General features: G+C 52.8%; 11 protein-coding genes and 1 long non-coding RNA gene across 21 annotated transcripts; 8 read left to right on the top strand and 4 right to left on the bottom strand.

Annotated features, from left to right (window-relative positions):
* Nucleotides 1-397: 397 nt before the first annotated feature.
* Nucleotides 398-3,604, bottom strand: POLR3K (RNA polymerase III subunit K). Its single transcript, XM_074346721.1, has 3 exons — nucleotides 3,407-3,604; nucleotides 2,092-2,179; nucleotides 398-861 (listed from the first exon to the last, which is right to left on the bottom strand). Exons 1-3 carry the CDS (start codon nucleotides 3,515-3,517, stop codon nucleotides 734-736), a joined length of 327 nt encoding a protein of 108 aa, XP_074202822.1. The 5' UTR covers nucleotides 3,518-3,604; the 3' UTR covers nucleotides 398-733.
* Nucleotides 3,598-6,770, top strand: SNRNP25 (small nuclear ribonucleoprotein U11/U12 subunit 25). The gene is made up of 5 exons (XM_010950923.2): nucleotides 3,598-3,953; nucleotides 4,801-4,891; nucleotides 5,132-5,237; nucleotides 5,817-5,891; nucleotides 6,359-6,770. Exons 1-5 carry the CDS (start codon nucleotides 3,912-3,914, stop codon nucleotides 6,414-6,416), a joined length of 372 nt encoding a protein of 123 aa, XP_010949225.2. The 5' UTR covers nucleotides 3,598-3,911; the 3' UTR covers nucleotides 6,417-6,770.
* Nucleotides 6,771-7,176: 406 nt separating this feature from the next.
* RHBDF1 (rhomboid 5 homolog 1) lies at nucleotides 7,177-22,089 on the bottom strand. 5 transcript variants are annotated; one of them, XM_074346716.1, is made up of 19 exons: nucleotides 21,931-22,089; nucleotides 13,992-14,132; nucleotides 13,792-13,922; nucleotides 13,417-13,521; nucleotides 12,625-12,838; nucleotides 12,010-12,219; nucleotides 11,809-11,931; nucleotides 11,579-11,736; nucleotides 10,803-11,060; nucleotides 10,590-10,701; nucleotides 10,405-10,479; nucleotides 10,138-10,299; nucleotides 9,454-9,554; nucleotides 9,280-9,343; nucleotides 8,792-8,886; nucleotides 8,480-8,555; nucleotides 8,307-8,407; nucleotides 8,040-8,193; nucleotides 7,177-7,837 (listed from the first exon to the last, which is right to left on the bottom strand). In XM_074346716.1, exons 2-19 carry the CDS (start codon nucleotides 14,106-14,108, stop codon nucleotides 7,418-7,420), a joined length of 2,676 nt encoding a protein of 891 aa, XP_074202817.1. In that variant the 5' UTR covers nucleotides 14,109-14,132; nucleotides 21,931-22,089; the 3' UTR covers nucleotides 7,177-7,417. The 5 variants fall into 5 exon arrangements, with proteins under 5 accessions (XP_074202817.1, XP_074202816.1, XP_074202819.1 ...); XM_074346715.1 differs by having other exon boundaries at nucleotides 13,792-14,132; XM_074346718.1 differs by lacking the exon at nucleotides 13,417-13,521.
* A 4,748-nt stretch (nucleotides 22,090-26,837) lies between these two features.
* MPG (N-methylpurine DNA glycosylase) lies at nucleotides 26,838-34,852 on the top strand. The gene is made up of 4 exons (XM_074346720.1): nucleotides 26,838-27,089; nucleotides 29,106-29,339; nucleotides 31,790-31,994; nucleotides 34,413-34,852. The coding sequence occupies exons 1-4, from the start codon at nucleotides 26,853-26,855 to the stop codon at nucleotides 34,778-34,780; spliced, it is 1,044 nt and encodes a 347-aa protein (XP_074202821.1). The 5' UTR covers nucleotides 26,838-26,852; the 3' UTR covers nucleotides 34,781-34,852.
* NPRL3 (NPR3 like, GATOR1 complex subunit) lies at nucleotides 34,759-66,758 on the bottom strand. 6 transcript variants are annotated; one of them, XR_012500409.1, is made up of 14 exons: nucleotides 66,350-66,756; nucleotides 63,245-63,314; nucleotides 57,389-57,551; nucleotides 56,055-56,129; nucleotides 51,642-51,795; nucleotides 50,463-50,544; nucleotides 43,227-43,364; nucleotides 42,161-42,317; nucleotides 39,587-39,693; nucleotides 39,052-39,181; nucleotides 37,121-37,310; nucleotides 36,214-36,406; nucleotides 35,729-35,829; nucleotides 35,481-35,596 (listed from the first exon to the last, which is right to left on the bottom strand). XR_012500409.1 is itself a non-coding variant. In XM_045513695.2 (13 exons), the coding sequence occupies exons 1-13, from the start codon at nucleotides 66,465-66,467 to the stop codon at nucleotides 35,431-35,433; spliced, it is 1,743 nt and encodes a 580-aa protein (XP_045369651.1). In that variant the 5' UTR covers nucleotides 66,468-66,754; the 3' UTR covers nucleotides 34,759-35,430. The 6 variants fall into 6 exon arrangements, 3 of the variants coding, with proteins under 3 accessions (XP_045369651.1, XP_010949222.1, XP_045369653.1); XM_045513695.2 differs by lacking the exon at nucleotides 35,729-35,829 and having other exon boundaries at nucleotides 34,759-35,596; nucleotides 66,350-66,754; XM_010950920.3 differs by lacking the exon at nucleotides 35,729-35,829 and having other exon boundaries at nucleotides 34,759-35,596; nucleotides 57,422-57,551; nucleotides 66,350-66,753.
* An 8,546-nt stretch (nucleotides 66,759-75,304) lies between these two features.
* On the top strand, nucleotides 75,305-79,085 carry LOC105065750 (hemoglobin subunit zeta). The gene is made up of 3 exons (XM_074346714.1): nucleotides 75,305-76,565; nucleotides 77,123-77,327; nucleotides 77,435-79,085. Exons 1-3 carry the CDS (start codon nucleotides 76,471-76,473, stop codon nucleotides 77,561-77,563), a joined length of 429 nt encoding a protein of 142 aa, XP_074202815.1. The 5' UTR covers nucleotides 75,305-76,470; the 3' UTR covers nucleotides 77,564-79,085.
* An 8,038-nt stretch (nucleotides 79,086-87,123) lies between these two features.
* Nucleotides 87,124-91,901, bottom strand: LOC141573933 (uncharacterized). Its single transcript, XR_012500408.1, has 2 exons — nucleotides 91,684-91,901; nucleotides 87,124-88,627 (listed from the first exon to the last, which is right to left on the bottom strand). It is a non-coding gene; the product is annotated as an uncharacterized LOC141573933 (long non-coding RNA).
* LOC105082397 (hemoglobin subunit zeta-like) lies at nucleotides 90,940-92,196 on the top strand. Its single transcript, XM_074346712.1, has 3 exons — nucleotides 90,940-91,092; nucleotides 91,650-91,854; nucleotides 91,962-92,196. Exons 1-3 carry the CDS (start codon nucleotides 90,998-91,000, stop codon nucleotides 92,088-92,090), a joined length of 429 nt encoding a protein of 142 aa, XP_074202813.1. The 5' UTR covers nucleotides 90,940-90,997; the 3' UTR covers nucleotides 92,091-92,196.
* Nucleotides 92,197-92,849: 653 nt separating this feature from the next.
* HBM (hemoglobin subunit mu) lies at nucleotides 92,850-93,663 on the top strand. Its single transcript, XM_074346713.1, has 3 exons — nucleotides 92,850-93,007; nucleotides 93,160-93,364; nucleotides 93,475-93,663. The coding sequence occupies exons 1-3, from the start codon at nucleotides 92,916-92,918 to the stop codon at nucleotides 93,601-93,603; spliced, it is 426 nt and encodes a 141-aa protein (XP_074202814.1). The 5' UTR covers nucleotides 92,850-92,915; the 3' UTR covers nucleotides 93,604-93,663.
* Nucleotides 93,664-95,261: 1,598 nt separating this feature from the next.
* LOC105065748 (hemoglobin subunit alpha-like) lies at nucleotides 95,262-96,083 on the top strand. Its single transcript, XM_010950917.3, has 3 exons — nucleotides 95,262-95,418; nucleotides 95,515-95,719; nucleotides 95,859-96,083. The coding sequence occupies exons 1-3, from the start codon at nucleotides 95,324-95,326 to the stop codon at nucleotides 95,985-95,987; spliced, it is 429 nt and encodes a 142-aa protein (XP_010949219.1). The 5' UTR covers nucleotides 95,262-95,323; the 3' UTR covers nucleotides 95,988-96,083.
* A 2,987-nt stretch (nucleotides 96,084-99,070) lies between these two features.
* HBA1 (hemoglobin subunit alpha 1) lies at nucleotides 99,071-99,894 on the top strand. The gene is made up of 3 exons (XM_010950916.3): nucleotides 99,071-99,229; nucleotides 99,326-99,530; nucleotides 99,670-99,894. Exons 1-3 carry the CDS (start codon nucleotides 99,135-99,137, stop codon nucleotides 99,796-99,798), a joined length of 429 nt encoding a protein of 142 aa, XP_010949218.1. The 5' UTR covers nucleotides 99,071-99,134; the 3' UTR covers nucleotides 99,799-99,894.
* Nucleotides 99,895-101,062: 1,168 nt separating this feature from the next.
* On the top strand, nucleotides 101,063-102,491 carry HBQ1 (hemoglobin subunit theta 1). Its single transcript, XM_010950915.3, has 3 exons — nucleotides 101,063-101,891; nucleotides 102,014-102,218; nucleotides 102,307-102,491. The coding sequence occupies exons 1-3, from the start codon at nucleotides 101,797-101,799 to the stop codon at nucleotides 102,433-102,435; spliced, it is 429 nt and encodes a 142-aa protein (XP_010949217.1). The 5' UTR covers nucleotides 101,063-101,796; the 3' UTR covers nucleotides 102,436-102,491.
* The last annotated feature ends 8,255 nt before the right edge of the window (nucleotides 102,492-110,746 follow it).

Raw genomic sequence — 110,746 nt, 5'->3', positions numbered from 1 at the left:
ATTTGTAAAAGCAATTAAATCTGAGGCCCTGAACAAGAAAACGAATCATCGCTAACCAAGAGACTGCCCCCAGCTAGTCTAAGGTGTCCTTTTTCTCTTGAGAGTGGAAAGAAGGCCACAGAAAGTATAAAAAACATACTATTTAATAAATGTATTGCAATCCTAGGAAACAAGAATAAAAATAATAAAAGACATCGAAACCCATGGTATTAGCAATTCTGTAACCAGCTTGGCCCTAAACAGTTAAATTTTAGAATTGTGCCTGGGGTTTGATGTCTTCCTAAGGCATTTAAAACACGGAGAAGGTGATGTCAGACTTTTCAGTTTAATTAAATATTCACAGTAATTTTTGATTAAGTAAGTTTGCAATTGACAGTAAATACTCAGGGACAGCTAATGTACTAAATTGATGTTTTACTTTATTAGTTGTGCAAACCTTATAAGTATTGAAGAGTGTCGGTTCATGGTGAGAGGATGCCAATGGCCTGATAAATGTAAAAGGTGAACAGGACCTTGAACAGAGGCACTCAGTTATGGGTACACCTCCCCATACACAAAGTCTCCCTGGACATCAGTGAGTTAATCCACTGACTAGCAGATGGGCTCCATTTCCCGACCCCCTGGCCAGCCAGCCCAGCAAAGACCCTCAGGACACACGGTTCACGCTCGCAGCTGGGAATCTACCCTGGGGAAGTGGGGAAGCAGATGCTGACGCAGCTGGGCCAGCCTAGCCCTAGTCCCTCCAGCGGTGTCCACACTGCGTGTTGCAGCACTTGTAGAAGGTGGTCATTGGTTCGTCCGCAGAGCGGGTCTGAAGCTGCATGAAATAGGCACGAGGATGTTCACATTTGGGACAGGGCTCTGGCAATGAGAAAAACAGACAAGTGACCCACATTTATTTTTTTAAAAATGATGCTCATGACCACCTACTTATTAGAAGTAGGTGTTATGCCAAAGGTAGCAAAGATATCCCCCATCCTCATCAGCTCACTGGGTATCCCTCACCCAGGGTACCTTCTACCACGATTTAAGGCATCATTCCTGCTATGCTCTCACTGAGAAAGGAGGAGACCTGGGATCCTGAAAACATGCCTCCTCCTCTCTCTGGGTCCCTTTTCCTCAAATCTGACTGAAGACTGGTTGGAAACATAACATAAGAGGTGACATGGCTGCTGTGTGCATTACAGGGTCCACACCCTGCAGACTCTCCTAAAAAGTGCACAAGCTCTCTTACCTTCCCAAAGGAGCGCCCAGCATACGACCAACCTACTTGCCCGTAAATTGAGGGATCCGTTTTGGGAGAAGTTCCCTGGGCTAGTCTCATCAAGATCTAACCACACATCCCACATTTTTTCAAAGTGTTCCAAGGCACGTATTTACTTTCACTGTGATTTCAATCTGAGAACCTTGCTCTTGATGGAAACGTCTTCAAACACTATCAAGCACCAGTTGGACATCTGGTATGTAATTCATCTTCTACTGATAAATCCTGCCAATATTAAATTTTTAACATAGCAGGCCCAGATGTTCTTCTCTTGGGGTAAAAAGACAGCACGAATCCTACGTGAGCTCTCCCACTTCTCAGTGCAGGTCATGCCTCTTTCCTTCCTTGGTCACATCTATCTATATCAGAAATGAATCAGGACTAAAAATAAATACTAATTTTACTGGATATTTATGCAGTTTAATGCTCTCTACTATTAACTTTTAAAAATCTACATTAGAACAAAAAAGACAGTATTTTGCCCTTAGATTCTGATTTCTTATTACTCCAGTTTTTGTGGCTCTCATCACAGCTGCCACCTGTTGAGTGCCTATTATATGCCAAACACTCACTTCATGCTCTCACAGTCTATGACTATGGATTTGCCCCAGAAAGGTTAAGGCCATACAATGAGAGGTCACTCTGAGACTCTATATTAGGCCTGAGTAACTCCAAAGCTTGTGCCAATATTGTTTGTGTAACAAATAAACTACTAAAGAAGAAAGCAAATACACTTTTTGCTTTTAGACGCCCACTGCACACAAGCATATCACAGACTCGGCCCTGCCATGGCACAGTCAGCCGCCTCACACTCAACCACAGCTCACCTGCAGTAGAGTCGACATTCTCCCAAGCAGCTGCTCCACCGAGCACATCATCCACTTCTTTCAGCTTTGGGTACTTCCGATTTGTTACCTAACAAACGACGGCAAGTCTTCAGTAAGCGAACAGTATCCACCTGGGTCACCAAGCCCTACGCGCCCTCCAGCATCTCCCCAGACTTCGCTTCCTTCCTTCAACAAATACAACTAAATACAATTGAAGGCAAACAGGTGCACTCAGCCAGGTAGCCCAGCCACTGCCCTCAGGCAGAGAGCTTTCTAAGAAGGTCACAACTGGCTTCTTTTCCAAGATTTACCAGACATCCTTGAAATTTCAGGGTTACATAAAGAGTTCACTCTTTCCAGTTTCAGGCTCTAAACTCCCACAACACAGTTATACAGTAGAACAAAAGAGGGAAAAAAATTGGAAAATTCCTGCTCTCCTGCAACCAAGCAGGACCCTATGGGGCCTTCCTGGGACGGACTCCTCCCCCCATGCCCTCTGCTTTAGCTCCTCTCCGAAGTACCTAGATAACGGTTGCAACAAATAACAGTATCTGATGCACATTTCCTGGGTTGTTTTGCAGATGCTAAAATCCCCACCAAAAAGAGGAAGTTAAGTACTTGATGACCATGAGGACCTTGGCCTGAGGATTGATGCTCACCCCTGTGACACCACTCTGTTACCTCATCATCAATCAATCAGAGAATTATGCAGGATGTGATCACATACTCTGCAACTCCCCTCCAGCACCTTGACTTTAAAAATGCTTCCTTGAAATCCACCAGGGAGTTCTAGCTTTTAGAGCATGAGCTGACCCAGTCTCCTCGTCTGGCGCCTTACCACAATTCAGTGTCAGTAGTTGGCTTTACTGTGCGGGGGCGAGCGGACCAGACCCAAGTTTGGTTCCCTAACACTCCTACAGTTTATATCCTAGTATTAACAAAGTGCGTAAGTAAATTAAGCCTGTTGGAAGGCAATGAGTCCCACGGGAAAAGTAAAAGTAGGGGAAGGAGTATAAAATGGAGAGGCTGCAAATTTAAATAATCACTTAAATAAAAACACGAACGAGAGACACAGGTACCCAAAGGGAAGAGTGGACCGGACAAAAACCCGTGCACAGGGTCTGGTGGTAGCGTCACGTGCAAGACCGCAGAGCCTCCGAGAAGCCGGCGTTGCTGGGCAGAGAGCGTCAGGAAGGGAAATCGGAGCAGGAGGACAGGACAGGACTGGGGAAGACCTGGGTCCGGGCCTGGTAGACCCGTGAGAATGTCAGCTTCCGCTCCTCGCGCCGGGCAGGGAGGTCCGGCCGGGACCCACCTTGCGGGTGATGTTGTGCACGTAGGGGCAGGTGTTGCAGGCGAAGCGGTGGCAGCGCTGCCCCTCCTCTACGATTAGCCCGTTCCCGCAGCCCGGGCAAAAGAGCAGCATCTCGGCTGACCGGCCCGATGTTCCCGGCAGCTCCCGCAGCGGCTCGGCGCACCCAGCCAGACGCGCCGAACTCCTACTCGTCCGGGCAGCCGCCCCGCCCCTCAGCCCACCAATACACACGCCGATTCCGCGCTCCCAGTGAGCACTGCGGCAGGCCATCTCCCAGAGACTCACTTCCCATTGGTGCTCGAGGTAGCCCCGCCCCTCAGTGTCCCGGAGGTGTAGCTGTGTCGCCTCTATCGCGCGGAGTTGGGGTGTTGGCGGAACCTGCGGGCGGCGAGGCGCCCTGGAGGCAGCGGAGGCGTCTGCGCGGCCCGAGCCGCAAGAGGAGGAGGACGAGGAGGAGGCGCTGCCTCACTCCGAGGCGGTAGACGTGTTCCAGGAGGGTCTGGCCATGGTGGTGCAGGACCCGCTGCTCTGCGACCTTCCGATCCAGGTGCTGGCGGGGCGGGGGCCTTCCTATCGAGGTGGTGTGTTGGGGTGCGGACGGACCCCGGGGGTGCCGATGGCGGGCTGCGGCCCAAAGGACTGGAGGAGACGCCTCCGGGCGTAAATGCGGGTTTTAGCTCCGGCCGGGCGTGGAGGGGCGAGGGAGGTTCTCGCCTCGGGGGCGTAATTTAAAGGGGGGCCAAAAACCCACTGGTCAGGACACGTGACATGTCAATGCAGTGTTTTTAAAACGCAAAGTTTGTGTAAAAAAGCCTATGATAGGCAAAGTAACATAATTTCAAATAAAAACAAGATCAGTATTACTGGTTTTTTCCTTCTCAATCTTCAGTATGGTTTGGTAGGGTCCAGCTTTTAATCCTTGTTATTTTCCGTCATGGAATTTTTAACTCCTATTTCCTTAACACTTGTATTAAGATGTTGATCATTACCGTTTTTTGGTGACCCGGTAAATTTTGCACCCCTGCCTCAGCCTTACCTGAGGCCCTGGCCTGGGTCCTGGTGGTCAGGGGCTCTCAGGCTGGACAGTCAGGCCGAATGTCCATCCTCCCACCCAGCACCCGGGCTGGAGGAGCCAGGGGCTGATTCTCAAGTTGGTCCATTCTCCTTGTCTGTTTCTTTGCTCTTCTTTCTCCCAAGTCTCTGTCCACTTAATAGAAAATGTGGGTGGGACACGAGATTGAGGTGCTGAAAAACTGGGAAACTCTCACATATGAGCAAGAACCTTGAAAAAATGTAGCACCACTTGTTGAACACGATCGCCTTGTTTTCCTTTATTGTTGGTCTGAGTGGTAAAGACAGCCAGGGTTCCCACTACCACCCTTGGTCTTTTCTAGGTTACTTTGGAAGAGGTCAATTCCCAAATAGCACTAGAATATGGCCAAGCAATGACGGTCCGAGTGTGCAAGATGGATGGAGAAGTAATGCGTAAGTGCTGCCCTCCCTTGAGGCCGTGCAGTTTCAACTTTCACAGGGAAAGATGTTAGCAGGACTGGTCAGTGGGAAACTCAGGGCAGTGTCTAGATGTGTTGGGGCAGCCACAAGCCCAGCCTGCCCAGACTTGAGCCTCGGGAGGAAACAGAACTTCAGTGCTCCTCTCTAGCTGTCTGAGGCTGTGGCTGCAGGTTCCCACCATGGCTCTTCTCCCATTTGTGTCCCTGGTTGCAGCTGTGGTTGTAGTCCAGAATGCCACGGTCCTCGACCTGAAGAAGGCCATCCAGCGATACGTGCAGCTCAGGCAGGAGCGTGAAGGGGGCATTCAGCACATCAGCTGGTAGGTGGGGCGGCCATCAGCTCCTGCTTGCAGTCCTTCACAGGAGCTGGTGTGGGACTCCACACGAGCACTTGCTGTCACCTGGGCTCTGCTACAGAGTGCAGGTGGAAGCCACAGGCTCCCTGTCCCGAGCCTTCAGGCAGGGCAGGTGCTTTTGTGCCTCCATCACCCTCCCTGGGGAAGCTGCCATCTGGGCAGCTGGATATCTTCACATTGGGACACCCTAGGGCATTTCCAGTGTGTCTGGAAGTGGTTTCCCTAGTGACAGATGGTACGGCTGCCAGCTCCTCACCTGGGTCCTCACCCTCAGTCTCCTGTTAGCCGTGTCTTGGTACTGCCACCTGTTTCATTAGCAAGGTGTGTTTGGCCCCCAGCCTCCCCATGCATCCCTTTGAGATCAGTGCCTTCTTGTACCTGCCTCACACCTGGTACACACGTGGTACAGGAAAATAGCCTGGAGGAGACTGGCTGCCTCAGGACCTGCAGAGCTGAGCGCCTTGAGTCATCCTCATGCCCAGCATCTGCATCCCAGCTGCCCTGCTTACCCTGCTCATGGTTTACTGAGTCCTCGTCTTACAGGTCCTATGTGTGGAGGACATACCATCTGACCTCCGCAGGAGAGAAACTCACAGAGGACCGGAAGAAGCTCCGAGAGTAAGTTCAGGCTGTCTTGAGCTGCAGGGAGGTATCTGTTCTGTGGCTTTCTTATTCCCCATGCTCTGCCATAGGGCTGGGGTCCCCTCCAGGTGCTTTTAAAGGAAGGAAGGATCTTAAATCACTTCCTGGGGAATGTGTGAGACCAGGAAAGTCCCTCATTGGACTGACGCCCTCCTGCAAGGAGCTTCCTGGAGGCCTCCCTGCTAGAATAGGAGGCAGAGGAGCAACGGAAGGGGATGGGGTCCTGCTGCTTCTCACCAGAGGCAGTTCAGGGCTGCAGAGCCAGGGGAAGAGAAATAAGAGCGTGCGTGGGGGTGGGAGGATGACCACTGCCACCTCCTTGCCTTCCTGAACACCATGCTGTTTCCACCTGCTTTCTCTCAGTCCCTCATCAGCCTCAGGTGAGGACTCACAAATGTGCCCTTCTGTAGATTGGACACTTCATGCCCTTCCTTCTCTTTCAGCTATGGTATCCGGAATCGGGATGAGGTGTCCTTCATCAAAAAGCTGAGACAAAAGTGAACCTCCAGACAAGGACAATTCTGAGTCTTGAGCTCACCTCACCCCAGATGGGCCCAACTGGACTGTCAGCATGAATCCTTATCACACGGCAGATTCCACAGGGCTGGGAGCCTAGCCCTGTGCACAGAATAAACCTATTTCTGCTTAGTTTGCAAAGTCAAGCCACAGTTCCAGGGGCAGAAGGGACTGGCGCTGCCCCATCAGAGACGGGAGGCAGAGGCAGAGACTGGTGGCGGGTGAGTCCCAAAGTCTGAGATGCTACATCTGAAGCTTGGGCCACCCCTCTCCCCAAACCACACGAGCCTGTCACTGTGATGTCTACAGCCAGGAGGAAGTAAAAACACAGTGACTAGCTTTCTGTTTCTGCTTGTGGGGACACAGGGGGCCTGCAGTCTGAGCCCAGCCGTGGACAGGGCCTCCAGCTTCAGCCCATGGGGCCCACCCACAACAGTGCCTTCAGTGGCTCCTGGAAAGGGAGGTAGCCTGGGGCTGGAATTGGGAGCAGGTGGCTGGGCCAGGGCGGCTGGGATGGGGTGCTCCTCGGTGCGCATGGGGAGGTGGGACAGCATACTCGTCTATCCTTGTCCCATCGTTGCCTACCAGTTAGTCATTCTATAGAATGGGGATGGGGCGTGTCCACCTGACTGACGGTGTCACTGGGAGGTGCATTTGACACTTAGTTCCCTATTCTGAGGAACTGACCTGAGAGACCTCCCTCCAGAGCCCCTGGCCAGAAACCAGAAAGGAGAAGCAGCTGTGGTCAAGTTAGTGGCAGCTAAAACGCTCCCGGTCCATTTATTGGCCACGTGAGGTGGTCGTCGAGAGACAAGTTAGAGGATCATGGCAGGAACTAGTGTAAGAAATGCAGGGAAGTACGAGAGGTTCACCAGCAGTGAACAAGGCACAAAGGGTCTGTGTTTGGGAATCGGCGCTCACAGAGTCCTGAGCCCACGGGTCAGGCTCTGCCCACTGGAGCGCGTGGCCCCAGCGCCCCCGCCCGCTCAGTGGAGCTGAGCGTCCAGCTCATACTTCTCGCAGAACTTGTCAGTGAAGGGGATGCAGGTGAGGAACTCACACCACTCACAGCGGACAGGGTAGAAGTAGAAGAGGACCACCAGGCCAGCCAGGAGGCCCAGGAAGACCACCTGGAAGACGATGATCTGGCAGCGCTTGCGGTACAGGTCGAACTTGCCGAAGCTGATATAGGGCAGGAAGGCAAAGGAGAGGAAGAGGCCGCTGATGAAGCCCGAGATGTGGGCAAAGTTGTCAATCCAGGGTAGCAGCCCGAAGGTGAAGAGGAAGAGCACCACGGCCAGCAGCTTGAAGAAGGCCCGCCAGGGTCGCGCCAGGATCTGCCAGCTCTGGAAGAGCTCCACGAAGAGGCAGGCCAGGATGCCGAACTGTGAGCCGGCCGGGCCCACCTGGGGGTGGGTGGGTGGTGTGAGCCAGCAGGCCTGAGAAGGCCCCTGTACCCCAAGCCTGTCTTCCCACCTCCTGTGGCCCAGAGCATATCAGGATGGAGGAGCCAAGTGGAGGGGCTCAAGCAGCTCTGTGCTGATGTGGACCCAGCTCCTGCCAGGCCACAGGTGCACACGGGAGGGCCCCACCCTGAGGCTGCCTTACCTCCGCCCGGTATGGCAGGAAGATGGCACTGGCCAGGTTACCAGTGATACCACTTAGCAGGTAGATGATGGCTATGCGGTGCCAGCCGGCCAGCTTCTCCAGGTCCCGCAGGACAGTCATCTGGAAGCAGACAGATACCAGGCAGTGCAGGATCCTGTAGGGGCGGGAGTGGGGGACACTCAGGGAAGGCCAGCCAGCTACTTCTAGGGTCCCTGAGACCACCCACCTCACCCCACCCCACCCTGCTCAGCCCACAGTGTCACTTGCCCAGCGTGCAAGAAGAGGGACAGCCACAGGCGGTAGAACTGGTCAGGCACCTCGGGGTTGAGGAAGGGCAGGAGCCCACACACGTCGTCCATGCAGTGTACCTGTGCAGAGGGCCCATCAGCTCCCACCGCAGCTGGGGGGAGAGGAGAGGGACCCTCACCCCAGAGGCCTACCTGAGAGCAGAGTGTGGCTTCCTCATGGAAGTAGCCCCTCATGAAGTCACAGTACTCCCGGGAGGTGATCTCACACCTAGAAGGTCAGGCAGGGTTGGGAGGACTGACAGAGGGAGACTTGCTGGGACCTAGGCCCCGGCTTCAGGCCCGGTTGTCCACCTTTGTTGGCCCTGGATAAGTCCAGACCCTTTGTCACCACACACCCCCTGGTGTCGGGTTTTGGGGGACTTGGTAGCAGAGGAGAAGGGCCCAGCCCAAGGGCAACAATCTGTGCCCAGGACCAGCTGCACATGCACACACAGGCACCCCTACCTGCCCTTGGTGCCAATGCAGCAGGGCCGGCCCGTGATGACACAGTCCATGTGAGGGTGGTTGGTGTGGTTGCCAGCACTGTTTTTGGTGCAGATCTGGGTCACAAATGGGGATAAGTTGGGTCAGGGCCTCCCCTAACCTTGGGCCCTTCACCATGCTTGGTCGGGGCAATGATGGACAGGCTCCTAGGGTAGGAAACAGGCCTCCCTCGACTACAAGCAGGCTTCAAGCTGAACCTCAGTTGGACCATCTGTCAAACTGGAAAAATGTCATTTGACCTCCCAAGTCTCCACCTGGTTTCGCTCTGACTACCTGCTCAGAGAAGCATTGGTGGATGGACAGGCTGGCTTAAAGGCCAGGGTGTAGCATCTGAAAACACAGGGAGGTCCCACAATAGGGACCTCTCTGCCATTACTAATGGGTAAGGTGTCATTTCCTCCCCACCAAAACAAAGGTGACTTTCCAACAACCCCTTCACCCCAGCTCACCGGCCACTTGGTGATGTCATCGGGCCACTCATGGGGGTCCTCGGAGGAAGGCTCGTCACACACCCTGCATGAGCCCAGGATGTGGTCAGACCTTGCTTTGTGCCCTTGGCTTAGCACTTGCCCACCCTACTCCCAAGAGAGACACAAACAAAGGGAGGAGCCAGCAACACTTACCTGGGGTCCTGATGGCAGACAGAGCCGAACTGCCTCCTGTGGCCAGCAAGGTCTGGGGCACTGGGATGGAAGGGCCACTTCACCCACACTGCCAGCGTGGACTGTGGGAGGACACAGGGTCAGCCCCTACGCAGAGCCCACCCCTCTCCCAGGACCATCTCCAGGAGGCAGGTATCAAAAGTAAAACCACTGAGTTCCTCCTCCCGACTCTACAACCCAACTTCTATGAATTGACACTCTGGGAATGCGCAGACCTGTTGGGAGATTGTTATAAGTTCAACAGCATAATTTCTATTAGCTTAAAAACAGAAACAACTTGTATCCGAAATCAGGAAACTGCACATGAGATTAAAAAAAAAACTTGGTTGAAATTTTAAGACTGTTTAGTGGGAAAAATAAGGCAATACAACTTATGTAAACTTAAGACACACACAAAAAAGTAAGATGGACACGTGGGGAAAGAGAGCACCCTAATTAAGGGCATGCTGTCTACAGGGCCACCAGCAGAAATGGAGGTTGGGATGGAAAGGGGAGAATGTGAGGTGAGGGGCCTTCCACAGACCAATGGAATAACATTCTGAGAACTAGGAGTTGAGAACAGCTCAACCGGCTCTATCTGAAATTTCAAGGGAACCACAAACACAAGGAGCAGACCAGGCTGCCAGCAGTTGGTAGGGCACGCACCGAGCACTCTTCCTCCGAGGTCTGCACGCAGCCAGATCGGTCGTTGCGCACGCAGCAGGCCGAGTGCTTTTCGCGTTCACGCGCAGCGTGGATGAAACTATGCACCTGCGGATCCTGGCGCATGCAGGGCGAGAACTTGGCACCCAGGTGAATGAGAGCCTCCTGTAGGGGAATGGGATGTGCCGCTGCAGCTGCGGCCCGGCCCCTGCCAGCTCAGGGTCTCCGCCCCTCATGGCCAGGCCCCGCCCCTCCAGGCCCCGCCCTCACCGAGCTGGGCCCGATCCAGAAGTTCTCCTGCTGCACGTACTTGACATTCTCATAGACCCCGCGGTTCCGCAGCACCTGGGACATTGGGGAGAAAGTTCAAACGGAGCTCAGTTGGGCTCTCTCCTCCCAGAATAGGAGGGCGGGAGCCCAGAGCCCAGATCTCACAGGAGGGCACCCAGGCTCACCGAGTCCACGGTCTCGTGCTGTGAGAAGCCTACCGGTGCTATACCATAGATGCACACGGCTAGAATGGTGACGAGTGAGTGCACGAAGGTGAGCCAGTAGGTGAAGAAAGGCCTGCGGGGCAAATTGTCAGCAGAGGCAGCATCCTCCACCAGGAGCCCCCACCCCCAACCTGGAGCCTTGCCTGTCGGAAGCCACATCCCCTCCATGCCTACCTGTGGTCGTCCATGTCCTCAATCTGCCGTTTGACATAGCTGTCGATTCGCTTGCGGTAAGTGCGGTTGGTGAGCCGGCCCACCATGCCCAGTCCGTAAGGCCGCTTCTCCCTGGCGAAGAACTTTCGCACCGGCATCGCAATGCGCTGGCCACGCCGCTGCCCTACTGTGCTCACCACCTCCTGCCGCAGCCGCACCTTGGGCTGCGAGGCCGCCGCGCCACCCTCCTTCTGCTTGCGCCAGCCACGTTCCAGAGGCCTGGGGGAAGGAGTGCTGTCACTTCCAGCCCCAGACTTCCTACCTGCTGCAGTCCATTCCCTGCAGGAGGAGGGCAGTCCTGCGTCGTTTGCTCCCATCCAACAGTGAAGATACTGAGTGACAGGTTGATGTCAACACCAGCCTCCTTCTTACCAGTAAAACAGCAATCTTGAGCCGCTCCGGGTATGGCAGGGAGGTGGGAACTGGACCTACATGAGGTTCCCTGGCCCATCTACAGGTATTAACTACATCACCTCCCCCACCCCCACCCCACCCCTAGTTGGATTCTCTCCAGCCTGTGGGCTCTGGGACTGCCCTCGTGTTTCTGGAGTGGGCCACCAAGGCTCAAACTGTGCCCAGTCCTGGGTCCCCCAGTCGCAGTTGCCAAGCTGGGCTCCCAGTCCTCGAGACGACTTCACCCCTCGGCCCTCAAGGGTGTCATGACCTCGTGCCCAGAGGTCCCCGACAGCAGCAGGGCCTCCCCTCAACCCTTCCCCAGCCTGCAGGGAATTACTCACAACATCAGATGGCTGCGCTCAAGCTCGCTGCGGTCCAGGGCCCCACCCGTGAGGTCCGCCTGCTCTGGGGCTTTCTCCCACTCCTTGAGCGCTGCCTCTGATGGGGATTCAAACACCTCGTCCGGGTACGTGGACAGCTCCTCGTGGAGGACACCTTCCTGAGCAAACACGCGCAGTCAGCGTGAGACGCACAGGTGAAGGGGCCACAGGTGATGCCCACAGGCTCTTACCCGAGCAAAGAAGGACGTGTCTAGCTCGTCAGGGAAGTCAGCTGTGTCCTCCTCCAAGAAGCTGGCAGGAGTGAAGCTTCGGCGCTGCACTCGGCGCAAGGTGCCATCCCTAACCGAGCGGCCCTGCCAGCGAAGGGGTGAGCGAGCACGCGGCGTGATGCCGGCTCGGCCCCACCCCCAGCCCAGCCCCCTGCCACCCACCTTCACCAGCGCAGCGGCCGCCCGGAAGCTCATCTTGGCCACCGACTCGCGCTTGCGCCGCCGCGGGAGCCGGTTGAAACCAGAGCGGGAGCTGGAGAAGGAGCAGAGGGACGCAGCACCCGGCGTGACAGGCGTGTGCGGGGCACTCAGGCCATCGGTGGCGTCATCTGCCAAGCGGAAGGCCCGGCCCCGGGCCAGGGGGTCTATGATCTGGAGGAGGGGAGGAGATGCCGGAGTCAGGTGCTGGGTGGTTGCGGAAGAGGTTCCTTCCCTTCCCCAGACCCCACTGTGGAGGGTCCCTCATGCCCCAATAGGTCCCCTGGACAGCCAAGTGGGTACCACCTCACCCCACTGGGCTGATGGGTCCCTCTCTCCACCTATATTTCCTGTACTAAGCTGTTCACCCTGGGCAAGGGCTGTACAATCCCAGGACCCTGTCATTTCCCCCAAAACCCCCTTCCCTGAGGGTATCTTAGGTGCCTTTATGGGACCACCCTCCCAGACCACAAGCTCCAAGCAACCTCCTTTGCTTAGGCTGGCCATGTCCCCAACCCTGGTTCAGGGGAGCAGAGTAGAGGGCCTATGAGAGGCAGCAGCAGCAGCAGAACGGCATACCTTCTGCATGCCCAGCTGGCATGGCCCCACATACAGTGGAGGGGGCGTCTCAGTGCTGGTCAGCGACACGTTGTCCTGGCTGGGCAGGTCCAGCTCCCGGATGACCTGGGGCTTCAGCTTCCCATAGCGCTGGCTGCAGTGACGGATGCTCTTGCGCTGCCACTTCTGGGTGCTGTCACTGTCCTTGCTCACTCCAAACCAGTCAGCGGTGCCCCTGCCACGGGAGGGAGTCAGCAAGGGGAAGCCAGCTCTCCCCTCTCTCCAGCAGGGGCCTCACAGGCACCCCACCTGGGCACTGTGCCTACCCCAGGCCTCCTGTAACTCCAGGGTCTGGGGTCCAGGTGGGCTGGGTCTGATTCAGAGAATAAGTAGGCTTCAGCCCTGGCCCCCCACTAAACAATTAGCCAAATCCAACTTGCCACTAGCACCATAGCTGGCAGCCTGTGTGAAAAAGGTGAGTGTTTCACACAGGCCCTCATCCTCATCCCTGAATTGGGGGTTTGTGGGGGAGACACTGAGCCACGAGATAGAATTCAGAATTCAGCCCTCAGCTCAGCCAGAGAAAGCTCAGCCCTGGGCAGCAGCTTGACCTCAGATACCACAGAACCCAGGCAGTGGGTGCTGTAAACTCAGGCAGGCTGCCCCCAGCCCTTGGACATATGTGCAAAAATGCTGCCAGCACCTGCCATTAGGAGCCCCCAAGGAACACCAACCACGCTGGCAGCTCCCGAGAGGTCATAAGCCATGCACACGCCAGCTGATGCCAACACACTCATGCCCTGCCCACGGTACCTGAGCAGGGACCGAGAGAGAGACGGGCGCTGCGTGAGGGCCCTGCGGGCAGCGGGGGGACCCGAGAGGGGCAGAGTGTGGACACGCCCAAAGCGCACCTGTCGGCTGTTCGGGGGCCAGAGCATTTGGGTGGGGGAGACAGAGAGGAGAGAGCAAGTGCTGGGGGAGAGCAGAGAAAGGTGGCAGGTAATAGCTTTTGGTCCCCAGAGCAGGAAAAGGACAGGGTGACATGGGGGACAGATGGAGGAGGAAGCCGAGACAAGAGGGGCCTCTGCTCCATCCCCAGCCCTGGGACCCAAAGGGGGCTCTGTGTGCCTGCCTCTGCCCCACCAGCCCCCAGCCCCCAACCCCTGAGCAGCCAGGATGGACAGGTACCTGCGGATGGTCTGCGTGATGGACATCTGGCGCTGCAGCACCGGCCGCCGGGGCTCATGGTGGGGCGAGGGCAGGTGGGCGGTCTCGGCTGGCATACTCACACTCCGCAAGAATGCCTGGCGTCTTAGGGGCTGGGCGACGGGGTCACGGTGAGGGGGCTGGACAGGGTGGCCCCACAGCCCCTGCTGGCCAGGGCCTACCTGCAGGAAGCTGGGCTCCTCGGCAGCCGGGGGCACCACAGCTGGGATATCTAGCTTCAGCCACGGTGGCTTCTTCCGCTGCAGGCTGCTGGTGCTGTCCCTGCGGGCCTCGCTCATGGTTCCAAGCAGAGCAGGGCGGGCCTAGAGGGTGTGGCGGGTTATTCAGTAACAATGCTGACAGGTCTCTGAAGGTTCATGGGGCTCCCAGGAGGATAGGGAAGCAGTGATGACCCCAGGGGGAGGGAGGCCCAGCTCCCATCGCCAAAGTGCTAGGATGTGCTCAGCACTGACACGCTTGGCACCTGCCTCTGTCATCCCCAAAGATATTGCCAGGCACATACTAGGTCCTCAGATGAGAAATTCATGGGACACGTAGTTAACAACCTACTATAAGCCACTCCTAGGTGCTTACGTTGGTGGGGAAACAAGGAAACCAAAACAGGCAAAGTCCCAGCACTCCTGGAGCTTCTAGTGCAGACAAACAATACACCTGTAAGTAGATGGAAGGTGCTGAAAGATGCAAAGGGTGATAGGGATAAGATAGTACGCTCCGGTTTCCAGAGGCAGTGATGCCTCCCAGTGAGATGACATCAGAGCAAAGGCTTCTAAGGTGATCTAGTGAGCAAGGTTGGGGGGCGGGGTGATCCTCACACAGAGAACGAGGCCAGTGCAGAGGTATGAGTGAGCATGAGGACAGAGGCAGGCCCCGACAGTACATGGGGCAAATCTCAAGCCTGGTTGACCCTGACCTCACTCTCTTAACCACCATGACAGCTGTTCCAGAAACAGAGGACCCACAACAGGGGTGCGTGATCCCTCCAACTCATGGAGGGACCACATGGTTTCCAGGGTCCAAGAGCTCCAACAGCCAAGGGACCACCTGAAAACCACCAGGTGAAAACACTGCCATGACCACCAGGGGGCGCCACATGCCCAGAAACAGCAGCAAAGAAGCTCAGCGTGGGAGAGTGGCCTGCTCCGCAGCATCTGAGAGCTCCACCTCATATCACCTTGGCACAGGGGAACGGCCCGGGACCCGGAAGAGAGAGGCCACCACTGCCTCTCCATGTAATGTTGAGCACTGGCCTCCTTGGCACTATTTTCCCCTTTACCAAACACCACTTTCAAGGTTAGGGTTAGGGTCCCGTCCCCAAAGGAGGAGCACAAGGGGTCTGAAAATAGGACAACCAACCAAGACAGGAGGTTCCTGAACACAGTGGAACAAGGATAGCAGGAGAGCAATTCTAGGAGGGCCAAGAAACCCAAATCCCTCGGCCTCCTCGAAGGGCTTCAGACCCTGACAGCTTCTGAACAGCGGTGTCTGTAACCCATCTGTTCATGTCCCCAGAAACAGCTTCCAATTCTGAGCCTCCCTCTCAAATGCTTGGAGGAGATACTCTTCCTATTTGTAAAGTAAGAGTAAGCCCCATTCTTACTTTACAAATGGGGAAACTGAGGCCTAGAAGGAAGGCCTGCCTGATCCAAGGTCACATATTCAGGGCAGCATAACTAGGGACACAGCTGCTACTGGACTTACACAGACCAGGGAAGGGCCGGGACCCTGCTCAGAGCAACTCCCAGCTAGGTACTGACCTGGGGATGTCCAGGGAGGCCGCTCACTCTTGTACACAGACCGGGGAGGGCACAGCACACGGCTCCTCCTGGCCCCACACAAAAAACAGGCAGCCCCACATCCTGCTTACAGCTGCTACCAGCCCCAGGCCACCCACAGACATGCCCAGGACAGTACTCACAGCTTCTAATGGTCTTATGACAACTGGGGTCCCACCCAGGACCCAGCACCCAGGTCCCACTGGCCCTGTACCAGACAGGGCCAGGCCTGAACATTGATCCATTGATCATAGTTCCGACTGGCTCTATACCGACCAGGGGTAGGCCCACGACACTACTCACTCCTGTTACCCCTACAGTGACGTGACTCACCACTCACACTTCCGCTGGCCCTGGACCAGTTAGGAACAATCCCAGGGCAACTCCTCACACCCCCATGGGCCCTATGCTGACCAGAAACAGGCCCAGGGAGGAGGAGGTCATTTAGGGATGCCTTCTGACTTCCTGCCCCATCCCTTACATTCCAGTCTGAGCTGATTATGCCCCAGGAGTCTATCCATCGACACAGCCCCCCAGGGCCAAGCCCCTCTCCCCTGCCTTCACCAGCTCTGACCCTCGGAAAAGGGCCCAGGGCAGCACTTATTCCCATACCCCTGGGAAGCCCTTCCAGGCCCCTGCCCAACCCAAGCCCCACAAGCTGCAGTCAGATGCAAGGCTCCCTAGAAGTGGGTGGAGGCGGGCGGGGTCTGGCGGCATCCTGAGAACTGGTCCCTCTGGGATCTGAACCAGGAGACCAGCGCTCAGCATCCAACTCGCAGGGACAGCACAAGCAAGGGGTGGGGAGGGGGTGGCGAGCACACACAAGGAGCCCCAGAGACACCAAGAGCCGGTCAGCTAGTGACAGAGGCACCAGCTCCCTGCCTGTGCACGCAGACCTCCTGGCGTCCCTCACCTCCACCCAACCCCCTCCTGTGATTGAGGCAGAGGCTGGAGGGTGCTCCGTAACCCACCCAGCTCCCTGCCCTCAGTGCTGTGGGTTCCCAGCCCGTCCTACTCCTGGGTGCCCATCCTCCCCAATCTGGCCCTCAAGTGGGTGGGATTCAAAAGTAGCAGGGTGGTGGTGGGGGTGCTCTGCAGTGGACCCTGAGGCTGTGGGGGAGGGACAGGCCCAGGCCAGACAAAGAGTCTGGGCCAGGAAGGGGCACGGTGCCCGCCCAGAGGAGACAGTGGCTCAGTGTCTCGGCCTCCTCCTGGCGCACAGTGGGCTCTTGTTCCCAGAAGGCCCCTCGGGGGGGATTCCCAGCAGCATCTCTGCTCTGCTGCCCCTGAGTGCGAGGAGAAACACAGCCCAGGGAGGGGTCACACAGTGCCTGAGTCACTCTGGCCACATTCATGGCCACCCAGCCAGGGCCCAGACACATCCGGAGACACTCAAATGGGCATCTAGAAGTGAATGGGAGGGTCTGACGAAGCAGAAGCTCACAATGGGGACAGAGCAGTGATGCTACACACCTACACACGGAGCAGCTCAAGAGCAAGAGGCGAGGCTGGGGGTGAAGCTGAGGGACGAAGGCCCCGCAGGGTAACCAGGCCCGGCAGGGTAACCAGACAACGAGGGCTGCTCTAAGTGGGAGCGAGGGGAGTAGCCATTAGGGCCCAAGGCTGGAGGAGGAGTGCAAGAGGGTCCCACTGAGGAGCAGACGTTCCTGCCACGGGGATGACTGAGGCACCAGAGAGTCCAGGAAGCGGGAGCCAGTGCAGGGAGACTACTGAGGAGAGCCTGGTCTGAGACCCTGGACACTGACCCTGCTCACCTCCACCACCCGCAACCCTGAATGTTCCCATTTGACAATCAGGGGCCAGAGGAGTGCCTGGCACACAGTAAGTGCACAAAGAGCAGCAGCTGAATCAAAAATAGGCTGGACCTCAATCCCACTCCTGGGCATACATTCGGAGGAAACTCTAATTCGAAAAGATACGTGCACCCCAGTGTTCACAGCAGCACTACTTACAATAGCCAAGACATGGAAATAACCTAAATGTCCATCGACAGATGACTGGATAAAGAAGATGTGGGGAGGGGTGTATGTATATGTGTATATATATACACACACACACACACACACACACACACACACCCCTACACATACACACACATATACATATAGTGGACTACTACTCAGCTATAAAAAAGAATAAAATAATGCCATTGGTAGCAACATGGATGGACCTGGAGATCATCATTCTAAGTGAAGTAAGCCAGAAAAAGAAAGACAAATACCAGATGATATCACTTATATGTGGAATCTAAAAAAAAAAAAAAAAAAAAAAAGAAGGGACAAATGAACTTATTTACAAAACAGAGACAGACTCACAAAGAAACTTGCGGTTAACCAGGGGGATGGTGGAGTGGTGGGATAAATTCATAGTTCAAGATTTGCAGATACTAACTACTATACATAAAATAGATAAACAACAAGGTTCTACTGTATAGCACAGGGAAGTATATTCAATATCTTATAGTAACCTATAACGAAAAAATATGAAAACGAATACATGTATGTATATGTATGACTGAAACATTATGCTGTACATCAGAAATTAACACAGCATGGTAAACTGACTATATTTCAATAAAAAAATCTTGTAATAGCCTATAATGAAAAAGAATACGAAAAGGCATATATGTAAATCAACTACACTTCAATAAAAAATAAAATTTTTTAAAAGAGGAATATATATATGTATAAGTGTATCACCATCCTGTACATCAGGCAGTAACACAACATTGCAAATCAACTACACTTCAATCAATCAATCAATCAATATTAAAAAAACAGGCTGGACCTAAAAATATAATACTGTAAATCAATTATAATTCCATTAAAAAGAAAGAAAGGTGGGGGTGGGGTACAGCTCAGTAGTAGAGTACATGCTTAGCACGTGCAAGATCCTGGATTCAATCCCCGGTACCTCCATTAAATAATTAATTAATTAATTAATTAATTAATTAATTAATTAATTAATTAAATCTAATTACTCCCTCCCCCCCCCAGGTTGTTTTTCCTTTTAATAAAGAAAACAGACAGGCTGGTGATGCCTGCTGGCTGTGGGGAGCTCCCTGAGGAGCTCGTGCAGCCAGGGCCCAAGCCATGGGGAGACCTGGGGCGAGACTTCAGCAAGGCCCAGCCTGGGAGGGTGTGGCCAAGAGGCAGGAGACAGGGGAGAAGCTCGGGCCCACCCAGATCTGGACAGTGGCCGTGGCCAGGGTAAAGCTGGACCCTCCACTATGGCACATAGGCCTGCCCTGTGCACTCGCAAGACGACACCCACTGGGGCAGCTGGAGGCCAAGTGGATGGCGTGGCCCCAGGACACCTGCCCAGATGTGTCCCCAGCTCCCCTTAGCATGGTCCTTCCCACTTGAGCCCTGCCCTCTGACCATCTTCCACTTGACTCCTAACCTGATGCCCAACCCCAGATCTCCCTTGGGAGGGGGTCATCAGCTGTCTTATAGCCTAGAAGGTAGCCTCCACCACGTGCTACTAGGCCACAAAGCAAAAGTCAGCTGGTTTCTTGGTGCCTCCTGACCACATTTGTACATGGCGTCACGTTGAGAATGTTACTGGCCAGGGCCTCCTCAACCCTCTCAGCAACCCCTCTGCTTTTCTGTGGAAGCTATGAGGTTCAGGGCAGACCTGAGAGCTGGCTGGTGGACTGTTCAGTGCCCTGTGCCTATCCCCGGGAGGACACATCGGATCTCTGCCTCCCCAAGTCACCCATCGCTAGCCGTCACCCCAAATGAGCATGCAGGGGCCAATACAGGACAACAGGAGGCCCCCCACTGCAGGAGGCCCTGGGACTCTGGGACCTGCCCCAGGAGGGCAGTACAGGAAAGGGAGCCTGCACTGGCCCTATGACGGGGCGCTGCCCAAAGGCTGGACAGGCATATATGGCCCAGGGAGTCACTGACTGCCAGAATGAAAGCCTGTGACCCGTCTGGGTCTGACAAGGTGGAAACACCCTGGGGGAAGGGAGCCCTGAGGCTCAGAGAGCTTGGACGACCTGTCTGTGCCACATAGTCAGCAAGGGGGCAGGGCACGGACTTAGCTACAGCAGGTTCTGGGTATGACAATCTGGGGTCCAGCTGGATCTCAGTAGTTGGGTGCAAGCACCCTTCAAACTGCAGAGTGGAAAGACCCACATCCCATCAATGGGCCTGGCCAGAGGGAAGAAGAGCAGCCTAGTCACCAGTCAAAGATCCCAGAAGTGCCCCTGATGACCCCACATGTGCTCCCCAGTGCCCATCTACACTCAGACTTAGCAGCCCTTCCCAGGACACATCAGGGCTGGATAACATCCAAGAGGCTCTAGGGAGGACACCAAGTCCCTGCAGTCTATTATCAGAGTAGAAACGGCCCCAGTCCTCAGAAGCCTGGCACACCTGCCTCAAACCTGACTCTAGCTCATCCCACTGACCTGCCACAACCCCTGGAGTGGGTCCTCTGTGTCCATCTTACAGATCAGAAATTGAGGCTCGGCTCAGAGAGGCCAGTCACTGCCTGAGGCCACCCAGCCTCCTGGGGGTTCAAAGCCTGGGGCCATGTCTGCCCAGGAGCTGGGTAGGGGAGGCCACAGCCCTCTAGGGGAGGGGCAGATCATCTGAGCTCCTCAGGCTGTGAGGCACAACCCCCCCAACTCTACCCCACCTCCACACAGCGGAGCATCTCAGTTCAGGGAAGAGGGAGTCACCCAACCCAGAAAACAGGCAGAAGCTAAGGAATTTGATCCTTGGGCAGAAAGTCCATCCTGTCACAGACACTAGGGCGGGGGAAACTGGAGCTGGCGAAGGGGAGCCCCTCACATCTGGGGAGAGGAGCAGTAGGGTGTGCCTGAACGAGGAAGACCCTGAGGGTGGGCCCTGGAAGGAAGGCGAGAGCTGGGTGATTCCCTCTGAACCAAGGGCTCCCTTAGAATTCGAGCTCCTGGGGCAATGGTGTGTCTGGCCCACTAATGCTGGATTAGGGATGCTGCTCATGGTGATGCCCAGCTCTGGTGCCCTCGGTCAGCCTGTCTGTGCAATAGGTGCAGCCTGCTTGGAGGGTCTGGGACAAGGCCTGGGGCCTGGCACCTTCAATCCAGGGCCCCTCAACTCCTGTGCCCCACTACCAGCCCCTGCTAGTAGCCCCTGCTCTTCTCAAGGAAAAGTACCCAGCTTGCCCAGAATAACCCCGGTGGCAGGGGGCGCAGCCTCAGGAATCCCTTGGGCCCAGCCACTGCTAGGCTGCCAATTCCTCCTAACCTCTGGGTGGGGGCTACAGGGGCTGGGGTTGGCTCCATGGGGGTGGGGAGAACCCAGCATGTAGCTGGGCCAAACCTGAAAAGCCAGTTTCATCCTTGAATCTTCTCTGCCAGGAAATCCCAAGGTGGGGGTGGGGGGAACTTTTCTCAGCAGGGCTAGGGCCTCCAGACCCCCACCCTGCCCACCCAGACAGACACAGAAATACACAACACCAAGCTGCATACACAGAAGAAGGAACTTTGTTCAGGACCATCTGGAACCCTGGTCTATTCCCCACCCCACAGACCTGTCCCCAGCAAGGCCCTCCCCAGGGCCCTGAGCACGGGGGTCCAGCCATCTCCTCAGCCAGAAAAAGGCCTGCTTCAAGGCACTGGGGGGTGGCCTTAGGCTCAGTCCTGGCCTGCTCCTCCCAGCCACTGAGCACAGCGAAGGGGGAGCGAGCGTCTGCAGCTTCCAGGGTTCACAGAGTGGGGAGACGGGTTGTGAAGCCCAAGTTAGGGTCAGTCCCCTATCCCTAGCTCCATAGCTACTGCTGTTATTGCTGAAATTATTCCCATCCCCAATGAGGACGACTGGGACAGGGATGATCTGCAGAAGTCCCACCCTCTGAGCTGGAGTTTCGACTTGGAGACACCACCCACTGGCGGTGGCCGGGAAGGGAAACGTAAGGGGGGGGGGGGAGTACAGCACAGAGGAGCCTGGGGACACCCTCGGACTCCGAGACCTCCCGCTCCCAGGACCCTCAGCTGTTGGGCGGGGGCTGGAGCCGAGCTGTCCGGCCGGGTCAGGCCGCTGGGACGTGCTAATCCGGCCACGGGCTATTTTTGCGGCGCGCTGGGGTAGGAATCTGGGGCTGGGCCGCCTCCTGGGCGGCTCGGGAAACTCCGGGAAGGAAAGTCCGGCCGCCTCGGTCGGAGAGTCGCCCGAAGCCCGAACGCGGCCAGACTCTGGCCGCTCGGAGCGGCTCCGGCCGTGAAGGGCTGAGGACCATCCCCGCGCGCAGCGGGCGCAGCTCCGGAACCCGCCCGGCCCGCGCCCCGCGCCCCGCTCCCGGCGCGCTCACTCACCGCCGCCGCCGGCACTGGGGTCTTCGGGGGTCCTGAGGGCTTCGGGGAGGGGCTGCCGCCGCCGACCCGGAGGGCGCCCGCGCCTCCGAGTCCCCGCCCGCCCGTCCGGACCGCCCGCCCGGGAATGCCATGGAGCGAGGGGCGTGCGCGCCGGGGGCGGGCCCGGCCGGAGGGGGCGGCCGCGCTGACTCAGGGCTCAGGAATGCGCGCGGCCCGCCCGGCCCGAGTCACCTCCTCCGGGAAGGCCGCTAGGCTCCGCTCTCCCCTGTGTTTGGCCGCGGGGACACCTGTGGCCAGGGGTCGAAAGCACCCTGGCCGAGGAGGGAGGATCTGGTGGCCCAGTTGCACGGAGCCTGATGGCCAATGTTGGTCCTGGGCTCCTCAGCCACTCCTGGACTCCAGAGTGAGTCCTGACCTTTTTCTGCCTCTGCTCTTGCTTGAGAAAGGGTGGAGGCGGAGGGTGGGCGTGTGCGGAGGGTAGATGTGGGAGAGCGTCCCTGGATCTACTGTAAATCTATCCACCAGCCTCCTCCAAAGGCCGGTGGACAAGTCTCTTGCCCTAAGTCACACGTGAGCAGTCACAAACTCGCACACACATGCTCCAGCGTTCACGCTCTATACCCACTCACATTCACTCATACACCTGCTTTATACACACACTCACTTGCACCCACACCAACAGCAGAATTAGAGCAGTTACCCCCTCCCCAGGCCCCTATGTGCCCCCACCCCTCCAGCCCAGCTCCCCCAGCAGGTACTCCCAGACCAGGCTGGAACCCTGGGAACAGAGGTGGCAGCACCATTTCTGGCCACCACTCTGTGCTCTTCTTTCAGAGCTCACGCACCGCCCCGGGGTGGGGGGAGCTCACTCCTGCACTTGCTGAGTTGAACAAAAAATGACCCATCTGCTCTAGGCTGAGGCTGCTGGAGAGGGTTTTCCAGCATTCCTCACACCTGACATTGCTGGACTTGGGTGGGGGGCGGCACAACCACCCCAAAGAAAGACCAATGGGGGTGAGAGGTCAATGGCAGGATATAGGCAGGGCTGAGCAGGCACTGTGAGTGGTGGCGGGCCCCCCTCTCCATGGAGAGATTCTGGGTGATCTTTCTTCTTCCTTTGGAGAAAACAGAACTGGGACCATGGGTGTTCTAAGCACCCTTCCACTGGGGCCACAATACTGAGGCATGTGAGGCCCAGCCCCAAAAGCCTCGGGGGACCCACAAATGTGTCTTCGGGCCCTTTGCTGGTCTGGGACCAGGTGGTCCTTTTCCTCTCTGAACCAAGTTGCTGCCACGGTTAGCAAAAATGCCAAGGGTGGGACTGCCCTGGTCCTTGGCTGCAGAGAAAATAAAGGTGACAATTTGAGGTGGCAGCCAGCTTACAGGTTGGCCCTGGAACCCGGGCAAGGGACAAAACCCTCTGATTGTCTCCTTGTCCATACCATAGGACAGAGTAGTGCCGACACATACCAGGTCATTAGCAAACACAGGTATATCAACACAATTCTTAGGCAGAGGGAGACAGTGAAAGCTTTGGAGGGCTACAGGAGGACTTCTTTACTGGGGTGGCCATGGGGGGTGACTTCAGGGGCCTTGGGGACACAAGGCAAGAGGAAGGTTACCCATGTTGACGCTCAGGGCTCCTGCAGCCCACACGTGCCACCCTTCCCATGCCAGGCCCTCAGCCAGAGACAGGACAGTCTCTCCATGCCTGGCATTCTTGACCCCTGCCAGGAATAAGCATGCCCCACCCACCTGGATGCCCAGACGGGGCTGGCAGGGCCAGCAGTGGTGTCCTCTCTGGAGGCCAGGGTCTGGGATCACCTCCAAAGCATGCCATGGCTGGGCATACAGTGCTGCAGGGCACCCTCCAGACCCCTCCACAACCCAGACACTCATTCCCAGCTGCCCAACTAGCTTGCAGCTGGGACAGGTGCTCACTCCCCAGCCCCCCACCCTCAGCTGCCAGGAGTCACCTTCAGTGGATGAGAGCTGCCTTTCCCAACATCATGCTCCCTCCCCAGAGAGGATGGTCTCCATGTCCAGTCACGGGTAAGTGACCTTCCCCTATATTCTTTCAGGTTACCTCCAAAGGACCCTCTCAGCTCCTGAGCATCGTGGAATCCTCAGCACCCTCTGTGGCCAACTCTTGTCCCTCACAGATGTTGTTCCCAAGGCCCGCCCCAGTGCACCCTGGCAGGCAAATCCAGGAATACCCAGGTTCTCAGCCCATCCCATTGGGCCTCTTGAGCCAGAATCCTGGTATCCAAAGGATGGTGTGAGTGGAGGCCTGGACACATGAATGCCCAGGCCTAGTCCCAGTCTATAGGGACACATGTATGCACACATGTGTGCTCTGCCTCACATCTGGCCCACTGCCCTGTGCTCTGATTGGGGAGCCCCTGACATGGAAATCCAGCTCCTGGTCCCTCTTTTTCCTCCCTGCACCAACCCCCACCCCCACCCCCAGCCCTGGAGAAAAGGAAATCAGCCACAATTGCCTAGTGTGTGGGCAGGTGACTGGGGATGGGCTGGTGTCTGGACCACCCCTGTGAATCTAGGACATGAGGGAGTCCTGACCACTAAAAAGATTCCCCTCCAGCCACCCTGGAATCCTCAGCTCGGCAGGCAAGCCCTGAGCTTCGGGGGGCCTGGATAGGCCCTGGACCAACCTCTGGCTATTTGGGGAAGAGGCACAGGTGGGCCAGATGGGTCAGGTGCCTGAAGTCATTGGCTATTTCTGAGGCAGCTGTCTCTCCCTGTGTCTCAGCACATGTGAGTACCTGGGCTCAGAGTCCAGTAACATTGGCAGCACAGCTCCAGGAGGGGACGATGCGGCCCATGCAGACTTCCTTCAGTTGCCCTCACTGCCCAAGGAGCCTCTTGAGCCCTCAGGGCCCATCAGGATGCCAGAAGCCACCCTGCTGAGAAGTTGGAGGGTGCCATCCCTTTCATGGTGTTAGCCATCCCTACACTAGAGAGGATAAGGAACCATGTGCCAGGTGGGAACGATGCTGGTGCTGGAACTCTGGCCTCTGTGGCTGGTGGAGCTGCTGTCCTTTCTTTCAAATCTCCAGTGACGATGGCCATGGGGCAGCGGGGCACAGAGCAGCTCACTTCAGCACTGACCATTTTCAGAGCATCAGGGGTATCCTCACCTTCATCTTCTTCCAGCCCAGCAGCAGGCCACAGTGGGGACAGAGAAGACCCCGAGGTCCACCCACCCCACCCCCAGCCTGGCACCACCTTCTTTCACCCACAGCCAGCCAGCCAGCGTGCCCTGTAGGCCACAGTGGGAACGCTCAGCCCAGCACTTCCAGCCTGTGGTGGAGCCTCAGACCTCAAACCAGGAAGTGGAGGGGGGGTTGCACAGAGGTTATGCAAGGCCCTGCACTCAGGCTGGAACATCTGGAGAAGTGGGCTGCTGGCTCCAGCCCTGCCTCCGCCTCCTGGGGGCCTGGGCTGCCCTCGAGCCTCTCTTTCCTTATCTTCAAGTTGGGGATCAAACATTCCCCCAGGGATGTGTGGACTCCCCATGATTTCTACAAGGACCCGTCACCATTGGTGAAATCAAAACAAAAATGAATACAGAACAGCACCCACCCTGCCCCTGCCCCTGCCCTCACCAGGGAACAGGGCCCAATAGTAGCCTCAGTTTCCCTGGTGGGGAGAGGAGGAAGGGAGGAGGGAAGGGAGGCTGGGCACACAGGAAGGCAGGAAGGGGGAGTCATTGTTTGGGCAGAATGGCTGCAGGGGGTAAGGAGGAAAGAAAGGGGTGGGAGTCACATCCAGGCCTGCCTCACAAGTCTGTATTTATGACACGTCTGTCGCCCACCCCCGGAAGGAAGCGGCACAAAGTGCCACAAACAGCTGGGTGGCTTCCAGCAGGCACTGAAAGGCTGCTGCCCCTCCCTCCCCAGGAAGTTCTGGTTAGGGCAGGGCGGGGGTGCAGCGGGGAGTACAGCTGGGCCTGGGCTGGAGTTTTCAGCTGCTGGGTTGGAGGAGGAGCATTTGGGGACTGGGGTCCTCCCAGATGGACTTGCCCTGAGACTAGGTGCCAGGCTCATCTGAGGGCCCCAGTCACATGGCCGGTCCAGCACCTCCCATCTGATGCCATCCACTTGCTCTCCAAATCCCTACGGGTACCCCTCACAGGGCCAGGGTCACACAAGTCAATGACAGCTCAGGATACGCTCACAAGGGGGTGTACCTATCCCACCCCAATCACACTTCATACTGCCCCAGCCACTGCTCTGAAAGACCATGCTCACGAGCCCCCACAGTCCTACTGCTGGCCTCAGCCTCTCCAGGGGGCTGGCCTAGCTCCAGTAGGCCCACCCCCAGACTTGGGCGGGCTCCTCTCAGCATCCTTCGGTGGCGGGAGGGGTGGGGCCTCCACTGCAGACACAGAATCCCGGGACCTACCCATATGCGATGACCGGGGGGAGAGGGAGGTTCTGGAGAGGCCTGGCGTCCCCTTCCTGGACAAAGTCTTCCTGCCCAACCTCTCCACTCCGATGCCCCCCAGATAGGGAGCAAGTAATGCCCCTCGGCAGTCGAGGAAGAAGTGTCCCAAGGACCCGGGCTTCGGCGCCACCTCCTTCACGCGCATTCCAAGTGCACCCCACAGAACCGTCTGCGGGCCATTCGCAAACCACTACGCCTCCAGCTGGGGCCCCTCTGGGGCCCAGTCAAGGTTCACCACTGACCGGGCCCCTTGGTGGTCTGACCACTAGCTGGTGGTTGAGTGAGTTCTGCGTCTGTGGGGGGACCAGGGTGCAAAGTGGGGTGGGGGTATGTCACTGGTAGGGGGGCCGGGGCGCGAGGGTGAGGGAGGCGGGCATTCTTCAACCCCAGCAGCCTTCTCCCTCTGCTCTCTCCACAAGTGTCCCAGCGGCGCGGGCCTTTGTCCAGGGTGGGAGATGGGGCGAAGGCCGGGAACGCCCGCCCCCGCTCCGACCCCTCCCCCGGGGGCGGACCCGCGCCGGGAAATCGCGCCGCTCCCGGAGGCTTCCGTCCTCCTCTGCGCAGGCGCCGGCTCCACCCCTGGACCGGGCGGCGCTTCCGGCATCCGCTCCTGGGTGGGCTTCCCGCGGGGCGGTTTCGGCCGCGAGAGTCGCTGCGGGAGCCGCCAGATGCCCGCGCCGCGCGAGGCCCAGGTGAGTGCGCGCCCAAGTGAGCGCGCTCCTCGCTCGGCGCGCGGCCGAGGGACAGGCTCGGGGGCGAGCCTGTCACCCGGAGTTGGACCCCACAACCCCAGGCAGCCGCTGAGAGGGAGCCCGGAGAGGACCAGTAACGAGCGCGCGGGCCCGCCCCTTGGGGTCTGCAGCCTCCAGACGAGCGCCTGCTGGCGGGGGTCGGACCCCGGTTCGGCGGCTCCGTTTGCCAGAAGCAAAGTCGAGGCCCGGCCCGAGGTCTCCAGTAGGGACAGCCCGACACAAATTTTCTGGTTGAATGCCGGGCACTAAGCTGGGGCTTAGACGCCCCCCTGCCCTGGAGCCAGCCTGGCACAGAAATGACCGCGGGGTTGGCTCGCGGTTGGCCTGAGGAGCCACTTCCCCTCACTCCTCGCTTCACTGTCTGTCCCAGACAAATACTTTCCCTTTATTTACTGACCCCACCCCCATACTTTGCCCAGGTTTTGATGGAGAGCTGGTAGGTCCCTTGGACACCCCCATCCAGGCGACTGTTTCCTGCCCTCTTGGTGGGCCCAGCCTAGCAAGAGACTCTTGCCCCCAGGTTTTGCCCAGAAGCATCCCCTGTGGAGGGTGTTTCTTCCTAACACTCACTGAGTGCTTGCTCTCTGCCAGCCAAGTGCTTACCTGGCTCCTCTCATGTTATTCACAGAACCATCTTGTGTGATAGACGTTGGTTCCCTTTCTGCATACGAGGAAACAGAGGCACAGGCATCTTAAGCCGTTTTCTGGGGCCCTTCACCCAGGGAACACCTGATTTCTAACCAGGGCCAGGGATGTGTGTAAGGTGTCCAGGTGCACATTTTGAGGCAGGGTAACCTCACTCAGGCCTGAGGCCTGGGGCAGGTTCGAATCCTAGGTCAGCAGTAGGGAAGCTGAGGCCTCTCTGAGCCTCAGTCCCTAGGCAGCTCTGTGAGTCCCCCACTGCCCAGGGCGGATCAGGGCAGAGACCCATAGCAACCCTAGTGCCTCAGGGTTGGCTAGGGGCCAAACTTGGGACTAGAACTGGGGCCACAGTGTCCGAGAGTCTGAGCCCCGGTGGGTATTGGCAGATGGGCCAAGCTGCAAAGACTATCACGTCAGCATCCATTCTTAGCAGACGGGCGGTCTCCGTTCAATGCAGTGTCTGCACTTATGTTAAAAATAAGGGGTCTGTCACATGCCAGGAAGGCATTGGAATCAGCCCTTGAGGAGGGTGTTTCCAGGCCCTGGTGCTTACCTGCTCCTTTCATTGGAGAGCGGCTGGTCCCAGAATGGCCAAGGGGGTGTGGTCAGCTTCCTTGGACCTGTGGTAGCTGGTGGAAGGCAGGTAGTGTGCTGGTCTCAGCAGATCCTCCTCATTCCTCCGACCTCACCTTTGCCTTACTTATCCTTGTCAATCTGACATCCTGGGTCATGAGGGAGAAGGCAGTTGGGGACTCACTGGGGGTCATGCCCTGAGCACTTGTGGTGGGACCGAGTAGACCATCTGCCTGGTGCTAACCCACGTGTTTGTGTCAGGCCTTCTGGGCCATTCTAGGAGGGGTCTGGCACAGTGGGAGCCCTGCTGACATGAGGAAGGGCATGGATGCCGGTTCAAAGGGCAGGGTTCCAGAAACAAGCTCAGAAGTTCATTTGGAGACCACATGATGAATGGGAATCAGAGGGTACCAGCCCTTTCCCCACGCTCAGGTGCCACTATCCCCTCCCCAAGCCCTGTAGCCCATGGCCAGCAGGCTGTGTAACTCCTGCTTGTGATGGCCTGTATCACCCCCGCCACCAACCTGCCTTCATGCGCAGTCATTTCCCAGGTCCTCCTGGGTCCCAGCACAGGGCTGAGTGTGTCAAGTGTGGCGTTCTGTTGGTACCTGTAACAACCCACAAGGTGGTTGCCCCCTTTTTGCTGATGGGGAAACTGAAGACAGGCAGTTAAGTGAGTCCTTGAATGATTGACTTCACCTCTCCTATTCATACACTTTATTTTGTCTTTTCCTGTCACAGCTTTCCTTCAGAATGGGCCAAAAAAGGCAGCGACTGTTGGAGGCCAAGCAGCATCAGAAACCACCAGATAGAACCCAGACACCTTCCCCTAAGGAGCCCCGCTTGGGCCTGCCCTCGACCCTGGGCCCCCAGCGCAGCATCTATTTCTCAAACCTGAAGGTCTGCCCTGCTCGCCTGGGATCAGAGTTTTTCGACCAACCTGCAGTCCCCCTGGCACGGGCCTTTCTGGGGCAGGTAATGTGAATGTAGTGGTGTGGCCTCTGCTGAGGCAGTGATCTCCATGCAGTGTCTGTGGGCCCTAGTCCTCTTACCCTGGGCTCACTTCCCTGACTTGGGCCTGCTTGTCCCCATGCAGTTAGTTGCTTTGCCCACACGTGTTGCGGGCAGCTTCACCTCACTCGTCTGGGGCAGGGGCTGGGTCCAGGATGGGCCAGGAAGAATGCTGAGATTGTTCATGGTGCCTGCCCTGGGTGAGGGCAGGGGCGCCACTACCTGCCTGCCTGCTCTGGGCAGTGAGGACAGGAGCCACAGCAGCATTAGCCGTCTCCATGTGGGATGGCCCTCAGGGCAAGTTTCCTAAAAGGACCACGGTCAGTGCTGGCTGTGTCTGGGAGGGTCTATCCCCAGCACAGTAAGTTCCCTTGCTGGAGCTCATCTGTGTGTGTATCAGCTTTTAGACTGTGGCCTCTGGGCTGCGCAAGTCAGAGTCGTCTCCAGGCAGCCCCTGCAGCTCCAAGTTCTTGAGCGGGAAGCAGAGACTGCCCATGGCCCGTGGGGGCAGAGCCCATCAGCACGCAGTGTGTGTGTCCGCATGTGCCGGCCACAGCAGAGTTTGGCCACATCCATCTGGAGCGCCATCTGTGTTTTATTCCTGGGTACCAAACTCTAGGCCTAGCTCTCTGGTCCTCCTTGAGCTTCCATGGCTACTCTTTTTCCTTTAGTGAGCCTACCGTTAGGTTAAAATGGCCAAGGAGAGTCGGTTTCTGTGACTGATAGAAGATTGGTGCCAAGAGTGCTGTGTGGAGGGGAACAGATCCTGAAACCTGGGCTGGTGGAGTGTGGCCTAAAGTGTGACCTAGTCAGTCTGTCCCTGTGAGGATGCTTTCAGTGGCGAGGGCCAGAAGACCCTTCTAAAAGCACCTTAAATAATGAGGGTTTATGATCACACATGAAATGGCACACGGGGCAGGTGAGTCCCAGCGTCAGGTTGATGGCCCAAGGGCCTCACTGTCATAGTCTCCCTTTAGGCTCCCATTGTGCCCACTTGAGCCCAAGGGTGGACAGGGCAATGGCCAGCAGAGGAGTGTTTCACCCTGTACATCCCTTTTTCCTGACCTCCCAACAGAGGTACTCGCAGACCCCTTGACCAGGCTTGGGTTGTGCACTCATCCTTAAACAGGTGGTTGCAAGAAGCAGTGAGTTGCCATGACAACCCAGACCACTCTCCCGTCACCCACTTGGCTGAGAAGAGTGTTGTATCTCTCGGGACCCTCTACCAGCAAGAAGGAGCTGTGTTTTTAGTGGGGGTGAGGAAAGGGCCGTGGGAGGTGTGGAAACACGCAGTCAAGTGGATGGGGGACTTTTCCCTCTGATCTCCTGGAAAGTGGAAATGAGGCCTTGTCTGAGATGGTATGGCCAAGCCCAAAATGTAGATGTGTAGGGGACTTCTAGGATTTCTCCCCTGTTCCCAGGAAGGCCTTCTGTAGTGCTCCCCAACTGAGCACCCAGGCTTCAGCACCACCTCCCTGCCCCTATGACACTGACCCCAGCCCCAGACTCATTGGGCTCCATAGGCTAAGGCAGGTAGCCTGGCCACCCAACTGACTGCCCTGGCCTAAGGACAAGGAGGGTGCTGGGGGTGTCTCTGGGGAGGTGGCTGGCCTGTGAAACTACTGTGAACCCAAGTTGAATCAGACCCAGGCTCTAGACACTGGATGTGACTGCTGACCACTCCTAGGGCCATCCTGTAGTGCCACATGGCGAAGGAGTAGGGCAGAGGGGTTCACATTCCACAGGCCTTGACCAGCTCCCCTGTGGCCTGCTCTGCCCCTCTAGGTGCTCTGCTGGCATGAGAGTGCCCACCCCTCTGGGGACAGCCCCTGGCAACGGCCCCTGCCCTGTCCTCCACTGGCCCCTCCTGGACTCACCACTGCCCAGGGTGCTATCGCCAGGCTCGCCTCCCTGGCTCGCTGCCCAGCCCGCTCTACTCCTTGAGGAGCTTATGACACCCAGGGTCATGGTTCAGGCTGGGGCGCTGTGGGGCAGCTGGTCCCTCTGCTCAGAAAGGTCTCTCTGAGCTGGGTGGGTCAGGGCTGCGTATGACAGTCCTTTGTGGTTAGTCTAGGTGGAGGGGGCACCACAGGCTCTGGAATCCCTGTGACCTACACGCTGCTCGGCCTCAGGCTGGGCATTTCAGTCCAGTGGGGCTTGGGGAGGAGGCAGGGGATGCGGCTGAGGAGATTGAAGTGCATGAATTCACTGGTGCTGGTGCCCTGGCTGGGGTTTAAGACGGCTGCACCTGACGATAGGACAGTTCGTGAGGGGCCTGCGGTCCAGTAGTCCAGTAGGATGGAGGGGACAGTGGGGGTCCCTGGATAGACCTGGGTGTCCTGGGGCATTCTGAGATGGGGAGGTGAGTCCAGGCTGTGGGCTGTGTGGACCCCACCCCTTCCTGCCCTGAGCAGGTCTTGGTCCGACGACTTGATGATGGCACAGAGCTCCGTGGCCGCATTGTGGAGACTGAGGCATACTTGGGGCCAGAGGATGAAGCTGCCCATTCTCGGGGTGGCCGGCAGACCCCCCGCAACCGTGGCATGTTCATGAAGCCAGGGACCCTGTACGTGTATCTCATCTATGGCATGTACTTCTGCATGAATGTTTCCAGCCGAGGTGAGTGGTGCTGGGGCACGGGGTGGGTGGGGGAAGGAGGCCAGAGCAGTCCCCTCAGCTGATAGACCCTTGGGAGGACCAGGCTGGGCAGGTGTTTGAGCAAGGGGGTGCCCTTGCTCGCCTAGGCTGGGGCTTTAGGAACTCTGGCTGCACTGACAGGGTGGTTGGAGGTACAGGGGGCCCCCATGGAGTAGAGGTCAAGGGTTGACCTGAACATAGAGCAGATGGTTCCATGAGGCCACCACTGGTCCCAGAGCTCAGAGCTGGTGTCACTGACAGCCCAGGGTAGACTTGGGAGGGGCTGATTGTGGGGAAACAGGGTGAGATCGATTTGGGGTGAGCTAGGCTCAGGCAGAGCTTTGCCAGGCAGCGAGTTACAGGTCTGGATCAGCTCTTCTCTACTGGGGATGACCCTGCCCACCCCCCACCCCCACCCCCGGGCAACATTAGGCGATGTCTGACATATTTCTGGTCATCACTGCTGGGGGGATGCTACTGGCATATAGTGGATGGAGGTGATGCTGAACAGCTCACAACGCACAGGATAGCCCCCCAGAGAACTGTGGGCCCCAAAGGTCAGCAGGGCCATGCGGAGAGACGCTGGTTGACGGCTCCCGGGAGGGCCCACCCATCTCAGGAGACCCACCCTGCGGCAGCCTCTGTCCTTCATGTGTAGGCAGCTCTGTTTTCTGGGTGGTCTCTGCTCAGCAGGAAGAGCCCACAGTACCGTCCTGCCCGAGCCACTGCTGACCTGCAGCAGGGTCAGCCCAGCCCACTTGGACTAGCCAGTGCCAGCTGCCATCCCAGGTAAACAAACACTTGAGGACAGTCACACCCGTGGAACGAGTCCAGTGATGTGTGAGTTGTGACTGCCCAGAGTGGACAGCTGGGGATGTCTAGTGCCAGAGCCACAGGGGTGAGAGGACACAGGGAACCCACAACTGGCCCTCTGCCCAGCACAAAGCAGGTGCTGAGTGAAACTGAGTGGCAGGGATGGCCCCCGGGGGCCCTGTTGTCACCCAGAGAGCTTACTTAGGTTGCTAAGCTTTTCTTTGACATTAGAACCAACCCCTCGTGTGAGGGGAGACCGCGCTTGGGCAAGAGGCTGCAATCAGTGAGGAAGAGGGGGAGCCCAAGTCTTCTGCAGGTACAGTGAACAAGGCAGATGTGGGAAGTGGCATGTTACTTTCTGGTCACGTGACCAAGGGGCCCCAGGAACATCCAGGCCAGGGGGACAGAAAAACCACAGAAGTGCAGTCAGGGCCAAGGGTCATCTGGGTGCAGTGAGCAGGGGGTGGCTGAGGACAGTCATGGCCTGCATGTCCCTGAGGCAGAGATGGTGCAGAGATCAGAACAGGTAGGGCCAACTCCAGGGGCTGAGTGGCTGGCATGGGCAGAGTAGGGGGTGATGGGGAGGCCCAGTGGGAAGAGGTGGGGGTGTCGTGCTTTTGTCAGGATGTGGGACTCAGGTGCCTTCCAGGAGAGGAGGGGCTGACTGCTCCTCCGACCCATCTGCAGGTGGCACCCAGAGGGTGGAACCAGAGGTAGCCTTGAGGCTGGTGGACAGGGGAGGGCCTAGGAAGGGACTAAAACTTCAAGGCTTTATGGGCCTTTGGGCACATCTCGAGGTCCTTTGAAAACCGTCTGGTTAAGGGGACCTGGTCACAAACACTTGCACACTTGCTGGCTACGCAGGAGGCCATGGCTGCCACAAGTACTCAGGGCCAGCTCCTGGGTGCTCATGGGGAGGCCTGTGTGGCTGAGGCCTGAGGGTGGGGACTGGCCTGGCCGTGCCTCAGGCTGAGCCCCTCAGACTCCCAGCTGGAGCAGGTATCCCAGGAGAGTGGCCTTGCTGGAGGATCAGGGCTTCTCTGTCCAGAGCCCAGAGGATAATCACTGTCCCCAGCCAGGAATCCAAAGGCATTTGGACAGATGTCTTCTCGAGGGAATCCCTGTCTCTTAAGTGGCCTAGACTGGTTGGGGAGGGGACCCTGAGGGAGGTGGGGGTGGGCTGTCAGTACCTCCTGCCACGTCAGTCTCCCCACTGGGTCACAGGGTGGGGCTCACCCATGTCCTGCACACATTGGTGGCTGTTCCAAGCCACCCTTCCAGCTCCCCCAAAAGACACCCAGTGGGGGAGGCAGATGGAGGACTACGGGCCCCAGGGTGGAAGGCCAGCCTCACAATGAGAGCCAATCACCAAACCAGAGGAAACCCGGGAGCTCTGGCCAGGCTTTCTCCCAGGTCCTCCCCAGCTGGTGGTTAGGTGGCCAGAGGCACCCACAAGAGGCAGGGGTGTGTGTGGGTGCAGGTGTGCAGGAGGGGAGGCGGGCTGAGCATATGGACAGTGAGTGAGCATTTTCTCGTGCCCTGTGATAGGGAGGGCAACCGCCCTGGGGGGCCCTGTCTCTCCCACAGGGGATGGGGCGTGTGTCCTGCTGCGAGCCCTGGAGCCCCTGGGAGGCCTGGAGGCCATGCGGCAGCTGCGCAGTACCCTCCGCAAAGGTGCCACAGGCCGAGCCCTCAAAGACCGTGAGCTCTGCAACGGCCCCTCCAAGCTGTGCCAGGCCCTGGCCATTGACAAGAGCTTCGACCAGCGGGACCTGGCCACAGATGAAGCTGTATGGCTGGAGCAGGGGCCCAGGGAGTCTGCGGTGGTGGCAGCAGCCCGAGTGGGCATCGGCCATGCTGGAGAGTGGGCCCACAAGCCCCTGCGCTTCTATGTGCAGGGCAGCCCCTGGGTCAGCGTGGTGGACAGAGCGGCTGAGCGGACTGCACAGGCCTGAGTAAGGACCTGTGTGGATGATGATTTTTAATTGTTTAAAAACAAAATAAATGCAGTGTTTCCAGAAAACTCACTTGCGTCTCAGCCAGAGCCCCTTGGTAGTCAGCTCTTCCTCCATGGTAGGACCCGGGTCTACGCGTGCAGCAGGTGTCTTGAGAGGCCGCCCTGGGCACAGGAGGACCAGAAGCACCAGTGTGGAGCAGCTTCCTGCCCCTCCCCCAAGGAAGCATGTTCAGCAGGCCCTCACCAGCTGCAGGACATCATCAGCCCAGGTCCTTGTGCCTCAGGTGGCGGCTGAGTGGGGTGTGTTGTGGGGTGACAGCCTGGCCATAGCCTCCTTGTGGCTAATGCAGGACAGTGGAGAGGTCTGGGCTGGGCACTCAGGCCTCACATTCTGGACCGGCAGGGTGGGGAGGGGGCTCTGAGAGAACTCAGGCCTGAGCCTCTGTGGGAAGCACGCAGGTCTCACTCAGAGGCCTGAGTCCTGGATGCTTCCTCCATCTCCAGCCTCTCCCTCTCAGCTCAGACGTGGAGTCTGTTTCGAGGACTGGATGAAACTGAGGATGCAGAGGGCAGTGGCCGCATGGGGAGGGGACAGGCCAGCACCCCTGCCCACGGCAGCAGCCCCTCTGCCCCATCCTCAGCTCGGGCTCACGTGAGCAGGGCCTGGAAGACGGCGATAACCGGGTCCTCGTGGGTAGTTACCACCAGGACGCTGCGGAACTTGTCCAGGAGCGTGAGCAGCTGGGAGCGCCGGGTGTTCTCATTGTACATGATCTCCTCCAGGTGGTGGCGGCCACGGAAGTAGTGCAGGAGCCTGGGGGTGGGGCGGGGGACAAACATGTGTAGGCTCAGATGCCTGCCAGGGAGCAGCCGCTCACGCCCTGCCCCCTCCCTGGCAGTGTCCCGGACCTTGGCCCACCATGGTCCCCTCAAGTGTCACGCCCACCTCAGCGCTCTGAGGGCAGTGCAGGGACAGGTCCGCCAGGCTTCTGTCTTTCCTGCTACTCTGGCTCTGGGCATGTCTGTAGCTGGGGCCAGCATAGGAGGCTGGCAGAGAATGGCCTCGTGTTGGGTTTTGGCTGGGGGTGCTCCATTCCTGACAACCTGACCTCCCAGAACACCACACACCTGCAGTGCCCCCAAGCTTGTTACCTATGATGGGGAGATCCCAGACCCCACCCCAGCCTAAGAGTCCTGGGAAGAACCCCTGCCCAGCTGCCCAGGCCCATGAGGATGAGACCTTGCTGCAGCTTCCCAAGAAGTGACAAGCAACACCCAGCAGGTACAGGACAGAGCCCCCCCACAGGCAGGCACCAGGTGGGGACAACCTCAACCAGTGAGTGCCCTTTGCCATCAGTGGACTGAAGTGTGGTTGTGCAGGTACACCCCCATCCACTCTGTCCTGACCCTAGAACTGCCACCTGCCCCCACCTGGCGAACATGCGGAGGTCCTCGGGGTTCTGGGCCGCGGGCACACTGAGGATGGCTGCCCGCTCGTGCTCAGACAGGCTGGCCAGCAGGTTCTCCGTCATCCTCCTGTTCAGCGGTGAGTCCCCACTGGGGAGCAGCTCTGCACTAGAGTTGTCCATGCTGGGGCTGGTGAGGGTCATGTCGTCACTGCTGGCTGTGAGCGGGCACCAGTCAGGGAGCAGCTGGCCCCCAGGATTCCCCCTGGTGCCCCAGCCACATGTCACCTGTGCCAACCTTGGGACCCACTGCCACACCCTCGCGGAGCAGCCCCACACCCTAGGTCAGGCCTGGTCTTCCCACCCTCCCGCCCAACATGGACAATGGGAGCCCTGGGCCCAAGGCCCAGCCTCAGCCTGGGAGGCACCTCCCCCAGGCCTTCTGGACCCTTGTCTTCTCCAAGCCCAAGAACCTGGGGCCTGGCAATGGGCTGCTGCCTTTGGCAGGGCACTGTGGCTAAAATGGCTTTCAAGAAGGCACTGACAGTCATTGTCCTCTCAGAGGCCCTGGGCACAGAGGTTTCCACTGTCCCCCTGGGGCCGATGTGTGGTCTGCTCTGATCCCAGGCTGGGCAGCATGTGGGCTGGGCCGGGCTGGTCCTGACTGAGCAAGGTAGAGCCTCCTCCTAGGGAGGCAGGGGAGAGGGGCCTCCCATTTCCCCTCCAAGGGAAAGCTGCTTGGCAGGGCGCGGCGGTGTCTCCCGGGACCCCAGCTACCCACAGAAGGGGCAGGTGAGTGTGCTTAGGGCTGGTGCAGCCGTGAAGGTGCCGTGGTCACCCCCTGCAGCACCCAAGTCGGGCCTCCTAGCTGCCCGCCTCTCCCAAGTGCTCACCCCCCACCCCATGACAGATGCCCTGGCAGGGGGTCCTACTTGGGGAGCCGAAGCTGAGGGCGTTGGGCGTGCTGAGGCTGCGGCCGCCAACCCTGGTGGTGAAGGGGACATCATCCTCCCGGGGGCGGGGCTCGTCCTCACTGGGCGAGGCCATCAGGCAGACGTACGTGTGCAGCTGGACGAGGAGCCTGTGCTGCAGCATCCACACCACCATCTGGATGAGCTGGGTCTGCAGGACGGGCAGCGTGAGGCCCAGGCCAGGAGGGAGCCATGGCCCGAAACAACCTGAGTGTCACCCCAGAGGTCAGGGTGAGACTTGACACCTCAGAAAGGGAACTCCCAGCCGCCATCTGGCTTCACAAACCCAACTCCCATCTGGGGAGGCAGTGGGGCCACCTTTGCCAAGGCTGCCATCACACCCAGGCTGCCCCATGTCTGGCCTTTCTTGCCCGGGGGCCCTGTGACGTGGAGGTCCTGCTCTGCCTTATCTCCCCACTGGGCTCTGTGGAGCCCCCTCCCTGCCACAGAAAGAAGCTGTGGACAGCTGCCCTGAGAGCAGGAAATCCTCCCCTGGGTAAACCTGAAAGCCTGCCCGGGGCAGAGAGCCCTGCTGAGGTGTGCAGATACTAGGTGCCGAGTCCACGCTCCATGGGGCTGGGGCTGACCAGGAGCAGCAAGGACGCCTGTGCGGGAGAAGCTCTGGGCCCGGTTACAGGGAGGTATGTGCATACGGCGTCCATGTTCCCAGACACACACACCCACCTGCTCCTCCCCAGTGTCCCGGCTGACCACCCGTGGAAATAGGGTTAACATGGGCATGTGTGACCCGGTCACACAAAATCAAACCGAGAATTGTAAAATAATTTAAATTAAGAAATGAAGCAGCACAGTGAGTACATTCTAGGCCTGAAGCAGGTGTGGGGGGCAGGTGGCCTCAGTCTGGGACTGAACAGAACCAGAACCAGCTCCATCTGGGACCCTCGGGCTCAGCCTACAAAAGCCACCTGCCATCGGGCCTGTGGGGAAGTTTCTGCTGGGGGCAGGGGGAGGCAGTGCACATGCAAAGTGTGTTTCTTATTCAGCCGGCACAGTCTGGCACAGTTCCTGAGAACCAAAGGTGCTGGGAAAGACAGCATTTACAACAGTCACGCTCGGCACTGAAGTGAACTGAGCAAATGATTCCTACCTCATTCACAGGTTGAGAAAGGAAAGGGTTTGCTCTCCTTAAGGAATGGCTTTGCCTAACAGATTCAGCACTTGTTAAGGCAAATATTTTACTTTTGAAGACAGAGCCGGGAAAACACCCAGCCCCATCTCTGACACTTGGCCCACTGGGCCCTGCCCAGGGCCCCAGGCTTGCGGCAGAGGGGAGGGAGCACTCAACCCGGCCATGGACACAGAGCTCACCAGTTCATTCCACGTGCCTCTCCCTCCCTGAAGCCGCCCCACCACACCCAGCACCCCTGCCTGCCCCTTACCTGGGCCTGTCCTGTCCAGGTCCTCTTGGATGAGGAGATTCTGGGGACCAGTGAGCCCAAGACACACCCAAAGACCCTGTGGCCACCTGGACCATGGCAGATAGGAGAGGGAGGCGGAGGGCAGGGCCCAAACAAATCATCTCTGCGTCCCCCAACTCTGGGACCCCAGGCCCATAAGAGGGTACCAGGTGGCTCTGTCCTCCCAGGAAAGGTCACTGATCTCCTGCCAACTAGGCCTCTTAACTTGGTTCTAACCCTAAGATCTGCCCACCCTGCGCAGGGTGGGCTCCATGGGTGCACGGGGGTAGGAAGGACTTGGACTGTTGCTCAAGTGTCTGCAGGTAGCCTAGCTGGGCTCCTGGTCACCCTGGCAGGGCACGTACCACCCACACAGCAAGCACCTCCCCTCAAGCCCAGGATAAGGGCACAGCAGCACTGAGGGCCCTGGATCAGGGACCAAACCAGGTGGCTCCCTGAGCCCCTGAGACTCACCTCCTGCACAGGAGGGGCGAGGGGATTCCTAAATTCTGACAAGGACACCGGCAAGGAGAACTTAGCAAGGACGGACGGCAGGTCATGAGATGGGAACTGGCAGGAGAACTGCTCGGCCAGTGGGGAGTACCTGGGGACAGGTGGGCAAGGTGTCCACAAGCCCAGGAGACCTCCCCACTGTGTTCATGGCATCTGCACCCTCGCCATGAGCCCATTGTGGACAGCAGGGGGTGCAGCATGGTACGTGCAATGAGGACAGAACCCGCTTACCCCACAATGCAGCCCCTCATAGCCCCCAAGTCAAGGCCAAGGCTCCCGACCTCCCAGCAAGTGCCCCATCCAGTGCCTACTGGCCAGTACACATGGGCAGTTGCAGACCCTACCTGGAGGCTGCATGTGCTAGAGGAAGAGCACAGGCCTAGGGAGAGTCATGCAGGGCTGGACCTGGCCCGACCTGGATCATGGGCCTGAATGACCCAGGGGGCACCCCCTGCCCTCCCGGGGACCCTGGGCTCTGGGAGCCCGAGGGACTCACAGGCACACGCTGGCATTGGGAGAAAGCATGTAGACGTTGTTCTCACACAGCGGGTAGATGACGATGGCCTTGCCCCAGTACACCAGGTGAGCTGCAAGCTGGAAAACCTGTGGGCAGAGGGGGCTGGAGGACAGTGCCTGGGAGGCAGATCCAGTTTCCCTGGCTCACAGCAACAAGCCTTTCTATCACCGGTCCCTGTGCTATCCAGGCCAGCATGAGCACAGCGATGGTGGGGACAGCCAGGATCACGTGGTCAGCTCAGCTGAGCAGGGGGTCGGCTGGACATCCAGACATCCTCTGCCGGCTGGACATCCTCTGCCAGCCGGCAGAGGCCAGCTCCTATGCCCACCAGGCACCCAGCGTGGAGACGGGTTTCCACATGACAATGGATGTAGGGCCACTGCCCCTGCCCCTGCCCCACACACTCATCCCTGGAGAACAGCCCACTGTCCTGCTCTCCTGGACTCTCAGGCATCAGGATGGGCCACAGACAGACCACGACGCCAGGAGGGCCAGGTCTGTGAACATTGAACAAGCGCCGCTCACCCTGCACCACCATCGCCAAATGCCTCCAAGGGGGGGTGCACGCATCACCTGTGACAGTGCCAAAGACCCCTCTGCCTCTTCCCAGCAAACAGGGCCTCGAGCAGCACCACTGACCCTCTTCCCTCTTATCTCAAGTCCTGCTGACAATCGCCTAAAGGACGCACATCCACGTCCCTCCATCTCTGCCACCTCTCCCTGCGGACAGAGCGCCCTCTGGAGGCCAGAGGTCTGAAGCCAGTACCCCAAGGCTAGAGTCAAGTGTTGGCAGAGGGGAAACCGTTCTTTGCTTCTTCAAGCTGTACCTCCTTGGTGGCCACACCTCCAACCTCTGTCTCCAGGGTCACATTCAAGCCTCTTCTGCAGCCAAATCCCCCTCTGATTCCCTCTTACAAGGGCCCACGCAGCCCGTCCAGGATCATTGCCCACATGTGCAAAGTTCACCCAATCCCAGGTAACGTACAGTGTGACCTTAAATTTGTTAATCAAAGGTTTTGTGTTCGCATGTATATAAAAAACCTGGAGGAATCTACAGTGGTTACCTCTGGGATATGGGCTTGTGGGGACTTTCTCTTTTCATGTCTATAATTTCTGTGACATTTGAATTTTTATGAGAAAGACCATACTAGTTTTATCATGACAAAAAAAAGCTCCAGTATACTTGCTGGTAGAGCCTCTTTGCCTGGGATGCAACATGAATAATTTTAAATTGTCTGTGGCAGGAAGCAGCAGTCCCAGAGGCTCGGGAGGCTTCTACACACCCAAGCCAGCAGCAAACCTGACCGGCACTGGGTTCAGTGGGGAGGGGCACGGAGGTACCGGCAAGTCTCCCTGGAAAGGCCGGGGCCATCATCAGAGCTTTGTCTTTGTCCAAGGAGACTGCCAGCAGGGGTGAGGCACAGAGTCCCGGCAGATGCCATGCCAGGCAGCCTCAGCTGATAGGGAGGGCCAGCCCCTTCCAGAGCAGCAGACACCCACAGGCATCGGCCAACTGGCCAGTACCAGTCACAAGTTCGGTGGTACATGTGGAGCAGTGCGCATGTCTGAGGTTCTGTGTGCCGTGGACACTATGAAGGCAAGCAGGACATGGTCCTCGCTGGGTGCCATCCAGGCCGGTGGCCCACATGAACCAGCAAGGCAGAGTCTGATAAACACTCCCAGGGGAGTGGACAGAGGTCATGGGGTAGGGATGGGGGAAGGGCTTATTCTGGATGACAGGATCCAAAAAGGCTGCTCTGGGAAAAAATGGCCTGAGAGTCAGGCCTGGGGGATAAGCTCCCTCTGCTAAAGAGCAGAGGCCAAGGGCTCCCTTGAGGGCCCAGGCAGGCTGGCTGGCCTGGGAAAGCTCCGCCCTTGGGCCTCTGTGGGAGCTGCTGGTCTCTGAGCCAAGACCTGCTGCCCTCTAGCGGCCACCCAGTGTCTGTGTTCCAGACCCTGGGTCAATCCTCAGGCTGTCACATATAAAACCTCTTGCCCCAGGCCTCTAACTTCTCCCTGCGGCTTTCACACCCTTGGCCCCTGTCCAGCCTCCAACCAGACCCACAGCCAGGGCTGAGGGAGGTAGCCCACAAGGACGGGGTTCAGAAAGGGAGTGGCCCCATGCAGAACACAAGCCCAAGTGCAAGTGCACCCACACACAGACACACACATACACCCACGTAGACAGGGTGGTCAAGGCCACCGGTATGGTAACCTGCTCAACCCCACAAGCACCCAGCCCTGACATCTGGTTCTGTGCAGCCCAGTCACCTGGCACCGGGACAGCCTCACTCCTCTGCTGCAGCCTCACTGCCCACCCACCCCCAAACCCTCAGAGGAGGAAGTTGGTCCCACAGCCCTGATCCCAGGTCTGACTGATTCCAGAGCCTCAAGCCAACCCCACATCCACCCACCATGATGGCAGCCATGCAGCAGCCTCAGCTGGACAGAGACCGTCGGGAAGCAGCATGAGGTGGCTACTTTGAGATGCCCAGCCCCTCCCTGCTGCCCATCCTTTCCACCCAGGGTGTGTCCCCAGGCCCCCAGGGGTACCTGCAGCAAGGCCAGGTCTGCATCCTGGGCCAGCTGCTGCAGGTTCTTCACGGCAGATGTGGTCTTGATCACGCGCACCAGGGCTGGGGAACAGTCCAGGGGGAGCTCGCCCAGCAGGGACTTCTCGTCACTGAGCAGCAGCAGGGCGTGGTACGGGCTGTGGAGCAGAGTTGCAGGTGAGCAGGACAAGCAAACCTCAGGCCCTGCACCAGGTACACACCTGGAGCCCACAGGCACAGAACCTCAGAGCAAAGAGGCCTCAGCAGGAAGTAGACAGTGCTGTGTCCAGAGGCCTTTAAAAATCTGCAAGAATCACCATAACCCTCAGGAAAAAATGAATCAGAACAAAACCAAGGAAGACCTGGCAACCCAACTTCACTCCCACTTCTGGGATTGCCCAGAAAACGTTGGCTGATTGAAAAATTGAGAACCTTTTCTAAGAAAAGAGTCCTAAACATGGGAAAAGCAAAACCCTCACCGTAGACTATGACTAGACCGACCTAAAAATATACTGAGCAAGGACCCCAAGAGGAAAGACAGGGACTTGGCACACGGGCCTGGGTGACGCAGTGCATTGCTTTCTGTCATCTCAAAGTTTTCTGTAATGTGCCCAGATTTCTTTTTTTAGTTAAAAAACATCTAAGGAAACAGAGGGCTCAGCTCTTTCCTTGCAGGAAATCAGTTAAACTAAGAAACTGAGATCCCATGAGCTCTGATTCAAGTGCAGGAGATCCGGTGAGTAACACCATGAGACACAATCCTGCTGGTGGTCAATGTCCGGCCGTGATGGCTCAGCCCCACAGCCCTCCCCAGGCCCGAGGCTGGGACGTCGAGCTGAGCCCCACTTACCAAGGTCGTGCTGAGAGGGCCCAGGGGAAACCTGGGGTCATCTCTGGACAAAACTGGACACAAAAACATGTGTTTTTACTCTATAAAGAGTACAGCCCTACCTGATTTCCGTGGCAGGAAGAGGAAAAGACAATTTTGGGAACCAAGCCCTTGATAAATCTCAGGCAAAAAAGAGGGGCCCTGCAGGGCGTGTGTGCAGGCGGTGGCAGGCACTCACCGGATGGCCTTCAGGCTCCGCTCAATGGCCTCGGGGGGGATGAGGCTGGTGGCCGCATAGTGGATCTTGTGGGGCAGGCAGAAGCTCACCTCCAGCCAGCTGTTGACATGGAGCCGCACAACGCCGGACGTACAGAGGCTGCAGAGAGCGGGCCATCAGCTGTCCACACAGCAACTTCTAACCACACACACAGACAGCACAGAACCCCACTGAGGGTGCTCCCTCCCAGCACATAGAGAATGCCGCAGGTGGGGACTTCCAGGGCAAGAAAGCATCTTTCCAGATCTCAGTATGTTTAAGAGAAAAAATGTAACACAAACATACACATAATTTGTATTTCTGACTAGCCCTGGAATCTGTGGTCCAACCAGAGTGCCAGGGCTCAAGGGAAACTTCCTTTGTCTCTGTCCCGGGTGTTCTAAGGCCTCCTCTGCACATGGCGGGGGCCCCTGCACACCTGATGAAGGCCCAGACACAGGTGGTCAGCCAGGCAGGGCAGGATCTGACTCCAAAAAGGCCCCCAGAACATTCTGCCAGAGAGGAGCACACAGATGGCAGCAGCAGCCACTAGGGGCTCCATGTGGCCACCCAAGGCAGCCTGGGCTTAAACACTCTGCTCCTCGCCCTGGTGACGGCACGCTGGTTCTTTCAGGCCCTAATCTTGCTCAGGCCCAACCACACAAGCCTGACCCTCGTGTCTCACGTCCAACCTCAAACCACCCATAATCCTGTCTGCTTCACCACAGGGACATACAAAGCCTAGACCATCTCAGCTCCAATCCCTCCATCCACCCTCTCCACTCAGACACCCATGGCTCCCACCTCAGAAGTCCCAGCCAAGATCCCAAAATGCGAGGAGCCTTGTGTGATCTGCCTGCTTTTCTCCAACCTCATTTCCTAACCCCACTGAGTCCAGCTGGACAGGCCACGCTGCTGTCCTCAGGGCCCTTACTTGCCCTCACTCACAAGCTTGTCCTCAGCTATTCCAAGGTTCCTTCCTGCTTTCAGACCTCAGTGGGGTGAACCCTGACCCCAGCCCTGTCCTCACAGGCTGTTAACTGCTCACGTGTGTCCTTCGTACTGGACAACCAGACGACCACTTGCCTGCTGGTTAATGCTGTTTCCTGACCAGATTCAGTCACAAAGTGCGCTGCTCACTGCATGGCTGGTAAAGGGTAGGGTATGGGGGCACCAATCAGCATTTTTTCAATGAGGGAAGAAAGGGCCCAAGGAATGCTGACCACTCAGGGTGAACAACCTCTCAGGACGCCCCTGCCCACAGAATGGGCTCCTAGTGGCCCTGCATGGGGGACCACACACAAAGCTGGAGCCACGGGCTGGTGGCACAGCCCTAGTGCTTAGTGCCCAGAGCCCCCAGTGTCAACGTGGAGGAGCTGCTGGAGCAGAGGAGGGTGGGGGATCTGCACCCCAGTCAAGGCCCAGCATGCTCTGACCCAGCTCTGCCCTTGGGTGCCCTCCTATCACGTGCCCGTTCCGCTCTGCTATTCCCAGTTGGCTGGCCCCAACCTAGTGTGGGCAGGCTGAGGCCCAGGGAGGCTGGGTGGAGCTGCCGCCTCATCCAGGCCTCAGAGCACCAGGTATACCAATGCATGGTATTGGGAGGCGGCCCCGTAGGCCTCGCTCTGCACCCACAGGCCTTTCCTATGGCCTCTGTCCTGAAACTCCAAGCAGTTCCCACAGGACCGCCCAGAGGGCTCGCAGAATCTACAGTGAGCAGTGTCAAATGTAAAAATAAGTCTTCACTGTGTTGAGCAGGGAACAGGTGATGGGGAGAGAAAGCGCAAGAATACAGCACATCTGTGGCCTCAACTACTGCTTAAACTCCTGCCAACACCAGTGTCTGCTCCCTCTGCCTGTCCCTCCACCAGGGTGCTGGGAGAACCAGGCCACTCTCTCAGGTCTCTGCGTCCCTGAGGAGCCCCGCTGAGGGACGGTCTAACGCCCCAGACTGCAGGGGTGGGGCTGCAGGCTGTGGCTGAGTCTGGAAGGCAAAGGTTGGGTTGTTGCTGATGCCACAGCCCCTCAGGGTGAAACCCATGATCAGGTTTGGTGAGGGTCACAATTTGGGGACGAGACCCTGGGTCTTTCCCCAGGTCCTACCAAAGGACACTGCTCTTGGCTTCTCCCAGAACTGGGTGCAAAGCAAGTACATCTGAGCAGATGGAGCTCCCAAAGCCACCCCTCTCCTTGGCCAAGGGTCTCTGCAGGGTGGACAGCTCACATCAAACCCTGAGAAACAGGCGCTTAAGTCATCAAAGGTCACGCCACAACAGATTTGCCCATGGGACCCAGGTTAATTGCTCCACCTGATGGAGCAATTTTTACGCTCTGAGCACCCGTCTATGGAAGGGTAGAAGAGGAGGAGGAAACCTGGGGCCAACAGCGCCAGTCCCTCCTCCACTTCACTTTACACCTGCTCAGAAAGGCTGGTGGATTGAAAGTCAAGGTCTTTCTACTTCTGAGCTGTCCTCTGTAAGACATGGCTCAAAGCAACTGTCGGAATAGTACAGAGTCAGAAGGAAACACCGAGATTCCCTTCATTTCAAATGTCGCTGTTTCTGCCCCTTCAGGAGCCCAGTGATGCTGTGGGCAAGCCGTCCAGCCCCTGGCATGAGCGGAGGCTCCAGCTCTGGTTCAGGCTCTTGGGGTACGACTTACACCTGTACTTGGGTGGCTCCCACTTGGCGGTGCCGAGAAAGATACAGGGAATGGTAAGCAGAGTGCATGTGAACATAAGACGCTGGGGAGCCATAAGAAGAGGGGCAGTAAAGGAGGATGTGGGGTGGGGGGTGTGTGCTGCGGATGGGCCTCACGGACAGTCAACAGCAAGGGCCCGATGTGGGTAAGGGGGAAACAAGGAGGTGAGGCCTGTGTGGGCTCTCCATCACACCATCTGTTCCCAGAGCCCTGGCCACACAGTCTGGTGCACATGCTGGTGTGGGGCCCCCTTCTGTGGGGGAAGACATGCCTATGCGGTTCCCTAGTTTCCAGAAGACTTCACTCCACCTTCCCAACATCGGTCACCTCCTCCTATGGGGCACATGGCACTGAGGCTGGCGCCTCCTTATAAACCAACCCAGCTCTGCAGGTACAGACCCCAAGGGCACCCCCAGCAGCACCCGAGGGCCAGCTGCAGGCCCAGGCGAACCCCTGGAACACCCTGGAACAAGCCAGGAGGGAGGGTGCTGCACAGGAGGGTGATGCCCTGTAAACCTCTCACAGCAAGAGGGGAGCTTGGAGCTGTGCTCAAGTCTTTCTGGAGAAGGAGAGAGAAAGGTTTGTCCTTGTTTTTAAGATGAGACTCTAGCAGGCCAGGCCCAAAAAGGCTCCTACAAGCTTGCACTTCCATCTGCAAGGCAGTTGACAGCTTGGTCTGGGGACACTGGAGGAAAAACACTGCCCCTGGAGGGAGGCTTATCCAGCCCCTCACACAGCTCAGGGCCAGATGGGCAAGCCCCACCCTGCCTGCGACTCAAGATAGATGCTCCTCCAGAGCCCAAGCCCTGAGGGATGACAGAGCACAAGGCTACACACGGCCCTGAAAACAAGCTCTTATCTCTCACCCCCAGGTGGGGCTGTGCACGAGCTCATCCCACTGCCTTCCACCTTAGTTTCTGAGAGAGGATTTCAGTTCTGAACCTAATGTCCTCCTTTGCTCTCGTACTGGTCACCCTCTCCCTGCCCCAGGCCAGAGACCTTCAAAGCCAGCCCTGTACCCTCTGCTCCCTCTCGTCCCAAACACAGCCAGGCTCCCTACTACGTACAGTGGGACTCTGCACAGGATCCTAGAGGTCTGGGTGGGCCCAAAAGGCCAACCTGGAAATTTCAAACTAAAGTTTATATGCAGGTGCATGTCATGGAAACAGGGATTAAAATTCCTCAGATTTTCCCGGAAGTGTCTGTGTGACCACCCCTGCTCTGGACAGGCTGCGGGGTGAGGCAGCAATGAGCGGGTGTAGAGTCCCCAGCACGCCCAACACCATCCACCTGGCCAGGCCCTGGGCAGCCACCCCCACGCTCTGAGCATTGTTAACTCTGAGAACCATTTTAACAAACACTTCTTCAGGCCCTGTGGACCCCATACCTATGTGACTCCTACTTACTCCTTACCCGTTCTTCTGACCACACAGCGAGCACAGGGGCCATGTTACAGAGTGAGAGGACATCCCTGACTTCCTGGGAGGCTGTCATTCAAGTCACCAAGCTGCACAGGGAGACACGGGTGCTGGAAAAGTTGAGGCAGCCTCCCAAGGGACTCACACTGCCAGCCTATATTCAGTCACATAGGTCCTAGGGCATGAGGCCACCAGGCCCCTCAGCCACACCGTAACCTGGATTTTAATTAAAACAGCCATTCCAGAACCATTCCCTTGAAAAGCCCCACCTCACCCTTGAACTCTCACTTCTGTTCTGAGAAAAAGCCTTCCCAGGGACCTGTCAGCACGTCTCCACCACAAGGAAGCAGCTCCGTGTTCTATTGCACTTCATCAGTAATGTCAACTCAGCTCCCTTCTTAGCTCCAAGGTGCAGCCCACTCAGAAGAGGGTCAGGCCAGACCCTCAAGGCCAACGTGGACCTCATGGGTTAGAGGCAAGGCCACAGACCAGGGCTCCCGGGCAGTCTCAGAGTCGTTGCTGCTAGGCTGGGACAGGGTATAGGAAGGACACTGCTGCCCCTGGGACTCCTGCTGGAGAAGCATCGCTGGCTTCCCTGGAGCGAGACCTGGAACCCAGGACCCAGGACCAGTCAGAGTGGGGACTAGGAATAGGAAGGGAGAGGTGGGGGATCGCCTGGAGGAAACTGACACAGCAGAACACTTGGGCTCTGGCAGGAAGCTAAGTGCTGAACGGTGGACCCTGGAAGCTGTTTTTGCCAATAACTCTGATTCCTGTCCTTGAAACTGGTGCCATGAGAGAGCACTGGGCGGTCCCAAGCTCTGGGCGGCTGCAGGCCCAGCAGATAATGAAGGAAGTAAACTCTCCAGGGTCTCATTCTCTCCAACTTTCCAACACAATTTAAACCTAAGAAATCACAGTTCATTCTTTACTCAGAATCATAGAATCTGGTTCTGGTTTGCTTTTTATTTTAACTCCAAGTTGGCCTGAATGTTGCCTGTAGTCTGAGTTGAGGCATCAAATTCCCAAGCAGAAAAAAAGCAACAATTCCCAAGGAAAGGATTTCTGATACCAGTCAACCCAAGACCCGAGGGCAGCAATTCTCTTACTACAGAAGAACGTCAATGTGATCACATGGGATAAAAAGACAGGGTCAGGCTACAAGTCTGTACTGGGTTAATAATCAAGGCTTCACTGAGAGTTCTTCAGAGTAGGAGGGACCACAAGCCAAGACAACCACACAACAAAGGATGTTTCACATTGCTCTGGAGGTCCTCTAATACCCAGGGGTCACCAAGATGAAGACCTGGAATCCCTGGCTATGCCATGTATCACAAAGCACAGCTCTCCTCCTACACAGAGGCACCTAAGCCTCCCAACAGAGAACCGGTGAGGGGTCTGAGCAGAGCGCTCACGGATGCATGTGAGGATATGCACAACTGCATTCAGATAAAGCTGCACTGACTGTCCACCCACTGCGGTGGGTAAAACCTGAAAGCTCGCAGAGTGTGGGCAGAACTCATTGCTGCTGAGGGGAGTGCAGACTGAGCTACAGAGGGAAACGTACCGACATCACAAGCACATTTTCCCTACTAAGCCCAGGACTCCACTTCTAGGAATTTATCTCACACGTGTACGGGCACTCACAAAAAATGACACGCATGTGGTTGAGCAGCATGTCTTACAGCAGCAAGAGCTGGAGCCAACTGATGCCCCAGGGAGGGGCAGGCCAACCGTGGAGCAGGTAAAAGAAGTCTGTTCTCCTTTCCCAGTACAGACAGAAGTCTAAGCTGCACGCTAAACTGAGGGAGTAAAGGCAAATCATGCAGGCAGTGTGTCCCCACCGTGAAAGGGAGAAAGCCAGCCAGGTCTGCCCACACGGACCTTCAGCTTGTGAAGGTGACACACGGTACGGGGCTGCCTGGCACACGCATCCCGCCTCCGGGAAGGGAACCCAGTAGGGGTGCAGCGGGAAGAAACTTGACACTTTGACTTTCAGACTCGAAGGACAGGTGACCTTTCCAAAAGCGCAAGTTTTTTAAAAAAAAAAAAGAGAAAAAGGAAAATTACCAAAGCATCATAGTGATTATCACTGGCTATGGGATTATAGATGATTTTATTTCCTTTATACTTTTCTACATTTCCTAATAGTCTATAATAAACTCATGATTGGTGAAATCAGAGAAGATACTAACATAAAAAAAGGAAAGGATCTGGAAAACCCATCACGTCCATAGCTCTCAGATCAGGCCCCTCTCTAGCAGGGAGTGCAGGTCCACCTGGACGGACAGAGTGAAGCCCTGAGAAGGCCGGGGCAGGCGAGGGGAGAGAATGTGGAAAAGAAAGGGCGGATGAAAGAGGCCTGCACCTGCTCACCTGTGCAACGTCTGTCCAGCTATGTGCCTAGTGTTGCAAGGTCCCCTCAGCCGTGAGTGGCCCCTAGTGAATCCCCAGGCCAGGTGCAAGGAAGGGCAGAGGGCCAGGCCGGCTGTCACTTGGGCCACGGCCCCCAACCCTATCCCTGCCATGTACCCAGGGAGCAATGGTCAGAGCTACCTGGACAACTCTTAAAAAGAAAAGACGTGCTCTGCCTGTCCACGTTTAGAGTTGGTGCTGAGCCACTAATACAAACAGGACCATGAGGTGCCCACTTGTCTCTAACGCCCGCTGCCCTCACACGCTCAGAGCCCCAAACCCCCAAGATCCCAGAGCAGGGGGAGCAGGGCCAACCCCAGCTTCACCCTGAGCCTCAGTTTCCTCAAGGGTGAAGTGGTGACAGTGACACAAGCTGAATGAAGGTGGACTTGGGACAGGGCACGACCCACGCTCACCTCCCCTCGCACTGCAGGCTTCAGAAGCACTTTCAGGCTCCCGTGTATAACTTTGCACGGGTTCCTTTTCTGGTTAAAGAGAGGCCCAGAGGTGACAATCCCAGCCAGGCACACACCACTCAGCAAGGGGCTGGCAGGTCCCCGTCCTCTCCCCAACCTCAGGGCACAACAGGAACACAGCACCCAGTAAGGGGAGTCCCACTGGCCACAGCACTCAGGTAGCGAGACCCAGGACTGAGGCCCAGTAGGAGGAGGTACACCTGTCTCACCTGTCGTAAGCCTCCTTGAGGTCCCTGGCCAGCTTGCACTTGGGCAGGATGTGGTGGAATGGGGACTGAGGACCATCATTTGCTGTAAGAGTTGTAACACAGAAAGATTCAGAACCTGCCCAGCAAGGAAGCTTGCAGAGGCTGGAAGGGAAAACACCTTTAAAAACAAGTTTAACTTAAAAAAAAATTTTAAGTGACTTTAAACCAAACATCAGGACCTTTCCCACTGATCGGCTGGACCATCTCTGTGTAGAATATTTGTACTCATCCATCACTACTGGGCCCACCCGACCCTGGAGCCACAGGCACCGCAAGGACAAACCATTTCACCAGCCACCCTGAAGCCCCTCCCACAGGCAACAGATCCACTTCTACCTCAGGACCAAGTACCTCACCCACTCCTTCCCTTGCACACTGATGCTAATGCAGTTTACTTCTATGATACAGAGTCTTTCATTCATCTTTTCTAATAAATTTTCTAAACAAAAAAAATACAGACTTAAACTGAACTTTTAAAAATTTCCTGTGAAAAAGTCACAAACATAAAAGGAATGTTTTAAAAAAACAAAACTTCTAGATTGTTATTAATTAGCACATCAATGGCCAAAACAGAAATATAGTCCACATTTTGACAACTGAGTGTCAAACATCAAAAGCAAATTTTTACTGAAAATGCAGATTGGGTTAGTTCACGTGTTGTGATCACTACTTTTACTTATTGCTAACATTAGACTTGTTCACCTCAAACCTGTTCCTAGTTTTCTTTCATTAGAGATGCAGACCTGAGAAGACAGAGGCGGAGAGTTTGTTATGGGGAGGGGGTCCCTCTGTTCTCTGATGTGTTTATAGTGTGCTCTATCAACAAAAATTATCTTTAATAATTGGTTGGTCAATAGCTCAATTAGGTCTCCCCTCAATTTAGCTGAAAGCAAAGAACTGGAAACAGCCCACCTCCTTGATCTTCCCACTGGCCCCTCTGCACGCCCTCCTGCCCCAGGGAAACCATCCAGCAGCCCCAGGGCCGGAGCCATCGTGCAGCGGTCTGCGGAGGCAGGACGACTTGGGTTGGGAAACTACTGCGGGAACGTCAGTTCTGGAACATGGGTCCATGGGTCTTCAGCTGTGTCCTGTGGGAGCATGAAGATGGTGCAACCTCCCAGTGCCTTGGCCCGCACTCACCATCAGCCATGGCGGACACCTCATCCTGCAGTGCGAGGATCAGCTTGGCCTCCCGCGTGAGGTACTGGCAGCGGCGCTCCTCGTGCTGCAGCACGGTGGCAATGCGTCGGGAGAGGTTGTGCAAACAGTTTATCACTGACGGGTCAGCGTTGGCCTGCGGGAGACGCACACAGGGGGCACACACAGCAACTTGAACTGTGTAAGTCTCCCTCTCTCTCTTCTTCCCCAGGCCCCTCCAGGAGCCACCATGTCACCAGTCCCCAGAAATGCTAGCCTGTCACATCCAACCTTGGGAACGGCTGCCTGGACAGCAGCACAGAGGGCTCCGTGGGACCCCATGGGGAAGGAGGGAGAACACAGGCATTCTGAACAGGCAGAGAAACGCCCCCGTGCTCGGAGCGCCATGCCAGGGCCATCCAGGAAGGCATCCACTCAGGGCCTGGCAGGGGCAGCCCAGTGGCCACTACTCGCCTGCTGCTTGACCCTGGGTCACAGGCTCCCAGCTGAGCGAGGATAACAGTGGCATCTCCCTCACCAATTATTAGTCAAGTGCTTAGAACAGAGCTCACTCAGAGCAAGGCCCCTGGCAGTGTCTGCGGTCACCAGTGCACTGCTGAGTGTTGGTGGACAAAACTGACTGAGAACTGGGCCACACAGCCCACATTAAAACAGGGACACATGGTGTGAGAAACAGAAGCATCAGGCAGACTGTTCAATAAGGATCTTCTGTCCTCAGGATCAGAAGCTCTTCGAGCAGAAGTGACCATGGCTAACAGAAGCCAACAGGCTCCAGGCACCACCACCCACCCCCAGCCCCCGGCCAAGCTCCCTCTGCACCCCTCTGCTGACTCTGGGACCTATCAGGGGCCACAGGCAGGCTGGGCTGGTGCATCCACCCAGGGCAAGGGTGGAGCAGAGGCAGATAACCGGCCCACCATGACTCAGCACCCCAGCAGGCCACGGGGACGCTGAGTCACCCTGCTGGTGCAGGTGGGAGGAGGGACGGGTGGTGCAGATTAGAACCCCGGGTGCTGCCTCCCCTCCTGCTTATCTGGCAGGCAGGGCCCAGCCCACAGACTGTCCACAGCCAGACCTCTGGGCCAAAACCTGACCTTGACTCAGAACACCTGCATCACCTGGAGTTGAAGACACATTCTAAACACCCAGCAGATCTCACGTTCACAGGCAGAACTCACACCTGGAAGCACACCTGTGCTGGGGAGAGGCCTGAGCGCTGACTCCACGCCATGCCCATAATGGGCAGTAGCCCTGCCCCTACACACCAAGGAGAGGTCCTCAACAGTGTCCCCAGAAGGTCACAGGACTGGAGGGTCTGGGTTACAGGGTATATACAATGGCCTCAAGACAAAATTTTTCCAGTTTTAGATTTTAGAAGAATCTGTGTAAAAGTCCTCTCACCAGCAAAGCAGAGGGAGGAGAATGATCTGTGATGTGATTATTCCCTTGAAGCGGTAATCCAGTCACTCCAGAGAGCCTGGCCCTCTATCAGAGGTCTGAGTGGCTGGGGCATGACCGTGTCCCAAGTAAGACACCCGGCCCCACTCGCTCACAGTCCTGGACAAGCAAGGCCAAGCCAGACGACCTGCACTGACCAAGGCTGCCCAGGTGTCCCAAGTGGCTGCACAGGACAGGCACCGCTCAGGGTGCCCACAGAACCTGGGCTACATGTGGTCACGCTGAGAAAGTGACCATCTAGGATGTACCAGCCCTGAGTGGAAGCTCTGAGAAACACCCCACTCTCCCTGCACAGGATGTGAAGCAGCATGAAGTGCAGGGCATCACCTGTGAGACTTTCTCACCCCTTAACACTCGTCCCCAAATACAGTCAGGCCTCCAGAGCTCAAGCCCAGTTTGCAGGAAACACAGGGACATGGAGCAAGTCTGACTGCACACTGAGATGGGTCAGACCGTGGACCACTCCATGGGACAGAGGAGGAGAGCATCCCAGAAGGCAGAGCCTGAGACACAACCCGTCAAGCTCGTGTGAGTTGGGCCTCACGCCGGTTCAGACAGGCCAACTGGAAAAGCGCTGTGGCACATGGGGAACTTCAGTGGGCCAGGTGCTAGATGCCAACTTATGGTAAGTTTTGTCAGGTGTGATATAAAATAAATGTCCACACTTCTACAGAGATCCCTTCTGAAGTGTGCAGGAGTGAACAGACATGAGGTCTGAGACTTGTCTTGAAATACTGGAGCAACGAGGTTGGGAGCAGATGGAGCCAGGGTGCAAAGGTGGCAGGTGTGGGACCTCAGAGACAGTGCACAAGGGTTAGCAATCTACTGTCATTGGTGGGGTTTGTTTAAAGCGTTTCAAAGTAAAAACAGTGTACATTTTTACACGACTACTGAAAAGAAGAATAAAAAACTTCTCCACCCTTTACCTTATTTAAAATCTCTCCCCCGCCTGACATGGCCTGTGTGATCTGAAGTCTACTGCTTCAAAGTGGCTCCTCCTGGTTCCAGCTGCACCCCTACTTCTCATCTTTTAATGGCCACAGGACATGCCAGGATATAATAACCACCACCTTGTCCAATCGTTCCCCAACCACCAGGTACCAGGATTATTTCCAGCCTACTTCTTAGTATAAAAATCTTTGTACAACTTTAATATCTGCCTGTCTCCTTGATTGTCCTGTCCAAGGGTGTCAGACATGCTGCTCTCACACAGAGCTCCCCAGAGACAAGGGCCTGCTGCTCTCAGCCCATCCCACAGGGGCTGTCAGCGCTGACAGAAGGGACTGTGCTGGTCATGGTTTTGGCTTGTGTGTTCCTAACTAAGTCCTCTGTGTGGGTATCTGGATTGTGTGATGATGTGAACAATGAAAGGATTCCATGAAAATGTAGACACTGTAAAAGTGCACTGAGCAGAAAGCAAAGCTCTCCTCTGGGCTCCTCAGCCCAGGGACAGCCACCATGAACAGATCATTCTCTTTTTACTCACAGCTCTTTATTTACCAAAAAGGGGGGCAGTTTTAAAAATGAAGCTCCATGCAGAATGGAGAAAGCCCCATTTAGGAGCTTTTCGCTCACGTTATTTTAATTCTGAACCGTTCAAGAGAGAACATCTCCACACCAAAACAGCCTGGGTGGGAAAAAGCACTGAGACGGAGCCTAGCGTCTGATGCCACCGGTTCCCTTCCTGCCCGGGCTCACTTCTGCCATCCCGAAGGTTCCAGAGCACACAGTTCCTCATCACCGAGACCTGTCACTTCCTCGCTGACACTTCTGTACAAAAGCCGTCATGCAGATCACGTGTGTCCAGCCAGAAAGGTCTACTGGATCCTGTGGTGAAAACTGATAGTGGGGCGCTTCTGAGGAATGCTGCTATCTAACAGCACTGAATGTAAGTTTCCTAAATTTCAAAGTCCCTCCACAAGATAAGCCAGTCCTTAACCCAGGGGTGCTTTTTATGTTTATTTGGATTCCTTGTATTTTGACAGCTTTACTGAAAAGAAATTTCCTATACCTAGTAAAAACACAACTTCAGAAAGGGCTGAGAACTGTTTTAAGAAAACAATTAGGCTTAATTATAAAACAACAGAACATAACAAGTGCTGGCAAGGATGTGGAGAAACTGGAAGCCTCATGCACGGCAGGGGAGACGCAGATGGGAGATGGTGCAGCTGCTATGGAGCAGCCTGCTGGTTCGCCCAAAGGTTAAACACAGAGTTTCCCCGTGATCCAGCAACTCCACTCCTAGGTGTCCACCCAAGGGAAGTGAAAACACGTGTCCACACAACACTGTACAAAAAAGTCCTTAACATCATTGTCCTTAATAGCCAAAAGTCTACCAACAGACGAATGGATAAACCAAGTGTGCTCTATCTGTACAACGGAATATGACTGGGCCATAAAAAGGAATCAAGTACTGATACACATTACAACATGGATGAATCTCAAAATCATGTTAAGTGAGAAGCCAAACACCAAAGGTCACATATTATAGGACCCTATTTATAAGAAATATGCAGAATAAGTAAATTCATGGAAAGAGAAAGCAGACTGGTAGTTTCCAGGGGCTGAGGGAGGGAAGAGAATGGTGAAAAACTAGTCTCCTTCTGGGGCAGTGAAAACTAGATAGTTGCGATGGTTACACAGCATTGGTACCAGAGGCCACCAAAATATCACTCTAAAATGGTTAAAATGATAAATTTTATGCTATGTATATTTTATTTTTTTAAAAAAAGAGGGAAACAATGAGGGTAGATTCTTCCAGAGCCCCAGGAGGGGTCAGTGCCCCAGGAGGGGCTAGAGCCGTGCCCACAGTGGTCTGAGCTCTGAGTCTAAGACACAGTCCCAGGAAATGAGCTGCTACCCTTCCCCCTCCTCCCACTCCTCCTCCCAGGCCCTCCTCCCTGATCTGCCCGCGCCCTTCAACCATTTCACACTCACCCTAAGTGCAAACACCACATTGAAAAGAATCATGGTGGGAGCTTCCCTCTTTGGAGACGGGTCTGTCTTGGAGACCTGAGAAAGAGGCACAGTTCTAATGAATGAGTCACCATGGCCCAAGAAAAGCAACACAGAGCTATTCTACTTCAGGTGGGGAAAATGTTCCAGAATACAGCAGAACCAGAGAAACAGAGAGCCCAGCCCAAGCGTCTTTGAGAAATGGCCAGTGCCTCAGTATAGGGAAATGCTGGTGGCATGGGCAGAGTCACAGTGGAGAAAAGAGTAGGAAGGTCAGTGCTGTGACCCAAAGTGACCAGACTGCCCAGGTCACCTAGAGTGAGCTGAGCGAGGTGCACAAAGGAGAAGGGATGGAGAGGGGCTCACGTGGATGAGTGCTTCCTGCCCAGACCCTCCCTTCCCCCCGCCACCTTGCGTCCACCGAAGTCCTCCCAGGCCACCTCTGCTCCCACCCAGCAGACACACACGACTGCCAGCCAGCCCAGGCCTGAAACACCAAGCTGCCTGCAAATGTTGCCACCAGGGGGCACAGGAGTCCTGGCCCACTCCCCCTAGACCACCCCCACAAGGCCTATCACCACCCTTGTCCCTCCAGGAGGTTCTGCAGGTGAGGACTGTCAGCAGGCTGCTAAAGCTCCCCCACTACCCACAGGCCATCAGTAGGGCTGAGCCTTGTCTGAGCAGAGAGGCTGCTACCACGGGGCTGGGTACCCAGCCATGGCCCCTCTCCGGGCATCTCCAGCTGTCTCAGAAGCTCCTCGTACATACGGGCTATGCCATGAGGAGGATCTGAGGAACATATCACAGACTCTCACACCATTTCTGAATCAGATAAGTGGAGTTAAATCTTACGCTGTCACATCAAAATCCTTCAGAACCTAAGTGACGCTGTCGCTGATTCCACCTGTATTCAAAGGACTGGCAAATTCCCTTGGGTGACCGCATTCAGACTTTACCAGAGAATGCATATAGCAGGTTTAACACATCAGAAGAGCTAAGTTACTAATAATATTGACTATGGTATCATTTAATAGGTGAGAAGAAATGCTTACATTACTCTGATAAACCCTGCTGAACTCATTCTCCCCGCCTCCCCCATCAAATCTGTAAACTTCCCTCTATGTAAAAGGGAAGGCCAGTCAGTAGAAATGCAGACCGCAAACAGCCCACGCTAAGGGCAGAGGCTGAGACCCCAGGGCGAGGATGCCCACCTCCTCCTCTGCTGGACCCTAGGGGCCTATGAGGATGTGTGTCTGGGCAAGTGCCGGATGGGGTCTGCTGCAAGGGGCTGCCTTCCCCAGAGCCCGTGCGCCCACCTGGGGTGAGCCCCAGCTCCGGGAGGGCCATACCTGCCCCAGAGCATGCTGCAGCAGCGTTGGGTGCCCAACAAAACGCACGTTATCAATCTTCAGTTCAAACTTCTGGCCACACATTTCAGACTTGGTTGCCAAGATTGTCGCCAGAATGACATCTGAAAACCTTCAAATTAAAAAAATGGAGAATAGAAGTAAGTTAACCAAGTGCCATTGCTGACCTTGAGGGTGAGGGGGTCTCAGCACACAGCAGCTCTGTGGGAGGGGGCTCTGCCCCCACCGCTGACCTGGAAGCTTTCATCAGCCGCCTCTCTGAAGCAATCCCCGCAAGCAGGGACACTGCAAGCAGGGACACAGAACCACCAGAATTGCAAGGTGAAAGGCATGAGCAGCTCCGATGGGACACATTGTCAGTTCTGGGCATGCTCCAGGAAACGCAGGAAGGAGTGAGGTGCAGTTTGCTTTGAGAAGAGGAACAGCAGCTGGAGCTGCACTGCCCCAGGGGCCCTCATTAAGGCTTACAGGCATGGCAGCCTCTCCCAACTGGCCCAGGACCCCCACCCCTCAGGACTGTGTGAAGGCCGAGGGGACAGCACTAATGACTCCCCTCACAGCACGGCTGCCCCGTCTCTCCCTCATCCTGAACACTTAAACCTTCCAGTATTTATTAGGGAAGAAACTTCTAAGATGCACAAGATTGAAGACCCACTGACTGATGTGGACATAGGGATGCACAGGACTGGACACCACGGAGGAGGGGGAATGGCCGGGGTGTGTGTAAGAGCAGATTTGGATATGATCCCTCTAAAACTGCCAGGTCACCCCTCTTCCAGGTGCATCTGCACATTCACATCTCCTTCCTGACCATGAGGATCTGGATAAGAGAGTCACCACAGGGAGGAGAGTGCAGTCACTCTTATCTCAGAGCCCAGGCTGGGGCGGGGGGGTGCGGGTCCACTCCGGAAACACTGATGCACCCAGTCTAATCTGGAGCCAGAAGGCAGACAAGTCCTGTGCTCATTTCTCCACCTGGGGAAGCATTTCCAACATCCAGGTTGGAGGGCACACTGAGCTGGGCAGGGGGTTCCAGCTCCCCCAGGGCCACACTCTGTCCCTGGTCAGGGAGACTCCAACAGTTCTGAAAAGTCTGTGGGGGACAAACACTCAGGATGAGTCCTGGGCCTTCCTGAGGGGCTCTGGTGAATCAGGCACCACACCAGACACTTCTCTCAGGAGAACCTCACTCTGGGGGAGGGCAGGCAAGCTCCGGAACCTCCATCTTCCGGAGAAAAGGGAAGGTCTGCTGCCAATCTTCAAGTCAACTCTGAGACAGCACAAGCCTTGGGATAAAGGGATCTAGGAAGGAGCCATGCACTCTGGGCTCCTGGCAAATGGCAGGGCTCATACCCAATGCAGGAGGGACCTGGAGCCCCTGCAGTAGGAGCCGAGCCACACTCAACCAACACAAGACAAAATAAAATACAGACAAGCAGCGGTAGCACTTCCTAAGCCTCCCCCCACCAGCAGGCAGGGATCTGCTAAGATCTGCTAATGCCCAGGGTGGGGGTCACGCTGGTGTCCAGCCTTCCTCCAGGACCAACATGGTCCTCTAGGTGTGCAAGATTGCCCTGTGGCCCCACACAAAGGGTTTGGTCAGAGTGGGCTGCCTTGCCTCTCACACAGTCAGGACTGCAGCCACACCTTCCCACACTGATGTCATCAGAGACATTCTGGGAAATGTGAGGCCCGCAGCCTGAGCCCCTGGCCTCCCACGGTGGGTTTCTCCTTCCCTGGAATACTGCTCTCCAGAGTGATTAAATCAGAGATGGAAGATTCCAGTGTCTCAGACCAGAAGCATTGTATGCTTTCTTTGAAAACTCTCAGCGGCTCACTCTGCCCTGTAATCCTGTCTGAGGGCACAGTGATGGGGAGGGACGGCCCAGGGTGATGGAGCCCTAACACAGGCTGCTGCCCCAGCAACTGGTCCAGTGCCCACAGTCACCATCCTGTTGTAACAAACAGCACTCTACTCTGCCACCCAGTGACTCAGGGACATAAAGATAACAGAGAGAAAAACAACCTCCCACCACCCAAGAGAGTTCACTTTTCCCTGTGATATCCCAAAATCTCCACTAAAAACCTCTGCTCTGATGGGCCTGAGCCTGGCCCTTGGCCACCAGTCCAGGGACCTAAGTGGGCTAGGGGATGGGTCCTGAGATTCAGAGGCCCGCAGCTGTGGCCAAGTTCATGTCTATAAATGTCCAAATCCAAAGGCACCCGTCCAAGAGCCCAACAAAAAGTGCTTCCCTACTTGAGTCCAGAGAGGTCAGGGTCTGTGAGGGCCAACCAGAACGCCCTGCACTGTTCAAGGTAAGAGCCACACTGCCCTAAGTGGCCACTTGGGGAGGGCCCACTGCCACTTTGCATTGTCTGAGTAAGTCTGGCCCACACAGAAATCCACTCACCAGAGCTTAGTATTACACATTTATGATAAAAAAAAACACTTGAGTGGCTTTATCTTTAGTATCTGCTGACACAACACACACAAAGACACAGAGTTATACCATGAGATTTGCTGTTGGCGACATCACTGCTATAAATAGCAAACTGAAACAAAAACAAGTGACAACATTTGTTTGTTGTTTCCAAAATTTACAAAAATCCTTTTCCTTTGTTTTAATGGTGAAAGGCTTGGTAAATACACAATAAAATAGCTGTTACAACAACTAACATTCCTGGAATAACTTACAGATTTAAAAAAAGAACACGTTTAGGAAGATGAACCAGCCCGGCTAGAAAACAAGCCAAGACCTTCCATTCCCACTGAGACATTTAGGAACGGGGCTGGTTTGGCTAAAAAAAGAGGGGGAGGGACAGCACAGAAGGGAGTTCAACTCTGCCCATATCCCGCTCCCTCCCACCATCGCCTAATTCTAGAGGCTCACAGATGCACTGGGCACCTGCAGCATCCAGAAGGGAAGCCCTGAGGACAGAAGGGTCTCGCCATATCCTTGCCCCCTGAAGAAGTGCCATATAAACCTCAGGGAGGGTCTTTGCCTCCGATGGGCTCACACAACAGCACCTAAGCCCAAGCATCACACTGAACACCCAGCCCTTGGGAGAGACCCCCACCAAAGCCCTCTGAGAAATGAAGGCAAAGAGCAATGATCAAGAGTCTCTCTTGGTGGGGCAGCAGCAACCCTGGTCCTGCCTGCTTACCACCTTCCCGGGGTGCTGCGCTTGACTGGAGGAGGGGATTTGGGTGCATGCCTGGTCCTGGTCCCAGAAGTCCCCAGTGCCAGCCAACCTATCCTGGCTCTCAGGTGGCATGAAACAGCTAACTAACTCCAGTGGAGAAAGGGCAAGGGTTGGGGTAAGCCTGGGAACTCTAGGGGAACTGGGGCAGTGAGCTTGGAGCCACAGCCGGTGTGCCTCGCTAGCCTTCTCCAACACTGAGGGACTCAGGAGCTCAGTACCATCCCAAGAAAGACACAGGAGGGGGCAGAAGTCGTGGTCTTGCCCTGCAGCCAACCACCCATTGACTGGAGTTCAGGCTCACTGAGATAGGTACAGAACCATCAAGACCAAACAAAAATACACTGATTCTAAAAGTCGTTTTATTAACACAGCACTAAGGTCTGGCAGAAGTACCATCATTCGGCGTTAACTGCTAAGGTCAAGGCTAAGCCACTTACCAAACACTCCCCAAGTGTTAAGACTCACCACATAGTCTTCTCACTAAAGCTCAAATCTTCATGTTTGGACACTGGCTGGGCAAGAATGAGTCAGCTTCCAGAAGCCAGAGTGAGGCTGGAAGACCTGGGTCAGAGCCCAGCACCACACGTACTAGATGGACGCCTGCACACAAGTATCGATCTTCTATTGAAACTGTGCCAACAAGATCAAATGTGGTCCTCACAGGTAAAGGCCTTGCTTATCAAAACCGCATGACGCCACTGAGCATCTCAGTCACGACTCCTGCAAGGCCAAGCCCCCAAAAGGAACACAGCACCTTTTCTAAACTTGACTTTCAAGTCTCAGAGAAAATGGACAATTATCCATTTTCTTCTCTCCCTACTGAATTTTAGAAAAGGATTTAAAAAAATGTAGCAGTCGACTCTCATACCCTGAAACACATCACTGTGATGATTCACCTCATAAAACAAGCCTGCTCTCTAAGCCAGTGCCTCCAAAATATCTTTCTATGTGATAGAAAGATTCTAAATCTGTACCATTCACCACAGGAGCAACTGGTTACATGTGGTCACTGAGCACCTGAAATGTGGCTGCTGCAACTGAGGAATTCAATTTCTAATTTTATTCCATTTCAGTCCCACTCAATTTAAAGGCCACACCGGCCAGTGGCTCTAATGCCGAGCAGCACAGGTCTGCATCCTCACTGCTCTGAGGGGCCACCACTAAGCTCAGAGGTCATCTACCTGGCCTCTCAATGTGGCTTCAATCTGGCAAACTGACAAGCAGGAACATCCACTGGTTCCAGAAGAAAAAGCACCTTTGAGAATGACAGACAAGCAAGAGGAACAGCACTGCTCCAGGAAGACGTCTGGGCCGGGCCAGCTCGCGGTATCACCCTGCACCTCTGCAGTGTGCAGTGGGGAGTGGGATCCTCAGGGCCACAATGTGCTAAAATCACCAGTAGAATCATCCTTAAGTTGAACAAGAGTCTGAGGAGACCCAGCTCTCCTTGGGGAACAAGTCAATCTGTGACCCCGAGAGACCCGGAAGGTCTCACTCCCTCCCACAGTTTCTTTCCTTCACTGCGCTCAGCACTGAATGAACTCCCTAGAAATCACCTTCACAGTCACTTCATCATAAGCCTCTGGAACTGCAGGAACTGGTGTCGCTGGCCTCCACAGGACTCTTCAAACTGCCTGAGACACAGGTAGAGGACAGAACACGCTCACTGGGTCAGGAACAAACAAGAGTTTTCTCCCTATTGCCAACTTTCAAGGACCAGACATCCACAGGGCTCTGTGTTGAGCAGAATGATCCACGGGATGCCTAAAGCCCCCCACACCCCTGCCCTCTCCTGCCGGGCCCTCCGCCAAAGCCCATTCCCCTCAAAGATAGTTACTGGTCATGCCAGAGGCCCCTGACATCCTTACAAAAAGGATAAAAACCATACAACGTTCAACATGGTGGCCACATTAGGGCTGAGGGGAGCTGCACTAGCACACCGCACAGCCAGACCCAGGGTAGGGGCCTCGGCTCTGCTCCCATGGACAGTAGGGCCACATCCATAACCTCACACAGGCCTCCGCTGTGTTCAGGGGGACCCAGGACAGGCAATTTACAATCTTTCCTCCTTCGTCTGGGCCTGTGTTACCATTCACTAAGCTTTAAAATGAACATAGGAAGGCAGGGGTGGCCATTTCTGGTGGTGGCCATCCTGATAGCACTTCTCAGAGAGAAGCAGGAAGCACACACAGGAAGGCCAGGACCTGCCTTTCATCTGGGCCGAGAAGATCAAGGGTCAGAACAGCTCTGGCTCTCAGTCCACACCACCACCCGAACAGGCTGCGCTGCACCCAAGTACCTACATTTGACCTCTGGGCACGCGCATGAGGAATAAGGTCTGAGAACAGCACTGGGTCTGCTGTCCTCCATGTTTCTGGTCTCACCTGGTCTCCAACCTGCATTACCCACCGCACAGCCCACAGCTGGAACATGGGACCGAATGACGCAGCAAGCCAGAGGCTGGCAACATCCCCCCAGCTCTGTGCTACCTGAAACACCCACAAATGGAAACAAAGAACACTGGGTTTTTCAGGGGAGAAAACAGCTGGGTCAACAGGAGGTGGGGCTGTGCCTGCCCTGGCGTGACTACAGAGCCCGTACTTGGAGTCGCCGTCCTGGTCCTCTGCGTGGTCTCCAGTGCCGTTGACAGCGTATCTGCTACGAGGCTTACCTGAGAGAAGGCAAAAGGGGGAGAAAAGCTAAGAAAACAGGATCCATCCACATACAGGATGATTGTGGAGACACTAAAAGTGACGGTTTCTGGTGGGGAGGGTACAGCTCAGTGCTAGAGCGCGTGTTTAGCACGCAGAAGGCCCTGGGTTCAATCCCCAGTACCTCAGTTTAAAAAAAATAGTGATGGTTTCTAAACTGTGGTATATGCCCACAATGGAATTATTATTCAGCCATTAAAAGGGATGATGTTGTGGATAGTACAATGTGGATAAACTTGAAAACATCACGCTAAGAAACCAGACACAAAAGGACGAACATTGCACTTATATGCAGTATTTACAACAGGCACAGAAACAGAAAGTAGATTAGCACTTACCAGAGGCTGAGGGCAGGGGAAACTGGGAGTTATTGCTTAATGTGTACAAGTTTCAGTTTGGGGCAATGAAAATTTTTGAAAATAGACAGTAGTGATGGGTGTACAATATAGCAAATTAATTATAGTGAATGTAATTAAAGCCACCAAATTGTACACTTAAAATGGTTAAAATGCAAATTTCATATTACTTATTTTTATAACAAAAATTTTTTTAAATTATGGTTTCCCATAAGTTGTGATAACATGGGAAATGCTTTGGCTACTAAGTTAAAAAAAAAAGGGGGGGTTTCTATATAAACACACACACACACCCCCTCATCACTAGTGTATGATGGCAACTAGGTTGCAAAAAGCATAGGTAAAAGAAAGAATTTTTAAACTTCCATATACCAACATCCTCCTGTACAAAACACAACCTGTTACTAGAGAAATAAAGTTTACAGACTTAAGGACGTAAGAGGCCCATGAAGACAACAAAATGCTAACAAGGGAGATGAGAATGAAAAGGGGACAGACTGTTCCTGAACAAGAAATTCAACATAAAGATGCCCTTTCTTCCCACTGAATCACCAGGTTTAATGTGGCCTCCAAAACACCGCCAATGGCCTGGGAGGGGCCTAATGCAGTCAATACTACTGTTTACAGGGAACGGTGAGCAGAACTGCCAGAGTGATTCGGAAGAACAGCAATGAGGGACTGATCCGACTGTGTGGTGTAACGGGGTATGAAGTCACAGTAACCCACCAGTGTGGTGCCCACACACAGAAAGACAGAGCCTTGGGAGAGGCAAGAAAAGCCAAAAATAAGCTCAGATAAACATGGGAATTAAGTATGTGATAGAGGCCAGTGGAACTAACCAGTAGGAGCGAGGTGAATTACTCCCATCAGATGATGTCGGGACTAGGAAGCCATATGGAAGAGAAAATCATTTTGGCTCCTGAACCAGCCCTCTCCAGCCATGGGACCCATGTTCTCACCTCCTCCTTACCCACCACAGTGCCTGGTGCACAGGGCTCCAGGAGCCAATGGGGGCACACGAAACCCTCAGCAAGTGCCCAGAAAAGACCAGCTCCTGGTAGAAGCCTCCACCTCACACCAAAGTAAACACAGTTTAAAAACAAGACAATAAATGTTCCACAGGAAAACACCAGAGACTCTTTTTGTTAACACTCTTGGAGAGCAGGAGGCCTTTCTATGTATAACAAAACTCAGAAACCACAAAGAAAGACTGGAAACTTAACTCCACAAAAATCTAGGCTCAGAGGCAAACTGGCTAAGGGTATAAAGCTTTGTCACAGAAGTCTATTTTTATCCTAAATATATAAAAAGCTCTTTCAAATCTGTAAGGAAAAAAAATCAAACAACCTAAGAGGAAATTAGGCAAAGGTTATGAATAGGTTGCTCATTAAAAAGGAAATCCAGATGGCTCTGAAAACAGGAAAACACAGTCAACCTCAATCGTAAGACAAATGCGCATCAGAACTACTATCAGATACGATTTTTCACCTGTCTGATGAAAAAACATAGAAAAATCTAATCTATTAAAAATACACATGCTCATTTTCCCTTGGATAAAACCATCTCATTTCTGGGAAATTATCCTACATTCTGCAGGATGAAAATATATACATAAAGGACATTCACACGGTATTAGACTGGAATCAACTTAAATGCCCAGTAGCAGAGGATTGGATGAATAAATCATAGTGTGTTGCTCCCATGATTCTGATTATAACTCTGAATCTATAACCAAGATGTAAAGAGAAAATGAAAACAACACGGCAGAACAGTGTGTAGTGTATATTTGTGCTTAGAAAATAAAATAATGTGTGTATATGTTTGTATGGACACAGAAGGTTCCAGAAAGATGCACAGGAAAATGGTAACTGCATCAGGCCCTACAAGGGGATGTGGCTGGGAGCCAATGATGGGAAATAACTTTTTCATAACCTAAACCCCTTTGTATCTTTAAAACTTTGTGCCATACTAAAAATTTTAAAGTGCTTTTTAAAATTCTACAAACTACAAACTGCATATTCATGACAGTGAAAAGCTGCAAGTAACCTAAATCTCCAACCACAAGGAAAGGGTATGTTGGTACCAACAAAGAGTGAGGATGATTTGTTTACTTGGTTGGAAAGTGCTCCAAGGCAGATTGTTCAATGGGAAAAAGAGCTACAGAAAATGCATCTATGTGAGGGGAAAATCCCAAAAGCAATACACTATTTTTCTATGGATACATATTTGGTGTCTCTGTACAGGAGGCACAATTACCAAAATGGTAGGTGGTTATCCCTGCAGTGGGGGAGGACGACCACAACTGGGGAGCAGTGGTCAAAGAAAATTCCAGGTATACGTGGATTTCATACTTTTTACAAGCTAAATCCATTCATATAGCGCTTATATAGCTTTTAAAAGGCTAGAAACACCGATGAAACGTGAACAAGAGTGGCTTTGTTATGTTGAAACTAAGAGTGATTTTCCTTTTTTTTTTTTTTTTCACTTTTCCTATACTTTCCAAACACTACAGTGAGAAGGCATCGCCTGTACGAAGCGGAGAAGAAACAAGTACAGGGTTCACTGTCAACTGTGAGGGAAGCAGCCCGCCGGCGCGCCCGGGGGTGGGGGTGGGGGCCCTCCGCCCGGCGCCCACTTACTTGTCTGGGACGCCGGGTGCTCCTGGCTTCTCTGGAAGGGGTACCTGAACAGCAGCTTATTGCCCCTGCTCCCCGAGCTCACCAGAATCACGCTGATGGGGCTGGTGTTGTCACCCATCCCGCCAGGGGCCCGGGGAGGGGTCGGGGCGAGGGAAGGTGTGGGGAGCCGAGGATGGGCCAAGGGCGGCGGCGCGTAGAGGGAAACGGGCCGGGGGCTAGAGGGGCTCCGAGGGAGACGGGTGATGGATTGGGGGCTCCGAAGGGAACAGGACGGGGCGGAGAGGCTCTGAGAAAGACGCGTCGGGGACAGGGGGGCGGTGAGCGGAGCCAGGCTGACGGAGCGTACCAGACAGTCCACCAACCTACGTGCCACTTAAAGCGCCGGCCAAACTCGCGAGACTTCTGAGCTAGGTCCCGGCAAACCTATGAAGACGCCTGCGCGCGGACCGAAGGCGTTGGCGCAGGCGCAGGCTGCCGAGTGCGCAGGCGCGAGGCCGTCTCTGCGGCGGTATGCTCACGCGCATGCGTGTGGCCGCTCCTTCCTCGTGTGGGGAGAAGAGAACCACTAGCAACGTGAATAAGAAACTGGGGTCGGTTTAACCCTTCGGTTCAACTTAACTTTTCTAGGTTATATAAGTAACAGTTGCTTTGGGCAGAGAGTTCAAACTTAGAAATATAAAGTAGGTTGAAGAAATCACGTTAGTGGATAAAAGACCTAAGTGTAAGAGCTAACACTGTGAAACACGGGGAAAACACAAGGGTGAGTCTTCGTGACTTGGGACTAGGCAGTGGTTCCTAAAGTATGACATCAAATGCACAAGCGACCAAAGAAATAGTTAATTGGACTTCATCAAGTTAAAAACTTTTACGCTTTAAAGGATAACACCCCAAAAGTTAAAAAAAGCACCCACGATGTTCATGTATAACTGAAAAATTGTGCTCTACACTGGAATTTGACACAACATTTTTGTAAAATGATTATAAACCAATAAAAAATGTTTTTTGAAAAAAGCACCCACCGAATGGGAGAAAATATTTACAAGTCATTTATCTGATAAGGGAATTGTATCCAGAATTTTTTTTAACTTTTACAGTTCAACAAGAAAAAGGCAAGTAACCAATTGAAAAGCGGATAAAGGACGTGAACAGACACTTCTCGAAATTAAGACAAATGGCCAGTAAGCATGTGAAAATATGCTAAACATCACTGCTTGTTAGAGAAACGCAAATCTAAACCAAAAAGAGATACCACCTCACACCCAGTAGAATGGCTATAATCGATAAGCGAAATAACAAGTGTTGGCTAAGAGGTGGAGAAACTGGAATCTGTGGACACTGCGCGGGAATGTGAAATGGTGCAGCTACTGTGGGAAACAGTCTGGAAGTTCCTCAAAAGGTTAAACATGGAGTTACCATCTGACCCAGCAATTCCATTCCTAGGTATAGACCCAAGACAATAAAAACCTGTGTCCACACAAAAACCTGTACCATGGTCAAAGCACCACTATTCATAATAGCCCCAAAGTGCAAACAACCCAAATGTCCTTCAGCTGATGAATGGGTGAATAAAATATGGTAGAATCAGTGCAATGGAATAGTATTCAGTCATAAAAGGGGAAGAAATACTGATACACGAGTGAACCTTGAACAAATACATGTTGTATGATTCCATTTATATAAATGGCCAGAATAGGCAAATCTTTGGAGACAGAAGGTAGATTAGGTTGTCTAGGACTGCGGTAGTTGGAGGGTGTTACTGTTAATGGGTATAGGGTTTCTTTTGGGTTGACAAAAATGTTCTAATTGTGATACTTGCATAACTCTCTGAATATACTAAAGCCCACTGAGCTGCACACTTTAAATGGATGAACTTTATGGTATATAAATTCTATCTCACAATATAGCTGTTTTTAAAAAGTAAAAAAAAAAAAAAAAATTAACCCACCCACCCCACCCAGTCTTCCCCAGGAGGTAACTGTAGTGCACATTCTACTGCGAAACTGTCTCCAAATCTTTCTCAATTGCATTGGATGCAGGACTAAGTGTTCACTGCTGAAGTAACCTCTCTCACTGAAGCGGACATAAACATGTATTTTGCAGGACAGATTTGTGGGTTGGACCTGCCAAGGTGAAGGGTACATGCATTTCAAATGTCTCAAACAGAACCCAAGAAAGTACTGCCCTGCCCGGGGCTACATAGCATTGACTTTATTTTTTCCCAAAATTTCCAAAAAGGGAAATCATGTCTTATGTTGCATTTCTCTGATTATTACTAAGGAGCAGAACTATTACTTGATTATTTGCCAGTGTCTTTGAACTGCCTTCATGTTTCCTTCTGGGTTGTTTGTCCTTTGATTTGTTCTTTCTTTCTAAGGGTTAGTTCCCCTCTGTGACAGATTCTGCAAGCCTTTTTCTCAGTCTAGTATATTTCGATTTTATGTATCATCAAAAGTTTTCTGAGTATTCCCGCAGTTCCCAGGAGCATCCCTACAATGACAACAAGGGCAGAGGGGCAGGAGGTGAGGCTGGGAAGCTGTGTGGATAGGGAAGGGGTAGCCCACTGTTGAGGGGAAATGGCCCACTGTGGTAATGGGCCTCCCCACAGGGTCACTGGGAATCTGCAGGTGTCCAGGGAGAACCAGGACTCTGGCTCAGGCGTCCTTCCTCCGACTTCCCTGGACATGCTGCTGCCCTACTAGATAGTCCTATGGCCGCAGAACCTGGCTGTGTCTGGGCTAGGAGAAGGCTCTATAGGTTAATATCTTTTCATTATAAGAAGCACTGGAATCCATGAACGGTGAAGTGTAGTCACCAAGATCCTGGCCACAGAAGTCCTGGATACATCCCTTCCCGGGCTACCCCCACAGGGCTCAGGTGTAGGCTGTCTAGGGCAGGACTGGAGAAAGCAGGGGTCTGAATTCCATGCCACCTTCACCGACAGCACCTCAGTGGCCATGTTTCTCTGCCTCATTGGGCTGATACAGAAATCAGGACTCATGTATCAGCAGCCAGAGGGAATGATGGTAGGCTGGCCCTGCCATGGGCCTCAAGCTCCCCACCAGGAACAGAAGTGGGAACAAGGGTCTCCTGGACAGCGATGTGCCCAGGGCAGCCTCTGCTCACTGCAGGCCATGTCCTCAGACTCTTCCCTGCCAGCACCCCACATCTCTATGCCCTCATTTTAAATTTAAATTAAAAAAAATTTAAATAACTCTTTTGTAACCTACTTTTTTTTTAGAGGTAAGTGGATTCTTAGAAACTGAAACTCTCGACCCTTCCTCCCAGCCTGGGTCCCCCTGGCCAGGGCCAGGAGGCTGTGTAGAAGGCCAGGCCTTATCGGTCCCGCCACACAGTCTGGGCCCGATAGAGCCACGACCGACTGTCAGAGGGCCAGGCAGGGCTCGCAGGCCCTATCTCAGACCCACCACTGCCACTGCAGTGTTTCTGCCTGGGAAGAATCGCTCGCTCACGACAGTAACTCTAATCACCTGAATTCACACTGCTGTGTCTCAAGGTCACATGGCAGCAGAACATGATTCTTACGAGTGAGGTAGAGGTTAAAACAGTGAAACTAGGACTCCTAAGGTGACTTACCCTGCCCAGGGGCTGCTCTTGGGAGAGGGTCTGTAGAACTTTGTCTCAACATTCTGCTGGGAGACCAGGGCCTCTCTGAGCTCAGCCCCAGCTACGCAAGCTCTGAACAAGTCTGGGGCTTGGAATCCAGCCCAGAGACCAGCAGGCTCTGAGTCCTGCATGGGCTCAGGAAGGACCTTCTTGTGTCAGGTGGGAAACCCAGGCTCAGAAACAGAAAAGACTTGCCCATCTCAAACCTCAGTCTCCTCTCCCCGCAGGGGCTGATTCCCTCCTCCACTGACACTTTGATCATGTTTTGTAAACTTTCCAAGACTCCGTTTCCTTATCTTAAAGCATGAAATGATGATAAAACAAAACTCTTGCAGAGCTGTGAGGGTTGCATACCCAGCATGAAGAGTATCCAGTCTGCACCACGCCCAGTACTTTAGAAAGTGCTCCATATGGGTCAGCTAGAGCCAGACAGCAGGCCTCACCCGACACCACACACAGTCAGTCCAACGGGGACTGCTGCTCAGCTCAAGGGACAAGACAGTGAAGTCCTTAGAAAGGTGGCATGGAAAGTTGGCTTCACCTCGGCACACAACTCTTATTCCACTTTTTAAACAAAAATTGAAAGGGGGAGGTTATAGCTCAGTGGTAGAGTGCCTGCTTAGCATGCAGGAGGTCCTGGGTTTAATCCCTGGTACTTCCATTAAAATAAATAAATAAACCTAATTACCTACCCCTCCAAAAGAAGCTAAAAGAAAAAAAATTGAGGTAAAATTTGCATAATGCAAAATTAACCACTTTAAAGGGAACAGTCGGTGGCATTTCCTTTATTCATAATGGGTGCAACCAGGATCATGAACTAGTTCCAGGTTATTTTCATCCTCCCAAGAGGAAACTATGCAACTGCTCCCTGTCCTCCTCCCCACAACCCCTGGCACCCACTCATCCACTTTCTGTCTCCTGAATTTGCCTGTTCTGGACGATTCATATAAAGAGATTCACACAGCATATGGCCTCTCATATCTGGCTTCTTTCCTGGTATAGTGCTTTCAAGGTTCGTCCGAGTTGTAACCAGTGCAGTGCTTTATTTTTGTGGCTGAATAAAGTCTCATTTTGCGGAAATAACATAATTTGTTTATCCATTCATTCACTGATGGACAAGTGGATTGTTTCTACCTCTTGGATATTGTGTATAGAAAGGTACGACATTTTTAAACAGATTTTTTTTTAATCACTAAATTTGACTGCATTTAAATTATCTACTTCTGCTCCACCAAAAACAGCATTCAGAAAGTAGAGGCAAACCACAGACCCTGGGGGTGATAAGACACATGAAACTGACAGAAAGCTTATGTCCAGAATATTTTTTAAATCCCTATAAACCAGTAAGTCTGGCAACACTGTAGAAAAATGGCCATGACTGGATACTTCAAGAAATGAGAACTCCTAAACAAATAAATGAATAAATAAATAAATAAATGAATAAATAAATGAATAAATAAATAAATAAATAAATAAATAAATAAATAAATAAATAAATAAATACGAAACCTAAGTGGACAGTAAATATATGAACGGAGGCCCAACCTCATCAGTGTCAGGAAAGTGCAAATTAAGACCACGTGAGAAACTACTACACACCCACCAGAAAAGCTAAGATTTAAGACCAGGACCGACCATACCAAATGTTTGGAAGGATGTGGGGCAAGAGGAACCCTCATACATCATGTGAGTTGGTCCAGCTGCTCCAGAAAGTATCTCACATTATCTGCTAAAGTTGAGAATTCCCACGGCTTAGACCCAGCTGCCCCGCTCCCAGGAAAGTACCTCACAGAATGCTCACGGCAGCACTGTTCATAATAGTCAAGAACCGAACAACCCAAACATCCATCCCCAGTACACTGGGGAACTCGTGGTCCCTTCTGACAAGGAAACACAACACAGGGATGGCAGGGAACACCCCCAGCATGGCTGGCAGGGCAAAAACTGGCAAAAACAACCATAGTGCCTGAGGACACATATTTGGTGTTAAAAGGTATTGAAAGCAAGAGGTAAGTCAGGGTAGGGCGTACCTTTGGGGAGGATTGAGGTCTGAGTATGGGCCTCATAATAATTCACTCCTAGGACATAAGTCTATATTTCACAATGAATAAAGGTAAAAAGGAAAGGACCCCTGCCCACACCAATGCCCTGAAGGGCGTGGAGGTTTCAGACACAAGGTGGCTCCTATGGAGGCCAAGGATGGGGGAAAAGAGGAGGCCCTAAGGCCTAAGAGGAGGGGAGGACCGTCCCCATGTTGAGAGCCTGGAATAGGCATCCTGGTGTCCACAGTCATTGCCTCCTGTGCTGTCCCTGGCCACAGGCCCTAGATACTGCAGCTGGAGGGCTTCCCCCAGGCACTTCCCTCACTGAGACCCCTCTGTACTTCCCCCAAGGACAAACCTAGTACCTTCAACCAGAGGACCAGCTCCAGCCTCACCCAGGACCCCCAGACCCCCTCCCTCTGCCTGACCTTCCTTCCACCTGACCCTCAGCCTTCTCTGTCTCACTCGCTGTATTCTGTTTCCTCTGCCAATCTGTCTCTCTGCCTGTCCATCTCTGTCTCTCTCCCTGCTGACTTCTCTCCTTTCTAGGTGCTGAGGCCTTGGGAACAACTTTACACACCCTTCCTGCAGGCCCAGATCCTGCAGGTGGCCCTGGGGTTTCCTTCTGCATCAAGTGACAGCAAGAGGTGACCAGGAAGCACCAGGCTCATCCTGTCCATCTAGGAAGGAACTGAGAGGGGCAAGCCACAGTCTCTGTGAACAAGTGGGGCCCAGAGTCAGCAGAGCAACACTGCCCAGGAAAATGAGCGACAAGCATAAGGCCAATGGAGGGTGGGCACATCCCTGCAAGAGGGAAATTCTGTCACTTAAGAAGAGAGGGGAGGTTGTGAAATGTAAGTAGGGAGAGACAGGAAGGAGAGAGACCCGGCAGTGCTGCCTGGAATTGGCCTCCAGGCCACAGGCAGAACCAAACACCAGGGTATAACACCTGCCTGTCAGCTCAGCATCCATCAGTCGCTACCCCTGCCCTCAAACATCAACTCAATCTCAGGTGTGGAAGTGAGCACCGTAACACAATAAAATGCCAGGCACTGTGTTGGCATACAGAAGGTTCTCAATACTTGCTTGAGTGTACACATGGTTTCCAATCAGAGGGCTTATCTAAGCCTCACAGTTTTCTCCAAGAATAGTTCAGCAGAATGTCTCTGATCTCTCTACCCAGGAAATGTGTTCCTCTGATTCTGCAAAAAGTCCAGCAGACTTTTGTGCAGATAACTCTGACTAACCCTGAAACTCACCTGGAAAGGAGTCAGAACAGCCAAAACCATTTTGGAAAAGAAGAATAAAGAGAGATGAATGACTTTACCCAGTCTTTCAACAGCATTATTGAGATAAAATTCACATACCATACATATCACCCATTTAAAGTGTGCCATTCAGTGGGGAGGGAAATAGCTCAGTGGTAGAGTGCATGCTTAGCATACATGAGGTCCTGGGTTCAATCTCCAGTACCTCCATTAACAACAAAAGTGCTGGTAAAATAGAATAAAACAACATTGCTAACCTGGAATCTCTATTGAAAATATCCCTAGTAAATGAAGGAGAAATTTAAAAAAAATTTTTTAATAGTGTGCAGCTCAGTGGGCTTTAGTATATTCAGAGAGTTATGCAAATATCACCACAATTAGAAAATTTCATCACCCCAAAAGAAACCCCATATCCATTAGCAGTCACATCCTCCAACCACCCCAGTCCTAGACAACTTCATCTACTTTCTGTCTCCAAGGATCTGCCTATCCTGGCCATTTATATAAATGGAATCATACAATATGTATTTGTTCAAGGCTCACTCACCTATTCAGTACTTTGTTCCCTTTTATGACTGAATACTATTCCATTGCACTGATTCTACCATATTTTATTCACCCATTCATCAGCTGAAGGACATTTGGGTTGTTTGCACTTTGGGGCTATTACAAATAGTGGTGCTGTGACCATGGTACAAGTTTTTGTGTGGATGCAGGTTTTTATTTTCTTGGGTCTACACCTAGGAATGGAATTGCTGGGTCAGATGGTTACTCCATGTTTAACCTTTTGAGGAACTTCCAGACTGTTTCCCACAGTAGCTGCACCATTTCACATTCCCACCCACAGTGTCCACAGATTCCAATTTCTCCACCTCCTCGCCAACACTTGTTATCTTGTCTTTTTAATATAGCTGTTCTAGTAAGTGTAGGTAAGGTTAGGGTTAGGGTTTAACGTTAGAATTTTTTATTATAGTCATATTAATGGGTGTGATGTGCTATCATTTTTTGGTTTTGATTTGAATTTCACTAATGAGTTAAGCATTTTTTCATGTGATTATTGGCCATCTGTATGTTTTCTTTACAGGAATGTCTATTAGCCTTTCGTCCAGTTTTCAATTCATTATTTGTCTCTTTATTTTTGAGTTGTAAGGTTTTTTTTTCTATTTTGGATCAGTCCCTTATCAGATATATTCTAAGCAAATATTCCTGCCATTCTTGGGATAGTATCTAATTTTAAGAGTCAACAATAAAGTTACAGTAATACAGACAGTATAATCTGGGTGAAAGACACAGAGATCAACAGAACAAAATAGAGAGTTCAGAAATAGACCTGCAGAAACTGTCCAATTAATTTTTTTGCAAACAAGCTAGAGAAGACAATTTGATAGAGGAAGTATAGTGTTTTCAACAAAAGGTGTTGGAATAATTGGACACTCATAGGACTAACCGTCACACCTTACACAAAAATTATCACAAAACAGATCTTAGATCTAAGTGTAAAATGTAAACTATGAAACATTTAGAAGAAACCAGAGATGAAGATCTCTGCGACCTGGGATTAGGCACAGTATTCTCAGTCATGATTCTAAAAGCATGAATCTTAAAAGAAAAACTTGGTAAATTAGACTTCATCAAAAATAAAACTTTGGCTCTACAAATGACACTATTGAAAGGATAAAATAACAAACTACAAACTAGGAGAAAAATGGGCAAAAGACCAGAACAGATATTTCACCAAAGAGGACCGCAAATGAGCACGCAAAAAGATGCTCCACACCCCTGGCCATCAGGGAAATGCAAATTGAAGCCACAATGACAGATCATCTCACAACTGTCAGACTGACTAACACGTAGAAGCACTGAAAGGATGCAGGGGAAATAAGACTCCCCTTCACTGCTGAAGGGATGCAAAATGGTCCAGCCACTCTGGAGCAGTTTAGCAGTTTTTCACAAAGTTAAACATGCACTTAGCACATGAACCAATGATCCTACTCCTAGATAGGGTATCATCCTAGAGAAATAAAAACTTATGTTCACATAAAGACCTACACAACAAGGTTCATAGCAGTTTTATTTGTAATAGCTCCAGACTAGAAAAAAAAAAAACAATTGTTGCATGGGAGAATGAATGAACATTAACACCACAGAATACTACTCTGCAATAAAAAGAAACTATGCATACAGGCAACAACATGCATGGCCCTCGGGGGTATTACACTAAGTAAAAGAAGCCAGTCCTAAAAGATGCTGTATACTGTGTGATTCCATTTACAGGATATTCTTGAAAAAGACCAAATTAGAGTGATTGTCAGAGTTTGGGGGGACAGAGGAAGGTGAGATGGCAAAGGGGCAGCATGTGGGAGTTTTCTGGGTTGATGGAGCTGTTATGTATCCTGATTCTGGTGAGGGTTACACAAATCTATACCTGTGTCAAAATTCAAAGAGCAGCACACTAAAAAAATCAATGGTGCCATATGTTGAAATATAGTTAAAAGGAGTATTTGCCTCATGATGTTTAAATTATGGTATGGTGAGCAACACTGCAGTCCCTAAAAGCACATGACATTAGAAGGACCCTCTTTTATTGACCTGCCACCTCCTAAAGCTTTTCAGGGTCAGAACCAGTCACTCCCTCCCCCCTCAGAGCCCACTGGGCAAAACCATTGCTTTCTCAGAGAAAATCCAGGGATCCTAGAGCCAGAGGGAGAGAACTGGTATGTGAAAGGCTGGTCTAGCCACAGGACCCACTGAGGAGTGATGCAGGCAACGTGACATGAGCCAGCTGAGGAAAGTGTGTGGTCATCCAGCTTCTCCCATTTTGTGATTCTGAGATGGACAAGGACAGTGCAGAGCTGGGCTGCAAATGCAGGAGGACCTCCTGGGCTGGCTGGGCCCCTATCTCTCCTGGAGTCTGGTCAGGCTGCGGCCAACACCCTCCCTATTCTCCCTGCCTAGGCCCAGCAAGGGAGGCCCAAGTGATAGCCCCTCATCCCACCAGGCCCACCAGGCCTGACTGCCCATTGTCACTGCATCTGATAAGAGACCCCACCACCCAAACCCCCTCCCCTCTCCCAGTGATGACCACAGCCTGGCCCCCACCCTGGCTTCAGGTATATAAGAGGACCCTGGGGGCTGATTACCATGGAGGCCAGTTCTGAGCACACCTAGCTCTGGGTCAGCCGCCACCATGTCTCTGACCAAGGCTGAGAGGACCATCGTTGTGTCCATGTGGGGCAAGATCGCCACACAGGCGGACGTCATTGGCATGGAGGCCTTGGAAAGGTGAGTGCCAGCTGGGCTGGATGTACCCGGGCAGGTGACTGTGGGCCAGAGAGGAGAGGACAGTAAGGACAGCGGTCAGTGAGGAAGGGACAGGGAGGTGCGGTCAGTGGTGGGGACAGGGGATGGTGGCCGGTAAGCAGGAAGAGGAGGTGAACTCGGAAGGGAGATGACTGTAGGGCTGTGTCTCTCCAGGCCCAGCACCCAGGTCTCCACAAACACCTGTTGAATGAATGAATGAGTGAGTGAGTGAGTGAGTGAGTGAGTGAGTGAATGGGGGAAGAAGGAAGGAACGTGGGAACGATGGGGCGGTGAGGGTGAGTGAGATAGTACCGGGGCCATACTGGAGCCTGGGGCAACAGGAAAAGTCAGCAGTACTCATCCTGCCTTTACCTGAACTTTGCATATTTCGGTCTACGTGGGTTTTTGCGTTAATATTGATGTTTTAATACACTGCGTGAAAATACCACGTGTCCAGAACGCTGGGTCGGCGCCTGGACCGTCGCGTCCTGGGGCAGTGCCGTCCCGACCTCGCCTCACCCCCGCCGCCCCCCCCGCAGGCTCTTCTCCAGCTTCCCGCAGACCAAGACCTACTTCCCGCACTTCGACCTGCATCCAGGCTCCGCGCAGCTGCGCGCGCACGGCTCCAAGGTGCTGGCCGCCTTGGGCGACGCAGTCAAGAGCATCGACAACGTGGCGGGCGCTCTGTCCAAGCTCAGCGAGCTGCACGCCTACGTCTTGCGCGTGGACCCGGTCAACTTCAAGGTGGGCGCGGGGCTGGGGTCCTGGCGGGGCCCGACCGAGGCGGGGCGGGGTCTGGGCGGAAGGCGCCCGGGGCCCGCGCCCTGAGCCTCCCTCCCTTTCCGCCCCAGCTCCTGTCCCACTGCCTGCTGGTCACCGTGGCCTCCCACTTCTCCGCCGACTTCACGGCCGACGCCCACGCCGCCTGGGACAAGTTCCTGTCCATCGTGTCCTCCGTTCTGACCGAGAAGTATCGCTGAGCGCAGCTGCGGCCCCCCAGGACAGGATGCGCTCTCCGCTACTCCAGGGGGTCTCCAGCCCACCCCATCTTCCCCAGGACGCGCCAATAAACGAATCAACGTGCATCTTGTCTCTGTGGTCACTGGGGCCACTGCGGGTTGGCAGAGGTGGAAGCGGCTGGGGGTGCTGCCTGGGTCACACGGAGGGCTGCGGGAATCCTTGCACTGACCCCCAAGGTCTCTCGGAGGGCAGAGGGCAGCTCCCGCGACATGGAGGGCACTCACTATCCGGCACAGAGGAGACCCCTTGCCTTTACTTCTTAGGGCGTCGCTAGAGTCCCCCGACCCTTTGTCCCTGTGGTCCGCGGTGACACTTTTTCTTCTTCCTCCGGAATATATACTATTTGCTAGTTTATGCAGGATCTTAGAAAGGAGTTGATGAATCCATTCATCCATCCACCAATTCACTCTCCCATTAAACAAATGTTTATGGCATATAAGTGGCCCCAGTGTCTTTCTAGGCTATGGATACAACAGCTAAAACAAGCAAAGTTCCCTGCCCCATGGAGCTGACAATCTAGTCGGGGATACAGATCACAGTACACACGAGGGAAAAAAAAAAAAACCGAAAAGAGGCACAACCTTGCTCATAACAAGAGAAATGCAAATTAATATTAAAAGTAAAACTCCACTGAGAGCCATTTCTTATCCACCCTAATAACAAAAATCCAAGACTTTGACCACACTCTGCTGGCACCCCCTGCTAAGTGGTGAGCTGAAGCTTGCTTGAGGATACACAAAGCAGCAGGGGCAGCTATGTTTGCTAAAGTCTAGAAAACCCAAAAGCCCTTCAGGTGGCACTGACAGAGTAAAGGGTAAACCATGAACATTCACACCACAGAGAACTGGGAACTGAAATTTTTTTTTAAATGAGGGCAGTTTCTAGTAATGGTTGTGATGTAATAGCCAGGATTTATTAAGTGAAAAAAGAAAAAGAAGTAATAAAGAAGTAGACTGGTGTATATACAGCACGGTCACTTTTTTGTAAGGAAGGAGGGGAATTCAAGAATGTGTGAGTACACACTTGTGTGAGCGAGTTCATTAACCCGTGTGTGCCCTCATGAGTGTGTGTGTGTTTGTGCATGTTTGCTTATTTTTGCAAAAAGGCACTGTGGAAGGATGAATTGGAAAAGACCACAAATGACAACATGGGTGGGGTTGGAGGGAAGCTCCTCCAAATCTAACGCTGCATCATTTCGACCTTTGAATCTTGTAAATTTGGGGGGGAGTAATGAAGTTTATTTAATTAATTAATTTATTTATTTATTCATTTATTTATGTGGAGGTACTGGGGATTGAACCTAGGACCTTGTGCATGCTAAGCATATGCTCTACCACTGAGCTATACCCTCCCCCTTGAATCTTGTAAATATTTAAGATCACCAAAAATAAAACTTAAAAGAGCAAAAACTGAAAAGATCAAAGTCAAAAACAAACTTATCCCAGGTTTTGCCACCAAAAAAAAAAAAAAAAATGTCCACGAGTTGATCACACACACCACAACCCCTCTCCCACACCCTGTCTTCAAAAACCTTTCCCTGAAAGCCATTGGGGAGTTCAGGCTTTTTGAGCATCAGTCTCCCAGACTCCTTGTTTAGCACCGGCAATAAACACTGCCATTTGACATCACATGGCTCCTAGTATCACCCAAGTCTTCAGCATCACCTATGGTGATAGTCAGATCTTCTCTTCTTGTGATAAAACGTAACATTTACTGTTTTAACTATTTTAAGGTGAACATCTCAGTGGCATTTAGTATATTCATCATGTTGCACAACTATCACCTACCTAGTTCCAGAAATTTTTCATCACTCTGAACAGAAACTCTGTGCCCCTCAGCCCCTGGCGAGCAGTCTGCTTTCTGCTCCTGTGGATTTGCCCATCCTGGACACTTCATACAAAGGGAATCATACAACATGCCAACTTCTGTGTCTGACTTCTTTTACTTGTCACACTGCTTTCAAGGTTGATCTCTGTTGTAGCATGTACCAGTACTTCCTTTTCTATGGATGTATAATGTTCCATTGTAGGGAAATACCAAATTTTGTTTATTCTTTCATTGATTGGTAGACATTTGGGCTGTTTGTGCCTTTTTGGCTATGTCAATTGTGCTGCTGTGCACAGTCTTTTGTTTTCTTTTTAAAAAGGTAATTTTGCCCCAATTTTTTTTAATAAAAGTATTTTTGTTATTTTGGGCAAATTTTTATAGTCCTTATATACAGTAAGACACTTAGGGAAGTAGTGAGCTCCTGCCAAGGATTTCATTTCTTCCATATTTTTACTTAGTAGTTACATATTTAGTTATATTGAGGTATAATTGACCTACAACACTATGTTAGTATAGTGATTTGATATTTCTATACACTACAAAATAATGACCACAATAAATTTAGTTACCATCTGTCATCATACAGTTATCACAATATCACTGACTATATTCCCCATGGCTGTACGTTTCATCCCCGTGACTTGTTTATTTTGTAACTAGAAGCTTGTGCCTCTTCATCTCCCTCACCTATTTCACTCATCTCCTCACCCCTCTCCCCTCTGGCAACCACCAGTTTGTTCTCTGTATCTATGAGTCTGTTTCTGTTTTGTTATGTTTGCTCGTTTGTTTTGTTTTTTAGATTCTACATCTGAGTGAAATCATAGGTACTTGTTTTTCTCTGCCTGACTTATTTCACCTAGCATAATTCCCTCTGGGTCCATCCGTGTTGTTGCAAATGGCAAGATTTCATTATCTTTTATGGCTGAGTAGTAATTTGTTGTATATATGTCCCATATCTTCTTTATCCTTTCATCTGTTGATGGGCACTTAGTCTGCTTCCATGTCTTAGCTGTTGTAAATAATGCTGCTGTACATTGGGATGCATATGCCTTTTTATGTTAGTGTTTTTGTTTTCCTTGAAAAATGCCCAGAAGGCAATGACATCTCTTTTGAGGCATTTCCACACTGTTTTCCTCCTTACTGTAAATTGCACTGGTTTACATTCCCACTAACAGCACACAAGGGTTCTCTTTTCTCTACATCCTCACCAGCACTTGTTATTTCTTGTCTGTTTGATGATAGCATTTGACAGGTGTGAGGTGCCATCTCATTATGGTTTTGATTTGCATTTCCCTGATGATTAGTGATGTCGAGCATCTTCTCATGTGCGTGTTGGCCATCTGTACATCTTTTGGAAAAGATCTGCTCAATTTTAAATTAGGTCACTTGTTCTTTGATGTTGAGTTGTGTGAATTCTTTGTATATTTTGGATAATAACCTCTTATCAGATATATTGTTTGCAAATGTCTTCTCCCACTCAGTAGGCTGCCTTTTGTTTTGTTGATCATTTCCTTTGTTGTGCAAAAACGTGTTCGTTTGATGTAGTCCAGTTTGTTTGTTTTTGCTTTTATTTTCCTTGCCTGAGGAGACATATATAAAAAAAAATTGCTAAAACTGATGTCAAAGAGTATACTGCACATTGCAAAATGATTATAAATCAATAAAAAATGTTTAAAAAAAGAATATACTGCATAGGTATGCTTCTAAGTGTTTTATGGTTTCAGGTCCTACTTAAGTATAATTCATTTTGAGTTTATTTTTGTATATGGTGTGAGAAAGTAGTCCAATTTGATTCTTTTGCTTACAGTTGTCCAGTTTTCCCAACACCACTTATTAAAAAGGCTGTCTTTCCCCATTATGTATATTATTGCCTACTTTGTCATGGGTTAATTGGCCATAAGTGCGTGGGTCTATTTCTGGGCTCTCTATTCAGTTCCATTGATCTGTGTGTTTGTTTCTGTGCCAGTATCATACTGGTTTTAATTACTGTAGCTTTGAGTATAATCTGAAGTCAGGGAGCATGATTCCTCCAGCTTTGTTTTTCTTTCTCAAGATTGTTTTGGCTATTCAGGGTCTTCTGGGTTTCCATACAAATTTTAGAATTATTTCTTCTAGTTCTGTGAAAAATGCCATTGTAGTTTTGATAGGGATTGCATTGAATCTAGGTTGCCTTGGGTAGTATGGTCATTTTAACAATATTAATTTTTCCAGTTCATGAGCATATTATATCTTTCCATCTGTTTGTGTCATCTTCAATTTCTTTTATCAATGTCTGTATTTTTCTGAACACAGGACTTTTCCCTCCTTGGTTAGATTTATTCTTATGTATTTTATTCTTTTTGATGCAATTATAAACAGTATTGTTTTCTTAACTTTTCTTTTAGAGCATTTGTTCTTAATGTATAGAAATGCAACAGATTTCTGTATATTAATTTTGTATCCTGCAACTTTACTGTATTCACTTATTAGTTGTAATAAATTTTTGGCAGAATCTTAGGGATTTTCTATATATAGTATCCTGTAATCTGGAAGAAGTGACAGTTTTACTTCCTCTTTTCCTATTTGGATTCCTTTTATTTATTTATTTATTTATTTATTTGGTCTGATGGCTGTGGCTAAGACTTTCAGTATTATGTTGAATAAAAGTGGTGAGAGTGGGCATCCTTGTCTCGTTCCTGATCATAGAGGAAATGCTTTCAGCTTTTCACCATTGAGCATGTTAGCTGTGGTCTTGCATATATAGCCTTTATTATATTGAGGTATGTTCCCTCTATACTTACTTTGTTGAGAAGTAGTGGTTTTTTTTTTTTTGTCATAACTGGTTCTTGAATATTGTCAAAAGCTTTTCCTGCATCTATTGAGATGACTATGTGATTTTTATTTTTCATTTTGTTAATATGGTGTATCACATTGATTAATTTGTAGATAATGAACCATCCTTGCATTCCTGGGGTAAATCCCACTTAATCATGGAGTACGATCCTTTTAATGTATTGTTGAATTTGGTTTGCTAAGTTTGTTGGGGATTTTTCCATCTATGTTCATCAGTGATACTGGCCTGTAATTTTCTCTTTTTTTTAACTTTTTTTTTTGAGTTACAGTCATTTTACAATGTTGTGTCAATTTCCAGTGTAGTAATTTTCTTTTTTGTGATATCGTTGTCTGGGTTTGGTACTATGGTGATTCTGGCCTCATAGAATGAGTCCAGAACCATCCTCTTAAATTCTCTGAAATAGTTTGAGAGGGATGGGTTTGACTCTTCCTTAAATATGTGGTAGAATTCACTCATGAAGGTATCTGGTTCTAGACTTTTGCTTGTTTTATATATATATATATATATATATATATATATATATATATATATATATATATATATATATATATATATATATAAAATTGTGTGTATAAAACATACACACAATTATTTAAGTTGATGATCTCTTAAGTTCAAGTGCATTCTAACAACTCCGCATTTTTACTCCTAACATTTAATGTTTTTGAAATCTTTCTGTTTCATTTCCTTAACTATTTATCATGGAAATGGATAATTTTACTACTTCTGTCTTTTAACCTTCCTGCTAGCTTTATAAGTGGTCTTTATAAATGATCTATTACCTTTTTTGTATTTTTGCCTTTACCAAAGAAGTTTTTCCTTTCATAATTTTCATATTTCTAGTTGTGGTCCTTTCTTTTCTTCTTAGATAAACCCCTTTAACATTTCTTGTAAAACTGGTTTAGTGGTGCTGAAATCTTTTAGGTTTTGCTTGTCTATAAGGCTCTATATCTCTGCTTCAAATGATAGCCTTGCTGGGTAGAGTATTCTTGGTTGTAGCTTTTTTACTTTCATCATTTTAAATATATGGTGCCACTCTCTCCTGGCCTGCAGAGTTTCCACTGAAAAATCAGCTGATGGTTTTATGGGAGGTCCCATCTATGAAACTGGATACTTTTCTCTCGCTGCTTTTGAGAGTTTCTCTTTATCTTCAATTTTTGCCATATTAACTACAGTGTGTCTTGGTGTGGGTGGACCTATTTAGGTTTGTGTGGTTTGGGAGTCTCTGGGCTTTCTGTTTCCTTTCCCAAGTCAGGGAAGTTTCCAGCTATTATTTCTTCAAAAAAATCCTCTTACTCTTTCTCTCTCTTTTCTTTTGGGATCCCTATAATGTGAATAATAATACACTTGATGTTGTCCCAGAGAACTCTAAAGCTGTCCTCATTTTTTTTTAAATTCTTTTTTCTGTTCGGTCTGGGTGATATCCACTACTCTGTCTTCCAGCTCACCAATCCATTCCTCTGTATCATCTAATCTACTGTTGATTCCTTCTACGGTATTTTTTTCAGTTACTGTATTCTTCAGCTCTCTTTGGTTCTTCTGTATATTTTCTAACTCTGTGTTAAACTTCTCACTCTGTTCATCCCTATTTCTCTTGAGTTCATTGAGCATCTTTATGATCATTACCTTGAACTCTTTATTGGGCAGACTGCTTATCTCCACTTGCTTAGTTCTTCTTCTGGGGTTTTATCTTGTCCCTTTATTTGGAACATAGTCCTCCATCATGTCATTTTGCCTAATTCTCTGTTTTTATTTCTATGTATTAGGTAGGTTGGTTACATTTCCCAATCTTGATGGAGTGGCCTTATATCAGAGATGTCCTGTGTGTCCCAGCAATGCACTCCCCTCTGATCACCAGAGCTATATGCCCTAGGGTTGCCCCCTGCATGAACTGTGTGGGCCCTTCTCTTGTGGGGGGCCAACTACTGTGGGTGTGTTGGTAGGTGGGGTGGCCCCAGATCAGGTTGGCTGCCAGGCCTTGCCTCACATGGAGGCTGCTGCCCACTGGTGGGTGGGGCTGGGGCCTGGGGCAGCTGGCTGTGTGGCCCTGGGGGCCAGGGGATTGCTGCGAAAATTCTTGTATAAGTTTTGGTGTGGATGTATATTTTCAAAAGTTTGGATGTATACACATAGGAGTGGAATTGCTTGGCCATACACTAACAATGTTTAATATACTGAGGAACCACCAAACTGTTTTCCACAATGGCTGCTATATTTTACATTCCCAGCAGCCATGTATGAGGGTTCCAGCTTCTCCACATTCTCGCCAACTCTTGCTCTTTTGCTTTTTAAATTACTGTTATGGCTGTCCTACTGGATGTGAAGTGGTACCTTATCAGGGTTTTGATTTGCATTTCTGAATGAGTAAGGAAGCTGGGTGTCTTTTCATGTGCTATTCATAGACTTCTTTGGGGGTAAAGTTTATTCAAGTTCTTTGTCCACTTTTTTTTAACATTTTTTATTGATTTATAATCATTTTACAATGTTGTGTCAAATTTGTCCACTTTTTAATGGGGTTGTTTGTATTTTTGCTGCTGAGTGATAAGGGTTATCTCTATGTTCTTGACACAGTTCTTTACCAGACAGACGGTTTGCAAATATTCTCTCCCCGGCTCTGGGTTGCCTGTTCATCACTGACACATTTTAACCTGATCCAATCAAGCCTTTAGCTCTGACATCTAGTGTACAGGAAACACATGGATAAAGTAACTAGCTAAATAACACTTCAAGGAAACCACCGAAGCAATCCAAAATGTGGACCATTCTTCAAGTCAGCTGGTCTGGACTGTTCAGAGAGTCATAGGTATGGGGAAAATGTGGCTCTGGGCTGGAGAGCCTCTGGAATAGGAGAATAAAGAGACAACTGAATGCTATGTGTGAACCTGAGTCAGATCCCAATTTGAACAAATTGACCAACTTTGGGGGATGAATAAGGAATTTTGAGGCAAAGGAAAGTTGTTAGTTCACTTAGATTGGCAACAGATTCATGGCCGTTTATGCTCGGAGACCCATGCTGAGGTACATGTAGAGACAAGTTGCATGATGCCACCTCACCCTTCCATGGTGTTCAGACTAAAAATAAAGCACATTTAGATACATCCCTGTACATACTGACAAAGCAAACATAGCGAGCGTTAACGATTGCAGGATCCAAGTGGCAGGACCACCAGCGATCACAATACTATTCTTGAACTATGAGATCGGACCTCAAGCGTTGCTCCGCTCACCCTCATTCACTCCGCACCAGTCATTGGCCTCCTGTTCTCACCTGAACGATGGAAGCATGGCCCCTCTCAGGGCCTCTGTCCTTGCTGTCCCCTCCACTTGCCACTCACACTCCTCCCCAAACATCTCATGGTTTATTCTCCCTGTTCCTTCAAATACTTGCTCAAATTTACTATCCCAGTGATATCTTCCCCCACTGCCTTATCTAAAAGTGAAACACCTCTCAGCTCCAACCACAATGCTTCCCTGCCTTTTCCTTTCCGATGTCAATGCCCTCTAGCCAGAGATTCCTGTAGTCAGAGTTGAGTATGTTAACTCACTGTCGTGGAGAAGACCACCCGCCACGGGGGACCGTGGGTGTCTGAGTTAGAGGGCTGAGCCTGGACTCAAATAAGCAGGGCTTCACTCTGGACTGGATGCTGCCAAGAGGAGGGAGTAATCCTATGATTGAGTATATTAACTCTTATCCAGAAGATGAGAGGTGCTACGATTGGCAGAGAAGCAGCCATTATTCACATCAGCCAGGATTAGGGATGTCTGGTTATGCCTGCAGTAAGAATGATTCCTGTTTCCTCTGTTTGAACAGGGTTCTCCTTTGTCTGCAGCAGCACAGTCACAGGCGGCAGGGTTTACCTTCATGCTCCACAGGAGACAGGCTCCACAGAAGGAGCCCGGCAGGGGTGGCCCTTCTTCTCCAAGTGTGTTTGCTGACTGCACTCACTCTGTGCTGCATGGTTTCCTCAGCAGAGAGCAGACGTTCCCACAGGCCCCTGTGGGGTCCCCAGCTGTTAGAGCTGGCCTGGCCCCAGGCAGGTGGTCACACATCATCCATGAAGTTCGAAAGCCTGCCCGAGGCGACCCCTGCCACTCACCTGCCTTTAGGGTCTGGTCGGGGCTGCAGAGACTCAGTCCCAGGGGAGACACCCAAGGTGGGCCCCCTTCTCCAGTGGTGACTCTGACCAGAGGGAGTGCTGCCCAAGAGTGTGCGGCGGGATGTGGGCCCATGTGCCTGGCAGTTTCCCCCAGGGGCAGAAGGGGAGGCAGGAGAAGCCTGGGTCCCCAGAGTTGCTCTCTGAAGGCCCTGGCCCTGCTGCCAGTGGGCTTGGTGACCATGGCCGGCCTCTCCTCCCTCTAGGCCTCAGATTCCCCATGTCCCAGGTAACCCCAAGAACCTTTCAGGTTCCAAAGAATTGGCACCTGTTTGTGCTGGTGAATCTGAATGGCCAGGTGCACCATCAGCTCCATGGAGATGGGAGCCAGCCTCCTCGTCCACCATCGGGCAGGTAATGACCAGCATTCCTGGGCTCCCGGCCCTGAGTTTGGCATCCAGGAGGCAGGGCAGTTAGGACCACTAGCTCAGGGAGAAGGTGGTCATTACACTCCATGGGGCTGAAGCACAAGGACCACCGATTCACTCAGCAGGTACTCTAGGGGAGCTGACCCTGGGCTCCTGGCTGTTTGGGATGCTTGCAATAGACCAGTGAACAAAACGAAAATTCCCTGCTCTCCTGAGCTTGCATTCTAGTGAATAAAAAACACAAACATTTTTCTGTGGAAAAAAGGAAAGTACAGTAGATGGGAGATTAGACAGACGGGGGTGAGGGGTGGTGTGATTTTTTTATGGATCAGGAATGGTTTTATATTTCGGATCTTCGGATTTTTTAATTGAAGTATAGTTGATTTACAATGTTGTGTTAGTTTCTGGTGTACAGCATACTGATTCCGTTATACATATACTCGTATATATTCTTTTTCATTGTGAATATAGTTCCATTGAATATAGTTCCCTGTGCTACACAGTAGGACTTTGTTATTTATCTATTTCATATACAATAGTGTGTCTGAAAATCCTGAACTCCCAATTTATTCCTCCTGCTCCCCTTCCCTGCTGGTAACCGTAAGTTTGTTTTCCATGCCTATGAGTCTTTTTCTATCTTGTAAATAAGTTGATTTGTGTCATTTTAAATGGGGGGGTCAGTGTGGATCTAGTGACAGTGATGTTTGAGGGAGTGACAATATTGGGGAGCCCCTTCAGAGGGGAGGTCCCAGGTGGATGGAGGAGGACAGAGGGTGGAGGCAGAGCTGGGGGGGGGGGGCAGGGAGCTTTCCCTCACTGAGGACCAAAAGCCATGGAGGGGAGAGTGGAGGGTCCAGGTGGACTGTGGTCGCTGGCCTGAGCCTTCAGAAGGGAGAATGGTGCTGCCATCACTGGAGGCAGGGGAGGGGCAAGAGTAGGGAGGTGAGGCTGAAATACTCCCTGGGTAGGAGCCTGGGTCAGGGAGACACTGTCAGAAGTCTCCAGGGCACTGGCGGAGGTTAGTGCAGCCCGGTGGACTGAGGGCAGACAGAGAGAGAGCATGGGGACTGAGCCAGGACACCCCACATTAAAAGCAGTGACCTCAGCTCAGGTTGGTGGGGTCAGGACACAAGCCTCACTCTCCAGGAGAAAAAAGAAAGAGAGGAAGACAGTTGGGGGAGAGGCTGAGAGGCTGCTTGGGTCGGGCTTGCGGGTGGAGGAGGCTCACCGGAGGCCCCAGCGCACAGAAGGAGGGGGGCTACCTGCCCCCCGCCCCCCAGAACTCAGGAATAGTCCTTATCTTCTGCCCTCAGGCCCTCCCTGGGCTCATCCAGCCCCTCTTACATCACAGCCCCCTGCCCCTGCCTGAACCTCTGGGGGCTGGGGTCCCTCACCTGTTCTAACCCAGGCTGGTTTACTGGTGCTGGATCTCCACATGCTACTCCCCTCCACAGTTCATTCCACCCCTCCACACACCTGAAACCTCCATCCTGGCTGGGGGACCCCCTTGGGGAGGAATTTCCAAGGTGGGGGTCAGTCTCCTGTGGTGCCGTCTCGTCCCCAACCTGGAGGCTGAACTGGATGTGGAAACTGTTTCTGCTGGACCTCAGACATCCTCACAGTGACCACGGCAGCACCCGGGCTTGAAGGGCACCCACAGTGAGACTCAGGAACCTGCTTTGCAGATCACCAAGTCTAGGTTTCAGATTTACCTTCCCCTGCAGGCGGTGGGCTCAGGTTCTCCATCAAGCAGACATGACAGGCACACACTTGCTGAGTGAGAGACCGATGGCGAAGTGAAGAAAAATCATTTCATGAAGCTGCATTTTCAAGGTGACTCAGCTAAAGAAAGAGAACCCAGACATGTCAGTGATGACTCTGGCAAAAGTGGTGATTTTTCTCTCCTCCACAGAGTCTGTGTTCTTCCTCGAAAGGTCTAAAAGGAGTGTATACTGTTTGTGTGAACAGAGAGCCTCTGAGGATGAGATGCTAACTGGTCCCCACTGCAGCCAGAGGGGAGAAAACCACAGTGCCCTGAGGACTCTCGGACATAGTTTGGGTTGTTTCATGAACACAGTAATCTACTGGAGTGTCCTTGGAAGTGGGGAGGCGGTGAGAAGGGAACTTTCATTTTTTAAGCTATGCTTTTGCCAGGATAGCTATTATAATTGATGGGTTTAATTTGTAAATGTTAAATAATGTTCATTGAAATACATTCACCAAATGTGTTAAATAAAATGTAGAAAGAAAAGCTTGAGTGTATGAAAATAGTGTATGTAAATAGTGTGTGTGTTTGGAGATTGATGGTGTGTGTATACATAAAACCAATTACACACAACACTGTAAATTGACGATACTTCAATAAAAAAGAATGCAAAAATTTACAGAAGTACATTCTCAGTTCAGTTATCTGTAAAAGGAACAAATAGATTCTAATCATCATGCAGGAAAATGCTCAACCTCAACAGCAAATAGAAACAGGTGCCCCTACACATATTCCCACAGACAGAGAGGAGTCCCAGTGCTGCATGTCGGCCAGGCTGTGTGGAACCTGGACCACGCTGTGAACACTGGCTCCGTCCAGGAACAGAGCTGTCGATGGAGGCCAGCCTCTTTCTCTGAGCACCTCTGGGTGCTTCCTTTGCGCAGCTGGCAGGTGGATGGGGGTATGTGACCAGAGGAGTCACCCCACGGGACCAAGGCCTGGGCTCTCAGATTGGTCTGCAAACTCTTGGCTCAGAAACAGAGACCAGGGCAGGGTCCAAGGCAACCCACAGCTCAGCTCCCACCTCATGGAACGAATGGTTACAGCAGAGTGTGCTCAGCATGGAAGCCCAATGAAAACACAGGCAAAAACCAATCAGAGTTACAGTAACCCCCATCACTGATGGATCATTGTCATTACCAGTTTGGTGCTGTTCTATCTATGCCTTCCTTCTATTTAAAAGAACATTATTGGAGGGAGGTTATAGCTCAAGTGGTAGAGTGAATGTTTAGCATGCTTGAAGTTCTGGGTTCAATCCCCAGTACCTTCTCTAAAAATAAATAAATGAATAAATCTAAGTACCTCCCCCCTCAAAAAAAGTAAAATAAAAATTTTAAAATAAATAAATAAAAACCTTATCATGGAGGGGGTAATAGCTCAGTAGTAGAGTGCATGCTTAGCATGCATGAGGTCCTGGGTTCAATCCCCAGTACCTCCACTAAAAAGTAAAAATAAAATAGGATAAACAAAAATAAAAAACATTGTCATGTAATGTGTCCTGTTTTCTCCCTTCTTATTAAAAAATCCTGTATTTTGAAAAAGATGTGAGGAATGTTTATCATAATTAAAACATTTTAATCAGGCTATAATCTGTTGAACTTAAAAATACATAAAAACGGACCCTTTGCAAGAACACATACTAACTAAAAGGAATACATCAAGCACACTAGAATGGTCACCTTGCGGGAGGAGGAGGGAATAAGCCAAGACGGTAAAGGATACAAATACATAAAGCAGAAGAGGTCTGCAAAGGGTGTGATGAGAATGTGACAGGTAGGACTGAGGTCTCCTGAGACCCCAGGCTTTGCGTGAAGAGGCCAGCCTCCTCCCCTCGGGCACCCACCAGGCTACTGGGGGACTTGACTTATGGGTGGTGGAGAACCTCAGATGGAACTTTATCTGGGTAAGGAGAGGGCTACACAGCAGAGGTGCGAGAGGATCTGAAGCTATAGTTGGGCTCACACCCTGTGACACCTGGCCTCGGTGTCCCTCTATGGGCCTCAGTTTTTTCATCAGGTGGGAATACTGCCCCTTAAGGTAAGAAACAGAGAGTGCTTCTGTGACGGCCTGATGCCTTCCAGGTCATCCTTCTATCGCAAGGCCAGGGAGGCCGGGGGATAATCATTACAGAGTCCAGTCTCTGGGCTAGCCTGATACATGGACCCTTGACCCAGGCCTGGGCCCCTATCTCCCTGCAACATGGGCTCTGGCTGTGGCTCTGCAGGGGAGGCCAGAGTGATAGCCCCTCACCCCACCAGGCCCACCAGGCCTGACTGCCCATTGTCACTGCATCTGATAAGAGGCCCCACCACCCAAACCCCCTCCCCTCTCCCAGTGATGACCACAGCCTGGCCCCCACCCTGGCTTCAGGTATATAAGGGGACCCTGGGGGCCGAGCACCACGGAGGCCAGTTCTGAGCACACCTAGCTCTGGGTCAGCCGCCACCATGTCTCTGACCAAGGCTGAGAGGACCATCGTTGTGTCCATGTGGGGCAAGATCGCCACACAGGCGGACGTCATTGGCATGGAGGCCTTGGAAAGGTGAGTGCCAGCTGGGCTGGATGTACCCGGGCAGGTGACTGTGGGCCAGAGAGGAGAGGACAGTAAGGACAGCGGTCAGTGAGGAGGGGACAGGGAGGTGCGGTCAGTGGTGAGGACAGGGGATGGTGGCCGGTAAGCAGGAAGAGGAGGTGAACTCGGAAGGGAGATGACTGTAGGGCTGTGTCTCTCCAGGCCCAGCACCCAGGTCTCCACAAACACCTGTTGAATGAATGAATGAGTGAGTGAGTGAGTGAGTGAGTGAGTGAGTGAATGGGGGAAGAAGGAAGGAACGTGGGAACGATGGGGCGGTGAGGGTGAGTGAGATAGTACCGGGGCCATACTGGAGCCTGGGGCAACAGGAAAAGTCAGCAGTACTCATCCTGCCTTTACCTGAACTTTGCATATTTCGGTCTACGTGGGTTTTTGCGTTAATATTGATGTTTTAATACACTGCGTGAAAATACCGCGTGTCCAGAACGCTGGGTCGGCGCCTGGACCGTCGCGTCCTGGGGCAGTGCCGTCCCGACCTCGCCTCACCCCCGCCGCCCCCCCCGCAGGCTCTTCTCCAGCTTCCCGCAGACCAAGACCTACTTCCCGCACTTCGACCTGCATCCAGGCTCCGCGCAGCTGCGCGCGCACGGCTCCAAGGTGCTGGCCGCCTTGGGCGACGCAGTCAAGAGCATCGACAACGTGGCGGGCGCTCTGTCCAAGCTCAGCGAGCTGCACGCCTACGTCTTGCGCGTGGACCCGGTCAACTTCAAGGTGGGCGCGGGGCTGGGGTCCTGGCGGGGCCCGACCGAGGCGGGGCGGGGTCTGGGCGGAAGGCGCCCGGGGCCCGCGCCCTGAGCCTCCCTCCCTTTCCGCCCCAGCTCCTGTCCCACTGCCTGCTGGTCACCGTGGCCTCCCACTTCCCCGCTGACTTCACGGCCGACGCCCACGCCGCCTGGGACAAGTTCCTGTCCACCGTGTCCCGCGTTCTGACAGAGAAGTACCGCTGAGGGCTGCGCGCAGCGGCTGGATCCCCAGGACGGGCTTCGACTCCTCCCCTTCCTTTGAACCCTACAATTCCAACCGGGACTCCCCAATAAATGGATGAGGATAGAGTGAGCTGGGTCCTGCGTTCTCAGTGTTGGGGCAAAGATCAGAGAATGTGAGGGACGGAATGGGGGCTTGGCAGGAACGCGGCCGATCCTAATGTCACCCCTGGCCTGGAGGCCACTCTAACGGTGCTTTGGGGCTGTCCTTGGTCGTGCGGACCCCAGCGTCGCAGCCGGAGGGAGCAGTTCAGCCCCAGGTCTGCCCATGCCGTTTTCTCTAGTCAGACCTGCGTTTGGGCCTCTCTCCTGCTTCCCAAATTACGCAAAGTTTGTTGCTTCGCTCAGCGTGTTGGATATGTGTCGGGACTCAGGGGACTTTTCCTGAAAGCCTGTTTTTATGGCTTATGCGCGGTAGGGACCACTGATGCTTCCTGGCCCCTCGGGAAAAGGAGGTTCCCTGCCCCGGAATCTCTCCCAATTCCTCCATCAGCTCCCTCCTAGCGGAGCAGTAACTGCCCTCAGAGGAATAATTGCAAATCTCCCTAAAATCTGCAGCAAAGTTCCCCACATACGGCGTGATTCAGTGCCAGTGACCCAGGGAACCCAGAAACTGTGGCCTTCGCGGCGGTGGGGACCTGGACTGGCCATGTTTCCCCATGCAGTCGCAGGGTCTCCATTCCTGCAGCGCTCCCGCAGATAAGGGCGGGCGGGGCGCTGGGAGGGGGGAGTTGCTATAAGGAGGCCGGGACGGCGGGCGCGGCCCCCAGAACACGTCACGCCAGCGCCATGCTCAGCGCCCAAGAGCGCGCCCATATCGCACAGGTCTGGGACCTGATCGCCGGCCACGAGGCGCCCTTCGGGGCGGAGCTGCTGCTCAGGTGGGTTGGGGCGGGGTCTCCAGGATCTCAGCGAGGCGGAGACTGGAGTGTTGGGTTTGGTGGCGTGCGGCGCGTTTGACCCAGGTTTCCCGGGGTCTGGGCCGTGCTGGCGTGCAAGGGCCACCCTCCCCACTCACCTCCTGCTCCTGTAGGCTCTTCGCGGTGTACCCCAACACTAAGACCTACTTCAAGCACCTGGGCGACTGCCCCGACGAGGTGCTGCTGCTGAACCACGGACAACGCATGCTCGAGGCGGTGGGCGTGGCCGTGCGGCACGTGGACAACCTGCGCGCCGCCCTGAGCCCGCTCGCCGACCTGCACGCACACGTGCTGCGCGTGGACCCCACCAACTTCCCGGTGAGCCAGCCCAGGACTTGGCAGGCTTCGCACAGACAGCCGAGGCGGGGAGGCATTCCGGGAGGAATGGGTGGGGACAGACCCCTTCTCACCCACCTCTTCCCCCGCAGCTGCTGATCCAGTGTTTCCAGGTGGTGCTGGCTTCCCACCTCCAGGACGAGTTCACTGTGGAGATGCAGGCCGCGTGGGATAAATTCCTGACTGGCATAGCCGTGGTGCTGACGGAGAAGTACCGCTGAGTTCAGTGCCCCGCGGACCTAGGTCTGAGGACATCAATAAACAGGCCTCAAAACGCTGAACCTTGCAAGTGTGTGGTCTTTGGGGAGCAGGCAAGCTGACGTCATTGTTGCTGGGCAGAGAAGCTCTGGCTCCCCAAAGGAGCCTCTCAGAGTTGTAGGGCTCGAATTGTAGGGATCAACCCTGAACCTTCGCTGACAAGAGAAGTGGGGGGTGCCCAGGAGCAGGGCTCTGGGCATTCTCCAAACCCTGAATGAGGACAGTTCCTGGGCTGACAATCTGGGGTCTAGATAGGGTGTGGACACCCAAAGGCTTGAACAGAGCAGTTGCTCTCCTGGGGCAGGGGAACGTGCTGGGGTAGAGTGGGTGCTCGATGTGGGCAGGGTCTTCGGCTGCAACTCGCATCCGGCCCCCCGAGCGGTGCCACACCATTCCCGCAAAGCACCTCTGCGTTCACACGTTTGTGCATCTCCCTCTGTCCCTACCTCCTGGGAGCTGCAAGTGTCAGTTTTCGACTCTTTAACACAGACGCCCCCATGTGAAGTTCCTGGCCTGAGGTCAAACAGACTTCATGGCCCAGGGCTCCTCAGACCCTACCTCTCTTCTTTTCCCATTTTCTCCCCTACCTTCAAAGGTCAATCTGCAGTAGCTTTGCTCTGTGCCAAGTTTAGCCCCTTTCTCTGGATCTCCTGGGGCAGGGAGTCAGGGTAGGAAGGAAGCCCTCTAACGCCACAATCAAGCAGACAGATGAGATTTCCAACCTGATTCACATCAACGTGCTGAGTGATACTAGGCATGTCCCTAAGCGATCTAAGCCTAAAGCATCCCACAGGAAGAAAAAAAAACCAACTTCACTGGGTCTTTGAAATAACTTGAGATCATAATGCAGGGTTGGTGCTCCACAGGCCCATGGCCACCCAACCCCCACCCCAGCCCTGCTGCTGCATCTCAGTCTCTGTGGTTTGCTGGCTAAGGCACACCTCACCTCACTCCACCTCGCCCACCCCCATCAATCTCCCCACTCCAGGGCATGGGTACAGAATCTTAGTGCTCAACCCTGAGACTTTGTGGACACAGGGGCAGAACCCTGGGAGCTCTCCAAACTTTGAATGAGGAGAGTTATCAGGCCTGTGCAGGGCCGAGCAGTCAGCCACCAACTCTGAAGTGTTGTGCTGGAAACAGCCCTGACTTTGGCTCCGCAGTACTCCCGCTGGGTCCATGTGGACACCTGTTAACCCGCTCTGCTTCAAAGGGCCTGCCCACCATTGGGGATCGGAGGCTTAAAAGACTCCCCTCCACATTATCTCCTGCACCCTCGGAAAAGATTGTGCTCCCTTTCCAGACAAGCAAATAGACACTTCCAGGCTACCCCCACCTGGGGACAAATGCAGGTGTCTGGTGGGTTTGGGTGACTCAGAAACCTGTGTGAGCTCCTAAGCCCACAGGAGCGAGAACAGAGGGTACCGTAGAGAGCTGGATTTCAGCCTAGGCGGGAGGACAGAGATGGTGGGGAAAGGGGGATGAGGGCCGCCTCTGGGCGGGATCCCACCCGGGACCCCTCCCTCTTCAGATCACCTTTCATGTCCTGCACTTCCTGGCTCAGCGCGAGCCAATGAGCATGGCGCTGGTGGGCGTGCCCCCTTGCACCCCTGGCATAAAGGCTCACAGTGCTCCCGGGCCTGCACACTTCCGATCCTGACCTAGACTCACAAAAAACCCATCATGGTGCTGTCTTCCAAGGATAAGACCAACGTCAAGACCGCCTTTGGTAAGATTGGCGGCCACGCTGCTGAATATGGCGCAGAGGCCCTGGAGAGGTGAGCACCCACCTGCCCCGCTGGGACTCAGGGCTGGACCACCCGTCGTGTCCTTGTCCCTCCTAAGCCCGGCTCTCTCACCTCTTCTTCCCACAGAATGTTCCTGGGCTTCCCCACCACCAAGACCTACTTCCCCCACTTTGACCTGAGCCACGGCTCCGCCCAGGTCAAGGCCCATGGCAAGAAGGTGGGCGATGCGCTGACCAAGGCTGCGGACCACCTGGACGACCTGCCCAGTGCCCTGTCGGCTCTGAGTGATCTGCATGCCCACAAGCTGCGTGTGGACCCAGTCAACTTCAAGGTGAGCTTGTGGGTCGGCTGGGAGAGATCTGGGGTGGAAGGCACAGCGTCCCCGCTAGCAGGCTAGTAGGGCAGAGAATGCAGTGTGGTTGCAGAGGTGGAGCGTGCCCCACGCCCCCTGACACCCCTTCTCTCTGCAGCTCCTGAGCCACTGCCTGCTGGTGACCGTGGCGGCCCACCACCCTGGCGATTTCACCCCCTCGGTCCATGCCTCCCTGGACAAGTTCCTGGCCAACGTGAGCACCGTGCTGACCTCCAAATACCGTTAAGCTGGAGCTTTGGCGGTCCCTCCCCTTGCCCGGGGTCCTCCTGTGTTCTGGGCACCCTCACTTTCTGAACTCTGAATAAAGTCTGAGTGGGCTGCAGCCTCTGTAGCCTCATTCTCTGTGTCTGTGAACCGGGCTGGGGTTGGGGGTGGTTTTCAACAGCAAAGAACGGGAGGGCAGAAGAGGGAGGGAAGCTAAGGCTGATGTTTCCCATAATCTGCTTGCTGAACTCAGCTCCTGTCCTGGGAGATGCAGACTCCCAGGGTTTTCCACAAGGTGGGGAGTCCTCAAATGGCCACCCTTTTTTGAAACCTCTGACTGATCCCCCTTAAACGTGCAATCTAGATCAAAATAAAAGAAAGCAAAACAAACAAACAGCAAAAATAGGCTGGTCTGGGTGCAGATGCAGGTGCAGGTGGACAATCTTTGTGAGATTTCACTGCCTTCCTCCCAGAGGGAAGGTGGGTTGGAACAGGGGTCACAGCCCCAGGCATCCTTCCGGGAACTGTCTGCTGTGTGTATGTTGGCGGTGAAGTCAGGGGAGAAGAGCAGCTCTGAGCTGGCTAAAGCCTTTCGCAGAGTTCCTGGCTCCAGTGCAGGAGGCACATTAAGAGCTCACTGTGTGCCCAGCCCTGCCTTCCCCAGCTCACCGCCTATCCCACCCCATTCTCTTCCAAGGCTCTCGGGGTGTCCCAGCAGTTCTGCTTTGGCGCCCAGAGCAACCTTCAAAAAGGCCCCTGTCACACACGCTGCTGCCCTGCACTCCACGCCGGAACCTTGCACACCCCACACATTCTGCAGCCCTTAGGGACTCCATCAGTGCCTCCAGCCCAGCCCCCACATCCAGGGCAACCCAATGCGGCCACTGCTCACCTCTTTCCTTCTGGACGGGGGCCTCTCTGAGCAGCCGGGGACTTATTCCCCACTCTCCACCGTGCACTCTTTCTCTGTCCCACAGCCCAATTCACTTTTATTGAAATGTAGAAAAACACTTATGATATAAATTAAAATCCACCCATGTTTTCACACATGCACATCTTTTCTGTGTTATTCAAACTAGAGAGAGAGAGAGAGAGAGAGAGAGAGAGAGAGAGAGAGTCCCTCTGTCCTGTCCCCTGACCCCTGCAGAAAGAGCTGTGGTTAAAAGTTTGGGAGTTTGGGACTGAGACCATCAGCTCTTATCCTGTGCTGAGAGGGACACAGTGCCTCTACAACTGTGCTTTTATTTTGTCAAAAATATCCTTATAGCTTAGGTATTTTTCTTCAATCTGCCCTTCCCACTGAACTCTACATCTCTTTGGCCAGTTTATTCGGCTCTCCTCATTTCATAGATTTATTGATCATTTTACTATTTCTGTTCATTTTCTGTTCAAATCCTTGGTCAATTCTTCTCATAAGTCATTTGTCTTTTCCTCATATATATGTGGGAGGTCTTCTCATATTGCAAGTATAAGACATTGGCTGAGGAATGTTCAAGTCTTGTCTTAAAAGGGCTTAGGGGCCAGGGAACTAGATTAGGATGCAAGAGGGTTTGTCCCAGGCCTGGGAGTGGGGCTCTGGTGTCCCTAAGCCCCCAGTGTCTTATCCTGTTGTTCTTCAGAACCACGATGAGCCTGAGGCTGCAGATGGAATCAGGAAAAGGGTGGAGGGTAGGAAGGAAAAATGGAAGGAGCTGGGGGGAGGGCCCATTGGGAACAAAATGAGAAGAGTGGAGACAGGTGCGGGGGTGGGGTGTAGGTAGCAGAAGGGATCATTGCTAAGGCTTTTCTGAGCTGCTTTCCTCTTTGTCCAAGTCAATTTGACCATCACTTCCTCCTGGACACATTGGGCAATTCCTGAGTGAAGGTCTTGGGAGAGGGGAGGTGGGCAGAAGGGTAGGCTGACGGATGCCCAAGTCACCCACTCCCCAAAGCAAAGTCTTTCTCCAAGCTCCCAGGAAAAACAAACCGATGACTTCTTGCTCACTGTTCTCTTCACCAAAGTCTGACGTTTTACTTCATCCCTCCCCCCTCCCCCCATCAACTATCCCGGGGACAATCACTTGTCCACTAACCCTGAAAGATATCCTTGAATGCCTCATTCACTCCTGCCATGCCTCCTCAGGGCTTTTAACAAGGTATGTGACCAAATCATCTCCTGATGATCTGTCTGTATCCCTAACTAGACTGAAAGCTCAGGTCTTGCTTAGCCAGTTGCTTTATTTATCAGTTCAACCTTGTGTCAGTCAATCTTGTGTCAGGTGCAATTTGGGGGACTGGGGTGCCACTGAACCAGGACCATTTGCCAAAAGGGAGAGAAAGACCATCACACAGGGGTCCCGAATAGGAGATACTGGCCTCTGTGAGTCTCCGACCTGGGCTGCAGCAACAACCACCCTGGAAGAAGGAAGTTGAACCTGGAGAACTCCAGGTTCAAGAAGGAACTCCAACTCAGCCCTGCAAATTCTATACCTTGGTATCTGTTCCTTCCATGACTGGCACTCAGTGGCACCCAAAGAGCATTCATGGAAAGAAAGAGAACTGGAAGAACCAAGGCTGAAAGGGAGCAGGAGGGATTCGGGGAGGGATTTGTTCAGTAAACGGGAGCGGTGCGCGCAAGTTCTATGTGCAATTTGTCTCTGCCCTGGAGTAGTCGCACTCAATCGCCCATTCATTCACTGACTCTACTCAAGTTAAAAATGTCCAGCTTCGCCAAGCCCCAAGCCTACGTCCAGGGTGGGTGGCACGGACTGATTTGCTCCTTTCTATCCTCAGGAGAGCGCAGCCTGGTGCTAGGGAGCTCAGGGACTCTAAAGGGTGAAAGGGAGGGTATCCATCCCGCTCCACAAACCAGCCCCCGCTGTGGGGCGGGGATATCACTTCCGGGGTAGTTGGAAGTAGAGGGTAGGAAGCTGCCGTTAGGCAGGAGGGAGAAACAACCCTGCCAGGTCTTTGGGAGTCTAAGCTGGGAGCCAAGTACTCGCGGCCCAGCCTGGCCCGGACTGTGCGCCGCGCGCCCCCTGTCGTCCGGTCCCAGTTGCGCATACCGGCCCCCGCCAGCCAATGAGCACCGCGCGGACGGGCGTGCCCCTTGCGCCCCTGACATAAAAGCCTTGAGCACTGTCGGCCCTTCACGTTTCTGGTCCTGACCCAGACTCACAAAAAACCCATCATGGTGCTGTCTTCCAAGGATAAGACCAACGTCAAGACCGCCTTTGGTAAGATTGGCGGCCACGCTGCTGAATATGGCGCAGAGGCCCTGGAGAGGTGAGCACCCACCTGCCCCGCTGGGACTCAGGGCTGGACCACCCGTCGTGTCCTTGTCCCTCCTAAGCCCGGCTCTCTCACCTCTTCTTCCCACAGAATGTTCCTGGGCTTCCCCACCACCAAGACCTACTTCCCCCACTTTGACCTGAGCCACGGCTCCGCCCAGGTCAAGGCCCATGGCAAGAAGGTGGGCGATGCGCTGACCAAGGCTGCGGACCACCTGGACGACCTGCCCAGTGCCCTGTCGGCTCTGAGTGATCTGCATGCCCACAAGCTGCGTGTGGACCCAGTCAACTTCAAGGTGAGCTTGTGGGTCGGCTGGGAGAGATCTGGGGTGGAAGGCACAGCGTCCCCGCTAGCAGGCTAGTAGGGCAGAGAATGCAGTGTGGTTGCAGAGGTGGAGCGTGCCCCACGCCCCCTGACACCCCTTCTCTCTGCAGCTCCTGAGCCACTGCCTGCTGGTGACCGTGGCGGCCCACCACCCTGGCGATTTCACCCCCTCGGTCCATGCCTCCCTGGACAAGTTCCTGGCCAACGTGAGCACCGTGCTGACCTCCAAATACCGTTAAGCTGGAGCTTTGGCGGTCCCTCCCCTTCCCCGGGGCCCTCTTGTGTTCTGGGCACCCTCACTTCCTGAACTTTGAATAAAGTCTGAGTGGGCTGCAGCCTCTGTAGCCTCATTCTCTGTGTCTGTGAACCGGGCTGGGGTTGGGGTGGTTCTTGTCACAGACCAAGGAACTCTGGGAACTCAAGGAACTCTGCAGGGGAAGAGAGGTAAGGGGAATACGGGAGGAGGGAAATGGATCTGGTCCTGCTAGCACTTCCTGGGATTCTCCGGGCAGTGCCCACTCTCACCCTGGAGTGCTTTGCTGAGTACATTCACCCCTTCCTGCATTTCATTCCAGAGCCTTGCAGATTCAACTAGAGTTTGCTCACCTAATGGATTTTTTTTCTGTCTATATTTTATGGTGCACACACTTGCGCTGAGAGTTGGTGGACTCCCACCCTAGGACCTCAGAGCCCTCCCAGGGCTCCTTCCAGAGTAGAGTGGTGGGGACAACACAGAGATCACACTTCTTCAGAGTCACCCTGAGTGCCCCCTCCCCATCAAATGCCTCTCATGTATAGGCACAGTCAAGAGGAAATTAGGGGTGAGCAATGCCATCCCAGGGCTAGACAATTTCCTGAAGGTGCTCCTTTCACCTGGTACAGCCCAGGACATTCACTCTGAAGACAAGGACATCACTGGGCCATTGAGGGTCTGAAGATCTGATTTTAGGGCTCAGCTCAGGATCCACTGCCCTGCCATGAGGCCCACTGACTCACCCCTAGCGCTTCAGTGGAGAGCAGAAGCCAGGGTCAGACCACCTGCACTCAGACATGTGTCCTCCTCATGAAGGATGCCCCTCATGCCTGTGGCTTGAGGTGCCCAGTCCTGACAGTCATCAAACTCCCAAATGAGAGCAGTGTCTTTTCTTCCCTGGGCCTAAGTGTCGTCCTCAGAAAATGTAGTGGCAGATTCCCTCTCTCAGTGTGTGGTGATTTTAGCCCAGCTAGTGGCCCAGTATGAGCTCCCAATAAGTGGCAGTCTTCCTTATTTTATTATTAGGAAAAATGAGGGCATGGCTAGAGGTGGAAACAACCCCAATGTCCATCAACAGATGAGTGGACAAACAAAATGTGATCTATCCATACAAGGGAATGTTATCTGGCTGTAAAAAGCAATAAAGTATTGATATATGCTACAACCTCAAAAACATGCCAAGCAAAAGAAATTAGACACAGAAGACCATATATTACAGGATTCTATTTATATGAAATATCCAGAACAGGCAAATCCACAGAGACAGCAGACGGGTGATTGCCAGAGGCCAGAGGGGACGGCTTATGGACTGACTGCATCATCTATTTGGGATGATGAAAAAGTTCTGGAACTAAATAGTGGTGATGGTTGCACAACATTGTGAAGGTAAAGATACAATCGTACACCTTAAAATGGCTAAGACAGTAAATTTTATGTCATATGAATTTCACCACAATTTTAAAAAGGGGGGGAGTTGTATAGAGATGCCTAGCACAGAATGAGTGCCGCATAGGTTTAGCTATTATTTGGAGATACATCCTAGGCACTCAATAAAACTCACTATTCTGAAAGGGGTGTCTGCCACGAGCCAGGCATAACCATGGGAAGAAGGAATAGTTACCTTCATTATATACAATAAATGAGTAAACAGACTCAGAAAGGTGTAATAGACTCGGGCGGTAGGTAGAATAAACGGACTCAACGCCAAAATCCATGCTAAAAGGCAAGGCTACCTAATAATAAAGAATCATGCTAAATATTAGTTTCCGTATAGTAAACACTTCAAAATGGGGGCCTCGGGGTCCAGGGAGACTGGGAAGTTCGGAGCAGACGGTCCGTGGAGCGCTCCCGGGTGCCTCGGGGCCATATTCTGCCACCAGAGGCGTGGCGCCCCCGGGAGGCCTCAGGAACCCGCGGGCCGATTGGCGCAGGCGCAGCCCAGGCTCCACCAAGGAGCCGAGCGCGCAGCCGGCCAGGCTCCAGTATGGTGCTGGCGGCAGAGGACCGGGCTGCGGTGCGTGCGCTGTGGAGGAAGCTGGGTAGCAACGTTCACGTTTACACGACCGAGGCCCTGGAGAGGTGCGCACAGGCCCCGGTGCCTCCGGGCTTGCCCGCTGGGGGAATGAGCACCCCACCTCCCGGCCCCCTTCCTCCCCAACCCCCACCCCCAGGACACGCCTCACTCGCCGTTCCCCCTGCAGGACCTTCCTGGCCTTACCTTCCACCAAGACCCACTTCCACCACCTGGACCTGAGACCCCGCTCCGCGCAGGTCAGAGCCCACGGCGAGAAGGTGGCCTTCGCCCTGACCGTCGCCTTGGACCACCTGGATGACCTACCCCGCGCCCTGTCTGCTCTGCGCGTGCTGCACTCGCACAAGCTGCGCGTGGACCCCGTCAACTTCAAGGTGAGATCGCAGGCGAGGGGGAGGGGACTCCCATCAGAGAAGGGTGTGGGGGATGCACCTGAGTGGGGACGACTCCCTTTCTCTGCAGCTGCTGGGCCACTGCCTGCTGGTGACCCTTGCCCAGCACTACCCCGGAGACTTCAGCTCCGCCCTGCAAGCCTCGCTGGACAAGTTTCTGAGCCACGTGATTTCTGCGTTGGCTCCCAGCTGTCGCTAAATTGAGTGGATGGTCGCGAGACCCTCCAGTGTTTGAGTGAAGTCCCCAAAGCCTCAGCTGCGCATGTGTTCTGTCTAAGGGAGTGCTCCAGGGGCCTGGCCTCGAGGGAGAGGGGCCATCACTTCCAAAGGAAGACGGGGTCTGAGGATGCCCAAGTCGCACACCCCCGATCATTAGATACCGGCGCGGACGCTCGGCCCCCGGTAGCCTAAGGCAAGTCTGGACAGCGGGTCCCAAATTCCACATGGTAAATACCGACCCACCGTGCCCTTGGCCGCGGCCACTTCGAGGTACAGACTTGGGGCTTCCGCTGCTCGGGAATGAGGGGCAGGTGGCGCAGCCGGACCACTCTGCCGGCTGCTCTCAGATCCACCTAGAACGGAGGGCCAGTCCAGGCCACACGCGGCACAGCCTGGGAGAAACTTAGGAACCGGCGCGGACCGGAACTGCACAACCGTACAAAGCGCATCTGGAAGGTGTTGGGGACTTTGGATATCCGGGAGGCTTGGGGTGAAGAGCCCCCGGTTTGCTAGGGCCTGGTGGAAGGAGGTGTGTCAGCGGGAGACAAGGCGGATCAGGGAGCCAGCTGAGAGTCCTGTCCACGGACCACATTTCTCAGGAAACAGATCTCAGCGCTTCTTTATTGCCAAATTTTTTCCTCATAAAGTCAATCGTGCTCATTGCAGAAACTTCAGAAAAACTACTCCAGTTGCTGCACCTGCCTATTGTATCCCAGTAGGTCCCACGCTCCATTATTACTTCCCCCTTGACACATGGGGAAACTGAACAAATGGGGTCTGATCCAGCACATGTGTGAGACAGACAGACAGACAGACAGACACACACACACACACACACACACAGAGTCCCCTCTTATCCTCAGGTGGTATATTCCAAGACCCCCAGCGGATGCCTGAAACCTGATAATACCTACCCGCAAGTATGCTATATTTTTTCCTGTACATACACACCTATAGTAAATTTAATTTATAAATTAGTCACAAAAAGAGAGTAACAGCAGTAACTAATAATAAAATAGAACAATTATGGCAATGTACTGTATTAAAAGCTATGTGAATGTGATCTCTCTCTCAAAAAATACTGTACAAATTTAATGCCTTTTCCTATCTTAACACCAGAGCACTTATCACACACCGTGGCTGTAACTTGCTGTTTGAGGTGACAGCAAGACAGCATGAATTTGTTTCCTTCACAATTCCACAGAAGATTCGTTTTTACCGTAGATCTTAGCCAACTTAACATGCAATTTTTTGTTGAACTTTGACCTTTCCACTTAAAGGAAGCACTTTACGTTTTCTCTTTGGTGTATCTGAATTGCTGGCATCACTCCTCTTGTTTTGGGGCCATTATGAAGTAAAATAAGGGTGACTCTGAACAAAACACTGCGCTCCTGGGACAGTCCATCTGATAACAGAGGGCTACTATGTGACTAATGGACAGTATACACAGGACAAAGATGATTCATGTCCCGGGGTGGGGGGATGGAGTGGGACACCCAGAGATTTCATTCATCATGGTACTAGAAAGCTGCCCATTTTAAAACATGAATTGTTTATTTCTGGAATTTTCCATTTAGTAGTTTTGGACTTGGGTAATTACGTTTATTTATTTATTTTTTACTGGAGGTGCCGGGGAATTGAACCCAGGACCTGGTACATGCTAAGCATGCACTCTACCACTGAGCTATAGCCTCCTCCAGTATTTTCCGACTTGGATTGACCATAGATAAGTGAAAGCATAAAAGCGGAAGAGACACCACACAGACACAGATGCCAGCACCCACAGGCAAACACCCCACAGACAAGGTAACGTGTAATGTGCAGTCTTCCAGGCCCTTCTAGGCACATTTATTTAGAGAGATTTCTCTTAAGAAATTGTATCCTCAAAGTGCCCCTGGAAAAAGTGGACGCACTGGACTATATATAAAGAAAAAAACCTCAGTATGGGAGGAAAAGACACCATAAGCAAAGTTAAAAGAGGAATCAGGAGAAAAATATTTGCCACAAACAGCAAAGGGTTGTCTTTTCTCTACAAGATCCAAATTCTTTTTTCTCACCCTATCTTTATTTTTTACATAAGTCAACCCTATAGAAGCAGCAGCCAAAGGACAAACAGGCAACTCAGTGTACCAATGGCCAACAGACATTTCAAAGAGGCTCAAGGACATGCAAATTAAAATGCTCATTGACACCTGTCAGGGAAACATTTTTAAAAAGACAAGATCTAATACACTTCTGGTGGAAGTGTAACTTAGTATAAACCCTTTGGGAGGGTAATCCAGTTGTAAGCAGTTGTGCTCTGGTAAATGTTTAATAACTGGCACTCTGGCAGAAGGGAAAGGGAGCTGATTTGCAGCACTTGGCCAATTTCCATGGTGTAAATAGACCATCGTGGTTGATTTCAGGCTATCAAATAGGCTGTCACCGAATGGGGAATTAGGAAGAGATGTTTAGTAGCTGCTACTGCATTGTATTTCCACTGTCCAAATACAAGAGGCATGAGCATACAGCAAAATGTAACATAATTAGACATGTTTTCAGTATTTACTACTTTTGTTTTTAACATGACCTATTTATCTGTAAAGTACTATAATTTAATTTTTAATAGTGGTTGTGTTTAGCAAAAAGCTGTCAAAAGTCCTGGAAATTTAATCTGAGCTAATACCACTGGTTGTGTCCTTTAAGTCCCCAAAGTGCAAATTCTCTAAGCCTGCAGTTCTGCTTCTGGGATTTATCCTCCAGAAAACAGGCACACACATGAAGATGTATGCACAGTGGCGTTCTTTGCAGAATTGTTTATCAAAGCAGAGAAAAAAATAAGAAAAAAATATGGCACACAACAAACATATTCATCAATAAGAGAGGTTTAAACACAATGGTAGAGGCACACAGGGACGTCAGCCTCCAGGCACAGACACTGAATAATGCCAAGATGTTCTTAAAACATGCTGCAGGTCAGTGTGTAGAGAGTAAGTCGTTTCATATTGACGTAGTCACAAGAAAACTTCAACTATCACCGCACTTCATATAATCCCAGAAAAGGAAAGTGGTAGGGGTATGAGTGATTTTTCATTAGCATGTGTTTTTCATTTTCACAAATAATTTGCTGAAAACTTTACCTTACTTGTAGCTAAAATTCTACACACAAACATACCAACACAATGACCTCCTTGGGGGATCTTTATAGGAGCGGAATTTCTGGGGTGAATGGTATGCCTCCTACTATGGCTTTTTGATAACACTGCCAAAACTGCCCTCCTCACAGCTTTGCCTGCACCCCTCCGCAGCCCCTATTCACCATGTTACTGGCAGTGGTGACCACTGCCGGCTCAGTCCTGACTCCTCTGTGCATGTTGCCCGTTCTCCCAGCACGGCCTTCTCTTGTCAGGTTAACCCACAGGTGACCCTCAGTGGACCTGCAGAGGCCTTCAGTCCGTTTTACACATTGAAATAGCCCATTTTTTTTCTATCTTTATTTCTTGGGGGGATATCTTTTCTGTAAATACCCTAACCCTTTCTTTAGGCCTCTGGACCCTGTCACATTCCAAAGCTTTGCTGGTTCTGTGCTCCATCTCCAACCTGGCAAGACGAGAGGTGAGAGGGCCATTTATGGGTAATTATACATTACCCACATGGATAAAACGGTTTAAACCTTCTTAAAAGCATCAAAGAGCAAACAAGATAAAGAATTTTCAGACCAGAAACCAAGTAAAGGTGAGAACTCAGATGATCACAGCACCTAAGCCAGTTGGGTTCTGAGGTATTTGCCAAAACTACCAAACTTAAGCTGGAATATTTTTCCTCATGAGGCAAACAGGTTTTCATCAACTTTAGATTCAGCTTCCTACTGCTGATGTAACAAAAACTTATTGACTGAAAACAATGCAAGTTTTTTCTCTTTACAGTTCAGGAGGGCACAAGACCAAAATCAGTTTCCCTATGCTGAGCTCAAGGTGTCAGCAGGACTGTGCTCTCTTGGGAATCTCTAGGGGAAAGTCCTCTCCTCACTTCTCCAGCCTCTACAACTGTACCCTTGGTTCTCAGACCCACCCTCCAGCTTTAAAGTTGGTAGCATCTTGCCTTCTCCAGTGGTTAAATCTGTCTCCCATTTATAAGGACCCTTGTGATACATTAGCCCCACCTGGATAATCCAGAACAGTCACCCCCATTTGAAAATCTGTATCACATCTTCAAAAGCCTCTGGCCATGTAAGGAAATATTCACAGGTTGCAGGGATTAGGACCTCTCAATCTCTGGGAGCTACCACCCAGCCTAATGCAGTATACTAAGTATGCAAGCTGTAAATTCTGGGGTAGGAATACAAAGAGTGGAAAGGGTGTGATTTCCAAACTAACAGAGAGTAAAAAATAGAATGTTAAAATGTTCTAAAACAATCCCCTCAAAATGGGCAAAATGGAGAGGTAAAGAAAGGGAAGGGGTATGACAAATGGAAAGCCCCCAAAAAGATGGTATCAACAAAACCAAGTATATTGTTAACTACACTTTGTGACTTACCTGATCCAAATAAAGGGAAAAGATCAGACATGACTTAAATGCATAAATAGAGCAAAAAGAAGTGTCACTAGTAACAATGGTGGACCCCGTGCCCCTAACTCCTGGTGGTCCTCCATGTGGTTACCTTCCTTTGTAGCTCTGCTTTTTACTTTTAATAGTGAAATACACAATACACATTTACCATTTCAACTGAAGTGTACAATTTAGTGGCATTTAGTACATTCACAATGGTGTGCAACCATCACCTCTATCTGGTTCCAGAACTTTCTCATGCTCTAAAAGGAGACCCCGTGTCCATTTCCCTCTCCACACAACCCTTGAAAACCCCTAACCTACTTTCTGTGTGGATTTACTGATCCTGGAGATTTCATACAAATGTAACCACACAGGATGTGGCCTTTTGTGTCTGGCTTGCTAGCTAGCCTTTTTCAAGGCTCATTCAGGTTGCAGCATGCATTAGAACTTTTCAGTCCTTTTTAGGGCAAATAATATTCCACTGCAGGAACAGACATCTTGTTTTGTGTACCCATTCATCTGCTGATGGAGATCTGGTTTCCACCTTCTGGCTATTGTGAATACTACAAACATGTGTACAAGTACTTACATCCTTGTTTTCAACTCTCCTGGGTGTTATCTCTAAGAGTGGAATTGCTGGTTCCTATGGTAACTCCCTTTACATTGTTGAGGAACTGCCAGGCTGTTTTCCAGTGAGGCTCCGATCGCTCCAAGTCCTCTACAGCACTGTCTGTGTCTTTCTCTCCTTCCCTCCCTTTGTATCTTTTAAAACTATGGCCATGCTGGGGGGGGGGTGATATAACTCAGCGATAAAGTGCATACTTATCATGCATGAGGTCCTGAGTTTAATCCCCAGTACCTCCGTTAAAAATTTAAGAAGTCATCTTAAAATGATGGCCATGCTAGTTGGTACTGAGTTGCTTTTAACCCACAGAATTCAAGAAGGGAATGGGATGTCACTCCAGGACATGTGCAATGCCTATCTTGCTAGGAGATCCTCTCCCTTACTGGCTTTGCAGAAGCAAGCGGCCACGCAGTGGGCTACTCTGTGCTGAGGCTGGGAAGTCACAGAACACTGCACCAACCAGGTGAGCTCCGAAGGACCCTTCTTCCGCACAGCCCCCGATGAGACCCCTTGACTGCAGTCTCTGAGAACCCTAAGGCTCAAAAACTATGAGGCAGTTGAGTGTATTGTGTCAAGCAGTTGGGTTTGTGGTGAATCTTCACATAGCAGGAAGACTGAAGCCCTCCGGCAGGAACTATAAGAAAATGGAGGCTCCCAGGAGCTGGTAATGTTCTATTTGTGGACATGAGGGCCTGCTTCTCATCCTCTGAACAGTGTTTTGTGCTCTCTGAATAGGCAAGAGCCTGGGCCTGGCCTGGGGTTGATTTGTATTGATTCCCAGGCAGACTGGACTTCGGCGGGGGCTCCCAAGGAGGTATACTAGCAGCCTCAGAAGGCTGCTCAGGACAATATAATACCGTATTGCAATATATCACAGTATTATATAATTACATTATTATATATACAATAATACTTTAAGTTGCTGACAGTTTAGCTTAAAGAAAGAAAATTGGGGGACCATGTTTGGGGACAGATGTTAATCTGACTTCTGTTATTACTTCACAATACACACATATACAAATCATTGTGTGGCACACCTGAAACTAAAAACATTATTTGTTAATCATACCTCAATACAAATTTAAGCCTGAAGCTGGCCAGGGTCCAGGTGGGGGAAGTCCCCTTGGCTAGCTGATCACAACTTCTCTCTCCCACAGGCTGCCTGAGTGACACAGGGATGGGAGCTGGCCAGGAGGGGAGGGGAGCACGTGGGACATGAGCCAGGAGCCCCAGGGTGGGAAAGAGACGAGCAGAACCAAGAAGCAGGAAAGTGCCAGAGGACTATGAGTGTTGAGACACAGGGACCCTGGGGAGGGAGGGCCGCCTAGTGGCAGACCTTGTGCCTGTCCACAAGCAGCCTCCTGCGCTAGACAGTACCTGTGGGTGTGGTGAGGGAGAGGACAAAGTGGACACTGTGCCAGCACGGAGGGCATGATGACTCAACCTCCTAAGGTCCACGAAGAACAAGAATTACCTTCCAAGTGCACTTAGGGAGACCCCACAATCCACACAAGGTGTTGACCACCATGTCACACTCCATCCCCACCACTGGCCAGAAGCATGGAGTGGTGCGGGAGTCCCTCTGAGAATGTGGTGACAGGGAGGGGCTGAGGGCACCACACAGTCTTGGGGTTAACCAAAAGGGCTTGGAATCCACCAAGACCTCGGGACCTGGAGGATCTGTACCTACTGGCTTAGCTGACCCATCTCTCTCCAGGGTTGCAATCCCCTCCTGACTTGCATCCCTGCTCCTTCCTGATAAACAAATGATTCCTCAAGGGATTGTGTTCTCAAAGAGTTGGGGGGCAGGAGGGGCTCAAGGTGGGTGGTGCCCTTTGGCCCAAACCCCCTTCTCTAAACACCTTCCAGGTCCCCATCAGGAAGTTGCTCTCTGTTGGAACCCACCCAGTGTGAGATGTGGCATGTTCAGAGCACTCCCATACCCTGGAGTGTGCACTGCCCTCACCAGTCTGACTTCTTTCACTGCCCACCCAGAGTGAAGGGCTGCAGCCAGTCTGCTGCACTCCTGCACCCAGGAGTCTGGCCAGCACTAGGAACGTGAGGCTCGGGCCTGAGGGAATCAGGTTCTCCACCCCTGTGGTCACACCTGGGGTATGCCAGGGGCAGGCAGATGCCTCCAGCACTGAGACTGGAAGAGCCTGGTAGCAAGGGCTCCCAACACTTGGTCAGGGATGAGTGACCAGCGTCCACGTGTGAGGGGGAGCAGCAGCTGCCCTCTCGACCGTCCTGGGCATCTCTACCCCTGCCCCATCTGCTTTCTGGCTGGGACCCCAGGCCTACTCCTAAGTCCAAGGACATTGTCTTCCCTGTCTTTTCAAAACCACTCCACGATGGTCATGATTGCACAGCTTGAGCACACCGAATGCCACTCAACTGAATGCTCACAAATGGTTAGAACGGTAGAGTCAAAAAAAAACCCAAACATCACTCCAGGGGGTGAAGAATGGAGGTGAGAGGTACTGTGTGAGCCCGGCTCCTGGCTGTGCCCCCAACGCTTCCTGCTTCAGTCCAGCCCCTGACCACCACAGGCCAGGTTGAAGAGCTGAGTCGGGAACCCACGATCCCAGCTCTCATTCCCTCCCAGGACCACCTTTTTCCCCCTCAAGGCCTTTCACCAACTTGTACCCACTTCCCAAACCCAGGAAGGGGGCACCTCCTCCCAGGTAACTTGCATCCATACCACCCCCCAAGCAGAGATACTCACCCTTGCTTTTTGGTAGTCTCCTACTGTGAACAGATGTTCCAGTGTTCTGGCCCAGCCTGGGTCAGGGTAGCGCCCCTTGTGTGGAGAGACACCATCCTGACACTGCACCCCCTTCCCGTGGAGAGAGCTGGCCAGGGAAGACCCCCATCACAGGGCAGCAGAGCAGCCCACTGACCCACGTCCTCCCAGAATGAGACAGACTGTGGCAGGTGAGCCTGGAGCACATCATGGCACTGGTGGCCACATGCTCCAGACCCAGTGTCCATGTACCCAATGAGCCAAGTAGGCTCTGCAGAGGGGTGGGGGCGACTTTCACAATGTAGCCATCAGACGCTCCATCAAAAACTAAACCTCTTCCCTGCAAAAAGTGGAAAGAGGAAAGAGCTCCCAGTTACACTTTTCAGAAGGGCT

The sequence above is a fragment of the Camelus bactrianus genome, chromosome 18, assembly GCF_048773025.1.
Source record: "Camelus bactrianus isolate YW-2024 breed Bactrian camel chromosome 18, ASM4877302v1, whole genome shotgun sequence".
NCBI classification, from domain to species: Eukaryota; Metazoa; Chordata; class Mammalia; order Artiodactyla; family Camelidae; genus Camelus; species Camelus bactrianus.
Note: the sequence above shows the minus strand (reverse complement) of the source record. Positions and strands in the feature narration are given on the sequence as shown.

Bases quoted from the DNA above. Each gene is read 5' to 3' on its own strand.
- POLR3K (XM_074346721.1), bottom strand. From the start codon at position 3,517: ATGCTGCTCTTTTGCCCGGGCTGCGGGAACGGGCTAATCGTAGAGGAG. The intron at 2,180-3,406 runs GTGGGTCCCGGC...GTCGTTTGTTAG, and splicing joins TGCACAACATCACCCGCAAG to GTAACAAATCGGAAGTACCC. The intron at 862-2,091 runs GTGAGCTGTGGT...TCTCATTGCCAG, and splicing joins GAATGTCGACTCTACTGCAG to AGCCCTGTCCCAAATGTGAA.
- SNRNP25 (XM_010950923.2), top strand. From the start codon at position 3,912: ATGGTGGTGCAGGACCCGCTGCTCTGCGACCTTCCGATCCAG. The intron at 4,892-5,131 runs GTAAGTGCTGCC...CCCTGGTTGCAG, and splicing joins GATGGATGGAGAAGTAATGC to CTGTGGTTGTAGTCCAGAAT. The intron at 5,238-5,816 runs GTAGGTGGGGCG...CTCGTCTTACAG, and splicing joins GGCATTCAGCACATCAGCTG to GTCCTATGTGTGGAGGACAT.
- RHBDF1 (XM_074346715.1), bottom strand. From the start codon at position 14,108: ATGAGCGAGGCCCGCAGGGACAGCACCAGCAGCCTGCAGCGGAAGAAG. The intron at 12,220-12,624 runs GTATGCCGTTCT...CCCCTCCTCCAG, and splicing joins GCCAGCTGGGCATGCAGAAG to ATCATAGACCCCCTGGCCCG. The intron at 11,737-11,808 runs GTAAGAGCCTGT...GTGTTTGCTCAG, and splicing joins ACACGTCCTTCTTTGCTCGG to GAAGGTGTCCTCCACGAGGA.
- MPG (XM_074346720.1), top strand. From the start codon at position 26,853: ATGGGGCGAAGGCCGGGAACGCCCGCCCCCGCTCCGACCCCTCCCCCG. The intron at 29,340-31,789 runs GTAATGTGAATG...TGCCCTGAGCAG, and splicing joins CACGGGCCTTTCTGGGGCAG to GTCTTGGTCCGACGACTTGA. The intron at 31,995-34,412 runs GTGAGTGGTGCT...TCTCTCCCACAG, and splicing joins CATGAATGTTTCCAGCCGAG to GGGATGGGGCGTGTGTCCTG.
- NPRL3 (XM_045513695.2), bottom strand. From the start codon at position 66,467: ATGGGTGACAACACCAGCCCCATCAGCGTGATTCTGGTGAGCTCGGGG. The intron at 39,694-42,160 runs GTACCCCTGGGG...CTCTGCCCACAG, and splicing joins CAGACCTGGCCTTGCTGCAG to GTTTTCCAGCTTGCAGCTCA. The intron at 35,597-36,213 runs GTGGGGGCAGGT...CCCCACCCCCAG, and splicing joins GACCTCCGCATGTTCGCCAG to GCTCCTGCACTACTTCCGTG.
- LOC105065750 (XM_074346714.1), top strand. From the start codon at position 76,471: ATGTCTCTGACCAAGGCTGAGAGGACCATCGTTGTGTCCATGTGGGGC. The intron at 76,566-77,122 runs GTGAGTGCCAGC...CCCCCCCCGCAG, and splicing joins GGCATGGAGGCCTTGGAAAG to GCTCTTCTCCAGCTTCCCGC. The intron at 77,328-77,434 runs GTGGGCGCGGGG...TTTCCGCCCCAG, and splicing joins TGGACCCGGTCAACTTCAAG to CTCCTGTCCCACTGCCTGCT.
- LOC105082397 (XM_074346712.1), top strand. From the start codon at position 90,998: ATGTCTCTGACCAAGGCTGAGAGGACCATCGTTGTGTCCATGTGGGGC. The intron at 91,093-91,649 runs GTGAGTGCCAGC...CCCCCCCCGCAG, and splicing joins GGCATGGAGGCCTTGGAAAG to GCTCTTCTCCAGCTTCCCGC. The intron at 91,855-91,961 runs GTGGGCGCGGGG...TTTCCGCCCCAG, and splicing joins TGGACCCGGTCAACTTCAAG to CTCCTGTCCCACTGCCTGCT.
- HBM (XM_074346713.1), top strand. From the start codon at position 92,916: ATGCTCAGCGCCCAAGAGCGCGCCCATATCGCACAGGTCTGGGACCTG. The intron at 93,008-93,159 runs GTGGGTTGGGGC...CTGCTCCTGTAG, and splicing joins GGGGCGGAGCTGCTGCTCAG to GCTCTTCGCGGTGTACCCCA. The intron at 93,365-93,474 runs GTGAGCCAGCCC...CTTCCCCCGCAG, and splicing joins TGGACCCCACCAACTTCCCG to CTGCTGATCCAGTGTTTCCA.
- LOC105065748 (XM_010950917.3), top strand. From the start codon at position 95,324: ATGGTGCTGTCTTCCAAGGATAAGACCAACGTCAAGACCGCCTTTGGT. The intron at 95,419-95,514 runs GTGAGCACCCAC...TTCTTCCCACAG, and splicing joins GGCGCAGAGGCCCTGGAGAG to AATGTTCCTGGGCTTCCCCA. The intron at 95,720-95,858 runs GTGAGCTTGTGG...TTCTCTCTGCAG, and splicing joins TGGACCCAGTCAACTTCAAG to CTCCTGAGCCACTGCCTGCT.
- HBA1 (XM_010950916.3), top strand. From the start codon at position 99,135: ATGGTGCTGTCTTCCAAGGATAAGACCAACGTCAAGACCGCCTTTGGT. The intron at 99,230-99,325 runs GTGAGCACCCAC...TTCTTCCCACAG, and splicing joins GGCGCAGAGGCCCTGGAGAG to AATGTTCCTGGGCTTCCCCA. The intron at 99,531-99,669 runs GTGAGCTTGTGG...TTCTCTCTGCAG, and splicing joins TGGACCCAGTCAACTTCAAG to CTCCTGAGCCACTGCCTGCT.
- HBQ1 (XM_010950915.3), top strand. From the start codon at position 101,797: ATGGTGCTGGCGGCAGAGGACCGGGCTGCGGTGCGTGCGCTGTGGAGG. The intron at 101,892-102,013 runs GTGCGCACAGGC...TTCCCCCTGCAG, and splicing joins ACGACCGAGGCCCTGGAGAG to GACCTTCCTGGCCTTACCTT. The intron at 102,219-102,306 runs GTGAGATCGCAG...CTTTCTCTGCAG, and splicing joins TGGACCCCGTCAACTTCAAG to CTGCTGGGCCACTGCCTGCT.